The sequence below is a fragment of the Crinia signifera genome, chromosome 2 (genome assembly GCF_055691185.1).
Source record: "Crinia signifera chromosome 2, ASM5569118v1, whole genome shotgun sequence".
Taxonomy (NCBI): Eukaryota; Metazoa; Chordata; class Amphibia; order Anura; family Myobatrachidae; genus Crinia; species Crinia signifera.
In genome coordinates, this window is record NC_139218.1 from 372212636 (window position 1) to 372345728 (window position 133093).

The 133093-nt window shown below is 47.1% G+C and overlaps 2 protein-coding genes across 2 annotated transcripts; both read right to left on the reverse strand.

Annotated features, from left to right (window-relative positions):
* Positions 1 to 53027: 53027 nt before the first annotated feature.
* LOC146059225 (collagenase 3-like) lies at positions 53028 to 84545 on the reverse strand. Its single transcript, XM_083171336.1, is given in 11 exon segments — positions 53028 to 53271; positions 53274 to 53333; positions 69263 to 69366; positions 70004 to 70163; positions 72128 to 72261; positions 72466 to 72583; positions 72694 to 72855; positions 76249 to 76374; positions 81228 to 81376; positions 82717 to 82958; positions 84423 to 84545. Coding segments are annotated over 11 exon segments (1416 nt in total). The 3' UTR covers positions 53028 to 53233.
* Positions 84546 to 92513: 7968 nt separating this feature from the next.
* On the reverse strand, positions 92514 to 109914 carry LOC146059226 (collagenase 3-like). The gene is made up of 10 exons (XM_083171337.1): positions 109871 to 109914; positions 106961 to 107184; positions 104174 to 104322; positions 103963 to 104088; positions 102218 to 102379; positions 101011 to 101113; positions 98991 to 99124; positions 96116 to 96275; positions 94385 to 94491; positions 92514 to 93007 (listed from the first exon to the last, which is right to left on the reverse strand). Exons 2-10 carry the CDS (start codon positions 107068 to 107070, stop codon positions 92910 to 92912), a joined length of 1149 nt encoding a protein of 382 aa, XP_083027463.1. The 5' UTR covers positions 107071 to 107184; positions 109871 to 109914; the 3' UTR covers positions 92514 to 92909.
* Positions 109915 to 133093: the final 23179 nt, after the last annotated feature.

The following is a 133093-nucleotide window of genomic DNA, read 5'->3' on the forward strand; positions in this document are numbered from 1 at the left end:
ACAATACACCTTATACGAATCTACGTATTTTTCACTTAGTAAATTCTGAAATTACGAATACGACGAAATAACGCGACTTTTCATGTACGAATACGATTCATTGCTACGAATTCATCTTAGTAAATTTCCCCCTAAATATTGACAGATTGAAGCACAACAGAACTTGGTGTGAGGAAGAAATATGGTCATTGGGTTGAAATAGGTCGACATAGTTGTCAAGCTTTAGGTTGACATGAGTTTTTCACTTTTTTAGAGCCGACGTGCCGATAGGCGGTATTTCATTCCTTACCATCCACTGCGGCATGGAGGGAGAATAAAATAGTGTGCTCAAAGCATGGGAAGCGAGGGGACGTGGTACACCTAAACGGTGTCCATGTCGACTGTGTCGACTTTTGAGTAAAAAAAATAAAATTAAACACCCATTTCGACCTTCTGACTCTCGACCTTCCCATTGTCGACCTAATGCTTGTGTCGACTTTCTGACTCTGTTGACCTTAGCCATGTCGATCTATTTCAAGTGTCAACTTAAGGCCTGTGGACCTTCAGTAGTCGACCCAGTGCATGCCGACCTAAATTAGATCGACACAATGACCCCATTAAGGGCAAAAAAGTGAAAAGCTCAAGTTTACCTTTTGACTGTCGACCTTGCCATTGTTGACCCAAAGCTTGTGTCGACCTTCCAACCATTTTAACCTTAGGCATGTTGACCTAATTCATGTGTCGATCTAATGTCAGAAAACCTGACGCCGCTACCTGTATACAAAAGGGTAGGGGTCATATGATCTACAGAACTTAGGTCGACAGTCATTAGGTTGACCTAAGTTCAGTCAACTTAAGTTCGCTCAGGCACGGTGCCTCGCCATGCTTCGGGCACACTATTTTATTATGCCCACTTGGAAAGTAAAGTATAAAAAAAAAACCATGAAAAATCCATGTCGCATTTTTCCATGTCTGCATTTTCCATGTCGACCTAATGACCAGGTGGAACTAACGCATGTTGACGTATTTCATGTGTTGACCCAATGCTTGTAGACGTAATGACCGCATCCCTATACAAATATAATATACACAAAGATATACAAATGGCACACACCACAATTTTTTTTTTTTTTAAATGATGTGACTAAAGGTGTGTATACACGGTGCAATATGGTCGCTGAGCAATTTTGGCTTATTATCACTCAGCAATATATCGCACAGAGTACCAGGGTTTTTTTTTATTACTTTTTAGCATACTTGCCTACCTGACCCTCTCCATGCGGGAGAAAATGCTCTGCTCCAGGACTTCCCTGGTAATGTATGATTGCCATCACCTGTGGTGAAACACCTTTACCTGGCTCCCCACAGGTGATGTCAATCATACATTACCAGGGAAGTCCAGGAACAGAGCATTTTCTCCCACATGGAGAGGGTCAGGTAGGCAAGTATGTGGTAAAACACCTTTCCTATCAGTGAACCTGTTTTAAACAGGTGATGGCAATCATACAATAAGAGGAAGTCCAGGAGCAGAGCATTGTGTCCCTCCTGGAATGGATCATGTTGGGAGGTATGTATTGATGTTACACATTATGCTTATTAAATCGTATTAATTTTTATAACATTATTGTGTGTGTGTAAATCAGGCATTCCCAACCACGGTCCTCAAGGCACACCAACAGTGCAGGTTTTAGTGATATCCAGGTTTGAGCACAGGTGACTTAATTAGTACCTGAGTGATTTTGTTTAAACCATCTGTGCTGAAGCCTGGATATCACTAAAACCTGCACTGTTGGTGTGCCTTGAGGACCGTGGTTAGGAATGCCTGGTGTGTAAATGATCAATTATTCATATTTTTTACCATTTTTTTTCTTTGGTTGTCTTATAGTTACTCTCCATTTACGCATGATGATTTTGTGTTAGGTGAAGGGGCAAATGTATTTATATGGTCAAAATCAGGTAGGCAAGTACAGATGGGGCATGACTCATCTTTACAGGGGATGACGATGGCGACGCCAGCCGCCATCCCCTGCCAGCCGCCATCTGTATAGCAAGAAGGGGATGCGCGCACATGAGAGGCATGCGCGTCCCACTTCCAGCGCTTCCCCCGGGTCACCGCCGGCTTGTCGGCAGTCACCCGGGGTCCCCACTGCCTGCCCGCACCCCCCCTAACCCTGTCCATCTCCCTGAAGCGGAGACGGACAGGGTTCCCGTCGCCCCGCCGACGGAGATTGAGACGCGCGCGTGTCTCAGTCAGATGGCGAGCCGGGCTGCTGGCGGATCGCCAGTGGTGACGTTCTGGCAATTCGCCAGCAAAGAAGAGCCCGGCCCCATCTGTATGCTTTTTAGTTTTGACCAGGGTTGCCTACCTAACCCTCTCCTTCAGGGAGAAAATGCTCTGTACCTGGACTTCCCTGGTAATGTAGGATTGTCATCACCTGTGGGGAGCTAGGCAATTGATAAGAATGGTGTTTCACCACAGGTGATGGCAATCATACATTACCAGGGAAGTCCAGGAACAGAGCATTTTCTCCCTGAAGGAGAGGTTCAGGTAGGCAACCATGGTTTTGACTGACAAGTCAGCACTGCAAAGTCCCAATTGCGGGAGCATGCTCCTGGGAACAGTACAGCGCTGGTCACAGGACTGTGCGCCCAGCAATATCACCCTGTACACACGCAAAAACACTGGCGATATGGTTGTTCAGTGACCATTTAGCCAGCGATTCAGGCTAGTATCGGCCTGTGTGTACAGGGCTTTAGAAGCACATTTGCATACCTCCCAACAGTCCAGAAAACCGCGGGAATGTCCCGGTTTTCGGGGACATTCCCGCATCCCTCCCGCAGCTGGCAGTGTCCCGCGGCGAAGGGGGGGCTGTTGGGAGAACCCCCTGTTGGCTCTTGAGCAGCGGGGAATAAACGCTGTGCGCATGCGCACAGCGTCTATTCCCGCACCACAGAGCCTCTGGGTCATGCCCCCATAGCGGCAAAACGGGGGCGTGGCCTCGCGGGTGAGCTGCGAGTATAGGCCATGCCCCCGAAATTAGGCTGTCCCGGGCCCCGGTTTCTGGAGGGGCCCAGGCAGCTGCCCACAGCGACATCGCCACAGTGAAAACCCCCACCCCCTCGGCCGCACACCGCCTCCCCCACCCGGCGGCCCCCCAGCCAGGCACGCACAATACACAGTGCAGCCTGCAGAGCACCGAGCCTAGGACACAGAGGGGCTTGGCGCTCTGCAGGCTGCACTGTGCACTCCGGAGGCAATGCTCCGCCGCAGCTAGGTAAGTAATGGTACTGGGGGATGGAAGTCAGTCCCGGGCCCCGCGATTCCTAGTGGCGGCCCTGGCTGCAGCCAATCCTCTCTTGAGCTTCCCCCTGACTTATAGCCATCTGCAATTTTGCAGATCAGTAATCAGGTCTGAATCAGGCCCTGTATGTATTACTAATCTATTGCAGGTGGTGTTTACTAGAAAAATCACCTGATTTCATCATAAATAATATACATTATAAAAATTCTGTCAATAAAGCTGGGAACATGAAATAAATCATAACATAGACATTACTCAGCTACAATTTCCTGTCAGTCTTGAGCAATGACATTTTCATAGTAATTGTTGTGGTTATACATCACATAAAGGGTTATTACACACTGGCAAATCTCTGTCCCCGATTATCAGTAACATTACAGACATTCACCCTTATGGACACTAATGGCTTTTACGTTACCCCACAATGGTCATATTCACTCTGCACCCCATGCTCATCTACAGGCATTCTATATACAGGGCTATTTTTCAGCAGGCTCCATAGGCATTCTATACATGAACCCATCATGTTCCTCCATAGGCATTCTATACATGTACCCTCCATTCTGCTCCATAGGCATTCTATATATGTACCCTCCATTCTCCTCCATAGGCATTCTATACATGTACTCTCCACTCTCCTCCATAGGCATTCTATGCATGTACCCTCCATTGTCCTCCATAGGTATTCTATACATGTACCCTCCATGTTCCTAATTAGGCATTCTATACACGTACCCTCCATTCTCCTCCATAGACATTCTATACATGTGCCCTCCATGTTCCTCCATAGGCATTCTATACATGTACCCTCCATTCTCCTCCCTAGGCATTCTATACAAGTACCCTCCATGTTCCTCCATAGGCATTCTATACATGTACCCTCCATATTCCTCCATAGGCATTCTATACATGTACCCTCCATGTTCCTCCATAGGCATTCTATGCATGTACCTTCCATGTTCCTCCATAGGCATTCTATACATGTACCCTCCATGTTCCTCCATAGGCATTCTATACATGTACCCTCCATTCTCCTCCATAGGCATTCTGTACATGTACAGTACCCTCCATTCTCCTCCATAGGCATTCGGTACATGTACCCTCCATGTTCCTTCTTAGGCATTCTATACACGTACCCTCCATTCTCCTCCTTATGCATTCTATAGATGTACCCTCCATTATCCTCCATAGGCATTCTATACAAGTACCCTCCATGTTCCTCCATAGGCATTCTATGCATGTACCCTCTATGCTCTTCCATAGGCATTCTATACATGTACCCTTCATGTTCCTGCATAGGCATTCTATACATGTACCCTCCATTCTCCTCCATAGGCATTCTGTACATGTACCCTCCATGTTCCTCCATAGGCATTCTATACACGTACTCTCCATGTTCCTCCACAGGCATTCTATACATGTACCCTCCATGTTCCTCCATAGGCATTCTATACATGTAACCTCCATGTTCCTCCATAGGCATTCTATGCATGTACCTTCCATGTTCCTCCATAGGCATTCTATACATGTACCCTCCATGTTCCTGCATAGGCATTCTATACATGTACCCTCCATGTTCTTCCATAGACATTCTATACATGTACCCTCCATGTTCCTCCTTGGGCATTCTATACATGTACCCTTCATTCTGCTCCATAGGCATTCTATACATGTACCCTCCATTCTCCTCCATAGGCATTCTATACATGTACCCTCCATGTTCCTCCATACCCATTATATACATGTACGCTCCATGTTCCTCCATAGACATTCTATACATGTACCCTCCATTCTGCTCCATAGGCATTCTATACATGTACCCTCCATTCTCCTCCATAGGCATTCTATACATGTGCCTTCCATGTTCCTCCATAGGCATTCTATACATGTACCCTCCATTCTCCTCCATAGGCATTCTATGCATGTACCTTCCATGTTCCTCCATAGGCATTCTATACATGTACCCTCCATGTTCCTCCATAGGCATTCTATACATGTACCCTCCATGTTCCTCCATAGGCATTCTATGCATGTACCTTCCATGTTCCTCCATAGGCACTCTATACATGTACCCTCCATGTTCCTCCATAGGCATTCTATACATGTACCCTCCATGTTCTTCCATAGGCATTCTATACATGTACCCTCCATGTTCCTCCATGAGCATTCTATACATGTACCCTTCATTCTGCTCCATAGGCACTCTATACATGTACCCTCCATTCTCCTCCATAGGCATTCTATACATGTACCCTCCATGTTCCTCCATACCCATTGTATACATGTACGCTCCATGTTCCTCCATAGACATTCTGTACATGTACCCTCCATTCTGCTCCATAGGCATTCTATACATGTGCCCTCCATGTTCCTCCATAGGCATTCTATATATGTACCCTCCATTCTCCTCCATAGGCATTCTATAAACGTACTCTCCATGTTCCTCCACAGGCATTCTATACATGTACCCTCCATGTTCCTCCATAGGCATTCTATGCATGTACCTTCCATGTTCCTCCATAGGCATTCTATACATGTACCCTCCATGTTCCTCCATAGGCATTCTATACATGTACCCTCCATGTTCCTCCATAGGCATTCTATACATGTGCCCTCCATGTTCCTCCATAGGCATTCTATGCATGTACCCTCCATGCTCTTCCATAGGCATTCTATACATGTACCCTCCATGTTCCTGCATAGGCATTCTATACATGTACCCTCCATTCTCCTCCATAGGCATTCTATACAAGTACCCTCCATGTTCCTCCATAGGCATTCTATGCATGTACCCTCCATGTTCTTCCATAGGCATTCTATACATGTACCCTAAATGTTCCTCCATAGGCATTCTATACATGTACCCTCCATGGTTCTCCATAGGCATTCTATGCATGTACCCTCCATGTTCATCCATAGGCATTCTATGCATGTACCCTCCATGTTCCTCCATAGGCATTCTATGCATGTACCCACCATTCTGCTCCATAGGCATTCTATACATGTACCCTCCATTCTCCTCCATAGGCATTCTATACATGTACCCTCCATTCTCCTCCATAGGCATTCTATACATGTACCCCCCATGTTCCTCCATAGGCATTCTATACATTTACCCTCCATGTTCCTCCATAGGCATTCTATACATGTACCCTCCATTCTCCTCCATAGCCATTATATACACGTACCCTCCATGTTTCTCCATAGGCATTCTATACATGTACCCTCCATTCTGCTCCATAGGTATTCTATACATGTACCCTCCATTCTCCTCCATAGGCATTATATACATGTACCCTCAATTCTCCTCCATAGGCATTCTATGCATGTACCCTCCATGTTCCTCCATAGGCATTCTATACATGTACCCTTCATGTTCCTCCATAGGCATTCTATACATGTACCCTCCATTCTCCTCCATAGCCATTATATACATGTACACTTCATTCTCCTCAATAGGCATTCTGGACATGTACCCTCCATGTTCCTCCATAGGCATTCTATACACGTACCCTCCATGTTCCTCCACAGGCATTCTATACATGTACCCTCCATTCTCCTCCATAGGCATTCAGTACATGTACCCTCCATGTTCCTCCATAGGCATTCTATACATGTACCCTCCATTCTCCTCCATCGGGAATTCTATACATGTACCCTCCCTTCTCCTCCATAGGCATTCTGTACATGTACCCTCCATGTTCCTCCATAGGCATTCTATACATGTACCCTCCATTCTCCTCCATCGGGAATTCTATACATGTACCCTCCCTTCTCCTCCATAGGCATTCTATACAGGTACCCTCCATGTTCCTCCATAGGTATTCTATACATGTACCCTCCATTCTCCTCCATAGGCATTCTGTACATGTACCCTCCATGTTCCTTCATAGGCATTCTGTACATGTACCCTCCATGTTCTTCCATAAGGTTTTTATACATGTACCCTCCATGTTCCTCCATAGGCATTCTATACATGTACCCTCCATTCTCCTCCATAGCCATTATATACATGTACCCTCCATGTGCCTCCATAAGCATTCTATACACGCACCATCCATTCTCCTCCATAGGCATTCTGTACATGTACCCTCCATGTTCCTCCATAGGCATACTATGCATGTACCCTCCATTCTTCTCCATAGGCATTCTATACATGTACCCTCCATTCTCCTCCATAGGCATTCTGTACATGTACCCTCCATGTTCCTCCATAGGCATTCTATACACGTACCCTCCATGTTCCTGCATAGGCATTCTATACATGTACCCTCCATTCTCCTCCTTAGGCATTATGTACATGTACCCTCCATGTTCCTCCATAGGCATTCTATACATGTACTCTCCATGTTCCTCCATAGGCATTCTGTACATGTACCCTCCATGTTCCTCCATAGGCATTCTGTAGTATGTTATGTAATTGTATATGCAGATTTAGTGCCCCATGGGACAGAGATCCAAAAGGGGCCCCCAATAGACATCACATGAAAAATCTTGCACACTAGTTTTTATGCAGTTAGGTGAAATTGATCTACATCAATATATTAATAGCAGAAGGATGATTTTTACGACAAACAGTACAGTATTTATATTATACAGCATGATGGTTGACAGCCATTAGGTCGACACCAATAGGTCGATATGGGTCTATGTTGACATAGGAAAAGGTCGACATGGTTCTAGGTCGAATAGTCATTAGTTCGACAGGTCGTTAGTTCGACAGGTCATTAATTCGACAATGTCTAGGTCAACAGTCAAAAGTTTGACATGGAGTTTTTCACTGTTTTTTGAGTCGACATGTGCTGACAGGTGGTATTTCATGCCCTACCATCCACTAGGGTGTGGTGGGAGATTAAAATAGTGTACCAAGCACAGCGAGCCACCGTGCCCGACAGGGATGCGGTGCATTGAAACTGTGTCCATGTCGACTGTGTTGACATTCAGGTAAAAAAAACAGTGAAAACCCCCATGTCGACCTTTTGACTGTCGACATATACATTGTCAAACTAATAACCTGTCGAATGAACGACCTGTCGAACTAATGACCTTTTTGACCTAGAACCATGTCGACCTTTTCCCATGTCGACCTAGACCCATGTCGACCTTTTCCCATGTCGACCTAATGGTGTCGACCTAATGACTGTCGACCATCATGCTGTAGACCAAACGATTCCAACCCACTTTTGTTGCTAGCTATTTCTCTCAGACACAGTGGCGTAACTAGAGCCCCGCAGCCCCCGCGGTGTAGCCCATCCCCTGTCCAAGGGGCATGGGCTAATAGCGTATCAATGACGCGGGAGAGCGCACCCCACTATTCACATATCACTTCCATTTGAACAAGGACCGTTCTTTACCGCCGCCAAGAAATGATAGAAAATAGGGAGGGAGGATGGGGAAAATCGGGCCGGAGAGGCAGATCACCAGACTCTCTGGCTATCCCTAACTATGGGAACTCCTCCCCTGCTCCCTAATTGGCTATTGCTGCAGCATCATAGCCCCTAGCACATTACAACTTAAAGTGCAGGCATCTCAGAATCCTTCGGTAGTTTATGTCACCTCTAGCTTAATCAGCCCTCGGTTTTCTTTATGTTCAGCGCAGCAAACCTTTACCCAGGTGGAAACCGGGCACATCAGCTAATACTGTATATTATTATTGAGTGAAAACGATCCATTTTGCACATTTTTTAAGAAAGTGATACTGTATTTATTTATACAATTTATTTATATATTTTAATTGTTCTTTTGCACTTTATGCATTGTTGCCTATTTAATCTGCAGATGGGTGGTGACGGGATGGAGATGGGCTAGCTGTGTAATTAAGCACCTCCCCCATGTGGGATTTTTTTTCCATTGGCCCATATTTGTATAGGGGTGGGGCCAAAAATGAGATGCTTTTCTGGGTCAAATGCAGGATTTAGAAACGGGTTTTGCTCACTTTCTATATTGAATTTTACAATGCTACTGCTGTGGATGACATCTGCAGGGGATGCAATCAGCATGCTGACATCGCTAAGGATGCTAGCATTTGAATCCCGACTGCTGGCATCTGGAACGCAAGTATGTAGGGAGTGATAGTGCTAACCGGGGGGAGGCGGAGTTTAGGTTTAGGCACTGAGGAGTGACTTACAGTTAGGCTGCCATTAGTGTTATTGCTTAGTGCAGTACTGCTGGGTGCCACTAGATGGGTGCACTAAGCAGTAAGACCAACGGCAGTTCTATATAGAGACTCTGCACCCAGCAGGATCAGCAGAGTTATCTTTTGAGCGGATCTACAGATAATGTCTGGTGGCCAACAGTGATCTGGGGGGTGCTGTTTGAGTACTCGGAACCCCCCCATGCTTGTGCTACTGCTATTATAGAAAGGCATCATTAGGCCACACCCCCTCTCTGAGGCCCCCCTAGGATTGCTTCCCCATCTTGCCCACTTCCCCAGGGATGGGCTGCGGTGGACTGCTCTAAAAATCGTGCATCTCCTGCAGGATCCAGGACAGTAGCATACCTTCCGACTGTTCCGATTGGGAGGAATGCATGGCAGGTCCAGATTAACCAATTACAAAAGTTAGGAGGTATGCAGTAGGTACACATGCCACCATGGCACTGCCACATGGACTTAATGCTTCCAGCTGCAGTGTTTCACATTTTCAAATATGTTTAAATATAGATTTGATAAACTTGTACAGCTTAATGTATTATTTACAGCAGGGGTTCCCAATCTTTTTTGATTCACGGCACCCTAGAGAATCAGACTTTTTTTCACGGCACCCCTAGGTCAATTTTTTTTTAATTTAGATTGGGTTTATATGCGATTCTTAGTGGCAGTTATGTGGTAAAGGGCAGGATTTGCTTCTGTTGGTACACATTCTATGATTGCCAGCTACCAGCACTGGTTTTGCTCATAAATAATTAACCATTAATAATTTGAGTTGGTCCTAGACCACCAAGGCGCGGCACCCCTGCAAGTGTCCCGAGGCACCCCAGGGAGCCACGGCACACAGTTTGGGAACCACTGATTTACAGTATCAGTATCATTTTCCATTTTTCTACTCTGTGCACTCAGGGACCTATTTGTCAATATTTTTTAACTGGTGTTCTCAGGGCCTCAAGCAAATAATAAGGTACTTGTGTATTATTACGGCGCCCGTTACGTAGTTAGCATAGTGTCCTTGTCAGAATCAGTGTAGTGTTCCTGCGGCCAGCGTAGTCAGCATCCTTGTCAGTATCAGCGTCGCGTTCCCGCAGCCAGCGTAGTCAGCGTCCCTGTCAGTATCAGCGTTGTGTTTACCGCAGCCAGCGTAGTCAGTACGTTCGCGGCTAGCACTAGCTTACATAGTTAGAGTAGTCAGTCAGCGCTTATTACATTGTGTGGGAGCCATTGACCATTTTAACCTGCTTGATATGACAGGTGTGAATGTGTTCCTGAAACACCCCCACTATCCACGTCAGCCCGAAGCGTGGCGAGCATACGTGGTACGCGTCCTCCCAACCTGTTCATACCCCCACTATCCACCTCAGTGTGGAGTTGATTTTATAAAGTGTGACTAGCGCAGCGAGCCACCGAGCCCGAAGCGTGGCGAGCGGCCGCAGATTACTTGACGTGCAATCCGCGCCCCCTCATGGGGCTCACTGTGCTCGCCACGCTTCAAGCTCAGTGGCTCGCTGCTCTCGCCTCACTTTATAATATCAACTCCATGCTGATGTGGATAGTGGGGGTATATACAGGTCAGGTGGACACATACCGCATCCCCTCACGGGGCTCACCACGCTTCAGGTGGGCGTGGATAGTGGGGGTTTGAAATGGAGGCATTTGCCAGTATGTAACATGAAGCTCTGGCAAATGTGTCCTTTATTTTGCATGAGACGCACTAGCACACTGCACCCCCCCCCCCCCCCCGCTTTGTGCAGGAGACGCACGTGCTACCGAACCCCTAACCCTGTCTGTCTCCCTGAAGTGGACACGGGCAGGGTTGCCTTACCCTGCTGCAAGAATTTCTGAGACACACAAGCTCGTGCGTCTCAGGCAGATGGAGCGCCTCTCCGCCAGTGTCTGCCAGCGCAGGGGATCTGGCAGTTACCGACGCTGTGTGAGAGGTGCTCACTAGGCTTGCCAGGGATGCCGGGGACAGAGCTGCAAGCTCGCGGGAACAGTACGGTGACTGCGCTGCCTGACGGGGACACTACGGTGACTGCGCAGGGCTGCCGCGGGGACACTATGCTGACTACGCTAGGCAGCCATTGGGCTACGCTAACAACATAGCTTAGCCTATGCTGAAAATATAGCGTAGGCTGGCGCCATGATAATACACAAGTACCAATAATAATTATCTGACTATTGTATGTACAGGGGTCCGCAGCATAAATTAGAAATATCTGATGCAGTCTCCCATTTTTGCTCATAAACACATCCTTTAAAAAATTCTATCCGGGCTGCTTTATTGACACAGCTCCAGAACATATCACATTGGCCATTAGTAGCTAAAATCATCTGCAGATGGATTAGCCAATGAAGAACATGGGCTACTTTCCACGAGAGTTACTGGGAAAGGGATCCATGGGATACCTCCCTGGAAATCTTAACTCGCACGTGCGCAGTTAACAGTCCGCACATGCGCCGTAATTTGCATAATAATGCTCAGTGGCCTCACCCACGACCGTTTTTTATGCAGGTCATTGGCTACATAGTCGACATTGCCCTGTCATAAACGAGTAGATTGTTTTTTTTTTTAAGAGCTCGCTCAGATCTTTTTTGGGTTACATGCAGAAGCAAACAGTATTTACCCTGCATAGAAAATGTATAAATGTATTTGCTCCCAATTCAAAGAAAAATGGTTTCTTCCAGATACTTACACCTCTCTCACATCATAGTTATAACCTGGGTTATGGCCAGGTTGTTTTCAACCTTCGACCGTGGTTGAGGTGCAGTGTAAAAGCACCAAAGTTAATAACCCGGGTGTGACAAAACGAGATGGACCTGGACTGAGAACCTTCATATTCACCTCTCGTTTCTCACAGTGTAATGTACTTTTTAATCCTTGGCCCAGTTTATACACAAGAGCACCTGTGAGTTATGTGTATTGTTATGTACTGTTATCAGGTCTATACTGCGGGATTGTAAGTATTGGAGAGATACAGGTCATTGCCATAGTGTGGGACAGAAAGCAGAGCCAGGTAGCTGGGCTAGCTAATTACCATGTGTATCACAGTCCCTAGTCCATTGTGGGAGGTGTGATAGGTGTTGCTGGTAATGTAGCAGAACAATGCCTGAGTGACTGATAAAATAGCTGCCAGACAAAGAGATGTATCTAGGTAACCTGGGAGATAATAGGTCAGACCCCCCCAGGGGATGTACAATGGGCCTCTGCTGCACTATATTGGCTGACCCAGCATTGGGATATCTGAGCCTACCCCCTGAGTAGACTTTGTGGCACCAGGGGGGATCTGCCAGCCAGGTATATAAGGAGAACAGTTTCTCTATGGAGAGATTCTATCCTGGTGGGTCCTGTAACTAAGACATCAGAGGAAACCCTACCAGGACACAGGGTTGTCTAGCTAACGGTAGTGGTAAGGCTGCAGGATACTGAGATTGCTATATCAGGGCACTGACTGCGAGAGGCTGCAGGAGGATCTATGCTACCAATTATCCTGTACCAGGGGATCATCTTTTCTGTTGTGCTGTCATAATAAAGACTTATTTTTAATAAAGTCTTGTCTGCCCGAGTGATTTGCATCCCACCAAGGGTAACCACCTTCCCAGCTAAGGGTGGTTTCCTCACATTTGGCGGCAGCGGTGGGATCACTCGGTCCGGTTTGACAAGAACCGGGAAGGCTGTGAGGGACACAAGCGATTGTGGTCTAAGAGCCTTGCAGGGACAGCACAACACAGACTGGACCTTTCCCTACTCGATGAGGCAGTCTAGATGAAAATAGCAAAAGACCCAATGGCGGAATTTGCCCAAGTCAGGAGTTATGCTTCAGGGATCGTGAAGGCCAAGGAATCAGCTGAGGAACAGGAGCAGCCCCGAATATTTGTGCTAAGTGATGGGGGCAAGTTATTTGCAAAACCGGCAGAAGTGAATTTTATCAAGGAAGGGCAGGAGAACTTCCTACAGGCGGAGAGGGAATCGGCCAAGGAGACCGGGGTGAGTTACTATACAACTTCACTACCCAAGGAGCAGACACGATTGGAACCCTCAGAGCTGGCACTACTTTATCGGGAGCAGCCAGAAAGTCTCCCTGAGATCACAGCTACTGTACAGACCAAACCCACCAAAGGTCAGTCAGCATTGCGCACTAAAAGCTGCGACTATGGTCAGCTTCTCCAAGAGCTGCAGGAAGTCCTGGGTCAGTGGATCTGGAGAAAAGGGCTCGGGTCAGTAAAAACAGGGCTGCCTGAGATTTTACTCGGCCTACAGGAATGGGTGGCCCAGTGGAAGCCACAGTCCCAGGACATGTCAGAAAAGGGGCAGAAGGAAGGCCCAATGCGACCTAGCAACCGAGGACCAGAGATATCACACCAGGGACAAGTCTGGAAGCGGTGTCATCGATGTGGCCACTGGGGACATATCCATCGGGAGTGTCCCAGGAAGAGATTTCAATTGAAACAATCACCACCCATGGGTGTTGTGGGCAGGAGCAATCCCCAGAACAACAAACACTACCACCCTGATGCACCAGAGGTGAGGGTGGCAGGTGCCAATGGCCATTTTGTGGCTTGTGGAAAGGAGAGTGCAAGGCAACAGAAGAATTTCTACCCCTACACACCAGTGACAACCAGACGCCAGCAGCCCATCTTCTCCATCTCCGGACCTCTGAGGGTGAGTAGCCAAGACCATCCTGAAGGTGGGTTAGTAATGGGGGAGGAGGAGAAGTCTAGAATGAGAGAAGCCCAGTTACTAGATCCAGAACTAGAAGGAATACGGGCAATAGCAGACATGGCATATGAGACAGGGATGCCAGAGGAATGTATTTGGGTGGATGGATTACTGTATACGGTGTCTAGTCTGAATAATAGGTGCAGGCTGGTAGTCCCACATGAATATCAGAGTCGGTTCCTAGTTCAGGCCCATGTCACCGGTGGTACAGAGCATTTGGGAAAACGGAGAACACGAGCTCTGCTCAAGCAGCATTCATGTGGCTAGGGTTAGCAAGGGATGTAGACCGCTACGTAGCCAACTGTGCAGACTGCCAGAATAAGGTACAGCAGGGCTACATCAGTGGCAGGCAGACGCAGGAGGTTGGAAGGCTGCATAAACAGCAGGATATTGAGGGCTGTGTGCTGTCAGTAGTCCCTGTAGGAGTTAGTGAACATCAGGAATCCTGCAGGCAGTCTGTCCATAAGCAGATGCAGACTGGGGAAATGACCAACCCCAGGACAGATAGGAACAGGCAGAGGTGTAGACATAACCAGGCAAGTTCCCAGGCAATCATGGAAAGGCAGTGGGGAGGTCATTCAGACAGTAAGGCTCAGAGTAGCTACTGGAGAAGGAGACAAAGACTCCCTGCAGAGGTTCGGGGAACTGGTCAGTGCTGGCGGCTACAAGAACACAACATGGGGACACATGTGAATGCTGGAGTCTGTGCACATCCAAGCAGGAGTTCGCTCAACTTACAGAGGACAACCTATACCCTGCGGTAGGGTCTGCAGAAAAGACTTGGGCTCAAGTTTAAAAAGTGGCGGAGGTGTGTGACAAAACGAGATGGACCTGGACTGAGAACCTTCATATTCACCTCTCGTTTCTCACAGTGTAATGTACTTTTTAATCCTTGGCCCAGTTTATACACAAGAGCACCTGTGAGTTATGTGTATTGTTATGTACTGTTATCAGGTCTATACTGCGGGATTGTAAGTATTGGAGAGATACAGGTCATTGCCATAGTGTGGGACAGAAAGCAGAGCCAGGTAGCTGGGCTAGCTAATTACCATGTGTATCACAGTCCCTAGTCCATTGTGGGAGGTGTGATAGGTGTTGCTGGTAATGTAGCAGAACAATGCCTGAGTGACTGATAAAATAGCTGCCAGACAAAGAGATGTATCTAGGTAACCTGGGAGATAATAGGTCAGACCCCCCCAGGGGATGTACAATGGGCCTCTGCTGCACTATATTGGCTGACCCAGCATTGGGATATCTGAGCCTACCCCCTGAGTAGACTTTGTGGCACCAGGGGGGATCTGCCAGCCAGGTATATAAGGAGAACAGTTTCTCTATGGAGAGATTCTATCCTGGTGGGTCCTGTAACTAAGACATCAGAGGAAACCCTACCAGGACACAGGGTTGTCTAGCTAACGGTAGTGGTAAGGCTGCAGGATACTGAGATTGCTATATCAGGGCACTGACTGCGAGAGGCTGCAGGAGGATCTATGCTACCAATTATCCTGTACCAGGGGATCATCTTTTCTGTTGTGCTGTCATAATAAAGACTTATTTTTAATAAAGTCTTGTCTGCCCGAGTGATTTGCATCCCACCAAGGGTAACCACCTTCCCAGCTAAGGGTGGTTTCCTCACACCGGGTTATATGAAGGGTTGAACCCGGTGTGAATAATGGGTGACCCGGGTTCAGTATGAAAGGGTCAGACACAGGTCAGACTCGGTATAAAAATAGCAATGTCAAAGCTAAAGTTACACGCTTTTTGCTTTACTACAAACATTAATCATGCCCAATGTGCTAACCAGACGGTCTCGCCTTCATTCTCCCAGCAGAGCCGCAGACTATAGATAACATCAAAGCTATGTTTGTATTATAAACAGTTTTAATTGTGTTTACTTTTAAACTCACATTTCTAAAAATAAAACATTACTTGGGCCCATTTCTTTCTCCTTTGTAGCATATTGTTGTATATTTTATCTCGCATCTTGGCTGCTGCACATCTCCTCTGACGCATACCTCCCAACAGTCCCGATTTTATCGGGACAGTCCCGATTGTCAGGGCCTGTCCCGCTGTCCCACCCGCGGGCGGCAGTGTCCCGCGGTGTGGGGGGGCTGTTGGGAGTCCCCCCTGTCGGCTGCTAAGCAGCGGGGAATAAACGCTGTGCGCATGCGCACAGCGTCTATTCCCGCAGCCAGGGGACTGGGGGCATGGCTAGAGGCTCACAGAGCCTCTGGGTCATGCCCCCATAGCGGCAAAATGGGGGCGTGGCCTCGCGGAAGAGCCGCGAGTATAGGCCACGCCCAAAATTAGGCCACGCCCCCCCCGAAAATCGTCCCGCCTGCAGAACTTCAGAAGTTGGGAGGTATGTCTGACGTGTATTCCCAGTTGCAGGTTGCAGACAGAGAAGACTTTACTTTGGTCATTCTTTTTTGGGGGTGCACATTTCCTTTCCATTGGCACTTTGCCAGGTAAGTATCTTCCTCCAAAATCAGCACCCCAACATATATACAGTGGGGCTGCAGCCACATCGTAGGGAGATGGCTCCTTCCCTCTTAGGGCCTTATTCTGGTTCACTTACGCGTTCGCACAGCGAAGCAAGGTTTTATTACTGGACATGCACATTTCTGCACATGTGCTTACACTTGGTGCGAGCAGGCACTAGTTCAATGTCCTGTTCGCACCCTAACAATGAGGGCAGTGGGCATGGGCCAGAGTCAAAATTCGCAGCGTTGCGTGTGGACTAGAATAAGTGAGACTAGAATCTGTTTTGGACATCATTTGTTTTATTATTTTATAGCATGTATAAATATACGGATTTCAATGTGTTCTTTGCCTAAATATAAGTACACACCAGAAGGATCATGATAGTGAGCAGATCGTGAGATGATCATACGATGGTCACAAGATCTGTTGGAGCACACAATCTGCTCATGATCTGCATCCCATCCGAACATGATCTGTACCCAGTTGACGGGATCGTCTTCAAATCCTGACTGCAGCAGGTAGGATCTGCAAAACGACCAAATGACCAGCGGGGGACACATCTGATCGGAATCGGATCTAAAACATGCCAATAGGTACAATCGGTCGAGATTGTATCAAAATTGGGGGAAATGAGGCCAAATCGTTCTGGTGTGTGCCCAGCTCTCGTTTGTTGGTAGTTAATTTTACTATTACTGTATGTATGCAGATGATGACCCTTATTTTAGTTTACCAACTCTAATCTCTCTCACTTGTTACCTCCCATGTCCCTTCCTGTCAAACATCTCCTGGATAGCACAATGTTTTCTGACAGATAATATTTCATAAGATCATTCCATCATCTTTTCCCCAGCCAAGGTCTCTCTCTCTCCTCTCTCTCTCTCTCTCTCCTCTCTCTCTTTTCTTCCCGCGTAACACAATGCAATAGGGAATTTCAGGCTGCAACACACAAGCCATACCTCCCAACTTCTGTTCTTCTAAAGTAGGGACACTCGCGCCTGAAAAGAGGGCGTGGTCTATGCTAATGAGCGTGCAGCATATGCAAATTAGCCGTGATTAGGTCACGCCCCTGTTCTCTCCATCTGCATGCGCACAGCATCCATTCATTAGGCTGGGGGGACTCCCAACTGTCGCCCCCACGCCGTGGGACACTGGCGGCCCCTGGAGGGACGCGGGACCGTCCCAAAAAAGTGGGACCGTCTTGGGAAAAACGGGACAGTTGGGAGGTATGCACAAGCAGAGAAGCACAGTGGGAAATTTCAGCCTGTGAAACGCAATGCAGCACAGCATACTGCACAGGGGGAGGTATTTCAGCCTGCAGCACGCAAGCAGCGCAGCACAGTGCATACTGTAGAGATGGGTAAAGTGACTCACTAAAAAGAGCAGTGCTCATTTGATCACTCAGCTATTTTTTAATGTTTCACTAGTTCACTAGCTTGAATAAAAAGAATGGTTATTTCCGTTTTAAGTGTAGTATCTGTTCGTTTTATTTCCATTTTGACTGATTTCATAATATAAAGTGAATTTCGTACATTAATCTAAAGCCCCGTACACACGGGGGAGATATATTGCTCAGCCATATATAGCTGAGCAATATATGGCTGAGCAATATATTGCTCAGTTTCTCTTTTTCATCAGCGACCAGAGATGGTTGCTGATGGAAAAGAAACTGCCGGGGGAGCCCGGCAGTGGTAATCAGCTGGTCACAGGAGCATGTTCCTGCGACCAGCGATCACTACAGGGGTAAAAACGGGAGCGCGCACCCGGCGATATATCGCCGGTGCACACTCCCATCATGGGCAATATGGTCGCTCAGCGACCATATTTCCCGCGATATTGTACAAAATCGCCCCCGTGTGTACGCACCTTAACAGGCGATTATTTTAGTTTATTTTTCTATTTATCCTGACACATTTTTTTTTTAAATACTACCAGATTATTTTCGCGCATAAAAGGTCATTTCATAGCATCAATACTGTTCAGGTTTCTGTGAATTATTGAGAGAGTAATTTCATAATAATGAAGCATAATTAGTTTTACAATCATTTATTGCCACAAACACAAGGAAAGTAAAATCACATTTAGAGAACTTTCTTGTTCTAAATCAGATGCAAGTTGTATTTGAGTCATAATTTAGACTAGAAATGAAACAGAACCTATCATAGCACAATACAACTTACCGGAGAGAGAGAGAGAGAAGCGGAGCGGTGCGGCAGACTCAAACTAACTACTCTGACTGGATCGCTCGGACGCTCCCCATTGAATTTGAATCATTGGACTGCGCTGAATGCCGAGCACTGGAATGGAGAATGTCTCACCCACCGCCAGAAAAAGAAATAATTAACTAGTTCTTTCTTGATTTTTCCAGAGCGGATGAACAATGAAAGGTGCTGGTGTGGTGGGGAACAGAATGATCAGGGATGGAGGGGAAAAGGGTGGCTCGGCAGATGTTGGGGCAATGCGTGGTGGGAAGTGCCAAAGCCAAAGACCAGCAGGGATGTGATCAGGCTGTGTCATTGGGATGGGATCGTGGCCGCATAAACGGCTCAAAGGCTTCCAAATAGAACTACTGTTCACTTTTAGGGGCCCATTTATCAATATTTGCGGCTAAATCGGTTAGCCACCGTGCACGCAGCGAGCCCGCAAGGGGCTTTGTTGAGCTGGCCACGCTGTCTGAGTCCGGCCACCCGGGATCCCGACGTCGGGCTAATGACTGTCGGTATCCCGGCTGTCGGACCCTGTACCACACCTGGCGCTCTAGGCTAATTTAAACTGTATGGGGTCGCAGTCACAAGCTTTGCCATGCCTCATAAAGGGCCTGCGTTTCAGTGGCCACCTCCCGAGCCGATACTTCCACCCACCTGTCACTTGCTCTGCCAATACATCCTCTCTGTGGCCACGTCACAAGACTAGTGTGGCACATGTGTGGTATATCTTAATTACATTACACAGTGAATTGGCCAACTAAAATGCTAACATTACATACAACTCTGAATCAGGACCCGTGTCACCGGGATAAGAACGATATCTTTGCCTTTCTACTGCAATTATAGGTCATAAAAGTTAATACTTTAAGGATAACAACTCTCCCTGGCCCAGAGCCTAAAACATGCAGGCACCTGTACATCATGTTGTGCAATGGGTTCTGGGAAAACCATAAGTGCTATCATGTTAGATTGCCTCAGGGTTATGTGAGCTCCTTCTCCAGACTTTTTCTGACTTACATCAATAGTAAGGTGTTGCCCATAGCAACCAATTATATTCTAGCTATTATTTTTTAGAAGGTTCAAAATAAATAAGTAGAACCTGATTGGTTAATACAGGCAACATCTCCACTTCCTATGTTTCTATGAAGGTCAGATTGTCTACATACTGCATACCTCACCACTGTCCCGATTACAGGGGGACAGTCCCGCTATTTGGAGACTGTGCCGCTGTCCCTCCTGCAGGTGGCAATGCCCCACAGATGGGTGGTGGGGGGGGGGGAGCTGGAGATCACCACTGCTAAATGCAGAGCAGCTGGTGTACACTAATGAGATGCACAGGGAGAGAGGGAGGGAGGAAGCCGGGGCTGCCCATTCGCTGGGGGAGCACTGGGCACGCCCCCAAAAATGATAAAAACATGGTTCTGCTTGCACAGAGATTCTATTCACATGTCTCACAGGAAGTGAGCATGGGGCATCATGTCTCTGACATACTATGTAAAATGATTAAATCTATATATGAAAAAGGCAAAAACCAAGATTAACTCATGAATTGACTCATCACGAAATCTCTTAAACCAAAAGCTTAAAAGGCTATTGTCATGGCAGTGGCATGGCCTGTGTGCAGGTGTGAGTCGGCAACAGGTGACTTGTGGCAGTGGACGTTCGCCTCACTCACCACTCGCAGCCTCCACCGCCCAAGCCTGCTGCTGTCTGCGTCTGCTGGTCAAAGCCGTCCATCCACTGTCCACTAAGACTAACTGAACTTAACATCAGTATTCCTGCTCAGTTCAGTTTCAGTTCAGGTCTGCCTGGCTTAACTACACGACCTGCTCTACATTCCCATCCTTATCCCATAGCGAATCACGGGTATTCATCTAGTAACTGAATATTATTCAATATCATGCTGGCAGGGCGGCAGTTGGGAGGAGTCGGAGGTCACTGCTGCTCTGTAGAGCAGCTGGGGATCACTGAAGTGAGTCAGACTGGAGTCGGAGGTCAGACCTACTACACGCCCAACCTCCAATTTGGGCCTCCTTCTGGTGGCAGGGAACAGGGTCCCATGTCATACATCACATGTCAAAGGAGCGCATGGTCATATATGGCCATACACTGCTGCAAAAAGTCGCAGCAGTGTATGGCCACCTTTACACTAATCTGAGATCATGCTTAGGTGCCTCAGGCTTCCACTTTTGTGCAGTGGGACTACATTCGCACTTTCAGCCATCTGGAATTGTAGCTATTGACTAGTTAAATAATTCTGTTATTGAGAGAGTTCTGTACGGACCTTCTCCTGTGTAAATGTACTTGTATCTATCTTTTTTGTCTGAATATCCCTGCAAATTATTTGTGGCCCTTTCCCTCTCTTTCAGTAGTGAAAGTAGTAGTAATAATTAAGATGATCTGCTATTACATTGTCTCCCTCAACATGTCTCCCTCAACAAGACTCCCAGACTCCCGGCCTCCTCTAGCATCCTAAAAAAACCTGTCTGCTATAAGGGGCAGACATTTTGTGTAGGAGATTTTTTATAATAGCAGGAGCCGAGCGAGGAGGAGCACCGGGACCGCAGAGTAGATATGCGTGTCCCAGTTACAGGCAGCGATGCGTAGGCAAGCGGCAGCGGGTAAGGCAGGCGGGGGTTAACTTTTCTCTGGGTGGGCGCAGCAGTGGAACAGGCAGGCAGGAGCAGAACGATAGTCCTGCAGACCCCCGGCGCCCACACTTTACTCAGCGCCTCCCCGCCGCTGCGGGGGCTGCGGGGCTATTGTTACGCCACTAATTGGTCCACCTTTTGTTTTGCCCCCTTTACCCACGGAATGTGCCATTTTCTTCTCAGTTTATGCCATTGCACATCCGATTACTTTCTTCTCCTTCTTTCTAACACCTCTTTGGGCCAGAGCAAGGATCGCTAAGTTGAGAAAATGCAATCCAGACGATTATCGAGTGACTGTGCAGGTCAACCTTCCCATTGTGCATGCAAACTCACTAATATCGAATAATTCTGCGCTCACATTCTGCTTCAAATCAATCACATATTGATTATAAGTAAGCCAATATTTAAGGGGAGGAAACATGGTGTTTTGTGGGTGTTTATCACAACGTAGGCTTGCCAAGGCGTTTTCAGGTGGGTCTGTGACATCACCGTGACTACTTCAAGATTGTCGCTTTAGCAGAATTGTGAATGCCTTCGACTGGCACAGATAGAAAGTTCTCTTCGATGTTCCGGTTCTGTGAATTGCCCCAATAAATTGCAGATATATGGGCCCCTTTAGAGATAAGTTATCACAGGCATGCACTACTGTATGCAATTATGTGTCAACAAATATGTAAAAAATAAAATACTACCGGCTACATGGTTAATAGTGATCTGTTATAGTTATGTAGGCAGTTAGATAACATTTCCAGACGCCGCTCCTCTCCAGTCCATACCTGTGTATTCTGATAATCACTGCTGAGTCATACACGCAGGTAACAGGTAATATTAATACACGTTTGTTTATGACTTAGTGTCGTTGCTTCTTGTAAATGTAACGTGTGTGGGCCAGGCCACTATAAGCTTAAGGCTGGATATAGATGTATAACAGGGATTATACTGAACGGGAATACGCGTAAAAACCTTAGCATGACACTAAGTAGACGTGCAGCCGTCATACCGTGTCCTAAATACAAATATTATATTTCTAAAGAACACTGGTCTATCATGTCCCTGCTGGTTCTGAAACACGTACTTGGCATCAGAGTCTGAATTCTGAACTTTTCATACTGTACAAGGAAAGTTTTACACACGCGAAGTAGAGAGCAAAGTGCAATCGGGGGACAGTTACGGTAAACGTTACACACAGAGCTCGGTTATCCATCCTAGGCTCCTGCATAGGGACCACTTGGCACTGAATCCCTGTTAGGGGCCCGAATCAGTATTTTGCCTGGGGTCACACTGGGTGTTAATTAAGCTCTGGGTACCCTGCCCATGTCAGTGACGTGCGGTGAGGTCATTGCCTGCCATCCCCACACTGCACTGCACCCCCCCCCCCCCCAACCATGCTACATCAGCATCTGCTGCCGGGAACTTCAGCAGCAGCTCTCCATGGTGGTGGCAGCGGCTTTCAGCCAGCGTCGCCGGACTCCCCGCTGGCCGCGCTGCTGCATCTTCACCAGGCGGCCCATGCATGTGTGTGATTGGACAGCGGATCCAGCACTGGATCTGCTGGCCCAATCACATCTGGGGGCGTGCATTCATACTGGTGCCCCTGTCACTGTGACCGCTTCCCCGTTAATTTTTAATGGGCTTTTACAGCCCATTGCTGCACCCTGCCCGTTTACCTGCAAATAGAGCAGTAAATATTAGTGTGCCTATGGAATTTCCCATTTGACCTATTATCTGTCATTACAGACACTCTTTAGGCCACATCGCTGCCGCCAAACCAAGCAGTTTATCTGCTAATACAGCAGCACATTTTAGTGAGCCTAAAGAGTGGATATCGAATGAGATACACACTGTCACTCATAGCCCCTGAGTGACACAGCAGTTTATCTGCAAATAGAGCATCATCCCCATTCCATCTAAGAAATTACTGACTTATCCAATACGATTCTTTGTCGCACAGCTGCACAGTTGCTGTAATTTAACAGCTTATAGATAAAGCAGCAATCCTTATTGGAGCTCAATAAACCATTTTCAAAGAAATACCAAAACTTAAAGCTATAAATACATAGAGAGAGCCGAGTCTTACAGTGTCAGTGCATTATCGTATATCTACTATCATAAGTGTCCGTAAACTTGACAGCATCGACATTCAACTGCCAGTACTGGGGCACCGGGCAGCACTCACGTAATTTCCCTGATAATATAAACAACTGACACCAAGAATTATCTACACAACGCGTGCATTTTATCTTATTGTTCAATGTTTGATTAATGTGTTTATGTGGTATATATTTTCACCTAAACGGTTTTAACTAACATGTTATTAAAAGGTATATTTTACTTGTTATTTCTTTTCTTTCTAGTGCGCCTGCAAAAAAGACAATCCTTTTCTTTCCTTTTTTCTACACTGACCCATTGCCTTTGGCAGCTCCCCCATTCCTTGTCACACTGTAACTTAACCTAGCAACAGAAATTTGGGGACCCTTATCTAACTTATCTAGTGCAGAAGCATAAACTCACCTTCGGGTATCCCCCCGGTCCACACTTTATCTGTTGACATACTTAAATATAACCTTAACTTTAACTTAAATAACTTAACCTAAAATAAAGACACGGACACAAAGTGCTGGCGTTTCAAAAAGAATGTCAAATTTATTTTTGACAACTAAACTATGACTATAAATGGTTTCGGCACTAAAGAACGGTCACTAAAGGAAAGGTGGGGTTAAAGATCACTATGCATACATACATCGCTGGTGATCGCGGGTCAGCCACCCGGCCTGGTGGTGTGGCCATCCCCGATACAGAAGCATGGCCCATGACAATCGATGTCAAGGGAGAGTGCACCCCCACTACCTACACACACAGTGTTCCTAAAGAATGACCGTTCTTTACCGCCGCCGAAGAAGAAGAGAAATAGGGGTGGGGCTTCTTGGACAGAGGGTGATCACTAACTCGCGATCATTCCTACCCTGTCTAAACCTTCCCCCTGCGCTGATAGGCCTTGTGCCCATCCAAAATTACCATATCACCTGACCAACAGCAAAGTGTACCCTGTAAGAACTCTCAGTAGTTTATGTTCACCTCAGGCTTAATCAGCCTTCTGTGTTTCTTTCCCAATCCCTTTTTCCTTTTAAATACATTGGCAATTTTTACACCTATTTTGACAAATTCACTTGGCACTGAAAGGGTTAGGACATGAATATGGGTCAGACCAGTACAGTAGTACAATGGGAAACACTCACATTAGTGGGAAATAACACATCAGACACTGATTGGCTTGTCCGGCTTTTTATTGTTGACAACAACAGATTCATATAGAGGCCGCTCAGCGACCAAATGACTCCACAGACAGTGACAGCAAAATGATGTTTCAGACTTGCTGGATATGGAGAGAGGGAGTTGTGAAGACAGAGATTGGGGGTAGGGGGATGAGCCGTCAACGGGACTGGCTTAGGGGGATGAGCCGTCAACGGGACTGGCTTAGGGGGATGAGCCGTCAACGGGACAGGCTTTAACATAGTTGCACAAACTTTAATGATTAAGTTTGATGCAATGAACTGACACAAGTCAAATCAAGTATAAATTTAAAACAAGTTCCCTGGTTATGGGATAATTGATGTTGAGGACTGAGCCTGATGTCCAGGTTAAATGTCCTCCTCCTCCTCCTGCCATAAGAAGCCAACGTCAATACGCGTCTTATAGATGACCTTCCTATAAAAACAAACGTTGATCAGTGACTGTTATTGTAGAGACACAAACGTTTGCCATGTACAAGTCATCTCATTATTCCCTGGCCTGCTGCTATCTGGCGCCTGCACCATGTTACTGGCCCTTACTGACTACATTTATCTGTGTGATTCCTCTTTGGACCAATAAGAGCGCTGATACTGTGGGTGTGACATGACAAGGACGGCCCCATACAGGAAGCCCAGTGTACAGTGATGTGAGATCCCTCTTATGGGATTCCCACAATTCTAGTCCCAGGCTAATGTGAAGTCCAACTCCGGAATCGGTCATCCACACAGTCCAGGAAAAGGGGGGGGGGGGGCGGATATCGCCAGTCAGCCGGGTTAGGGATCCAAAAGAAACAGGTCCGAAATGCATTAAGTGAATGTGCTGTTTCTTTTGGATCCCTAACCCGGCTGACTGGCGAGATCCGCCCCCCCTTTTTCCTGGACTGTGTGGATGACCGATTCCGGAGTTGGACTTCACATTAGCCTGGGACTAGAATTGTGGGAAACGTGTGAGCAGTCTATTGCCTTGGGACCACCTATTGTGCTTTTTAACCGTCCACTTTTGTGAGTGTTTCTATTTATTAAAAGCGGTACTTGTTTCCTAGCACGGCCACAATCTGGAGTAATCGTGTCCCTTAATTAAGGGACACGATTACCCCCGATGGACCCGATTTCTTTTGGATCCCTCCGACCTTTTCATGCCCTACTATCCACTAGGGCGTGGAGTGAGAATATAATAGTGTGGCGAGCGCAGCGAGCCACCGAGCCCGAAGCGTGGCGAGCGCAGCGAGCCCCGCGAGGGGACGCGGATACCTTCACAGTTATACGCGTCCCCTTGCGGGCTTCACAGGTGTCCGTGGCGACGCGGACACCTGTGAAGCCCGCGAAGGGACGCGTTTACCTGTGAAGGTATCCGCGGCCCCTCGCGGGGCTCGCTGCGCTCGCCACGCTTCGGGCTCGGTGGCTCGCTGCGCTCGCCACACTATTCTATTCTCACTCCACGCCCTAGTGGATAGTAGGGCATGAAATGGTCGGAGGATGCGTACCGCCGCCCCTCGCGGGCTCGCTGCGCTCGCCACGCTTCGGGTTGTCGTCTATCGTGGGCTGGAGTTTACGCGCTTACATTTGGGGGGGTTGGGAATTTTTTTCATTTAATCCAATGTAAAATTGGGTCCCAGGGACCCAATTTACATTGGATTCAATGAAAAAAATCGGGTCCAAAATCGGTCGGTCGCGTCGATCGCATCGCATGTGACCAAATCGCATGCGATGCGATCGACCCGATTTTTCCGACACGACCACCCCGATCTAAATCGGTGTGGCCGTGCTAGGAAACAAGTACCTTAAAAGCTTCCAATGTGTTAAAATTAATACACTACTACTACTACCCTCACTGCTGGACCCTTGTCTGGGGGACAAATCAGGGGTAGTTTCATTTCAGAGTGGAAAAACCTCCGGTGAAACATTCTGAAAATCAACATTCATATGAACATCCCAAAATAGCGCTGTAGGGTGAACTAATCTTTTTTACTCCATTGTACCTTCTTGTGTTCTGACAAAAAACACTGTTCACCCTCTGCTGCATGTTTTGTTTGGTGCGCTATATTTCAACACAACTCTGTTTCCTTTGTAGAAATGAAGCACGCATCGCTGTGTGTGTGGGGCCCATAGCGATAGTGTTGCGTGGCCCCGTGCGTCGCTATTGTCGGAAGATGCAGATACTACATGCAGTATAAATCTAGTCATCGTCTGTGTTCTATTGAGAACATGGGCAGTGACAGATCACTCAGCACACAGCACTGGTGCTGCACTGTATGCTTAGCGGTCAGTGCTGAGCGATCTAGCATCGCTCAGATCACTGATAATATCGCTACGTGTGTGTAGGCCCCATAATTTACATGACTTCATTTCTCCTGCTGTAGCATTTCTCTTCGTATATTGTTACTCATTAGTATAATGATATATACAGGTATGTCATACTAGTAGGATACCAGCCCATCAGCGCTGTGTGAGAGAACTCGTGTAGCGGCCCCAGCTGCAGCAGATATGGAGATACCAGTTCTACATCACAGCATGTGTGTAAGACCAGAGACCTGAAATCTACCCCAGCGACCAAAGCAGGGAGGACGCGCGTATTGTGCCGGCAACCTACCTAGGCGAGGAGTCACTGCTCGCAAAAGAGCCGGTGCTGCTGGTGTCAGCGCTATCAAGAGACGTTGTATCATCTGAAAATGAGAGACAGAATCCGACTGGTTGCTATGGGCAACATCATTTCTTTTCATTGTACTAATTGTACCCCGTACTGTCTATGGGCTCTACAGTATGTAATAGGCTGTGAGTTTTGTGCGGAGGCACAATCTCCTCTGTAGATGTAATGCAGTATAATGTATAAGGCAGAATCAGGCTGGTGAGATAACAAGCTCCAGTCCCCTCACAGATCTCCCAGCTTATTACATATATACTAGTTACCAGCCTGTCACAGAACTCCCAGCTTATTACATATACTGTATACTAGTTACCTGCCTGTCACAGAACTCCCAGCTTATTACATATATACTAGTTACCAGCCTGTCACAGAACTCCCAGCTTATTACATATATACTAGTTACCAGCCTGTCACAGAACTCCCAGCTTATTACATATACTGTATACTAAGTACCTGCCTGTCACAGAACTCCCAGCTTATTACATATATACTAGTTACCTGCCTGTCACAGAACTCCCGGCCTATTACATATATACTAGTTACCTGCCTGTCACAGAACTCCAAGCTTATTACATATATACTAGTTACCAGCCTGTCACAGAACTCCCAGCCTATTACATATATACTAGTTACCAGCCTGTCACAGAACTCCCAGCCTACTACATACATACTAGTTACCTGCTGTCACAGAACTCCCGGCCTATTACATATATACTAGTTACCAGCCTGTCACAGAACTCCCAGCTTATACCCCGTTCTCACTGCAGCCAAATTCCTGGGTCTAGCATGTAGACCCGGGAATTTTCCTTTTAACACGGGATTTTTGGCAGTGTGAACGGGTCGCATACCCGGATCTCAGACATGGGTAAAACCCTTCTTTTTACCCGTGTCTGAGATCCAGGTATGCAGACATGGGTCGACCCATTCACACTGCCGAAAAACCCGTGTTAAAAGGCAAATTCCCGGGTAGAACTTCTTCACCCGGGAATTTGCCTTCCAGTGAGAACGGGGGTCCAGCGCGGCAGTCTCCTGCATTTCAATGCCGGAGAAAAGCCGTGTCTTTCTCCCTCGCAGAGAGAACACGGCATTATTACATATATACTAGTTACCTGCCTGTCACAGAACTCCCAGCTTATTACATATATACTAGTCACCAGCCTGTCACAGAACTCCCAGCCTATTATATATATACTAGTTACCAGCCTGTCACAGAACTCCCAGCTTATTACATATATACTAGTTACCAGCCTGTCACAGAACTCCCAGCCTATTACATACATACTAGTTACCTGCCTGTCACAGAACTCCCAGCTTATTACATATATACTAGTCACCAGCCTGTCACAGAACTCCCAGCCTATTACATATATACTAGTTACCTGCCTGTCACAGAACACCCAGCTTATTACATATATACTAGTCACCAGCCTGTCACAGAACGCCCAGCCTATTACATATATACTAGTTACCTGCCTGTCACAGAACTCCCAGCTTATTACATATATACTAGTTACCTGCCTGTCACAGAACTCCCAGCTTATTACATACATACTAGTTACCTGCCTGTCACAATGACGGTACAACATAACAGTAATGTTGGCACCACCGGTGCGTGCGCCCGAACAAAGCAACACCAGAATTAGAAAAGTGATCAGTAACAAGCAGCCCATACATGACACCTGGGGGAAACTTACCATCAAAGGGCAGGTAGGAGGCCACTCCCTCAGAGATGGCTGCTGATACTGCTGCTGCCACATTAGTCTCTTGCACCTGTCTGATGTCCGGCTTGGATGACACTTTGCCGGGCAAGGGGGGCCGTGCACTGGTGGGGGGCATGTACATCAATCCCGAATAGCTCCCAGTGCTGGCAAGAGATGTTGTATCATCTAAAAATGAGAGACAGAATCCGATTGGTTGCTATAGGCAACATCACCTCTTTTCATTGTAGTATATGTACCCTGTACTGTCTATGGGCTCTATGTACCCTGTACTGTATGGGCTCTATGTACCCTGTACTGTCTATGGGCTCTATGTACCCTGTACTGTCTATGGTCTCTGTGTGAGTTCTGTGCGGAGGCGCAATCTCCTCTGTAGTGCGCCCAAACAAAGCAACACTAGAATTAGTAATGTGATCAGAAACAAGCAGCCCATACATAACACCTGGGGGAAACTTACCATCAATAGGGAAGTATGATGCCACAACTTCATGAATAGCTGCTGCCACCGCTGCTGCCACATAAGCCTCTCGCGCCAGGTCGGGCTTAGCTGAGAGATCGCCGGACACATTGGCGCAGGGCACGGCTGGCTGCACACTGGTGGGGGGCTGCACACAGGTCTGAGGCTGCACGCTGGTGGGGGGGTGCACACAGGTCGGAGGCTGCACGCTGGTGGAAGGCTGCACACTGGTCAGAGGCTGCACGCTGGTAGGGGGCTGCACGCAGGTCGGAGGCTGCACGCTGGTGTTGTGCTTGGCCTCTCCATTATTAAGCCTCGCAGACTTGCTTGGCTGTAAGGAGCAGAGGAAGAGACATCATGAGCTGTGACTACAGAACTCTCCGCAGTACAAGCACTTTCTACCATGGAAGCAATAGAACAGATCAGGGCAGTGGAACCAGCTGTAACGTCACCATTGTGGCTTATAATTTATTGTTATAACTATTAGTACCGGCGTCAGCAGGTATAATAATATTATAGCAATGTATAATGACTGAGAGAAGGTCCGCTCAGGTTTCTTACTGTATATTAACTAAGTTTCATAAATTATCAGTAATATATAACAATTGTTAGGGGGACACTCGCTGGAGAGACCAAGTGACCATGTCCCTAGGCACCAGATGGTATGCACTAGTACACAAAGGAGGGGTACCCAGTAACTGGAACCCCCCCCCCCCCCCCTAGATTTTCCTTTAAACATCTGTGCTCGCTTCGGCAATCAAAGCCTCGCCCGTCACATCAGTAACGGGTCTGTGGTCTTTATATCCAATTGGACTCAAGGCACTTATCAGAACCCCTCCCACTGTGCAGGGGAGTGACAGTCATAGATTCATAGCAGCACTGCTAATTGGATGACCAATAAATGAAAAAAATGTATATATATATATGTGTGTGTGTGTATGTACTGTACGTGTATGTGTATCTATATATATATATATATATATATATATATATATATATATATATATATATATATATATAATTAAATACCTTCCAACTTGACCCACTCCAGAATGGACAAAATGCTCTGTTCTTGGACTAGTTTAATTAGGTATGACCAGGGCTATTTTTCAGCAGGCTCCAGCGGGAACTGAGGCCCTTATTCTAGTTCACTCTTTCTGACAAAATATTTCTTAGATGGACAAAACCATGTGCACTGCAGGTGAGGCAGGTGTTACTTGTGCAGAGATAATTAGATTTGGGTGGGGTTTTACACCTGCCTCACCTGCAGTGCACATGGTTTTGTCCATCTAAGAAATATTTTGTCAGAAAGAGTGAACTAGAATAAGGGCCTCAGTTCCTGCTAGAGCCTGCTGAAAAATAGCCCTGGGTATGACCATCGGTGTGGTTGCCATCGATGGCGATATTGCATGTGGTCATTAATGGTAGAAAAATCTACAGTATGTATTTGTGGTTTCAACAACCAATGGTCATCCCTTTTATGTGATTGATGGGCTCATGGGCCAATCAGTACCACGGGCAAGGCATCACAGGTGTTATGTTGCACCATCGATGAAGGCAAACCATCTGATTCTCCATCGATAGCAAAAATGTTTTATTCTACATCAGCTATAAACCATCAATCACTATGAATCATCGATGGTTGTTGGCCATCCCTACTCTTATTTTAGGATTACTATCACCTTTCTTAATAAGTAACTAGTATAACACAGGTGACAGCAATCATAATATCAGAGGGAAGCCCAGGAACAGAGCATTGTGTCCCTCCTGGAATGGGTCATGTTGGGAGAAACCCCCCCTCTTACATCCTGCGTTTCCCCTGGTATGAGGGTCACCAGCAGGGGTGCCAGATCATCACTTTAATAAGCGCACATATGAATTACACAGGTCCCAGGGGTCAGAGGTCATACCAACTGTCATTACATCCGATCAGCAGTCAAGATTTTTTTAACACAGGTTCTGGGGCTAAATTTGACTGCTCATTGGACATAAGTTGGTATGAACTCTGGGACCTGTGTATTTCATATGTGCGCTTATTACAGGGATGATCTGACAACCCTGTCATCATGGCGCATGGGCAGTTAGTGGCAGTTAGTCAGGCAGGAGGAGAATGGGCAGGAGGCAGCTACTGGCAGGAGAAGGAGCACACTGCACACAGCCAAAAATTGGAGAGGGAGTCTCCAGGGGGAACCTACATGTACGACAGCAGCAGAAGTGCTTGCAGAACTACAAAGCCCAGCAAGGTGGGGAGACGGACGCTTCAGTGCTGTTAATGTGAGAGCCTGTGAGGCTAAAGGTAAAACGTGAGTGTTACTACACAACATACCCACATTATGTGACACTGCTGCCTGGGAATTGTGCAGGGGAGGGTACAGGAGAGGTACATAATGTCACCCACCCATGTACCCCCTAATGCTACATACAGGGATCGTCACCCACCCATGTACCCCCTAATGCTACATACAGGGAGCGTCAACCCACCCATGTACCCCCCAATGCTACATACAGGGAGTACCCCTAATGTTACATAACAATAATGTTCCATCTAGTGGTCGTTGGCATGTAAAACACTTGAATTGCCCCCATTTTTATTACATGGATGTTCAATACATGTAAAAAAAACAAGTAAAAGTGTGGATATTTGTGTACATCGAGAATAACAATACAATATACCTATCCCCCCATCTAGGCTACAGAACTGGACAAATCACCCCCATATCTTGCCCAGATACACCCAATATTGGGTGAGCTCCCCCTATTGCGGCCTGTGATAATCCTCTATATGCAATGTACAACCCATAAATATAACAGCGCACTTACCTCCCTCCTGGGTGCAGGGATGCACATTTTGCTGCAAAGACAGCCCATTATATCACAGGTAACGGCTTAAATTTAAGAAAATAAGCAAGAGAGCATAAAATGCACGTCTTGTTCTGACAACTCAAGAGTCTCAGGTGATGAAGTCCCCGTGTCACAGACCACTTGTGATGTCATAATGATATCATGGGACAAGATGGCCGCCATGCAGAAAAAAATTAAAGCAAAAGAGGCTCAAATTATGTTTAGGGATAAGTGGGGGCAGAACAGTGCACATCCCAACTGTCCTGATTCACAGGCCTCAAAGGGGAACAGGGAAAAGTACAAATAATCACCTTTGACTGCGATTTTACCTCCAAACCTATGGATTTATTATTCAGTGGTTTGGAGCGTAATTGGCGGGTGGATGAAGGGGATAGGTAACAATTTTAAGGAAAATTAGTTTTTCTAATGGAGGAAAGTTTTATGTCCTATTGATATATTAACAATGTTATTGTACATGTTGGTAATTTACTGATATATTTTGTGGATAAAAGGCTATGTCCAATTCTTACTTCCGTGCTAGTGGGTATTACTGTATATATCTCAGTGTCTTCTAACCATAACACCGTCATACACTCGCCTCTATATACTGATAAAACATTGGGATATGTGCAGCAGTTTTACAGTTGGCAAAATCAGCACAAAAGTAGGGATAATACAGTTACTAAAAGGGCGACAGAGAATGGGTGCGAAGCGCGAGGCTTAGATCCCGTTACTGCCTCCATGAGCCATGACCCCACCCCTATGAGCCGTGACCCCACCCCTTTTTGTGCGTAATTATATGCTGTTAAGGAGGCAACAAGCATTATTAGTTATACCATGGGGGCAATATTATTTAATTAATTGACGTCATCTCCAAGCGCCGATCACCGCCGCCGGGACCCGGAGTGCTGCACTGCCCCCAGCCCCCGTGCACCCCCCAGCCCTTGTCCGGGAGGTGAATGGATGCAGCACACAGGCATCCATTCACCTCCTCCCCTGCCACTGCTGCTGTCTGCAGGATATAGCAGACAGCAGCGCAGCCTGTGTGTGCCCCCCGTCCAACCTGCGGATGCTGCGGTCCGCAGGTTGCACGTCCCCCATTGATGTAAATGGAGCCGGGTCGGATGACCCGGCGTACCCATTTACACCGCCCTCTACCCAGGTCCTAGCCGTGTTCTACCCAGGTCAGGACCTGGGTAGAAGTCCCGTGTAAAGGGACACGGCATGTCCCATTTACACCGCCGCTGACCCGCTGAAGACCCGGGGTTTTGCGGCGGTGTAAAAGGGAATTAGATTGAAGGGCAATATTAAGTGATCACTAATGTGGGCAAAACATGCGTTTACGATAAGGCAATCATTATTATTTTCATTATTATTTTACAGAAATATAATTGGTGGTCAGATAATAAAATATTAATTGTTGCTCCCATTATAAAGACTTTTATTTCCCTGTTAGCAAAAACATAACATTGTCCCTTAGCTATTTTTTGATAAACAATATTGTTCTCTTAAGACCCCAATCAGAGCTGATTTCCCCGGCAGCTCCCTGGGAGAGCTCACACAGGATTAGGCAGTTGATGTAACAAGTTTTACATGTGATAAATCCCTATGTGCAGCACATATGATCTCTGGAATTGATCCACTGTGCACAGGAGAGCCTATGGGATTGGACGTTATACACATGCGATTTGGCCTGATACAGCATTATAGAAGTGGTACTATGTAGCTGTCAGTGGTACTTACTGAGAATTACACCAATTATACAGGAATATGGAAGTAGTACTGTGTAATGTATATTATATTATATATATCTAATTGCTTTGGTGTCCGTGTCTTTATTGTGTCAGCGTGAGTTATTTTTAGTTAAGCTAGCTTAAAGTATGTGTTAAGGTTCAAACCAAATAAATGTATAGACGCCTTATTTTTTCTCAATCTCTGGAAGCTGACATAATGGTTATACTGAAGGAAGATCCCCTCCCATGCCCTAGCTACAGTCCCATCTCACTCGTTAACATCAACCTGAAAATTGATGCCAAATTATTAGCTAATCAATTGAAGCTTTTTCTTCCCCATCTGGCTCTTAGTGATCCGCAATGCCTCTCTCTCAGCTGGCTCTTAGTGATCCGCACTGCCTCTCTCTCAGCTGGCTCTTAGTGATCCGCACTGCCTCTCTCTCAGCTGGCTCTTAGTGATCTGCAATGCCTCTCTCTCAGCTGGCTCTTAGTGATCCGCAATGCCTCTCTCTCAGCTGGCTCTTAGTAATCCGCACTGCCTCTCTCTCAGCTGGCTCTTAGTGATCCGCACTGCCTCTCTCTCTCAGCTGGCTCTTAGTGATCCGCAATGCCTCTCTCTCAGCTGGCTCTTAGTGATCCGCAATGCCTCTCTCTCAGCTGGCTCTTAGTGATCCGCAATGCCTCTCTCTCAGCTGGCTCTTAGTGATCCGCAATGCCTCTCTCTCAGCTGGCTCTTAGTGATCCGCAATGCCTCTCTCTCAACTGGCTCTTAGTGATCCGCACTGCCTCTCTCTCAGCTGGCTCTTAGTGATCCGCAATGCCTCTCTCTCAGCTGTACAAACAATAATGCTCTCAACTGATGCAGAGAAGGCGTTTGATGACGTTTTTAGGGAGTTAATGATGGGTCTGTTGCCTCACATACAGTAGGTCTGGGCTCTGCCACCCCCTCATAGAATTGCAGATAAAGAGTTGATGGGTCTCTGTGGAAGATGTATAATATCTCCATCTTCCCGAAGACATGTTTCCCAGAATTTCAAAATATTGTTGGTAGATGCAGAACCTGCTACGATAATACACATTTGTTTGTATTGCCCATAACTGTCTCCCTTCTGATCCAATGGGTGGGATGCACTAACATCCGCAGCCCCTTACTGCCCCCCCTCCACCAGCTACCGCAGCGATACCAATAACATATGCTCTAACATATACGATTAGAATCACAAAGGGCCGCTCTTGCGATAAGAGCTTCCCTTTTCAAAGCAGCCAGTGGGGGGTGAGTGGGTCCCCGGCAGCTCTCTCCCATCCTCCTGCCCAACTGCTGCCTGCTGCTGTGGGGCTCCTCCTCCTTGCACCCGAAAGGGGAAGTACGGGGCTAGGGAGGAGGAGGTCACTGGTCCGAAGAGCACAGCAGGAGGCTGTCCGGAGACAGGTGAGGGGGTGTCGGTGTAGGGTGGCAGGAGTCCGTGCGGGGCAGCGGGGGATGCGGTAAGAAGCCCATAGGCTTCTATGTGGTATTGCCAGCTTTTGCTGGTGATACCCCCGCATCGAAAACCCAGTGTGCGGGTTTTCCTGCATACCAAAATGCGGTAAAAACCCTGATAATAGGGTTTTTACCGCATTTTTGCTTTAGTGCATCCAGCCCAATGTCTATAAATGTTCAGATTCGATTCTTGGAGGAGTAGCGCTCAAAGACCCTGGTTTTTGGCTCCGGAACATATAATTCTCCCCATCAAGAACGTATAAAAAAATTATATCACTTTTACAACATCTTAACAATGCTGCTAAAACGATTATCCCTGTATCTTCAAAATCGACTCCAGCCCCCTCCAAAAAAAGAGTGGTTTAGACGGATTGAGTATTACACGGATATGGAGGATATTGTTTCTCTCACTGGAAATAAACTCTCAGATTTTGCCTCTATCTGGTTCCTATGGTTAAAATTTAAGGAGAAATAGGGGGAGATTCTCTAAGCTAAAAATGCGGTAAAAACCCTGTTATCGGGTTTTTACCGCATTTCGGGATGCTGTAAGCCAATGGGCTTCTACCGCATCCCACCGCCGCCCTGCAACGACCCCACACCGCCCCGAACGGACCCCCGCCGCCCCGCATCGCCCCCTCACCTGTGTCCGAGCAGCACAGAGCAGTGCTGCCCGGACCTGTGACCTCCTCCCTGCACTGATCCTCTTCCGGGTGCAGGGAGGAGGAGAGCCCGGCGCAGCAGCAACGCCGGGTGTGGGAGGGAGGGGGAGCCACCGGGACCTGCTGGGACCCGGCGACTCTCACCACAAAGGACAGCTCTTAACACAAGAGCTGTCCTTTGCTATAATTATCGCATATGTTAGAACATATGTGATAATTAGGATTGCGATGGGCGGCGAAGGGGGGCGGAGATGCTTAGAGAATCACCCCCATAGTCATATCTTAATCTCTCGGACTGTTCCCCTCTCCTTGGTACGATCCCCACCTGAGATTGAGAAGTTAACTAATTGTTGCAGTGTTCAAAAGTTTCGATCTATGGGCCTAAGTCAAAGCTGATCGCAAAGCTGCTTTTTTTTTTTTTTTTAGCAAATGGACAAAACCATGCTGCACTGCAGGTGAGGCTGATGTAACATGGGCAGAGAGAATTAGATTTGGGTGTTCAAACTGAAATCTAAATTGCAGTGTAAGAATAAAGCAGCCAGTATTTACCCTGCACAGAAAAAAATATAACCCACTGCACATGTTACATCTACCCCACCTGCAGTACAGCATGGTTTTGTCCATTTGGTAAAAAAAGCAGCTTTGTGATCAGGTCTGAATGAGGGTCTGTATTCCTAGACCAATGATACTTCTGCTTATTTGATATCATGGGTGAAGTTTAATAGGATGAGAGATTCAGAAAGTGAGAGATTTGTTGAGAAATCTCCAGGTTTTTTTAAAGCGGCAATCATTTACACTGCAAAATCAAACTGGTTTTGCAGTGTAAATGATTGCCGCTTTAACAAAAAACTGGAGATTTCTTACCAAATCTCTCACTTTCTGTATTGCTCATCCTATTAAATGTCACCCCATAAATCTCATTGGAATATTTCTGTCGGTAATGTTCTTTGATGCCTTAAATACAGTGTCTAGCAGTATTGGAAGATGTCTGATGTCAGTATGTTGCGCACAAACCCAGGCATTCGCTGTGGTCATGTCCGCCATTGATTATACAAATAAGAATAAACACATATTTTTCAATTAGGAACTGTGTCAAAAATTTGGGAAATTCCCCATGTCTGTGGTCTCTTCATATTCGGTAAAACTGCTGGTGCCCGGAATTACTGTCGTCTGTTAGCATCCGTGTGGCATGTGACTCTGTATGATCTATGTGCAGCCAATCGTGTGCCAGCTTTAGAGGAGTCCAAAGGGAATGGAAAATTGGATTCCCACAATCAAATAATTTGGACATAGTTCAATGGAAACCTGAAGACTGCACATTAGTAAGCAGGAAGAAGAGATCTTGATAGGAGAATGTACTTTGGTCTGAGTCAGCATAAAAGCTCTCTGGTGTAATGGATATCTGCAGGCACTACAAGAGCATGTGGCTTATAAAACTCTTGCATGTGTGTGGTTTATTCATTGTTTAACTAAACAGCCTCAGCTGCGAATCATGGATAAACGAGTGTCGTGTGTCCAGATCACTTAGGCCCTTATTCTAAATCGGACGGTACGGCCCGCGTGCGGCCGTACCGCCGATGTTTTGAGTCTGCACATGCGCAGAGGTCAATCTGCGCATGTGCAGCCCCATTCGCCGCAGACGTATTTCGTCCGCCGCAAAGGGGGCGTATAGGGGCGTGAGGGGCTTCATACCCTCATTTCCCTATGTATACGCCCCGCGTTTCATGGGCGTTCCCATGCAAACGCGGGGCGTATGCATGCTAATCAGGGCATGACGCCACTGATGGGGGCGGAAAGCTGACGTCGCCGGATGTCAGCTCTCAGCCCCCATACAAGCTATCACACGGACGATTGTCCGTGTGGTCTCAGCTTGCGGGAGCTGCTGTGGCGTGCGGCCCTGCCTTCGATGGTCGACGACCATCGAATGCAGGGGGCAGCTCCCACCATGGTGGAGGCGTACGCCCCACCATTTTTATGCGGATCGCCAGCCGTCCGTGTACGGACGGCCGTGGCGATCCGTCTCGTGGGCGGGGATTGGTTTGTGCGGCCGGAGCACCGTGTGCGGCTCCGGCCGCACCAACCAGAATAAGGGCCTTAATCACTAGGATAATATTAATTAATAAAATACACATAGACATACATTTGGCAGAAGAATTGTTAGATATTTATTCATTTAAATACATTAATTTAAGGGAAATTATGGTGGCAAAATTAACACAATTTATAATGCATAATAACAACCAACAACATGCATTGCAGGTGTATACGTCGCAAAGTGTACAACTCACTATAATAACACAACTATAACTCGACTAAGTTATCCACTCAACCTTCTAACTTGACTGGCCACCCGTTTAGGGGATGACACTGCCTCCATTAGGGTAGCGCAACCAGCTAACCAGTAAATGAAGGTAGTAGGGATGGCCATCGACCATCGATGATTCGAAATCATTGATGGTTCATGGCCGATGTCGAATACTTTTGCCATCGATGGGGGACAACCAGATGGTTTCCCTCCATCGATGGAATAGCAAAACAATGTTTTGCTTTTCTTTTATTTTTTCAAAGTGCAGAGACACGGAGCATAGCTCCGCCCCCAACCCTTGTGAAGCCCCACCCCCTGTGTTTTGATTGGCCCATCAATACAATGGATGACCATCAATATGTAAAAATATCGATGGTCACCCATTGCATAGTTAAGCACTAGCGATGGCCAGTTGCAGAATTGCCATCGATGGCAACCATCGATGGCAATGGCAACGATGGCCATCCCGATAAAAGTAGCACAACCAAATTAAATAATTGCATGCAGACTGGTGATTGGACGTTCTGCCCTGCCACAAAATAGCCAGAGATAAACCACCAAACCAACGAAACAAAAAGAGGAGCGAGGGAGGTGCTAAGACTGGAACGAAGAGGATTTGGCATACAGCCCAGGTGTATCAATTAATTAATTAAACAAAGACGCCCTTCCACAATAATATAGGCTGGATAAACCAAGTGATCTGCATCCATTAACCTACGGAAACACTGCTTAGTAATTATAGCCCTAACACTTCATCCATGCGGATGTTTATTTATGAATAAGTTGCAAGAAATTACTTTTACTGTATGATTGCCGTTGAAAGTGGATTGTGCTACTGCACAGGCACCTTATTGCAACTTGTCCAGGGAAGCTTCAGTCCTTGTTCCAAGATGGCCATCAAGGCTACCACCGAGCATGTGCGCGTTCATCTTGGGACTTTGTTAGAGTGCCACAATGGAAGACAGTAATCCAGAAATTATTATGTGTTTTAGGCCCCCATTTATCATTGATCACATTTACAATGCGATCTGGGCGGAATATTACCGCCCAGGATCACATTGTAAAATGTGATCCTATCTCCTAAATTTATTACCTGCTAGGCACAGGGACAGGGCTCCGAAAGGAGTGCCGGATACAATTGTTTTATATATATATATATATATATATATATATATATATATATATATATATATATATATATATATAAAACAAAGTCCAGTAACCGGCACTCAAACAACTGTGAATACTTTAACCAGCTCCTGCTCAAACAGTGGGTGGTCACAAATATATCCAATCCAGATGTGGCACTCACGTTTCTTTATAAAAGAATGTAGACAGCAACTACTGTAATGTTATCAACGTTTCGGTCTTTATTGTTATGACCGTCTTCAGGATACCTGAAGACGGACATAACAATAAAGACCAAAACGTTGATAACATTACAGTAGTTGCTGTCTACATTCTGTCTACATTCTTTTATGAAATAACGTGAGTGCCACATCTGGATTGGATAGATATAGATATAGATATATATATATATATATATATATATATATATATATATATATATATAAAGCAATATATCCGGCACTCATTTAACTCTTATACCTTGGACGGGTGCCCCCTATGGCTGCTAGAACCAAAAGTACAGCAAGTCCCATATGTCCTCCAGCAGTGGCACTCACGTCTCTTACAATAATGTACGATAACACTGTATAAGTTATATATATATAACATATATTTATATTTATTTCCCCCCCTGCAGTTACCCATTGACTAGGTTTCTACTGCCTTTACTCTGTGTTTTGACAGTGTATATTCTCCCATGCAGTTTGCGGCCAGTAATGCCAAGAGCAAGGGGGCCCCCCTGTCTAAAGTGCCCCGGGTCCCCCGAAGGCTTAATCTGCCACTGCTCATGACACCCAGTACGTGCAGCGGAAAGGAGGCGCATAGGTTCAAGTAGAAAGAGTGTGGCCTTGTGACTCAAACCCTGTTTGTCATCACTCCAGGAGGGTCAGGGATGTGTGGGATGCCCCTAGGAAGGCTATGAGTGCAGTGCTGGCTCCCACACAGTAACAGGAGCCAGGTGCAGCATGAAATGTTACAGTGCAGCAGCCATCCCCTGCCACTGCGTGGGAGTCAGCTATTTGGTGTCAGTCTGGCCCCACCCCCGAGGTTACCTGCTGCATCTCCTCTCCGGGAAAGTAGATAAATATGGATGGATAGTAAGCTCCACTGGGACAGGGACTGGTGGCCAAAACAGAACCACAGCAGAGTAATATATGTGTGACACATTTTATAGTGTACCTGCCAACCTATACTGAAGGTGGGGGCACGGCAGGCAGTGACACTGCACACACACAGCATGGTCATTACACAGGTGGATACAGCACTAATGTCTCTAGCACTTGGTAGATTAGGAGATGCTCTGTAATGCGTTATGTCTATGACAAATTGTTCCTCTCATTCCAGAGAATACTATAAATGAGGATGACAGCACACAAGCTGGTATACATCAGGACACAAATAAACATCAGTTTCAGCTCCGTCAGAGACCACAGCTCACACCTACTTCCTCCCTTCCTCCTCCGCTGGCTGTGATTACTATGGGTTTCCCCACATTGTCTTCCTTTAAACCCAGCCTGAGAGATTTGTCAGTGTCTCCAATATAGGAGGGGGGTTCAGTAAATAAGGTAACAAGGCCTCTCATTGCGTAAATGTATTCAACTCGTACAGGGAAGGTGGGACCCTTTCAGCTCTGGGCCCCATAGCAGCTGCACTCTCTGCACCTATGGTCGCTACATCCTTGAGGATCCGGATTGGGGTGATGCCGAGAATCAGGCGGTGGAGCCAAGAGCCTGGCTGAGAGAGCCGGGAGCGGGGCTGCGGAAGAATGCTAAAAAAACCCCCCATACAAATGAATGTACAGCCAATCAGCGGACGGTTTTGGTATAAATCATAGACAGACTCATCATAGACAGTCATATGGTCGAACACTAATGGTCGACAAGGTCAAAGGTCAACAGGGTCTTATGGTCGACAGGTAAAAGGTCGACAGGTAAAAGGTCGACATGAAAAGGGACAACATGGTCAAAAGGTCAACATGGAAAAAGTTGACATGAGTTTTTAATGTTTTTAGGGTCATAATTTAAGACTCATAAACGCTGCAAACGCATACACACAAGGCTATACAATTATATGAGATAATGTGATTTATTTCTGATTTCTATCATGAATCATGCCTGACAGGGCACTAGGACAGGGCAGGAGGTAGAAAAATCCGGAGGTAGAAATCAAAGGTATTCCAGGCCGGCCATAATTCTATTTACCCCCCACACAAAAATCACCAGCCACCAGGCAGGCAATTCCTACCCTACTCCGTTTGAAGAATAAACTAGACTTTTTAAAACCTTCTCTCCGGGCTTCTCCCGGAAAGGAGTGAAAGGGGGGCTGGAAAAGGCTATGTTTTAGGGGTGGGGCAAGTATAACGTCACCAAGCCCCGCCCCCACAACAGGCAGCGGGTCCGTGGATGGGGGAGGGGCTACAATGACGTGATTTGAGTCATTTTAGCCGTGCCCCCTCTCCGCGGACCGGCAAAATTCAGAATTTTATAGCGCAGGGAAGGGGGGAGCAGGGGCTCTGGCAATAATGCGGGAGACTTGCCCACCTTCCCAGGGGACTGGGAGGGGGGCCCGATTTGTGGGAGGGTAGGCAGCAGCCCATAGAATCTAAATCCTGGTGCCTGTCATCTGCAGTGTACAAGCACGTAGGACCGGCGCATGCGCAGTATCGGCCTCGATTCTATGGGATGCAGACTACGCAGTCCATAGAGGCATCCTGGAGGGAGGGAACACCTCCCAATAGGACTGCCTTGGGTGACTGGCAGGTCGGACTTCCAATAGGAAGTCACTGCCAGTCACAGTGAATCCAGTGCAGTCTCACAGACTGCATCTGGCTTCACTTAGGAGAGCACATTGGTGGATTTCACCTGGGAGGGGGGGAAGGGGCTGCAGCTCTGCAGTCCATAGGTAAAAATTGCCACTGGTCAATGATCCTGACTGTCGCCCATTTAACATTCAGGATTCTGATGTCGGACTAATGACCATTAGAATCCCGACTGTCGGTGCGTCACCCGGTATAGTGCTGCCTGTTAATGAATATGGTCTCATACAGCTATCGCATAAGCTGCCAGCGATGCCTTACTGAGACCACAATACCCATCTCCGATCCAACTAAACTACAAATAATGGAGGCTCTCTATAGGAAGAAGTTTTGGTTTCCCCAATAAGCAAACAGACTTATTTTATGTTTATATACTGTACATGAAGATATGACAGATGCAGCCTTCTATGGGACGATCCGTAGCATCTACTGGATCATTGCAGCAGTTTAAATAACATAACAAAACATAATATCTCACAACTATATATGACAGGACAGCGTTTCATCATTGTGTCCTAGCCTTATCTAACAGTGGTTGGAACTATAAGTCCCAGCGTGTCCAGACCAAAGACGGAGAGCTACAGCTAGCAGACCTCCTCTATGGTGTTTTCCAGAAGCGCATAACTCACCGTTATTCTTCCTGATGGTATAAACTCATTTACATGACAAAATTGCACAAATCATCTTACGAAAAAAAAAAAACAGTTGGTTTATTTGGTACTCTTTACCTAGAACGGCGCCCGTCGCGACCATCGAATGCACTAAAAATCAGGTGCGATGCGATGGCCGCGATGGCCGCGATTTCCCATAGGGACCAATGTTAAAAATCAGATTGGACGCGATTTTAGTGTTCAATGCCTCAATGCCCGCGATTTTTACATAGGAAACAATGTTAAATGGGCCACAGAGCCCAAATAGTCACCGTGAAGTCTGAAATGGCCCCCACAATTGTTAACGCTACCCCACGATCAACGTCAACCCAAAGCGTGGCGAGCGCAGCGAGCCCGCGAGGGGCGGCGGTACGCGTCCTCCGACCTTTTCATACCCCCACTATCCACGTCGGGGTGGAGTTGAGAATAGAATAATGTGGCGAGCGCAGCGAGCCACCGAGCCCGAAGCGTGGCAAGCGCAGCGAGCCCCGCGAGGGGACGCGGATACCTTCACAGTTATACGCGTCCCCTCGCGGGCTTCCCAGGTGTCCATGGCGACGCGGACACCTGTGAAGCCCGTGAAGGGACGCGTTTACCTGTGAAGGTATCCGCGTCCCCTCGCGGGGCTCGCTGCGCTCGCCTCGCTGCGCTCGCCACACTATTTTATTCTCAACTCCACGCGGACGTGGATAGTGGGGGTATGAAAAGGTCGGAGGACGCGTACCGCCGCCCCACGCGGGCTCGCTGCGCTCGCCACGCTTCGGGTTGACGTTGATCGTGGGGTGGCGTTAACAATTGTGGGGGCCATTTCACAGTTCAAGGGCACTATTAGGGCTCCGTGGCCCATTTAACATTGTTTCCTATGGCCAAATCGCGGGCATTGAGGCATTTAACAGTAAAATCGCGTCCAATCACCCTTTTAACATTGATCCCTATGGGAAAATCGCAGGCATCGCGGGCATCGCGTCGCACCCGTTTTTTATGTACCCGCGATGGCCGCGATTTTTTACCCCCGACGCCCGCGATTCCAATCGCGGGCACCGTTCTAGGTAAAGAGTACCGTTTATTTTTATGTTTAAATAAAGAATTGTAGATACACAATATAATGCAGTATGTTTGTGTCTGTCACTAGTAATAGTATATTTATATTACTCATTTCCTAATGATGGCAACCAGTCGGCTGTTAAGAAACCACATCATTACGCACTACCAGATGGAACTAAACATGTGATTCTGGTTAACCAACAGCGCCCTCTAGTGGTCACATTTAAAATAACGAATCAGAATTTAAGAACGCATACACGCATGGGTCTTCAACCTGTGGCCCTCCAGATGTTGTGAAACTACATGTCCCAGCATGCATTGCCCCGTTTTTTCCTATGAGAGCATGCCAAAACTGTCAGGGCATGCTGGGACATGTAGTTCTACAACATCTGGAGGGCCACAGGTTGAAGACATGTGGCATACAGCAAACCAGATTATGGGCGAGATTCTCTATCACAGAAATGCGGTAAAAACCCCGTTATCGGGGTTTTTACCGCATTTCTGAATTCTCTAACCCCCCTTCGCAGTGTCAGCGCTGCGGAGGGAATCGCCAGAAAAAGCTGGCGATCCCCTGCAGAAGCCTATGGGCTTCTTACCGCAGCGCTGTGTGAGGGATCCATCACAGATCCCTCCCAGCATGCCCCGCGGCCGGAGCGTCGGTCTGCGCATGCGCAGACGGACTCCCGGGTCATAGACCCGGAAGTCCAGCAACGGCGCCGCATCACAAGGGACAGCTCTTACCGCAAGAGCTGTCCCTTGCGTTAATGACCGCATATTTTAGAGAATATGCGGTCATTAGAAATGCGAATGCCGGCGATACTGGGCTGCGGATTTTAGAGAATCCCGCCCTATGGGCGGGATTCTCTAATAACAGCGACCGCACATCGCCGGCATTCGCATTGCTAATAATCGCATATGCACTAACACATGCAATTATTAAGGCAAAGGACAGCTCTTGCGATAAGAGCTGTCCTTTGCGTTGTGGCCGGAGATGTGCAGCGGGTCCCCACTCCCTCCCTGGACCCGGCTCCGCTTCCTCCTCCCTGCACTCGGAAGAGGTGCAGGGAGGAGATCACTGGTCCAGGCAGCACAGCAGGAGGCTGCCCGGACACAGGTGAGGGGGGGGTGGCGCAGATCGGCGGAGGACGCGCGGGGCAGCAGGCGAAGCGAAGGGAAGCCCATAGGCTTCTATGGGGTTACGCCATTTAGAACTGGCGTAACCCCTTGCAGCAAAACCCCGTCGGTGGGGCTTTGCTGCATATTAAAATGCGGTAAAAACCCTGAAAACAGGGTTTTTACGGCATTTTTTGTTTGCAGCATCTCGCCCCATATGTTTCAAACTGGACATAATGGAATGTAGGAAAAGAGTGAATTCAGTAACTGGAGAAATGTGACAGAAGTAGCATGCACAGAGAGATTACATTTACATTGGTGCATTGATTCAGACCTGATGGCCCTGCTGGCAATTCGCACAGTGGCCGATTACTGATGTACAGTGCATGCATATGGGCCACAATACCCGTGGACAATGCCTGGCTGCAATCAAGTCCTGCAAATTTTTCTGTTTGCTGGCCTTACACAAGGTGATTGACAGGAAGGGGCGTGTGAGGGTGGAAACCAACCATTTCATTGATGTGCCAAGAAAAATGCAGGGGTCGTGACAAAAGAACAAACTGCTGCCAGTGTCAGGGAAAACTAAGGTGTGCCAAAACCTGTTAGGGGAGGGTGTGTGATGTCAGTAGCAGGGCGGATGTGCCTGTATTTTTCGCAGCCGCCGATTAAGTCCTGGGTTGCGTGTTGGCTGCAGTGACTGGTGCCCAGTGTAAAAATCATTAGATGATGAGCAGCTTCCGATGGAATTTGGACATATTTGCTCGGGTGCGAACGGATGTGCAGCCATACACATCCATTTGCAAAATGTGCACATTCATTCATAAGGCGGGATTTCACTGGAGCAGGACGTAGACTAAACTAATTGCAATTCTTAACCCTAACTCTCTCTCTCTAACTACTGTCCTATCTCTCAGCTCCCATGCCTTTCCAAGCTACTTGAGAAACTCATCTATTCTTGCCTCACACACTTTTTTTTAGCTCTCACACCCTATCAGACCCACTTTAGTCAGGCTTAGAGACAGCACTTACTAATGTGGTGAATGATCTGGTAACTGCCAAGTCTAAAGACCATTACTCACTATTTCTAGATCTTTCTGCTGTGTTTGACACTGTTGATCACACTCTTCTCATACAAACACTGCACTCCCTAGGTCTCAATGATACAGGTATGGATCATTAGGTCACCAGCATTATGATCAACAAGCATTTGGTTGACACCATTAGGTCGACATGCATTAAGGTCAACATACGTTAAGGTCGACATGCACTATTTTATTCTCCCACGACGCCCTAGTGGATGGTAGGGCATGAAATACCGCACATGACGTGTCGACATGGACACCAAACAGTTGCACCAGTTATATTTAGGACATTCAGGGCCGGTGCAAGCCTGGTGGCTCAGTACCGCCCTTCAGTGGCTGAGGACATTGGCTTATTATACCTGAACCAATGTGAATCATAACTTAAGTCATCAAGCCCCGCCCCCAGTACGGCAAAACCCGCAATTTGCGGGCCTTCTAACAGGGGCAGGGCTAAATGACACGATTTGCATATTTAGCCCCTCCCATTCCTCCGAAAAGCCGCACATTAACACTGCAGAGAGATGCGGAGATGCGCACATTAACACTGCGGGGAGATGCGGGTGGGGGGGGGCGCCGGTATCCGGGATGGTTATTATTATTATGCAACACTTCACAAAGGGGGTTATTCTGGTTGATTCGCAAGGCTGAAAATTCCACCAAACCCCGCCCAGCGAATGAACGCCCACCCCCCCCCCACCCCACCCCCCCCCTCCAGGCTGTGAATTGATGTTTTGCATAAACATCCATTCACATGCCTCGGGTAACCGCCCACATATTTCGATGATCGCCGACCATCGAAACTTGTGGTGCGTGCACACATATAAAACTTACATATGCATGCACGCTGGCACGGATATGGGTGGGCAGCTGACATCCGGTGATGTCAGCTGCCCGCCCTTTGCACCCGCGTCACTGCCTCATTACCATGAGAATGCCCAGCATTCTCATGGGAACGCCCATGGAACGCTGGGCATTCCCATATGGTGATGGGGCAGCCCGGCGCCCCTGATCATCTTGAACGCCGTCATGGGTGCGTGCACCCGGCGAACCAAAAGTTTGCCGTGGGTGCACGCACTCTACATCTGCACATGTGCAGAAATGCGCATGCGTAGATGCGCACCATCGGTCCTCCGTGCGTATGCACAGGCTACCGAATGGATTTGAATAACCCCCAAAGTGTAAATGGCCACCTCATAGGAAGGCTGACCCTAGTTGCCATGACAACTGGCAAAGGGTCAGTCTTGTCTTGGTTCTTTTCTTAAGGAAAATATTTCCCTCTTTCTTTCCTCTTTTATGTACTAATTCCCACATAAAAAAACATCAATAAGATATTGCGGGTGAGATTTAATAGGATGAGATATTCAGAAAGTGAGAGATTTTGAAAGAAATCTCCAGTTTTTTTAAAGCGGCAATCATTTACACTGCAAAATCAAACTGGTTTTGAACTGTAAATGATTGCCGCTTTAAAAAAACCTGGAGATTTCTTCCCAAATCTCTCACTTTCTGAATATCTCATCCTATTAAATCTCACCCTGCATTTCTATAAAATTGTATTTAAAGTATTGGTATACATATATAATACTCTGACAGTCATGTGACCAAATTGTAAAAGTTCAGGTGCCCCACTTCCTTTAGCTGCAGTTTCATGTATAATCCACTATAGTCATTTCCGTTGGGCCCCACTTCCGGGGAGAGAAAACAGCTCAACAAATTTGAGCTGCACTCACTGCTTCCGGTTATGTGACCGGGACTCTGTCCCTACACGCTCCGCAGGAGGAGTGGCACCACACTTCCACCTCCAAATGGCGGACCAGCCAATGGATGCGGAGGCTGGATACCACACTTCCGGGTAGACATGGGTGTTAAACACCACACTTCTGGTGATGCGGCTGAAGCTAAATGCTGTGTTTCTGGTCAGGGACAGACTGGGAACCTACAAAACAGTCCTTTATTAAAGCAACCTATGAAGATGTGCCTTATTCATGGCACATGTGACCACAGATTCTGCCTCCTTTTCTCATGAGATGATAGTTTTTATTGCAATTGGACCGATTATTGTATACCATGTGACCCTGTATCATGTGACCAATTATCACTTCCTCATTCAGTATATAAATCCCTATGGGGGAAAACATGACAATACCCTTTGATAAAGCCGTTTGTTTATGGCGAAACGCATCTTGAATCCCTTTATCTTTGCCAAATTCCTGGTTTTTATCAACTTCCATCTTCATGCATTTGGACTGATCTGAACCAGCCCCAGATGCTCTGTCTCCATCTACATCAGCACAGAGTCTTGTTCATCAAGCCCAAACACCACCAGCCACCCTACATTGGTGAACTGGACCCCTTCTGGACCAGCTTAAAACACCTGCCCAGGAGGCAAACACCAATGCGGTGCAACTACCATCTTTATTTTTTCATTGATAATTACAAAAGGCCTAATAGGAATGGACAGTAACCATCTTCATACCAAAATTGTGCAAAATGTATTTTATCAGTCTAGTGCACTAGCCTCTACATTTTCTTATATATTTATTTTTAACCGTTTTAATTTGCATATATCATTTTCGAATAGAATTTTTTTTCACATTTATACTCTTTATGATATATATGCGCATAAATTCTTTTAATATTGGTCACATCCATGTCTGATAAATATTTTCTTATCTGTAAATCAGTCCCCTTTACAGCAGCTGCTATTGAAGTAAACCATGTCAAGCGCCCCCACCAGCACCCTCTAGGGCAGGCATGTCCAACGTTGGCCCTCCAGATGTTGTGAAACTACACATCCCAGCATGCTTTGCAATAGTTTTAGCATTCTCTAATAGCAAAACTGTGGCAAAGCATGCTGGGATGTGTAGTTTCACAACATCTGGAGGGCCCAACGTTGGACATGCCTGCTCTAGGGGGTGTGTTTTTCTTTCCTACCTTTAGATTTGATCATCTATTTGATAATGCCCCCTTACGTAATGCACCGAACAGCAAATTTACTTCTCATTGCAGTTTACACTGTATTCTCCACCCAGCCTAGCCTGTAATCCTCACTTGCACTTCCATGTGATATGAAGACCTCTAGGCCTGCGGTTTGGGGCAGGTACTGCTCTCCCTCAGGCCATTTACATTGACTCACATAGAAGTAACTTCCAGCAAAAACTGAATGACGCCTGTTAGGATTTCACATTTCGCTACGTCAATAGGACGGGGTTGTTTGAGGACATACAGAGAAACTGAGGGAAATTGTACTCACTACTCAGTGTTTGCAATCAGTTAAAATGTGGCTGGAGATGAGCAACAGCATTTTGTAAATGTACTTTGTTATTAAGACATTCAGCATAGGAATTCAGTAACATCACAGACCCCGTCTGTTTTTCATTTTTTTTAAATAGATTTTTATTAAACAAAAATAAGACAAATAGACAAACATATTCATAAATGTACATGCAATTCATTTGTAGATACAAACTTACATTGGAGCCAATGGACCCAGCACCTACAGATGGTAGGGGCAGCCATTTTGTGCCCTAGTGATGTCACTAGTTTCTTTTGAATGTGATTGCATTAAGTATATTGGCTCAGCACACAAAATGGCTGCCTCTTTTATGCGTGGGCGATGTGTACATGTTGATTAACTTTGTCATATTAAAACGGTACCAATTTTTTTTTACATAAAATCTGCAACATTAACCATTTCCAAACCTTATAAACTTCATATATATGACCATATAGGGTTAAATTATCCTCTGTAGTTATCAAGACTACATGGATATGGATATTATAATCCGTCCTGGACAGAAACAGATTTGTGCACCATGTAACCTACGTCACTCGCAACGAGGGACAATAAATAGCTAAAAAAATATATTATACATAATAAACCAAACCAGCAGTACGCTAAAATGATATAATATCCTTATAGGGAATAGTTATTCTGCACCAGGCAGTCATGTTACCAGAAGTGACTAAACATCACTAGGTAAAACCAAATAATGACATCTGTATCATGCTATACTATATGCCAATCTATCTGCCAAATCTGATTGTTCAAGCACAAAAGGGGGGGGGGTGGATGTGAATCGAAGTGACTGTAAGTTAGAACACTCCGAGACACTCCTCCTGGCGCTTAGCAGTTTTTAAAGTTATATTTAAAATAATATGTGAGGTTTTCACAGCTGCAGCATACACTTCATGTGAGCCCGTCTTGACTCACCAAAAAAGTATACAGAGGGGGGGGGGGAATTAGAAGTGGATTGCGCTGCTGAAAAGTAATTATTTAAAGATAACACACTGATTGGCTGAGAGAAGATAAATGAAATGCTGGACACACTGATAAATTGAAAATTTTATAAGAAAAAATAATAGGCCACTAAACACACACTCGAACCAACTACTAATGAGATCTCTTTACTATTAATTACCCCATAAACGGGAAATATATGTAGTCTACTATGCCTAAGTATGTATATTTTTGCTTTTTATTTTTATTTTACTGGACACACTGTGAATGGAAATATATGAAATGTTTTTTAATGTAAAAGATACATGTATTATTACAGCTTGAAAGCTATTATGTGCTGAAAAGAACTAATGATTGATCTGATTGAACAATCATTTGGACACTTAAGCAATCACATCCCTATAAATAGGATCTCCCAGAGAACACAGGTACTTGTCTTGAAAAAGTTCCCAGCAGACCACAGGAACGAAACGCGTTGACGCAATTATACACCTGGTTAGGTGTTTCACCTGTCCTACTTCCAGCCTCCAAGCCTGCCTGATACAAGGAGAAACCTTCTACACGCTGCCGGCTGTTGGATTACATCGCGCTGTACAAGCGCACCGCAGCACCGGCTGACCTGCTGACACATCGCCGTACAGCTGAAGTGCAGCTCTTTGTCCCCCCGCTGCCGGCAATCAGCTGTCCTTATCCAGTTGTTCCCCGCCAGCACATCCGCTGGTTCACCGTTACCTGCAAACCCGGTCACACAGCTGAAGTGCAGCTCTCCGTTCCCCGCTGCCGGCGATCAGCTGTCCTCATCCAGTTGGTCCCCGCCAGCACACCCGCCGGTTCACCGCTACCTGCCAACCCTGCCACACAGCTGAAGTGCAGCTCCCCGTCCCCCGCTGCCGGCAATCAGCTTTCTTCATCTAGCCGCTCTCCACGCTACATCAGGGAGCCGGGAAATCCAGACAGAGCGCCTACTCCATCTATCAGTCGACACACTCCTTCACCGCCGTGGCCAGTGCGGTGAATCCGCATCTGACTACAGGCAGGCTACACCGGCGACAAGCCGAGAGGAGTGTAAGTCGCATTTCAAACCACCGACAACCGCTCGCTGGATATCCCCTATTATTGGCACGGCAGCAAATCTTATCATCAAGGGTGAGCAATATAATCCTGTGATTTACATCCACTAACTAATTGATCTTTTGGACTGTTTATTAAACCGGACTTTTTTTCATCATCTACCATTCTAACCACCACCCCCATATTTTCTCTGGTTAATTAACCTGTAAAGCAGGCTTTCAGGCTACCAATATAAAAGTTATGGATATAGTAATCCTTATCTAGGGATTCCTTTACGAGATATATTTTATAAATTGTTCTGTATGTATCCAATGTATGTATTTTATTGATGTATTTTTTCTTATAAAATATTTCAATTTATCAGTGTGTCCAGCATTTCATTTATCTTCTCTCAGCCAATCAGTGTGTTATCTTTAAATAATTACTTTTCAGCAGCGCAATCCACTTCTAATTCCCCCCCCCCAAATCTGATTGTTCACCTTAATTAATAAGCAGACATAGTGGATGCAATTCAATTGTTTGATAAACTGAACGGAAGCTATTCAATTGTTTGCATTTCTGACTCGTGTTGGTCACGATGGTCGCATTCTCACGGCAGAATGCACAGGATTGGCTGCATTAAGCAGTGTTTCCCACAATTAGGGCTGGGAATCTTTTGTATATCACTAGCGCCCAACCCAAAAAGCCCTACTTTATGCCGATCCCAAAGTGCGAATAGAAATCTACAGTAAGTGCAGCTTCTGGGTCGTCACCCAAAACACCTGAATAGGTTTAGATGGAAGTTAAACGCTCACAAACAATTGAATCGCCCTCATTGGTCAGTAATTTATGCATACAATGAATTATTAATGCGCACCAAAAAAAAAAACATGCATAACATGTGGCCCCTCCCTGCAGGGCCATTGAGACGTCCACGGGGAGTGGTCAGATATGGGAGATGTGGCCATGCCACCTTTAAAATAAAAAACTAGTATGTCTCTCGTAAAAATTACGGGGCCTAGATATTTAGTAGCCACCCCTCTCTGCTCCCTTGACCCTAAGCACAGGTTTCTACGCAGTCCTTACCCAGGGTCAGGGAACTGATTCACCAGGAACAGAGAAATATGTAGCGTAGTCGAATGGTTCAGTGATGTTACTAGTTCCCGAAGACATGATTGGCTGAAATGCCATGTATTTTGATTGAACCCAAAATATGGCTACCTCCATGTCGTGCAAATTGACAGGCACATAATAAAAACATAAAGAAACATGAGCCCCCAAACCAACACCATATAGAATAAGACCAATGATAGCAGAGGAATTGCAGTAGTGTATGTGCAATTGAATAACATTTTCAAAATGCAACCATGGTGCAAATATGTAATGTTTCACTGTGTAGTGTGTTGTCATCCGGTGCTTTATAACATACATGGATAATGCAGGTGTAGTTCTGCAACCGGCTCCCCACAGTCTGCCAAAGAGGGCAGCGTAGATTCAGAGCATTAGCACCACAAGAGAGAGTTGGTCTTCATCACACGGTTACTTTTCTACTCCAGATGCTGTATTCATATTGAAGGGGCCCATTGAAGAAGTAAATGTAGCCTAAAATAGACATATAGCAATATGTAAAAAGACATATCTTTGAGATGCCCTAATATCTCCCAACCATTCCACAGATCAAATCCAATATGAGTGGATTTTCATGATCCTACATTCAGCGCATTTGTCCTGCTCATGTGATGTTGGGATGTACAATATATACTATGTTGGGTGCAGCAATAAATAGTTTGCAAGCTCAAACACAGGTGGGTTGAAGGTATGACCATTCCCAACTGTCCGGGGCGACGAGAGGGAGTAGGGAGAAGGTGGTCCTGCGGGTGCCTCATCAGCACTGCCCAATATATGCAGCAGGGGCGCCCTCTACAAATGTTGGAAGGTATGGGCTAGATTAGTGGTTCCCAAACTTGATACATAGAGTATCAGCATTTTTTATCTGTCACCTTTAGGGTCAGTTATGTGGTTGTGGACATAGTGTGGTTCTAAAATCTCTACATGAAAAGGTTTAACACCAACACGCTGTCTGCGCCTCCACCTTCACATGTATAAATAAAAGAATTATACAACCCTTATCTGCACAGCTTCGCTGTAGAGAGTGCATCCAATACAAAAATCACAATGATGTTCTCATCAGACGGATGTCATAATCATATGAAAATAAAACAGAGAGTGGATCATAGCGTAACACAATTTAATACAATACAATAAAATTCGGTATGATACTTCAAGCTCCCTCCTGGGATAACAAAACTTAAAGCTCAATTACCGGAGTAAAATGAGAACCTTAATGAAAAGAGTTCTCAATAAAGCATAAAATGTATAACAGCCTTGGAATCAACACATATTCTGAGGTTGAGAGAAAAGTCTGCAATTACCCAAAAACGTGGAGAACTAGATGGAATCAGTTCTCAATAAGGCATTTCAGGAAAGAACAGCTTGATGTTCAAGTTACCAGTCCTGGACCGCTGCAGCAGGTTCCTGGCTGATATCTTCTTCCCCAGAAGGTATGAAGGTCCTCTTGTGGCTGTAGTGTAGCTGCCAACGCGTTTCAACCACTACTGTGGTCTTTTTCAAGGCTGGAGTAAAAACGCTAATGTCCACTGAGCTGCTGGTGTCATAGCGCCCTCATCCAAAATGGCGGAAGCCGCACTTCCGGTCTGCTTCCGCCATTTTGGATGAGGGCGCTATGACACCAGCAGCAAATGAAACACTCCCATGTATCGGGTCACGTGACCGCCGGGAGCACCAATGGCAGGCCGCTATAGACGGCAATAGGATCAGCTGTTTTGGCTTTGAATGTGATTACTAGCCTTTTTAAACTCAGTGGACATTAGCGTTTTACTCCAGCCTTGAAAAAGACCACAGTAGTGGTTGAACGCGTTGGCAGCTACACTACAGCCACAAGAGGACCTTCATACCTTCTGGGGAAGAAGATATCAGCCAGGAACCTGCTGCAGCGGTCCAGGACTGGTAACTTGAACATCAAGCTGTTCTTTCCTGAAATGCCTTATTGAGAACTGATTCCATCTAGTTCTCCACGTTTTTGGGTAATTGCAGACTTTTCTCTCACCTCAGAATATGTGTTGATTCCAAGGCTGTTATACAATTTTATGCTTTATTGAGAACTCTTTTCATTAAGGTTCTCATTTTACTCCGGTAATTGAGCCTTTAAGTTTTGTTATCCCAGGAGGGAGCTTGAAGTATCATACCGAATTTTATTGTATTGTATTAAATTGTGTTACGCTATGATCCACTCTCTGTTTTATAAACTCCACACAGACATAGGCATTCATCCACACTCACCCCACTTATCTAAGAAATAAAGGACGCGTACAACTGAATGGGCTTAAAGGGGACGGCTTATTTATTTTGAGCAGGGGCGGCCTATTTGAATCTAACTAAAATTTATGTCCCTGCTCTAACTAAGGTGGCGGGCAAAGAACGGCATGCAAAATAAATAACATTGCTGGGAAAATAACAAAGTAATAAAAATAACAAACTCCGGATCTAAGGGCCAATTGCCCTTAATTGCCAAGGACCGGCCACCTGCCAGCGTCCAAGACAACAGCTCAATTATGAAGCGGACTTTTCAAAAAAGGGGCCAATTGCCCTTAAGGCCAGGGGGTTGACCTTCTGCCCCTGACCTCGCAAATAGCACTAAGGCAGAGCTCACCACTCTGCCCGAGTCATCAAAAATTGGGCCACCTGCCCTAAACTACAAATGTCCCGCCAGAATTTCCGCTATCCGAAGTAGATGATCGTTAAGGTCCAGATGTGGGCCGACCTGGGTCGGTGATGCCCAGATCCCGACATCAACCAGCATCTAAGTGTAAATACAGCTCTAATTTAATTACCGTTCTTTCCGCCAACACAAAATAAGCCGACAACAACTAAACGAATAATGCAAACGACTTCTCAACAACTAATTCTGACTAATAAATGGGGCGGGCGGGAGGGCAACGTTTCCTGAAGCAAGAGGCAGAATCTTCTGGAACCAAGAACATCACCCCATCAATCTCCACCTCTGACCTCAACCAGCCTATCCTGAACCGTCATTCAAATCAGCCAACCCGTCAATCAAGACAAGCCGAACCCTCAAGCCCAGATCAAGTGTGTGAGCTAAGGATTCCTGCCAATAGCCAGGTGAGTTTATGCTGTTTTCGGCCAGACCAAGCTGGCTTCTACAGTCTTAAACTCCACACAGACATAGGCATTCATCCACACTCACCCCACTTATCTAAGAAATAAAGACGCGTACAACTGAATGGGCTTAAAGGGGACGGCTTATTTATTTTGAGCAGGGGCGGCCTATTTGAATCTAACTAAAATTTATGTCCCTGCTCTAACTAAGGTGGCGGGCAAAGAACGGCATGCAAAATAAAATAACATTGCTGGAAAATAACAAAGTAATAAAAATAACAAACTCCGGATCTAAGGGCCAATTGCCCTTAATTGCCAAGGACCGGCCACCTGCCAGCGTCCAAGACAACAGCTCAATTATGAAGCGGACTTTTCAAAAAAGGGGCCAATTGCCCTTAAGGCCAGGGGGTTGACCTTCTGCCCCTGACCTCGCAAATAGCACTAAGGCAGAGCTCACCACTCTGCCCGAGTCATCAAAAAATTGGGCCACCTGCCCTAAACTACAAATGTCCGCCAGAATTTCCGCTATCCGAAGTAGATGATCGTTAAGGTCCAGATGTGGGCCCACCTGGGTCGGTGATGCCCAGATCCCGACATCAACCAGCATCTAAGTGTAAATACAGCTCTAATTTAATTACCGTTCTTTCCGCCATATCAGTTCAGCTTGAACTGACCCCCACCAACCTAATTTCGAATACTCCCTCAGCTAAAACCTCTAAACTTCTCAATGCGTCTATTAAATTCTGGAAAAACAAATCCATCCCGACTAAAGAGAGATGCACCCCATCCGGCCTGTACAGGGTCTCGTTTCTAAAGAAATGGCCTCGTGCCTGACGACCACTCCGCCCTCCGTTGCTATAGCCCTGCCGACTACGGAATTGATCCGCCTACGTACCAAATCAATGGCGCCCGGACTGAGTGCATCTCTCCAAACCCTCCTAGGTATAATCTCTGACCAGAAGAAACGGCAAAATCTCCATTCTCTGATCAGGTCCAGCAATAAATTCCTAATCTCAAATCGAATATTGAGACCGGAATTATGCGTGAGGTCGTTGCCCCCCAAGTGGGATGATGACAAACATTGGGTAACCAAACGCCCTAACTGACTCATCCAAGAGACCCCTCAACGCGGACCACCTCATACCTCTACGCCCCAGCCAACGGATAAATCGCGTCTCAGGGAAACGTTCCGTATCCGTGTGACCTGGGACAAGGACAACCAATAAATAAATGAATGTCCCACCATCCAAATCATATTGGTGTCCAAGCGTTGACCTGTAAGTTGAAATGATATATACCGTTAGAAAATTTGAATTAATGGCAAACATCTGGCAACATTTTAAAGGGGGGCCCGGGAGATTCCCTTAAAGGTGATTTTGCAGTTCTATATTAAATTGTTGATAACTAATAGGAATGTGATTTAGGTGATCTATTTAAGACTAATTGATTATTTGACCCACTTGAATTATGTATAATCCCTACCTGTTGTTCCTTATTCTATGGTGGGAGGGGGGGGTGGGGGGGGGGTGGGTCACCCGATTTGACTTGAGGCAAAAAACACAAATCTTCCACCAGTTGGCTAGAGCCTAATTTAAGACTGGTGATAACACAAAAAATTCCTCAAGGCCCCTCAAACACTAAAGCGTGTTTGGGCGAGCGGCTACTCCTCAAATGGGCTCACTGGATTATGTCGGCCTGATGTATCGCTTAAATGCACCAGACCGCCATCTTCCGAGTGCTCGTATGTCGACCTGAGACCAACCCGCCGCAGCGGCTGCCGAAGCGGCGCCGATACGAAAAGAGTGTGTCCCAAAGTCGGCTGGAGAAAGACCCTGATGCAATATACAGCGCCTGAAAACCGACCTGAACTGGAAGTTAGTAAGTGGGGACCCGTCGATGTGCATCAGCCAGGCCCCGGGCAATTGAGGCCGCAACTCCACGTAAGCCAGAGCCGCCGCCACCGGACAAATCCGGCGGTCGCCACTCCGACCCAAATGGACCCACTGCCCCCTGCCCGCTACGTCGGTCTTTGAGCGCTGAATCTTGCACCATAAACCGTCGTGGTGCACGTCGACGTGGCCGAACAGCATAGGCGAGGTAGATGCCCTGGTTGCGGACACCAACTCGCCTACTCTGAACGCCCCATGGAAAGCCATGGCAAAGGCCAACCTGAAAAGTCGAACCTCGTAATCGTTTGAGCAAATCACTCTTAGGGACTTCGAGATTCGACGCAACAGGCTGGCATCAATCGGCCGTCGCCTGTCGGGCAAAACCGGCCTGGCTCTGGCCCATCCCTTTAGCATCCTGGAAAGCAAGAAAGACTTGGTGATGTCTCTCTTCCCACCAAGACGCAAAAAGAATGATATGCCTGCCAGAGAGCGTCCAACAAAACTTCTGGACTTACCCTCCGTGTACAGGCTCCATACATAGGCATTAATAAGACGCTTATAGCTCTTACCTGTGCCACCCTGTTCCAGCAAGAACTCGCTCCAGCGCTCCCATGAGGCCAGATAAGCTCTAAATGTTGCTGGCGCTAGCGACCGCAGGGCCAGCTCCTCTACCCCTCCAGAGGCACCTGCCACAAAAAAGATGGACATTGTTCACCATACTTCTGGGCTAGCGGCACAAGTTGCCTGAATCTTCCCCATTCGAAACGGGACAATGCATCTGCTACTTCATTAAGTACGCCAGGGACGTGCTTGGCTCGCAACGTAATATTGTTCGCCAAGCACATCAACACTATCCGTGCTAGAATGCGCAAAACTGGGAGAGAGGTTGACCTTAGTTGTGTAATGGATTGGACCACCCCTAAGTTATCACACCAAAATACAACCTCCCTGTTTCCCAGTTCTGCGCCCCAGAGCTCTAAGGCGACCATTATTGGAAATATTTCCAATAATAGCATATTCTTGGTCATGCCGTCTCGTGCCCAAGATTCGGGCCAAGCCTCTGCGCACCAACGTCCCGCATAAAATGCGCCGAATCCGGAAGATCCTGCTGCATCCGTATATAATTCCAACTCCGCATTTGCAACGGCTGGAGCTTGCCATATGCATATGCCGTTGAAATTATCCAGAAACATTTCCCACACTTTCAGATCCCTCTTCATTTCTGAAGATAGACGTAGAAAATGGTGGGGTTTGCGAATCCCGACGGTCGCTCGCTGCAGCTTTCTACAAAATATTTTGCCCATGGGTATTACTCTACATGCGAAATTAAACAGGCCCAATAAAGATTGAGCCTGTCTAAGTGTTAACTTAGCAGCCGCGATGGCATAAGTTATTTCGTCATGTAACCGGTGTACTTTATCTAGTGGAAGTTTACACAGACCTTGATCGGAATCAATTTCAATTCCGAGGTACACCAAATCAGTAGTTGGTCCCTCGGTTTTTTCCCCTGCCACGGGAACCCCGAAATCCCTAAATAACTCAAGCGCTGCTTCTAGTAAACTAAGGCACAGGTCAGAATTTGGAGGACCCACTAAAAGAAAGTCGTCCAAATAATGAGTAATGCTGTCAACTCCCGACACTTCCTGCAGGCACCACTGCAAAAATGTGCTGAAGCGCTCAAAATAAGCGCATGAAATGGAGCAACCCATGGGCAAACATTTATCTATGTAAAAGCCCCCATTTAATTTAAATCCCATGTACCGAAATGCGTTCTTATGCAAAGGTAATAGTCTAAAAGCAGATTCAACATCCAATTTGCACATGAGGGCGCCAGGACCAATTTTTTTAATGATGCCTATAGCATCCTCAAATAAACAATAATTAACAGTGCATAATTCATCATCGATGGCGTCATTGACAGACGACCCTCTAGGACAAGAAAGATGCTGAATCAGCCTGAACTTTCCCTTAACTTTTTTGGGCACCACCCCAATAGGGGACAAAATTAGTCCCTCAACTGGTGGTGTTGCAAACGGGCCTGCCATGCGACCTAGTTTTACCTCGGCTTCAACTTTTTGTGATATTATGTCAGGGTGTTCCATGGCCGAGCGTAAGTTTCCCTTACTACCCGTACTAATTGGAGCGGAAACAGGTAATTGAAAACCCTCTGAAAATCCGGACTGCAAAAATATTGCTCCATCTCTGTCCGGATACCGTTCCAGCCATGGTAACATCCTGACCAACACAATTGGAGTTGGGGCTCTATCCAACGACAGGTGCCGCTGGACCGCGGCTTTGTTTTGTCGTGGATTGAGCCCCACCTCCCCCACCAGTTGGAGGTTTTGTGCAATCCTTGATTGCGTGTTGACCTCCGCATCTGATACAAAGGTGCCGAAAACGACACCGGTTACCCAGGTTGCATTGCCCATTATTAAATGAGTAGCACCTACCATGGCCATGTTTCGTATTACTTCCCTTATTAATATTATTGTAAGGCCTGCTCCCATACTGCCTTACCCACCCCTTATTCTCGGGAGCCCTAATAGGTGTAGCCGATTCGGCAACTTCGCCGTATAATTCCACGTCTTTCTTACCAAAATCGTACACCTCCCGGCCATGCTGCTTTCTCCTAAACTCTTCGTCATAGACCCGCCAACCGGGTCCGACGTAAGAGGTGTAGAGTTTATGAATAAGGAACTGGTATCTTACCAGGTTCACATACTCATCCGGATGTGTCTCTAAATAACAGGCCGCAAAAATAAGTATGCCTCTCACCCAATTGTTATAAGTACGAAAGGCATCCTCGCTAGCTGGTCCTTTCTTCCTTGCGGCTAGAAGGGCCCGCCTATCTTTGCTTGTTAAAGCAAAGATATCTACATAGCGCCCTTTTCTGATCCTATCCCTAGCCCTAGGACGCAAACCCCGCTTAACAGCGGTGTTTGCGCATTGGACCGCATCGGACTCGACCGATACGTTAGAGGATCCTGAGCTATGGGACCTATATTCTCTACGCCTTTTCCGCCTTCGTCTCCTCGCGACGCCGTCCGAAGATGACTTATCCTCGGAAGACGTCGATGCCAATGAGGAATCAGAGGTCTCATTTCTGCGCCGTCTCTTACGAGACTTTGCAGATCTTTTCCTCTTAGCTTTCTTCTCTACTGATGAATCCTCTGACCCCCCACTGCTAGACCCTGCATTATCATCCTCTGACCAGTCAGGATCATTCGTGGACTCACCAGTATCAGATGATGCTGCCCTTCTTCTTCTACGTTCACCGCCTCCTCGACTCGACGATGGGCCTTCCATGACTTGTTCCGTGGAATCTTGACCTGTCAATAGAGGTTCGTTAACAACCCCCATCACAGGTGGAACATTCGGCGAAACCCTTTCAGCAGAGGAAATGACATTTCCCCCTCGCGCCGCAGTAATAGTCGGAGCTATCGCTTTGGCTATGAGGTCAGATACTGACTCCAAAGTTCCCGAAGGGGCAGTTCCCCCCTGCCCACCTGTCCCGGTGGTTAACAGAGGAGCCACTGCCGACACCACCGCTGCGCATATAGATGTAAGCGCCGATGTGTCTAATGACACGGTGTTACCCTCTGTGTTCCTCCCTGCAACCGCGTCTGCATATGAGCGACCCGGTTGCGTCCTGGCCCCTTGTGGCGCCATATTGGTTTCCCTAGCCTTCTCAGCGACCAACCTTCTCCTCGCTGCCCGTCTAGATCTGGCGTTAGGATTTCTAACCCCCTCTACAGGATTCATTTCAGAATCGCTTTGTTGGTCCCCGTCGCTAGCCTCGCCTTCTCCGCTTGCAACTGCAAAGGGAGCTTCCTCTTGTGGCCCGGATTCGCTGCTTTGCGAATCCACTTCACCTGAGTTACCGCTTGAGGATACAGATTCGGCCGAATCCTCGCCATTATCCTGCCACGTAGCTACGGCCGACTTAAACATTTCAAATTCGGCATAAGTTAACTTATGCCTCATGTCCTCAATAAATTTCCCCCTGGGGTTGACATTATAATTAATGCCACTAGATGGCGCTGCTGCCACATTGCTATTATCTCCCTTTTTATGTGACTTCCTGCTATTCCCCCTTTCTCCAGCAGAGGGCGCTCCAGGCATTGAAGTGCCTGCAACACCCTCTTCAGCATCTCTGTCTGCAGCCCTGCGGCCATTTCTACCTCTTGCTGCCTTTCTACTCCCAGTGCTCATAGGCACTGCACCCCCTTTTTTACTTGTATTAGGAGCTCCGGTCCCCCGACCGTTGCCCCTTGACTTTGGCAGCACACTTTTTTCCCTGCCTCCTTTACTGGCTGGCGCCCTGTTGTTGCTAGGGGCAACGGGATGTCTATCCCGTCCCCCAGCGCGCCTGCCATTATTTTTACCAAGGGGAGAGGGAGCCGGGCCGGGCTGCATCCCGGCGTCCCCCTCACCCATCACATCACCGCTTATTTGCGCGGTGACTGCTGCCGGGCGCGACGCCCGGCGCTTACTAGATGCCCGGCCGGGGGGAGAAGAGAGCAGCGCTGGTGAAGGGGGAGCCGGAGCAGGATGTATCCTGGCATCCCCCTCCCCGTCCGCTGCGTGGCATGCTGCGGTTACCGCAGCCGAACGCTTCCCCCTGCGCCTGCTGACTACTCGGGCGGGGGGAGGAGTGACCAGCGACGGTGCTCCTAACGGACCACCGCGCGATCTCCCCCGCCGCCCGTCGCCATTATAAGTGGGTGCATGCGGCGTCACGGATTGAGCCCCGCGACGCCCGGCACCAGCCCCATCAGCTCTGGGCAATCCCTGGGAGGGGGAAAGAGCCCTGGCGCCAGCAACCCTCCTGCGTGGCGAAGGGGATAAGCCCCTTACGTCGCCGCGCGCAGGAGGCCTAGCCCTAGCCCTAACCTCAGCCTCATCCAGGCTGGCATATCTAGTGGGAGCCCCCACAGAACGCTTGGGCCTGGCAGGCATTATAGAATAGAGGGGATAGAACAGCTAGAAAAAGGGGAAGGTATTTAAGGTGGTGAATATAGGTTAGCAGTGATAGTATAGATAACTGGGGTGAAAAGAGATGGGTATAGAGAATATAGAAAGATTAGGAGAGAAATAAGAAGGAAATATAGAATATCGGTGACAGTTATTAACAATAATGTCTTTGTACTCAACAGTCCTCCTCAACGTTTCCTGAAGCAAGAGGCAGAATCTTCTGGAACCAAGAACATCACCCCATCAATCTCCACCTCTGACCTCAACCAGCCTATCCTGAACCGTCATTCAAATCAGCCAACCCGTCAATCAAGACAAGCCGAACCCTCAAGCCCAGATCAAGTGTGTGAGCTAAGGATTCCTGCCAATAGCCAGGTGAGTTTATGCTGTTTTCGGCCAGACAAGCTGGCTTCTACAGTCTTTTTCATATGATTATGACATCCGTCTGATGAGAACATCATTGTGATTTTTGTATTGGATGCACTCTCTACAGCGAAGCTGTGCAGATAAGGGTTGTATAATTCTTTTATTTATACATGTGAAGGTGGAGGCGCAGACAGCGTGTTGGTGTTAAACCTTTTCTTGTCACTTGTACTCTGTTGGGGCAATTTGGGAATACCCCTTTATCACCACTCACGCATTTGCTGACTCTGCCTGAGGCGCACTGTGTCTATACTATTTTTACCTATATCTAAATCTCTACATGTTTTATCACTGGCAGCAACCAGCACTAATTTTGCCTATAATTTTGACCATAAATAATTTAATTTGGACCTGGACCACCAACCCAAAAACTTAGTGGCACCTCAGGGTGCTTAGGCACGCAGTTTAAAAAAAACACCGGGCTAGTTATTTTTCATAATTCATCAAAGCCCAGTCCTCCCAGTGAGTCCTGCCTCTGAACCTAGACCTTATCATATGATGCGAGGGGACCAGTGGCAGATTAAGCCTTCGGGGGGGCCCGGGGCACTTTAGACAGGGGGGCCCCCTTGCACTTGTCATTACTGGCCGCAAACTGCATGGGGGAATATTACACTGTCAAGACACAGAGTAAAGGCAGTATAAACTTGGTCAATGGGTAACTTCAGGGGATATATACATATACATATATATATATACACACACACACACACACACACACACACACACATACACACATACACATAGGTGCCGATTTATGTTTTCGCTGGTGGGTGCTCAAGCCAAAAATATAGGGGAGTGGTTTCATGGGGAAGGGGCGTGGCCACAAAATAATACCACTTTATATTACGCAGCACAGTTGTCTCCAATATTCAAATTAGACTGACTGTCAGCAAATGGCCAGGCCCAGGCAGGCACCCCAAGAAAATAGAAGCTGACAAGCCTGACAGGACTGGAGTCAGATGCTGTTGTGAAACTACATGTCCCAGCATGCCCTGTCACAGTTTTAGCAATCTATTATATAAAATCTATGGCAGGGCATGCTGGGACATGTAGTTCCACAACAGGTGGAGGGCTGGGGGCATGAGTTTGACACCAACCACTGATCTAAACACTCCTCCTTTCATTTATTCCTGGCTGCTGTAATATGAGCTCTGGTTTTTATAAATGGCCTGCCCAGTGCCCTGCTATTAATTTCAATTACATTCTTGATTTTGCACACCATAATGCCAGTTACACGGTACATGACACACAGTAATGCCCATTACATGTTATGCCACACAATGCAATGCCCATTACATGTTCTGCCAGGACTGAAGAAGCTTTTTGTAAAGGAGGGAAAACCTGGGCAGTGCGCGCCAAAGGCGCGCGTCAAAATTTTTCAACATAATGCTGATTACACGCAGGGCTATTTTTCTGCAGGCTCCAGCAGGAACTGAGGACCTTATTCTAGTTCACTCTTTCTGACAAAATATTTCTTAGATGGACAAAACCATGTGCACTGCAGGTGAGGCAGGTGTAAAACCCCACCCAAATCTAATTATCTCTGCACAAGCAACACCTGCCTCACCTGCAGTACACATGGTTTGGTCCATCTAAGAAATATTTTGTCAGAAAGAGTGAACGAGAATAAGGGCCCCAGTTCCTGCTGGAGCCTGCTGAAAAATAGCCCTGAATACACGTCACACCCATTACATAGTATACCACGTGCCATATTGCCCATTACATGTATGCCACACCCCGTGAAGCCCATTACACATTATGCCCATTAGTTGTTATGCCACACACAGTGAAGCCCATTACACATTATGCCCATTACTTGTTATGCCAGGATGCAATTTTTTTCTAAAGTAGGGATAACATGGGCAGTGCGCGCCGAAGGTGCTCGTCAAAATATTTCACCATAATGACGATTACACAACACACACCCATTACATAGTATACCACATGCCATAATGCCCATTACATGTTATGCCACACACCGTAATGCTCATTACATGTTATATCAAACACCATAATGCCCATTACACATTATACCAAACACCGTAATGCCCATTACACGTTATATTGAACACAGTAATGCCCATTACACCACACACTTATATCCATTACATATAATACCACACGCTGTCATGTCTATTACATATTATGCCACATAAGTGCTGCTTACCTACATGCTCGTTGCTACAGGTTTAGTGCTCGTTGCTAGAGGTTGCATGCTCTTTGCCAGGGGTTGCATTGCATGCTCTATGCCAGGGGTTGCATCATGCTCAATGCAAGGGTTACTTGCTCATTGTCAAGGGAAGTGAGATGCTTGTTACCATGAGGGTGGTGACAGTGGCAGGCAGAGAACATCAATCAGGTCTAGGGGCGAATCCAGAAAAATATGACAGGAGAGGCACCACAATAAGTGAGTGGGGTGAAGGGTAATATTGTGCGTGCCTTTGGGTGTGGCCACAAAACAAGGGGAGTGGTCTAACAGGTAATGCGAGTCACACTTATTTTCATTGCGTGTGGAGCATGGCTTCTGCTAGGGGGCAGGGTTAAGGACAGGGTGAGTGTGCGGGGGCATGTATGGTATGAGACAGGGTTAGGGACAGGGTGAGTGCGCGGGGATAGGTGCAATAGGGGACAGGGTGAGTGTACGGGGACAGGGTGAGTGTGCAGGAACATGTGTGGTAAGGGACAGGATTACAGACAGGGTCAGTGTGCAGGGACAGGTGTGGTAAGGGACAGGGTGAGTGTGCGACTACAGATCTGCTAGGGGACAGAGTGAGTGTGAAAGGACAGGTGTGGTTAGGAGACAGGGTTAGGGACAAGTGAGTGTGTGGGGACAGGTGTGTTAGGGGACAGGGTTAGGGACAGGTGAGTGTGTAGGGACAGGTGTGGTAGGAGACAGGGTAGGGACAGGTGAGTGCGCGGGGACAGGTGTGGTAGGAGACAGGGTAGGGACAGGTGAGTGTGCAGGGACAGGTGTGGTAAGGGACAGGATTACGGACAGGGTGAGTGTGCGACTACAGATCTGCTAGGGGACAGAGTGAGTGTGCAAGGACAGGTGTGGTTAGGAGACAGGGTTAGGGACAAGTAAGTGTGTGGGGACAGGTGTGTTAGGGGACAGGGTTAGGGACAGGTGAGTGTGTAGGGACAGGTGTGGTAGGAGACAGGGTAGGGACAGGTGAGTGCGCAGGGACAGGTGTGGTAGGAGACAGGGTAGGGACAGGTGAGTGTGCAGGGACAGGTGTGGTAAGGGACAGGATTACGGACAGGGTGAGTGTGCGACTACAGATCTGCTAGGGGACAGAGTGAGTGTGCAAGGACAGGTGTGGTTAGGAGACAGGGTTAGGGACAAGTGAGTGTGGGGACAGGTGTGTTAGGGGACAGGTATGGTAGGAGACAGGGTAGGGACAGGTGAGTGCGCGGGGACAGGTGTGTTAGGAGACAGGGTAGGGACAAGTGAGTGTGGGGACAGGTGTGTTAGGGGACAGGTATGGTAGGAGACAGGGTAGGGACAGGTGAGTGCGCGGGGACAGGTGTGTTAGGAGACAGGGTAGGGACAGGTGAGTGTGCAGGGACAGGTATGGTAGGAGACAGGGTAGGGACAGGTGAGTGTGCGGGGACAGGTGTGGTAGGAGACAGGACCTCTCTGTGCCCCCATCATCCAATCCATCCCCCCTACACCTCTCCATCCCAGCCCCCCATCACCCCCACACCTCTGTATGATACTTTTGCAGGGTGCTGGGCTGGGGAGGAAGCCCCTACCATCAGCGCAGCGGGGGGGGGGGCACAGGGAACCGGGCAGAAGAAGAGAAAACGCTGCCGGGTGCGATGCGGTGCTGCTGCGCCAGCGGGAGAACTGAAACCAGGTCAGGTCAGGTCAGGACTTAGTGGGCAGCATCGTTTGTCCCCGTCCGTCCGTCTTCCCACCCCCCCAGCGATCCGCCCTGGTACCCAACTTCCCTGATATACAGTGGCGCACTGGCGCAGCTGCGGAGGGAGAGCAGGACTTAAAAAAAACAAAACCGCCCATACAAATGAATGGGAAGCCATTCATTGGCTGAGACCTCTCTCAGCCAATCGCTGATTCGCTGAGAGAGGTCTCAGCCAATGAATGGCTTCCCATTCATTTGTATGGGCGGTTTTGTTTTTTTTAAGTCCTGCTCTCCCGCCGCAGCTGCGTCACCGTATATATCAGGGAACCAGGGCGGATCGCCGGGGGGGAGGAGGAAATGGACGGACGGACAGGGAGTCAGATGGACAAACGGCAGCCAGATTCTTCTGTGTGCCCGCTGAGTTCCCGGACATTTTATAGTCCGGAAACGCAGCCCAGCAGCGTGATTCAGGCTGCCCGTGGGTGCTCATGTATTTCTGTGGGTGCTCAAGCCCTTGAGCACCCACAGGATCGGCGCCTATGCACATACATACATACATACATACATACATACGTACATACCACATGAAAAGCCTGTGTTTGTCCCTCTGCACCTTACTCTGTAGGAGACCTCGCAGTCCCAGTGCTGCCTCTGATTAAAAACCCTCCAATGACTAGGCTGCTGCTGCTGTTATCCATGGGCCTGAGAAGCATGTAATGAGCTCCACCAATCAGAGCTCAGCACAAACATCTCAGCCTCTGCCCTCTGGTGCAAAGTGTCATGGGACTAAGTCAACTCCCAGTAATGCACTGCACATTTGGCTCCCAATGCTCAGCACCATTAATCATTGTCACATTGGCAGATAGGTGAAGCTGCAGCACTACCCCACTCCCATGCACAAAACCTTTAGCTAAAAAAAAATATATATATATTTTTTGAAAAATACATGCCAACCACAGGGGGCCCCTAGCTAGAGGGGGGGCCCAGGGGCACTGACCCCTTGTGCCCCCATTATTATCCGGCCCTGGTGGGGACCCAATCTTTTTGCTTATAGCCCCCAAAAAATCCATGCTGGAGTCTTCTTTAAATTGATTGGGAATAAAGACACCCCACGCCCAGTAGTGGATTTCCCACTAGACACTTGAGGGATGTGCTCACATACATGAGAGTCCTGCTAAGCCAATGGCCAGATGAGGCCAGGTAATAATTATTATTTCAGAAAGCCCCAACATGGAGGGGGCAGTGACATGATAGGGAGTGAGCAATAATGCTGTGCCCTAAATTTGCCCCATGTGAATAAAGGTCTGAAAGGGAGGGAGAAGGAACTAGAAATAAAATATGACTTATGTTATAGCTACCAAAGCTGGTGTAAGGTTTTCGGGACAAAACTTCAGCTTACCGCTCCAACCACCACACACATACCAATACCGACTTTGCAGATCCTCAGGTGAAAGTGTAGAGGTGGCGTCTTAGTTCAACACCTGCCGTTTGCATTAAGGGCCTTATTCTGGTTGACTTGTTCGGCTGCAAATTTGCACGGGGACCGATGTTTTGCGCATGCGCAGCAGCATTTCTGCGCATGTGTATACACTGGGTCTGATCGCCGAGTGCACGCTCCCAGCCTTACGAGCGGGGGGGTGGAGAGGGGCGTGGGGTCCCGGCCTGTACCATTAGCATATGTGAAAACCCAGTGTTTCATGGGCGTTCCCATGAAAAAGCTGGTCGTACACATGCTATTGCGTTCGTAACGTACGTGCAGGGGGCAGACAGCTGGCATAACCAGATGTCAGCTGCCCACCCAATTCCCTGGAATTCTACACGCATATGTACGAGTGGTCTGGACCAACCTTTACATATGAGTGCGCCTTCACCATCATTTCCCAGAGGTTTCCACTGGTATGTGAATGGATCTTCATGTAAAACATCCATTCTCAAGCCTTGTGAACGCATCCCGTGTGCGAATGGGTGGCGCCGGCTAACCATTCGCAAGGCGGGGTTAGAGTGACTCACAAGGATGCGAATTCCCATCCGAGCGGGTCAACTAGAATAAGGGCATACGTTTAACAAGGATGCCTATTTATGAGTCATACTTAATTTTGTGGTAATCAGCATCAATAAAAAAGACAGTAGTTGGAATAAAGTAGAAGGAGGCCAATACCGTAAAGTGCGGCCCAATATTTACCATTTCTTCTGTAAGCTGCATCAACTTTATCACCGATTCCCAGAAAGTCATCCGCTATGGACCTGGGGTAGCCTTTCTCTAGAGTCCTACCTTCTTCATCATAACTGAAATAGAGTACAATAATCAAATAAAGCAAAGCATACAGTACAGGCCCTCAGCCCCTACTCTCTTCTAAAATGGACATTGAAAACATTGTCATCAGTATCCGGATGAGAAGTCAACAGTGTCTAAATCGGGAGTCAATAGGTCGAAACCAAAAGGTCAACGTGCACTAGGTTGGCAAAACATTGACATGCGCTCAGTCAACAGTGACAAAATGTCGATACGACACTGGCCAACAAATGAAATGTTGAACATGAGATTTTCATGATCCCCCATGCCCATTTTTTGTAATTTTTCATGCTATAGGATCGACGTGGACTATAAAGTTGACTCGCCATGCCAGGGTACACGCTACACTAATTGGGGTCCGTGTGCTCAGGTGTCAACATTGACACTCAAAAAGTGTCAACCCTTTTCATGTTGTTGTTAATGCACTCGTTGCCTTTGATGGTGCTCCTCATCCTTCTACACAGAGCGATACAGTAATGAGGTCACACATGCCGCAATATCAGCAGCTATATCTCCAAATGGACCCCCAAAATCTCTGGCATTATTAAATGCCCATAAACCCTAAGAATCAAGCAGTTCAATATAACAAAGAGTCTCATTGTCTTAACTACTGGCCATTGTCTCCCATACCTCCAATATTTGTCTCCAGTGAAGAAAAGAGTTTTGCCAGTGGCATCATTATGAACAGCTGCGTCTATAGATTTGAGAGTTTTTGGAAATCCAATCTCATGCAACTTTTTGGGATAGTCATCCAGTATATCATACCCATTCAGAGCCCAAAATTTCTTTCCTGGAAAAGACGTAATGAACATCAGCATCTTATTTATCACAGTAGCCCTGATGCATTTTTGACCGATAAAAACAGCCTGATATTGCGATTAATGACCAATTATCATCATCACGTCCAGTTAGAGGCTGTCTTCACAGCTCCCTCTCTACATATGCAGTAAGTTTGAAACAATCAGTTGTCCTTGCAAAAATTGCTTTCACTTTCTGTTGAGACATCTTTTGGCACACCAAGGAGTCAATTGGTCTGTCAAGTGGCCTCTAATGGTCACTGGTGGTACTTTACCTCGTAGAGTTGAGGAGCAGTTAGCCTTTTATATACAGATATAGCCGTCCTCATCTAGCCCTTTAATATGATTAAGTGAGTAATAGGATTACTTTGCTAATCCCCTCCTGTATTGTTCTATGTATTGTATTGCTGCTGAGAACAATAGGCCTTGGCTCACCATGACTATCCAGAGACGGCTAGCTGGGGAGGGCTCCATCCATACGTAGATAGTTACAGTTAAAAACTAATATTGTCATTGACTAATTTATCTGGCAGCCCTTGGGCTTCGATCACATGGATGTTTGGTTTTTCTTAGTAGAACTAATATTACAAAGACTGTAGTGCCATCTAATATTCTCTTGTATATTTTATAATTAATCACAAAATGTCTTTGCAATCTATATTTGCAGTCTTTTCTCCAGGGAGTAACATAAAAAGATGCTTGGGACTTCTAACTCCTCGTGAGCGAGCCACATAATGCTGCCCATGGGAGAAGTAGCTGGGCCTGGGATCTACGCCTGCAGCATTGGACAGGTTGTCCTGTATTGCTCATCTCCCTGATGTGACGTAGAGATAATACATACCTCAGTTTAATTCTGGGTTACTAAGAAATACAATAGTAAAATCACCATCCAAATTCAATGAGTAGTTTTTTAAGTGATGCCGGAACGACAGACAAAAATTCTGAATTTTTTTTTTTTTTTTGTGTCTCCAAAGTTCACAAACAGTCCATAGAGGTATATTTCTCAAAAGAAAATGTGTACATGAGCCTTACAGTTTTATTATATGTATAAATCTAAATATATATAACAAAGTATGTGTGTGTGTGTTCCAGAATAAATCTGGAAGCCTGGAGCAATTTACACCAAGCCTAGTATATGTACAGTATGACTTACAAAAAATACTGCAGGGATAAGACACCTCTAGCACCCCTGTGGGGGACCGTGGCACAAAAAAAGTGTTGGCCCACTACACAAAGTGGGTCAGGGAAGCAAGATATGGCAAAGTTGCATAGCATAGAGGTAGTAGAGGACATTGATTGGATTCAGATTAGATTCACAGCCACTTAGACCCTCAATCCTAACCCCACTGGCGGCACAAAAAGGGCCCTACACAAAGTGGGTCATGGAAGCAACATATGGCAAAGTTGCATAACATAGAGGGGGTAGAGGACATTGATTGGGTCCAGTTAAGGTTTACAGCCACTAACACTCACAATTTCGACACAGCCTGGGTCCCAGGGTTGGATAAAACAGGCAGACATTAGCTATATCATACACTGAATCATAATATTATATACAGTTACGGATTCTATGCCAAGGTAAAATAAAACATCTCCGTTAGCTAGGGGTAGTGTGTAAAACATCTCCATTAGCTAGAAGGTGGTGTGTAAAACATCTCCTTTAGCTAGGAGGTGGTGTGTAAGACTTGGCTAGAAGGGGGTGTAGACTGGTACCAAGTAGCGATGTGGCTGTGGTACAGTGACGATATGCATCTGTACAAAGCTAGCACACTACTGGGGCCAAACATGAAATCCAGCCTGGAGATAGACGCTCTCTATATTCAAATGAGCCAGTACCAACAAATGATAAACTAAGCAACAACAGTACATATCACCTGACTGGATCATGGCATTCTCCAATTGTAGTCATTAGGAGAAAATTAACAAAGCTTGGTTCATTAGCAGAATAGTATCTTACCTTTAAAAATATATACAAGATCCTTCTGTGGATATTCGTAAGCAGCGTCAATCTTGTTGGGAAGTTCAGGCCAGAAAGACTTAATCAAGACCAGCTCTGCTTCTATCATCTGAGGATGAACCCTCCAGAAGAATCTAGAAGCAGGAGAGAAACACAGAAATCATTCTATCATAGTGATGGCTTGTACATTTCATTTTATAGGCTGCATAAGGCATCTTCTACAAAAAAATTTGCAAAATTCTACAAAAATGTATGCAAAATTCTACAAAAATTGTTGCAAATTTCTACGAATTTTTTTTTGCAAAATTCTACAAAATTTTTTGCAAAATTCTACCAACCTGTCTTTGAAGATAAACTTTTCCCCTCTGAGCTCCGTTATTGCATCAATCTCCAGCTCTGGGTCACACTTTTCGGGTGTTTTGGGGTGTTTTGGGTTGGGGTCTCTGTTGCCAGGCCCTAGAATGGACAATAGCATTCTTAATGTGTCACTCTTTACATATGCGAGACCTCATGAAATAGCCAGAACTGAAGTTACGCTTATGAAATGCGGCATGTGTTGTACTCACCGTACAATTCCTGGATCCCCTGCACATCATCGTCAGGAAGAATGAAGCTACTGGTCTCTGTGTAGGAGTACACTGGATACATCAGAGAACCAGGATCCCTAGAGTGGTCCAGGCCCATTGCATGGCCAAATTCATGAGCAGCAACAATAAACAGGTTGTATCCTGAAATAAATTAGTATTCTTTTAGAATTATTCAACTTCCATCAAGGATCCAAATAAACCAGTTACTACATGATGTGCCTAATATCTCAAACTGTTAACAAATACATTATGGGGTGTATTCAATGCGGCACCGAGTGGCAGCGAGGGAGGTTTGTCCGGTGAGGATGGCTTCCTCGCCGTCCAACCCCCTCTCACCGTATTCAATGTTTGGGAGAAATCCCCGTCACTAGAGGATGGAAAGGATCCCCTTAAATTCCAAGGTTCGCCGTAAATGCAGCTAGTCCAGGGAAGCCGAGAGGGGGGGGGGGGGTAATAATTACCCGGGCTTGCTGGAGGTGCCCGGCGGGGGCCCCCCTTCCCCCTCCATCCCTCCTGGGCAGCAACATGCTGTTGGTGAGTGCTGCTGCTGCTGCGTTTAGAGTTTTTAGAGTTTTTTCACAACCGCTAAACATTTTGGGGGCGTGGTCTAAACATGGAAGGTGGCCACACACAGCTGTTTTGACGGCGTTTCCACCTCGCTGAAAAGAACCAGCTAGGTGGAAATGGCGAGTTCAATACTCTGACGGCAAGCTATCGGCACTGCTCTCCGTATAGCTCGCCGTCAGGGGCTCGCCGACGGCATTGAATACACACCATAGAATGTACTACTAATTGATTCCATTGTGCATACTAATGTGATTCCATTGTGATTAGCAAATGGTAACATCTTAATATTCCACTAAATGAACCCATAGCCTCCAACTGTACCAATTTACCCGGTACAGTACCGTTTTTTAATGGTCTATACCGGCTCAAACACATGGTACCAATTGTACCGGTTTTTAGACCTTACAGAGCATTTTTGCTCTACATAGAAGTGATGATAAGAAAATAAGACTACAACTCCCAGAATCCCTCGGACAAAAAGCACCACCACTAGCCAATCACATCAGAGCTACGATGGTGACAGCGAGGCTGGGAACGCATGTCCAGGAAGTGGTGCATTCCCTGTAATTATACGCCCCGTTCCCTGTTTGGTGTCCGGCTGGCACCAGACTTCCCTCCCTGCAACAAAAGCCCCAGATATGCAACCAATCTATTTAAAAGCTAGGAGGCATGGCCACACTCTCTTTACCAGTGGCCTCACCCCCTCCTCAATTTACTATTACCAGTTTATTGCTTTGGCTTCTTTGGGTAAAATAAACCAGCGTACATCTGGCATTTAAGCTGGCATGATAATGCACGCGGCAATTGTGTCTGCCGAATCAATTCAAATTTGCCATAAATCCTCATAGGCTAAATCAATAGTGGGTAAAACTTAGCCACAGTGGAGCCCCTTATGGTTCTAAGGAGTAAATTTACTAAAGGTTCCTGAAATGAAAAGAAGTGATGTTGCCCATAGCAACCAATAAGATTCTCTTTATCATTTTGTAGGATGCGATAAAGAAATTATACAATCTGATTGGTTGCTATATACAACATCACCTCTTTTTATTTTTAGAACCATTAGTAAATTTAGCCCTACAACTCCCTGAAAGGTCAATTGGCAAATCAGCTGCTAATGTGAGCGGGTTGTAATGTTTTTGATTATGCTTTATGCATTTAAATAAAATTCCTTTTCTGTAAGATGCCTCCATCTATTCACCTTGCACATTTGCTCTTAACCCCATCATAAAGGGTAGTAGATGAGTGAAAAGCCTCCAGCCAGAGGCCTGAACCTGTTCTGGGCCTGAGACAAAATGTTCTGGGCCAAAATGTACTGTCCATAAGTGTTCTGTTAATGTCCCCTGTGAGTGTCTTCTTTCTAAATTCAATATATACATCTCTCTTTCTCTCTCTCTCTCTCTCTATCTCTCTTTTTTTATTTTTTATTATTTTTATTTTTATTTTTTTATTTCATCGACCGACCCCCATACCCAGAGTTCCTGGACCTATATTTCATGAAAAATAGTACTGGATATAAGAATATCCTTATTAAAAAAAATAAGGATCAAATTGGGGTAACGGGAAAAAAGATTTTTTCACCTAGGTGAAAAACACAGGCGCTTATGGGGTGGATTGTTGAGCTAGCTGCTCACACCTGGGGAGGGTCAGTCCCCAAAAGACAAAAAAAAAGAAAAAAAGGGGAAATGGTGGAGCTTTAGCAGTATACAAATAATAATATGATCAATGGATGCAGTTGAAATCCCGGCGGTCAGAATCCGGGCGGTCAAAATCCCGACCGCCGAAATTGGCACTTTGTCCCTCTGTGGGTGCAGCGAGCCCGCAAGGGGGGGGGGGCGATCCATGTCCCCCTCTTGCCGGGATTTCGGTGGTTGGGATTCCGGCGTCGCGATTTTGATCACTGGGATTTCAATCAATTGGGTATCACATAAAATAATTTAATTCAATCTACTAAATATACATATAAAGAGTAATTTTAAAACATAATACACGGAAATAAAAAATGACAATAAAATATGCACTCAATTGTATATCAATGTTAAAAGGACGACGGAGGTTATACTTATAGTGTGTCCCGCTTGTTCCTAGTAGTACTCTCCTTTATTATTAGGCATGGTCTCCCTCATTGGTATCCATAGTGTAACTGGTATGATGGGTATCCATATACCTCGCTGGAGACCTTGTAGTCTACTACAATTTGTGAGAGATATGATGGTTCAGTCTCACAGTCCGAATAGGCTCCAAATTTAAGCAGGTAGTGGTGTCCCAGTATGGCAAAGTCCAGTTATTAAATGTGCAGCAAAATGTGGCGATCCAAGATGAAATAAGGGAGAGGAGAGTTGGTCCAAGTGAGACAACAGCAATTAAAGTCCAAAGTCCAACAAAGATTGTAGAAGACTACATGGATATGGATACCCACCAAACCAGTTACACTATGGATACCAATGAGGGAGACCATGCCTAATAATAAAGGGAGTACTACTAGGAACAAACGGGACACACTATAAGTATAACCCCCGTCGTCCTTTTAACATTGATATAATACAATGGAGTGCATATTTTATTGTATTTTTTATTTCCTTGTATTATGTTTTAAAATTACTCTTTATTTGTATATTTAGTAGATTGAACTAAATTATTTTATGTGATACCCAATTGATCATATTATTATTTTGACACGGCTAAAGCAGTAACATTGGGGCAGATGTATTAAGCCTGGTGAAGAGATAAAGTGGAGATAGAGTGAGAGTGAAAGGAGATAACGCACCAGCCAATCAGCTGTGTTTGAAATATGACTGTTGGGAGTTGATTGGCTGGTGTGTTGTGTCCTCCCACTTTTTCTCCAGTTTATCTCTTCGCCAGGCTTAATACATCTGCCCCATTGAGCGCTCCAGCACTATTCCAAATAGGGGTAAGACTAGATGGGCCACTTGGTTCTTATCCGCTGTCACATTCTATGTCTCTATTTACCTTTGTTGTCATTTGTGAATATTTCATCATCATCGAAATGCGTGTCCCCTCCAATTTTCTCTCCAGGGGGGAAAGCATGAGCCAGAAGACCATTGGGGCCATCAAAGGGGTAGTAGTCACCATGTTCTAAAGACAGGAAAAATAAAAAAAAAGGCAATTGCATTATACACTGACTATAATACTGCAAGTCATCATTTGTAAATGGACCACGATGCCTACAGGGTGTGTATCCGTACAGTAGGTATGAATAATTCCCACATAAGTGTCGGAACGCAGCAATGAGGTAGTCAATCAGGTACTGAGCCGTTCACACTCACCTTGTACAATGGTTTGAAGGTTACTTTGTCTCTTGTGACCTACAGACTTCTGGCTGACATATGGAGAAGGCAATTAGCCTAAGCATGAGGGATCCAAAAAGCTAAGCTTCTCAGATCTAGTTAAATACCTGCTGTAATTAAACTGCAGTATACCATGGTTGCCTACATTATGACTGTCCTCTCCGGGAGAGGGCAGCCAGTTCCTTCAGGCAGGGGGACGGGGCAGCTAAAGGGGCAGGATGTGGCCAGAGCTACAATGGCACGTCATGTTTTGGGGGGTGTGGCCAGTGCGAATGTGTCCTAGTGGCCACTCCCCCCCCCGCAATGCAATGCCAGTATATACGTGTGGGTCCCTTGTTCCGACGTTGCTCCTCCTCTCCCTGCCCCCTCTCCTCCCCAGGTCTTTACGGCGAAGGGGAACTAGTCACAACCATTCCGGGAGGCTTGCCCCCCTTTCCGGTGGTCCGGGAGGAGACCCAATTTCTGGGACCCTCCCGGCCATTCCTGGAGGGTAGGCAACCCTGCAGTATACGACATTGCTTATTTCTAAATACATTGTGCTAATTAGGAATTGTGAAGCATTGTGGAAATAAGCATACTATACTTTTTATCATACCACAGTAATAGCGTAATAATAATAATAATCGATAAAGGGTATTGAATTGAAAACAGTAAAATATTTTTAGGGGGGAAGGTGGGCAAGGCTCCCACCTTCCCCCCAGAGCCCCCCAGAGCCGCCCGCTCCACCCCCCCCCCCCCCCCCGGAGCTGGGGAAAGAAGTGCCGTAAATCGCGAGTCCGGGGGGGAGGGGGTCGGACTAAAATGCCATGAATCGCGTCATTTCGCGTCATTTTAGCCCCACCCCCTACTCACGGACCTGCGAATCGTGGCGTTTGTGTGGATTGGGGGCGGGCTTTTATACGGCAGCCTTGTCCCCTCCCCCCAACCTGCACATTTTGTTGTCCTCTCCGGGCTTCTCCCGGAGAGGGACATTAAAAAGTCGGCAAGTATGTAACAAGCATGGGGGTTTTATTTTGGAGGAATAACTTTCTGTGTAATAAAAGGGGTTTACCATCTTACCAATAACTTAAAAAAAAAATATTTTAAAAAAGCTATAAAAAATAGCTTTATGTACTGGATATGCAATGCGTTTAGTAAAAGTGACAGTTAGGTGTGTACCGTAAAACATTTTCTGAAGTTAACTTAATCCAAATGTTAAGGTATAGGTTGAAACCTAAAGGCCGACATGCATTAAGTTGAAATTGAAAAATGGTCGACACAGGCAAAAGGATGACATGACAAGGTTGAACTTTGAAGACATAAAATATGGCTGACATTTTTTTCTTTCCATTTATTGGACTTCCTTATACTTTATCATCCATATGGACTGGGAATGGTAAAGCCTGTAGCGTGGCGAGCGAAGCAGGTCAGTACATGACGTCCACGTGCGCAAAAGCCGAAACTGATACAAAACAGTGAAAAACTCAGGTGCAGCTTTTCCATGTTGACTTGTTGATTTGGCAGAACTTTTGTCAAAGCCAACCTTGTGCGTTCTGACCTTCTGCTGTCATCCTAAACTTTGTCTGCAAGCTATACCAGACAGTGTATATACACAAAAGAATCCTATGGGAAAATTTGAGCGCTAGGAGCAGGTGTACTGTGCCGCGTACAGATGGCTGCCTTCTGGTAGAGGGATGCCGCCCTCACTTAGGGGATACACAGAGAAAAAGAACCAGTGGGCACCTTCTGTACGCTAAAACAATTTATTACACAAATAACACAAAAACACAATATATACACACAAAATTATAATAAAAGACAATGGTTTGCATGCATGCAATACTTCAATAAAAAGATTATAAAAAAGCCATTTCACTGCATTTGCATGAGAAGTAACCAATAGTTACCAGTTCCTGATTGGATGGATAAATTGCCAGGTGTGGACAGATGTTTCAGTCTCGCACAAATTTGCTGTGGGCAAGATATTATAAGTCTTTCCAAGTGGGATCAGGGCTTCCAGGATGGATACACACCGTATACATAGCAAAACTCCTTATTGGTGCTTGGTGCTGTCTCCTCCGATCATGAGGGCATCTGTGAATTAGCCTGATGGATGTACCGAGCCAAGGGCCTGGTGTTAACTGAACCCTTTCTCCGGGTGCTGCGCCAGCCGTCGGCCCGACTTTGGGCTAGGATGGACGGTGCTCCACTGGGTTAGGAACAGCCCAGCACTTCCATGTGTTGGCGTGTGCAGCGCAGACCTCTGGTGCAGACAGCGGCTGCTGGACTCACTTCCCAGACGATCGTCTGTATGTCAGACAGGCGGTGGGCTAGTATTGTTAGTGAAGTGCCCTGCAGGTCCTCAACTGCTGATCCTCCTCTATGGACTCCTCAAGACGCGTTTCGCAGCGCTCAGGCTGCTTTGTCAATTTTAGGAATTCCTAAAATTGACAAAGCAGCCTGAGCAGGGGCAAATGCAGGATTTTCAGAAGGGGGTTTCCAGAGGGGCGGAGCAAAGTTCGGAGATGGACACTTAGGTGACCCAGTATATGTTTTGATGTCCCGCGGGTGGTAGGGGGTATTATATCAACCGCTCAGCATGTAGGACCTGGATCAGTAATTTCCACTAATTACCCCTTTACTGCACAGATGGTGGGAGATGAGGTGGGAGAAGGGGGCATTGGGCTGAATGAAGGGGCCCTGATACATAACTTTCAGGGTGGTAGAGGATGTTTAATAAGCAGAGAAGGGGTGTATAGTGGAGTGGGCTTATTATTCATAATTTTCTGGTGGGAGGACAACTTGCTTGACTGCAGATATCTCCAGTTTCCGGAAATAGATTTCTTAGATTTTAATGGAATTAAAAACTAGAGAATCCCACCTACCAAATGGTGTTGGGGACGAGGGGATCAGTATTCAGGAGGCAGAGCAATCTGCCCACGAGTATATAATACTACATACCAGGTGTGTGGAGCTGGAGCAGTAACCAGCTGCTGGAAGGCTGATATCTCTGGTTCTGGGAACAGTAGAGACAAGCTACTAGTGTCCTTCAAAGGGGGAGAGTCACAGATTTTGGAATATATCCTCAGAAAAACACTACATCAGACAGAACCTGAAATATCTGACTGGGGAGAGCAATTAACAGGCTTGGATGGGGACCACTGCTTTGAAGTCAGATATCGCCGGTTCCCAAGGTCCGATTTTAAAAATGATTGTACTCTTGGAAAGAGGGGACCCTCAGCTTTCAGACAATGGATTCTACTGCTGAGCGCTGCGAAACGCGTCTTGAGGAGTCCATAGAGGAGGATCAGCAGTTGAGGACCTGCAGGGCACTTCACTAACAATACTAGCCCGCCGCCTGATTGACATTTATCTGCGGCAACCAGGTCCCCACTGCGCACACAGACAGCCGGCTGGGAAGTGAGTCCAGCAGCCGCTGTCTGCACCAGAGGTCTGCGCTGCACACGCCAGCACATGGAAGTGCTGGGCTGTTCCTAACCCAGTGGAGCACCGTCCATCCTAGCCCAAAGTCGGGCCGATGGCTGGCGCAGCACCCGGAAAAAGGATTCAGTTAACACCAGGCCCTTGGCTCGGTACATCCATCAGGCTAATTCACAGATGCCCTCATGATCGGAGGAGACAGCACCAAGCACCAATAAGGAGTTTTGCTATATATACGGTGTGTATCCATCCTGGAAGCCCTGATCCCACTTGGAAAGACTTATAATATCTTGCCCACAGCAAATTTGTGCGAGACTGAAACATCTGTCCACACCTGGCAATTTATCCATCCAATCAGGAACTGGTAACTATTGGTTACTTCTCATGCAAATGCAGTGAAATGGCTTTTTTATAATCTTTTTATTGAAGTATTGCATGCATGCAAACCATTGTCTTTTAGTATAATTTTGTATGTATATATTGTGTTTTTGTGTTATTTGTGTAATAAATTGTTTTAGCGTACAGAAGGCGCCCGCTGGTTCTTTTTTCCAGTGTATATACACAGCCTAGTGAGCAGGTCTGAATCGGGCCCTTAAATTCTGCCTCCGCAGGTTACTCATTACACAATCTCAGCCTCTAGCTATTATCAGTCACCCATAGGACCTTATTCTGGTTGACTGCGAAGTTTGCAGCACTGCGTGTCTTTTTAAGCCAGCCCTGCCGTTCGCATTGCCGCCCACCCCACTTCGCAAGGCGAATTCGCCAACATGGCTGCAAATGGATGTTTTGCATAGACATCCATTTTCAGCCTAAGGGGCGAGACCCACATCATTCGATGGTCACCGACCATCGAATGGTCTGGAGCATACACGCAAAAATAATACACTCTCAGGTGCCTTAGTTTTGATGTGTCCTGTATGAGGACAGGACGGGCTGATGTCAGCTGCCCTCCCCCGGAACCCGCATCATTACCATGAGAATGCCCAGCGTTTCCATGGGTGCATCCCCTGGCCCGCCGACCCACACCCGCACTGTTGTATGCGAGCACCCATCGAACACCCTATTCGCTGCGGCCTCTCGCACATGCGCAGTATAAAAACATTGCGCTCCTGTGGGAATTTTCACGGGAGCGCATGAACCAGAATAAGGTCCTTAGTCACATGTGTAACGCGGTGAAGTTAAACATAGTAACACGGAACTGTGACATTTAGGGGTTTTTACCATTTTTTCCGAAGGAAACCATAATATCCGCGGTACCAGATCGTATCCGTGTGAAGTTTAGCGGTGTGACATCGCTCCATACTTTTAGCGCTTTCTTAATGGCTCTGTCCACATCTGCGCGCGTTAAATCCGGGGTGTAATTAACAATCCTATGAATAAAATAGAATAAACATTGTGAAAAGAGGTATAGCAAGCCTTGGAGAGAGATAAAGTGAAGTAGTTGCCCAAAGCACCCAATCACCTACTGTCTGGCCAAGTTTTTGAAATTACAGTTAGAATCTAATCAGTTGGTTTGGGCAACTTTTCCACTTTATCACTTCCAAGGCTGAAGGGATAAATTTACGAAAGTTTCTAAAATTGAAAAGTGTTGACGTTGCCCATAGCAACCAGTCAGATTCTGTCTATTATTTTCTAGATCTTTATAGATCCATTCCTATTTTCAAGGTTGACACACTTTCAAGGATGACATACATTAGGTCGACCACTAAAGGTCGACAGAGCTTCGGTTGACACATAAAATAATTGGACGCGGTAGAAGGTCATCAGGGTTGGAAGGTCGACACTAACATTAGGTCACCAATGGGAAGGTCGACAGTCAAAAGGTTGACATGAGTTTTTCACGTTTTTTTCCCAAAACTGGCGGTATTTCGTACCCTACCATCCAGCGAGGCACCGTTCCCCGAAGCTGGACTAGCTCAGCGAGCCATGTGAGGGGACACGGTACACTAATACGGTGTCCATGTCGACTTGTGTCAAAATTCAGGACAAAAAATATGTGAAAAACTCATGTCAAACATTTGACTGTCAACCTTGTTGACATTGTTGACCTTCTGACCCTGTCAACTTTAGCCACGTCAACCTATTTCATGTGTCAACCTAAGCTCTGTTGACCTTTAGTGGTCAACCTGATGTATGTCGACCCTTTCCCGGTGAATCATATACCACAGATGAATCCATCTTTTGGAGTGCAGAGCTGTAATGAGGAGAATGCAGAGGCATATGGCGGTATGTTCTAACATCCTCAGCCCAGCTCCGCCGCCCATCGCCGACATAATTATCGCATATGCTCTAACATATGCGATAATTATGGCAAAGGACGGCTCTTGCGTTAAGAGCTGTCCTTTGCGGTGCGTCAGCGGGTCCCGGCGGCTCCCCCCTCCCTCCCTTACCCGGCTCTGCTGCTGCTGCTGCTGCTGCTGCGGCGGGGGCTGGCTCTCCTCCGCCTCCCTGCACCCGGAAGAGGATCACAGTGCAGGGAGGAGGAGGTCACAGATCCGGGCAGCTCAGCTCTGTGCTGCCCGGACACAGGTGAGGGGGGGTCGGTGCGGGCTGGCGGTGGGTCGCGGTAGTAGCCCATAGGCTTCTATGGGGCATGCTCCCCGTCATGGTAACCCTGCGGGGGATGTCTAGAGCATCCCAAAATGCAGTTAAAAACCCAGATAACGGGTTTTTACCACATTTTTAGTTTAGAGAATCTCCCCCATAGTACCTGTAGGTGAGGTTCTGTCTGGGCCATTTCAGCTTCCGTGGGAAGAAGTTATATTCCCCTATATCCGGGACGCCACATCTGGGCTGCTTCATTACTTCCATGGTGTCTTCGTCCAGTTTCCCCGTCACGTCCAGGCCGAAGAAGGCCTGCATTTCCTTAAGCTGGGCCGTCACACCATTGGGGCTTTTCCTCAGGATTCCGGCAGGGTTGGACGAGGAACTATACAAAGTGCTTAGATATTTCTAAGGGGCAAAGTAAATAGTATCAAATGAAACAGAAACACCTAGGGGCATTTTCGGAATGCTCTATTGCCCGCACACTGGGTCAGCCTATGGGCTTCTCTCCGCAGCGATGTGTGTGGGATCCTTTACGCCTTACGGATCCCTCCCAACAGGCCCTGCGGGCCCCCCTCTGCGCATGCACAGATGGACTCCCGGGTCCGCCGCCCGGGTCAAAAACGGGCGGCGGATGTTAGAACATCCAGCCCAGAGAGAGATAAAGTGGATGGAGATAAAGTGCCAATTATCAAGCCCGTAACTGCCATTTTACAAACACCAGGGAATATGTAAAGTGCTAAAATGCTGATGAAGCTGTAATAAAGTGGAAGGTGATAATGCACCAGCAAATTGGCTCCTAACTGTCATTTTTCAACTTCAGCTGATTGGCTGGTGCATTATTATTACTTTATCAGGCTTAACCGTTTCAAGTCCAACGTCCAAGCTCAACAGCCCTAGCGCTAGTAGCAGGTCCAATGGTGAGTCACTTGAAAATAAGAACATTAACATTGTTCAACATTCAATGTAGACCAATTGTAAAATTACAATTAATTTAAACATTTAAACTAGACTGTTTAAATTGCAAAAAAATTATTTGGACTGCAAAAGGTTAATACATCCGCTCCAAAGTCTGTAACATGTCAATTGGGAGCTGACTGGCTAGAAAATATATCTCCAGCCAGGGCTTAATGTGCGTACACACCTACAGATTTATCTGTCCAATCTATCTGGTGGGAACAAAAACCTGGAAATGTATAGGAGCAAATGACAATCAAAAATTGACAATGATCAGTAAGACAAATTGTTTATATCAATCTGATATAACACATTTATCCAAGCATATGTTTTTTTCTGTTTTCCTGCATTTGGGAGCACATATTTTATTGTCATTTCCAGGATTTTGTTCCCACCAGATAGATTGGACAGATAAATCTGTAGGCGTGTACGCACCTTTAGTTCATCAGCCCCACAGCCTGTACCATACCAGTTAGACTGATAAGTTAGTACTTTATCTCTCTCTAATCTCTCCGAAATCCCCTCAAATAGTTTTCTATCATTTGATGAGCTATGTTACCAGCAAACAATAATAGTGAAAACTAGAGTAAGTGGTGCATTTACTATGCAAAAGCAAACTCTGTCTTTAGTAGACAAAACCATGCTGCACTGCAAGTGGGGCAGATGTAACATGTGCAGAGAGAGTTAGATTTGGGTGAGTTATTTTGTTTCTGTGCAGTCTAAATACTGGCTGCTTTATTTTTACACTGCAATATAGATATCAGTTTGACGTACAAACCCCACCCAAATCTAACTCTCTCTGCACATGTTACATCTGCCCCACCTGCAGTGCACATGGTTTTGTCTATTAAAGAAGGAGTTTGCTTTTGCAAGTGAACCAGAATCAGGCCCACGGTGTACGAGGACAGTACATACCTGTGCAAAGCGAAGGTCCCTATCCGTGATCTCAGAGCTTTCCGAGTCTAGAGGAATGGGGACTGAGAGACAGGAGCCCAGACAGACCACCAAAACGACGCCGGCTAACACTGTAGGTGCCATGTTTGGTTTTTCTTAAACTCCGAACCTCCTGTGGCTTCATGCTGCAAATAATCCTGCTTATATAGTGTGAGGGCCATGAGTCACTCCATTGGGACATGCTAAAACTCCTAACCAGGGGATGGTAAATATGATTACTCTGAAATCCCCCAGAAGACATCCTGGTTTGTGGTGTGGAACAGAGTCAGTCATACATCTGAGACTTTTTTTTTTTTAAGGGTTATTTTAAAGTAAACATGTCCTCAGCAGATTACTGCTGCGCAGGAAGTCCAGCATTGCATAAAGTGACCCGGTGAGCGCTGTGCTCGGCTTTTCTGCAGTACTTGGCTAAATTACTATTTTACTCTTTTAAAGTTAAAAGAGAGAGAGCGAGAGAGACACCAAATTACCCTGAGTTGCAGGAAGCTCTGACTGATACCCCTTTTACACCAAAACGCCGGGTCGCACCTGGCTTTTTTAGACCCAGGTTCAAGCCGGGTGCGACCCGGCGTTTAGTGCAATTTACACCGGGCGGACAGCCTGGCCCGCAACCCCCCCCCCCCCCCCCCTGTGCTTGGAGATGACAGGATGATGTCATCTCCAAGCGCCAATCACCGCCGCCGCCGGACCGGAACGCTGCTGGGGGCAGCCCAGCACTAAGGTAAGCTGTTGGGCTGCCCCCAGTCACCGAGCGCACCCCCCCGCCGTCGCACAGGAGGTGAATGGATGCCGCACACAGGCATCCGTTCACCTCCCTCCCCCGCCGCCGCTGCTGTCTGCAGGGTATAGCAGACAGCAGCGCCGGCTGTCAGTGTCAGGCTGACAACCCGTCCAACCTGCGGACGCTGCGGTCCGCAGGTTGGACGTTCCCCATTCATGTAAATGGGAGCCGGGTCATCCGACCCGGCGTTCCCATTTACACCGCCCTCTACCCAGGTCCTAGCCGTGTTCTACCCAGGTCAGGACCTGGGTAGAAGTCCCGTGTAAAGGGACACGGCGTTAGGTATTTACACCGCCGAAGATCCGGGTCTGACCCGCCGCTGACCCGGATTTTTCGGCGGTGTAAAAGGGGTATGACTGTGATATAGTGGTCTATATACTAAGCCTTGGATGGAGATGAAGAGATAAAGGGCCTCATTCAAGGGTATATGTACTGTATGGAGCAGTGATAAGGGAAAAGTGATAAAGTGCCTGGTACTTTATCACTGGCCAATCAGCTCCCAACTGTACCTTTTTAACCCCAGCCTGTAACTTAACAACCTGATTTACAACCATATGATAATGTAAGTTTCTTTAGGGCTCCAAGCAGTAAGCTGCTTTTCCCACTGTTTTTCCATTCACAACCTCAGAAATCATCGCTGGTATCGATATCTATCCAGTGACATGGATGACAGTTACTATGTCAGCATTCATAATGTTGACATCGCTAGTGGCGGATTAAGGTCTGTGGGGGGCTGGGGCCCTGGACAACAAAATTGTGGGGGCCCCCACAGACTCCCTCCCAGACAACCCCCCCAGGTGAGGCTGGTGCGGTACCTGGTCAGGCGGGTAGAGGGTCTCTGCAGCGATCTGGGCAGTCAGTGGCAGCGCCAGGCCGGGGTCCCTGCAGTGTATGAGAAGTCAGCGTCCGGGTACCTGCAGCAGGTGGGAACCAGTAGCGGTATTGGCTACAAGTTTCCACCCGCCACATGGACCCCGCAGCTGATTTCCCATTCGCGGCAGGGACCCCGGCCGGCACTGACTGCCTAGACCGCTGCAAGAACCCCCTGCCCGCCTGCACTGCCCAAGCACAAGGCGACAGGAGCCCCACACTGGCAGCAGTGCTGGTGTGGGGGCCCCCAAATGGGTGGGGGCCCCGGGGCGACCGCCCCTGACGCCCCATGCTTAATCCGCCACTGGACATCGCACTGTCAACATAAGAAAGTCATGGAAGGACTCGAGTATTCGTATATTCCGCACTGAGGCCCTTATTCTGATTGACGCGTACTTTACCGCATACTTTCGGATCGCGTCTTTACGGCGTCTGCGCATGCGTGGAGAACGCAACGCGCATGTGCCACGCATTGACTCCGTACCTGTTCGGGCAAATCCCGTACAAAACTGTGCACCGCAATCAGTCGGGAAATATGGGCGTATTATGGGCGTCATGCGGAATGACACATGGGCGTAGTTTCAAAGTGGGCAAAACGGGGCGGAAACATGGGCGGACACGGGGGAGTACACTTATGTTGGGGGGCGTACATTCGGATAGCACTCCGAATGCACGCGACCAAAAAGGGCAGAAATGTGCGGTGTCCACAAGTGTACTATTGCTTTGCGGACACCACTCGTTCATGCGGTAGGCGAACGTACCGCCTAATGACTACAAGCATTAACACCTGAACCCAATAGAATCGACTCCTTTACTCATTACTCACTAATAGGACGCTTGTCAGTGCTTTAATTGAAACCATTGCTGCTTCAATTGCTGTAAGGGTTAATGTGTGCAATGCATGTGTTAGGCATGCTTGTAAGGATATATTGGCATCTAATTGATTCCACTTCCAAATAAGAAGTTTTTTATGAGGATAGGTAATTGAATAAGTGGGTCATGTGATGTATTGCAGAAGATACATAATAGTGGGTTGTTTGGCGTAAATACTCCGCTTACGTGCGGTAGCACCGCTTGGCTCCCGTTCGGATGCGGTATTCCCGAGCATACTCTGTAATACTCTGTAATACCGTGCAGAATCGGAGTGTTTCTCCCGCACACGCATGGTTTGTATGTCGTCCGTAAACACGCCCTGTTCTTAAAGAGTGAGTCCGTCCGAATGCGGAGGACACGTGGGCGTTTCTACGGACGATGGCCGCACGCGGCAAAACACCGTGGCGTACGGACCGCTCCGTAAGAATGCGGGAATATCCGCACCGATCAGAATAAGGGCCACAGTGCTCCTTTGTGCGGATCATTTGTAATTCCCTTTTCATGTATGTGTCTTTCTTATTCTTATTATTCACTATATTGTTTCCTGTATGTTATTTCTCTTCAGCTTTTACAGCGATTGTGGTGCTACCCTTCTCTAAATATACGAACATATACAGTGAAAAAAGAAACAGTAGAAATGTTTAGGGTGCACACTTCGAAATTATCATGTGTTCCGTCCAACTAATAGAATCGATTGATTCTATTGTAAAGATTGAATCATTACTGCACTTGTTTATATTTTATCCTTGAGAGGAGATGTTAAACATATCCCCTCCTTTTTAGTGAATGCATAAATAAATGTTAAGTTTTAAGTATCAATCGATTCTATTAGATGGACGGAACACATGATAATTCCCAGTGTGCACCCTAAACATCTCTACTTTTTTCACTGTATATGGACATAAGAAAGTCAATAAGGTCCAAACTGTCAACAGTCACCATGCCAACAACATCAGAATGCTACCATCTGGAATGTTGGCATGTGAAATGGTGACATCCTAGGGATATTGGTGGTAAGGGTTGGGCACCACCGGGAAGGTTAGGCTTAGGCTGCGGTGGGAGAAGTTAGGGTTAGACACTCGGCGAAGGGATAGATATGTTATATGCCCATGAAATGACACCCCAATAATTAATTCCTTTTTTAAATTAAATTCTACATATCTACTCAGTAAAAGATAACAGTGTAATATATGAACACATACATATTTATTAAACATATGACGAATGATCATGTAAGATGTATCACAGGGTTATCTGAATCCAAATCCATCATGGCAATAACACATTCGGCGGGATGAAATACAGTCCGAGTTGGCCAAAGATGCGGGATGCCGGCTGAACTTGGACTTTTTTTCTTTAAAGCGGCAATTATTTAAAATACATGGTTTTGCCTTGTAAGTGGTTGCCACTTCAAAACAAAAATCCTGCATTTAAGTACTGTATCACACCCTGCCATATAAGCTGGATACCGGCCAAAGCCTTCACTGTATCCCAATCTGGATAAGAATGGATACCCAGTGAATTTCTTCTTACTGTAGTACATCTCGTGTCATCTATACGGGGTATGAGTCATAACAGGGCTGCATTAAGCACGGGGCGACAGGGGCAGTCATCCCATGGCCTCCACACCAGGGGCCCCCACATTGGCACTGCTGCGTCGGTGGCTGGTGGGTGGCAGGCAGTGGGTTAGGCAGCGCGGGCATGGGGTCCCTGCGACAGCTGGGCACTGCAGTCAGCAGCGGGGTCTTTGCGGCGGATGGGAAGTCAGCGGCGGGGTTCCTGCGGCGGATGGGAAGTCAGCGGTGGGGTCCCTGCGGCGGATGGGAAGTCAGCGGCGGGGTCCCTGTGGTGGATGGGAAGTCAGCGGCAGGGTCCCTGCGGCGGATCGGAAGTCAGCGGTGGGGTCCCTGCGGCGGATGGGAAGTCAGCGGCAGGGTCCCTGTGGTGGATGGGAAGTCAGCGGCAGGGTCCCTGAGGTGGATGGGAAGTCAGCAGCAGAGTCCCTGCGGCAGATGGGAACTAGTAGTGTGCTACTTGTTCCCAACCACCACAGGGACCCCGCTGCCTCCACCGCGCTGGCACCGACCCCGTTGTGGTGCTGCACGGATCCCAGATGCCCACATCCCTGCTGCCCAGGTACCACCTGCTTCCGTGGGGGGGCACCTGCCTCCGTGGAGGTCAAAGGCAGGAGGCACCTGCCTCTGTGGGGCGGGGGGGGGGGGGCGCACCGCTAATTTTTCGTCCAGGACCCCCCCAGACCTTAATCCGGCCCTGAGTAATAGATTCGACCACTGAAGGTAGTGTGATAATAACCGACCTCGTAAGAGGTTCATGTGGGCGCACACGGTGATATTCCTCCTGTCAGCTTCTGACTTGTACCATAAGGTTTGTATAAATGTTATGTGATTCTAGAATGTGATCTCTCAGTAAGGACACAGAAATGTGTCTATGTCAGTTTGCCGTGTGCAGGAATGTAAGTGTGTAACTAACCACATAACAAACACATTCTTCTACAGTCACCACAGCTCCAGGACAAATAGATCTTTTATCTTGTTTTATAAAAGTGAAAACATTTTATCGGGTTGGGCAATAACATCACAACATGCCAACAGATGGGGGCTATACTATTAGCGGCATCCTGATCCCCTGTGCTGAGTATTACTAGGCACACAAAGCAGATGGGCAGCGCTCTCTCCTCTCCTTGCCGTTAGCTTTGGGTACCTTGCTCTTACTCTGTATTTGACTGCTTGTTTTATAATCAGACAATGTTGTTTATTGCCTCTTTTTTTGTGTGTACTTATTTTTTGCACTGTTCTTTAACGCAATGTATTGTTCACCTTGTTTGTCTCATGTCTTTAATAAAAACTTTTTGCACACACACAAAAATAGTATGATCTGAGAGGCAGGATCACCAAGAGGAAGAAGAGGAGTAATTACCAGGACCCAGGCATGTTAGAGGGAAATGGGAAAACTCTCCCAAAGGGCGGGATGTACTAAGCTAAAAATACGGTAAAAGTTTAAACCCCCGTTCTCGGGGTTTTTACTGCATTTCCTAATGTATGACTGTCCGGCCGCAGCGTCACCGCATAGCAGGGTATTGCCACCTTTGGGTGGCGATACCCTATAGAAGCCTATGGACTTCTTATCGCCGCCTCCGCCGCAAACCCGCCACCTTCACCGACCCCCCTCTCCCATCCCTCTGGCTTACCTTGCTGCAGGTCCTCCTGGACCCGGAAGGTAAACCCCTCCTCCCCCTAGCAACGCAGGCGGACGTCCTTCCCGGCTGCAGGGAGGAGGAGGCGCCGGGGACAGCCTGAGCTGTCCCGGCATGAGGGGAGGAGGAAGCGCCTAGGGGGGTGACGGAGACCTCCTCACACCACATTACAGGTATCGCAGGGGCCCTCATCACCACAGTGCGATGCCAGCCGCATATGTTAATACATATGCGGTAGCATCACGGCGGCCGGGGGCAAGGGGCGGCAATGTATATTAATACATCCCGCCCAAAATCTCCTACTTTCTGAATCTCACATTTGGGTTTTCTAGCATAGATTACACCTCCATTTCAAACTCCTGTAATGGACCAATTAATACCCTTTCAGACGCACTCTCAACCCGGGTTATTGCTGGGTCGAGCAACCCGGGAGTTCAACCCTGGTCACGACATCAGAATCCTGACACGCTTCCTCGGCTTTGGCAGACAAGATGTTAATACATCCTGTCGTTGTCCCTTCCTGCTTCGCCTGGTTAATGAGGATAAGCCCGGCTATAATACATATGCCCCTGTGTGTTTTATGGCTGCTGTCAGGCTACATACAGTACTTTATTCTTAGGGCCACACAGTGGCGTAACTAAGTTTTGGGCGCCCCCCCCCCCCCCCCCGCTGCCGCCCCGCCAAGCACCCCCAATCCCCCGCCGCCCATGCAAAACCCCTCCCCCGCCGCCTCGCCAAGCACCCCCAATCCCCCGCCGCCCATGCAAACCCCCCCCCAATCCCCTGCAGCCTTACCTATCGCACTGGTCCCGGCGGCTCCGTTGAGGACCACCACAAAATGGTCGCCCCCATACAGCAGACAGTTTCAGAGAACAGTGTGCTATATGGGGGTGGCCATTTTGTGGTGGTCCTCAGCAGAAGAACGGAGCCGCCGGGACCAGCGAGATAGGTAAGTCTGCGGGGGATTGGGGGGGGGGGGGGGTGTAACTATAGCACCGCAGCCCCCGGCGCCCCCACATGCACAGCGCCCCCCCCCCACCCGCGGTGGCGGGAGCTGCGGTGCTATAGTTACGCCACTGGGGCCACATCAGCTCTGCACAGGCGGCCGCTTTATGGTAACTGGATTAAGGATTTCAGTAAATGTTCATTGAATCATTTCTTGTTCCTATGGAATGTGTGTTATCCCGTTAGCGTGACATTGCTCATAACATTAAAGTGTCTTAGAATATTGTAGCTAGCAAGCCTTAACATGTAGAGGGGTAAAGGTCACATGCACACACATACACACTGGCGCCCATGGAAGAACAGGTGCTCCCTATGTATCCCCAAATAATCATATTTGCCTACAAATCAGAGGCGCATCATATGATGCCTTAAAGCCCATACTCACTTGCAGGGCTGCCGACAGGGCGGTGCCAGGGGTACAGCTGTCCTGGGCCCCGGCCTCTGCAGGAGCCCGGGCAGCTGCCCACAGTAGCATGGCACCACCCGCACCCAGCGCCGGCGGGCAGGCGCGCACAATACACAGTGCAGCCTGCAGAGCGCCGAGCCTAGGATACAGAGGGGCTCGGCGCTTTGCAGGCTGCACTGTGCAGTGAGTGCTCCGAGCCCCGGAGGGAGAAGATGCTGCGCCACCGCTACCGCTGGCAAGTAATAGTAATGGGGGGCGGGGTGCCGGCACGTGAGTGCTGCTGAGGGCCCGGGTTGAAGGTCGCCTAGTGTGTATCGCCTTGTGTGTATGGGAAGGCAATAACTAAGCCATCGCCCTCTATAACAGGGTGTGTGAACCGCTTTCCATAGTCTCCTACATTGGAAAGTGGTTCACCCCCCATGAAAATCGCTGGGCGAAAATTGCTCAGTGTGTATGCACTGAGCAATTTATCGGCCAGCTCATGGGCAAACACACCTTAACATCGGCTCCTGGATTTAGCTCTCTTTAATTCTCGCTGGATTTAGGACTATCAGCATTGTCTCTTATCTTTAGGTCTGTCCTCTTCTAAATAAAGGTCTCTGGGGGTTATTCAGACCTGATCACTGTTGTGGAAATTTGCATTCCGTACAGTAATCCAATAGGTGCACATATGTATGGATTTGCAGTGAATATCGATATTTTCGCAGACTTGCACGGGGCAGTTGTGAATTAGGCCCTCTGTTCTGTCACTGACCCAGTAAGTATACTAAAGGCAAGGAAGGAGCAGTTGGTAGAATACACAGAGGGGGATATTTTATTATCAAATAAATATAATTGAACATGTTACGTATGAGTCTTGCCTATACATAAGACTGCATTATGCAGGAGACTCCCTGACATAGCAGCAATCTCCCTCTCTCCCTCATTAGTCTAGCAATCTCCCTCATGTCACCTAGACCACATTATATAGCTGTTAAATTTTTGAGAAAAAAGGACAGATATATACATTTACATTACAGTATAGTATCTCTTAGGGGCTCATCTACATTTGTATATAAGTCATTTCAGAAGATTCCTCTCAGATGTAGCAGTACACACCCACGCTTCTAGGTGCCACGTTCACAATCTCTTTTCACAATCTCTCCATATATGGAACTAGAAACGCCCTTTGGGTGGAGCATGACACGCCCCCTCAATGGGGCACTGTGCAAAATTCTACTACCAACTATAATCTCCCTGAATCTAGTTTTCAAAAGTAGGCAAGTATGAATTACATACACGTGAGGAATAGAGAAGTTGTTAACACAAGTGTGAGAATTTCTCTGAGACATCTGAAGTATGATTACTCCTTGGGTCGAATACAATCTGTGTTCTGCCACGGTAAAAGTAGATGTTCCCTGTATGAGAGAAGATCAGTAACAAACTTAACAAGAATGGAAATATATCAGGTAAAGCAGGGATACTGTACATCATATCATACATACAATGTCACTATAGCTTCCTATCCAATCCTGCTACCAATGTACTGTATAGTAAATAAGGCTGTAGGCCTGGGAACCTAGAGAACGGCTGTTATCTGCAGCCCTTTTTTTAAATGCTAGAAATCTTAAGGTGCCCACAGATGCATCGATCCCGGCGTGCGTTCTGTGCTTAACTAGCACACATAGCATCGCATCATATGCCTTGTGCATGCGATGTGCATGCGATGCGATGCGATAAAAAGCTAGTACAAAAAGTATGTGCAGCACATACTTTTTGTACTATGCGATGAGGTGCCGCGGGAGCGCGCACCCCATCGCATAGCATCGCACCGCCGGGATCGGTGCGTGTGTGGGCACCTTTATACTGTATATGCTCAGCTGCAGCCTGTATCTACAGGAAACCTCTTCACATAAGTGCTGCCTGCTGTGGGTGCTGAGATGTGATCTACCTCACATAGCAGTGGCCACTAGAGATGGGTCGTTCAAAAACGAAGCGGATCTTTTGGGCTGATCCCATAAAAGAGTGGGTGAGCCGCCGATCCCAAAAAGGTGAACCGTCATTCTTTTACTTTCAGTTTCGTTTTTCATTACAATGCATTTGTCTGAGCTCAGCACTGCCACCTGTGGCAGCTGAGATGTACTAACTCTGGAGACTGAGTTCAGTGCTGCGACTGCAAGTAAAAGAAAGAATAACAAGGCTGCTGCTGCTGCTAGAGATGGCCATCGGTGCAGACGCCATCGATGGTTGCCATCGATGGCGATTCTGCACCAAGCCATCGATCGGTGTTTTACTCGGTCATGTATGTTCTTATTTGTTCAGATCACTGTTTAAAAAAAAAAAAGTTTAAAAAAATGGCAATAAATGATTGTAAAACAAATTATGATTAGTTATTACCCCTTTTTTCCAAAGTGAGCCGAGGACCCGTCTAAAAGATCCGGATCTTTTCGCGGATTGGTCACTTGATCTCAGCTCTTCTTACTGGCCCGTTTTGCCCATTTCTAGTGCCCACCGCAGGGCTCACATCTGCCCCCCCCTCTTTATCCTATACGTGCAGCCTGCAGCATACCCTCTCCACCACTGTACGGGGCGCACCGGCGGTCGCACAAGGGAACAATGTCCCTCTTAGCTGCTAATCTGGACCCCTCCAACAAGCCCAGGTAACCAGCACCTGTCTCCCCTCCCTCTTTGCACCAGTGAAACAACTCGTAGACTCTACATATATAAGTGATGCCCCTGGGCAGATTGCTATGACAGGTAAAGCTTTCTTGGCTGTAAATGTAAATCTAACTTACCGTTGTCATGTACATAGGCGGCATCTACCTTATCCCCAACGCCGGGGAACTGTGACTCCAGAGCCAGAGGGAATCCACTCTCCATCACGTGTTGTCTTTCATCGTAGCTAAGTAAAACACAGTAGTGACGAAAGCCTGTTAGCCAGTGGCTATTGTAAGACGTGGCCCTGCCCAGAGTTGTGGCCCCCGTCCCCATCTTGTCTCCCACGCAAACATCTTTGCCAGGTCATCAAAGGTGAACGCCCATCTGTATACATTGTGATGTCTGGTAAAGGGACAAGAGTAGGTGCTCTCGGGGTGTAACAATTACTGGCGTGTTTCTGGGTTCCACTGATGAAGGGGTGGGTATATATATATATATATATATATGTGTGTGTGTTATATTCGAAGGATTGTGGTTTGTCCTAGCCACCTAAAGGTCTGGGGGCTGCTAAACTGCCAAGCATACTGAAACCAACAGCTTCCACACAGGTGCAAGTGATGCATTCCTTCCACCTATCCTTTTGTTGATTCCGCTGCTCACGTGAGGCCACTTCTAGAAATTTTGCCAGTGCCACTCTTAGGGGTAAATATTAGCTTGGAGTAGTTGTATCTATCCCCATAAAGACCGTTATGTGCAAGGTGATAATGCTCCAGCCAATCAGCTACAATATGCAAATTGACAGTTAAGAGCTGATTGGCTGGAGCATTATCACCTTGCACATAACATTCTTTATGGCGATAGATACCCCAGAGTTCCAAATCTGCCCTGTATATTAAAATGGAAGAAGTTTGGTGACTATCCTGTACTAGTTGCACCAAAATGTGTATTGATTGGTTGTGGTATAGCGGGTTGATGGGGTTTAGGTCAACCATGTTATGGTTGACCACCCTTAGCCGACCCGGCTGAGTTAGACACATAAAGATCATCGGCGGCCACTATTTATTTATTATTTATTATTACCAGTTACTTATATAGCACATACATATTCTGTAGCGCTGTACAGAGAATATTTGAACATTCACATCAGTCCTGCCCCAGTGGAGCTTACAATCTATATTCCCTACCACATATACATGCACACAGACATTCTAGGATTACTTTTTGTTGGGAGACAATTAGCCTACCAGTATATCGTGGATTGCGGGAGGAAACTGGAGTACCCCGAGTAAACCCACGCAGGCACGGAGAGAATATATAAACTCCACACCGTTAGGGCCATGGTGGGAACTGAACCCATGACCTCAGCGCTGTGAGGCAGTAATGCTAGTTAGACACTGGCGGGTGATCGGTAAGACAATAGTCGACAGTCAAAAGGTCGACAGGACTATTTCTGGATTTTTTTTGTTCCCAAATGTCATAGGGGTCCCCAGGGACACTATATATGTGCACAGTGTCCCCTCGCTCGGCTACCTATGCTCGGCACACTATTCTATTCTAACTCTATGTCCACTTGGATCGTAAAATATGATCCAAGTAGACCAGCTCGAAAAAATCCTGAAAAAGTCCTGTCAACCATGTGCCCATCGACCATGGTTCAGCCAATCACCTGCCACTGTCTAACTGCCACTCTAGCATCCACCGCCGGTCTTTATGCGTCTAACTCAGCTGGTTGGACTAAAGGTGGTCGAGCATAACATAACCTCATCGATCCGAGGTCCGGCTACCGTTTTGATTACCTTTAGCACACTCATGCCACCACTGACTTATGAACCCAATACAGGCAGTCTGGACAGCGATATCTATCGTACCTCCAGCACAGGTCTCCGGTAATGAAAAAGGTTTTCTCTTTCCTTGCGTCATGAAACGCTGCATCTATTTTGCCCACGTTCTCCGGGAAGCCAAACTTAGCTATATCTTCTGGTTCTCCACCTATCAGCGAGGTTCCATTGGCCGTCCAGAACTTCCTCCCTGAATTGTTGACAAATGAATTTGACACAACATGATGGGATGGGATACGATGCAGTCACTATGTCAGCAGTTAACATGTCAACATTCACAATGCCAGCAGCAAAAGGTTGACATTGATGTTTAAAATGTCAACATCATTAATGTTGACACCTGAAAAATTGGTTTACGATTGCTGCTAGGGATAGCGATAGGTTTAGGATCATCAATTGGTTTAGGGTTGCCATGACAGGGCGATGACGGCGCTGTTTCCCTCAGCGCCCTATGCTGTTGGAAGCGGTACATCTGTCAGAATGAACTTAGGTCTACAGTCATTAGGTCGACCCCACTAGGTCGACTGGCAGGAAGGTCGACCTGATTTAAGGTCGACATGGGCCAAGGTCGACATGACTTAAGGTCGAATTTGCATAAAGGTCGACATGAGGAAGGTCGACTGGTCATAAGGTCGACATGGGTTTTTCACTGTTTTTTTATCCGAATGTCGACACAGTCGACATGGACACAGTTGGCAATGAGAATCGGACCCTCGCTGCGCTCGCTTCGCTCGCAATGCTTCGGGCGCGGTGCCTCGCTGCGCTCGGCACACTATTTTATTCTCCCACCACGCCCTAGTGGATGGTAGGGCATGAAATTCCGCCTGTCGGCTCAAAAACAGTGAAAAACCCATGTCGACCTTATGACCAGCTGACCTTCCTCATGTCGACCTTTAGGCAAATTCGACCTTAAGTCATGTCGACCTTGGCCCATGTCGACCTTAAGTCAGGTCGACCTTCCTGCCAGTCGACCTAGTGGGGTCGACCTAATGACTGTAGACCTAAGTTCATTCTAATAGATGACCGCTTCCCATGCTGTTAAGGGGAAATACACCCACCCTGTAGTAGGGCTCAGGAGGACTCAGGAGACTTCTGGTCTTCTGAAGTCTGTGCACTTTACAAATTTTTTCCCGCTCTACATGTTAAAATGTATGCAGCGCATACATCGCCTATGAAAGGGCGATGACGGCGCTGTTCCCCTCTGCGCCCCAGGCTGTTAAGGGATAACATATCTACCCCGCAGCAGGGCACAGGAGGAGATAAAATTGAAGGAGGCGGAAGTGACATGCGTTCCAAAGGCATGGAACGCATGACGACTTCCGGTTTTCGGAAGCTTTATTAATTTACAAGTGTCTGTTTATTTTATATGTGAAAATTTCAATAGATTTAAATCATTTAATTTATTTGTACTCTGGGAAACGTTAGGATACAAACTGGAAATTAAGGAATAGAACTGTCCTAACAGCACATTCAGGTCACGCCCACACAGGAAGTGAAGGGGCTGACCTAAGGACAATATAAATATGGATACTAGCAGGTTACCTCCATACACTCTGAGGAAGCCTAGGAAAGTCGAAACGCGTTGGTGGATTGGAGGTACCTGGGATCCTTATCTGGACCTGATATTGGGACTACTTTGTGGAGACGACGTGAGGATTTCTACCTGGGTCTCAACATCTGACCCCACACTAAGCTCCAAACTTAGCCTTTTTATAAGGCCAAATGCGGTACCAGGCTTTTTATTAAGAGTGACATTTTGTTTATGTATGTGTATTGATTAAAATTTACTTTTTACGCTATGAGCTTTCCCCTCTATATTTTTATCTCTGAGGGAAGTGGAAGGAACTGACAAGTTGGTCTATTAAGTGTGTGACCCCCTGATCTACGTGTGATTTCTGGCCTAGAAGAGGCCCCTATACGGTACGGGCATCTTACCATCATAAACATATAAATATAACTATATCACTTATACCCCTTTCACATCGCACTTTTAAAATGGTATATTGCCGTTTTTTTCCCATTTTAAAACGTTTAAGGCTGCAATGTGAAAGTGCCAGAGTTGATTTACCGGGTTAAAGTTAACCGGTATTTAAAAAGTTAAAAAGCAGAGTCCTACACGTTTTAAAGCCGTTTTGGCAGTTTGAACAGCTCTATTTCAATGGCTTGAAAGTGTCCCTTGGGGGTTAAACGGGTTGAATGTTTGAATGGTATTAAATGATTTTTAAAACGGTTTTCACCTGCAATGTGAAAGGTCTCAAGGCTCAGACCCGTTTTAAAGTCCCATTTAAGAATACCGTGTCATTACCCGTTTCTGCAATGTGAAAGCAGTATAAGTCTGCACCATGAGATCTCTTTCTGTTTTTTCCTGAGGTCAAAAACACCCAATTGAACAAAGAAGGAAATCCTACAAAAAGTATTATTAAAGGATAAAAACATTTGCTCCAATAGGAAGCGCGGGCCCCTACTACTGTTTTTTACTGTGTTCTTTGTAGAAGGTAATACCACCAGGGACCCTGTCGCATCCAAGTGGACGCGCAGAATCTCACTTTTCTTGTACTTTTGCCATTAGGGTTATCGTTAGGGTTAGGGACAGAAGTACAGTATAGGAAAACCTACAATGTTGACATAACCTCTATGTCAACATTATCAATGTGGACATTGTGACTGTCTAACTCAGGGCTGGGCAATTGCGGCCCTCCAGATGTTGATGAACTATACATCCCAGGATGCTTTGCATAAGTTTTGCTATGTGGCCATGCTGAAACTGATGCAAGGCATGCTGGGATGTGTAGTTCATCAACATCTGTAGGGCCGCAATTGCCCAGCCCTGGTCTAACTAATATACCAAACCCGTCAACAGTGTTTAATGCATTTGCATATCGCTGTATTGTGAATCATTACTTACCTTGGAATAAATAAATAATGTCCTCTGCTGGGTGGTTATATGCCGCATCTATGGCACTGGGAAAGTCTGCCCACAGTGAGCTGGTTAAGAATGCTTTAGATTCAGGCAGGTTGGGATGGTGATACCATACATGTCTATCATCAATCAGAAAAAATAAGGCAGAATTCAATCATTTATATGACACTATGAAGGGTACATACAATCATCAGCCACTAAATGTGCTTTTTATTATGTCTAAACATTTCTAAGTATCAGCTTCATATCTCTTTGCAGCAACTGTTATGTTGTCCTGTCATTTTGACGGGTTGGTAACTAGTGTGTTATAAAGGGTAGGATAAATTATTCTGGGGTGCGATTCAGCTGCGGTTGGAGTTGCTTCACGCGCAGTGCTGCCAAGAGGGGGAGCGGGTACTAATTACCCAGGCCCGGGCTTGCCCTGGTCCAACCCCCTACCGCCTTCCCCCTCCATCCCTCCTGGAAAGCAGCAGCACACACCTCTACACTATGGGGGTTATTTTGGTTCACTCTTTCTGACAAATTCCTTCTTAGATGGAGAAAACCATGTGCACTGCAGGTGGGGTAGATGTTACTTGTGCAGAAAGAGTTAGATTTGGGTGGGGTTTTACTTCAAAGTGAGATCTATATTGCAGTTTAAAAATAAAACAGCCAGTATTTTCCCTGCACAGAAACAAAATAACTCACCCAAATCTAATTCTCTCTGCACATGTTGCATCTGCCCCCCTGCAGTGCATATGGTTGTGTCCATCTAAGAAGGAATTAGTCAGAAAGAGTGAACCAAAATAACCCCCTATGTGCTGTGCTGACAGCAGGATCAGCATGAGCGTCCCACTCTTGCTGAGCCTGCTGTCAGCACAGCAAATGCTGTATGTGTGTGCTACTGCTGCTGAGGGGACAATAGAGTGTTTTTTCACCCCCCTCTAAACATTTTGGGGGCATGGCCTAATCGCAGGAGGTGGCCAAATCTCCCGTGATTAGACCACACCCCCAAAATTTTACCAGGGCCTGGCATACCTCTCGGCTGCCCTGTTCATGCACAGTAAAATACAGATTATTGGCACTTTGTGCATGCACAAACGGTGCTGATCGGAATTTGGACCTTATTCTGGTGCAAATGCAACGCTGCCAAGTTCGCAGCATTGCGTGTGGATTAAACGCCACTGTCCATGCACAGAAGGAAAACATCGCTCCCCATATGTACCAGAATAACCTCCTTAGACTGTGAGTCACTGACAGTCTGATGCTGGTTGGGGACAAGAAGGGGCAGCATCCGTCTGGAGTGTGACTATTGAGCACAGATAAGCCCTGTGATATTGGTGTGCGGTGCTCATACAGCATACTTATACCCGTGTAACGGGAACTCATACTGTATGCTTACACTGTGTGGGAATACTATATACAGTATGACACACAACAACACTAACCTTCCATGAGTCACCGGCTATAGCAACGGCTACAGAAATATCTCTTGCCATGGGGGATTCCACAAATCCACAGAGGAATCGGGGAAATTCAACATTTAAAAAAATACTGACTTGCAATTTTTGGAGTCTGGGAATCAGGGACTTCCAATATGCTGGATTTCCCCGAATCCCTGATGCCTGCGGCAGCAGATTCCGTATATGGTGCAATGCGTCACAGATGTATGATCCCCAAAACAACTTTATGTCAGGGTAAATACTGTAATATTTGTGTGATTTGTAAGCTCACAACAGATGTACAACACCAAATTCCTCCCCCTTCCACGATGTTTGGGGTTTCCTGCTGAATGCCTTCCCCCTTTTCCCCGCTGAATCCCCTCACTGGTATGCGAGGGGGGGATGTGTACTCGAATACTCCCCCTTGCATGCAGCCAAAGGGGAGAGAAAACATGTAATGGTCGCTGAGCCGTTCGCTCAAGAAGGGGCGTTTGCTCCATAGGGGGTGGACCTCCAGCCGTTGTTGAACCATACCTCCCAACTGTCCCGACTCCCAGTTACAGCTAATACATATAGCATTATACTTGTCTTTAAAGATCAGTGTGCTGTTCCGCCAATATGCTATGGCATCCATTGGAAGTTCTTGGCTACAGATGGTGGGAAGGATGACACTGGCGGGTCTGGAACCTGAGACACAGCAATAATAATATAATGTTATACAGTATATACACTAGTGTAAGAAGAGTGATACGCCCTCATGCGTGGCTCGTGGCCTAATGGGGATTCACATGGGGCGATTTCAGCCCATTTTACTGATTTAGCATTCTGACTTAATTTAACTAGAAAATGACCCTACATCGCTCCGTGTGTGGGGGCCATAGCGATAGCATGTAGTATTTCTGTAACTCTAGCTACACAAATACTATGTGCCCATTTGTCACCCTGTAACATCCATTTGGTGGGCATAAAAATGGCCACGATACATCTCACTCAGACATACCAGTCTTGGAGCAGGACGATCTTGCACCCTGCATTGCCCTGCCCACAAATGCAAGACATCACGCCAACGGGGCAGGGTTGCTGGCACTAACCGAAACATCCTTAGCATTGGTCTGCCGGGATACATACGGATGACCGGCGGTCAGAATACCAAAGCTGGTAGCCCAACGGAGGGAATTCCAACAGGGTCAGGTAAGTATAGTTACTCTCCACCTGCCACCCTAATGCTCCCTTCTGGCAGCCTGACTCTAATATACCCCCCCTACCTCCGCACGCATTCTGACCCTAACCCTCCCTCTAGTGGCTAAACCTAACCCCCCGCCCCGCATCCTAACCCTAGCCCCCTTACAAGTGCCTAAGCCTAACCACCTTCCTGCAGCCTAACCCTAACATTCCCCTCCCATCCCCGGTCTAAGACGCTCTGCATTCTTACCAATTAGGATGCCAGCTGATGGTATTCCAGCGTCGGCATCCTGACCCGTTCAACGTAACAGCTCCGGTCTTCTGAAGGTAGTCAGGATGCCGGCGTCGGTATACTGAATGCCGGCATTATAACCTTCGGGATTCTGACTATATCCATTGCTGTCTTTCCAGTTACCCTTCAACTCAAACTGAGACAAAGAAGAGACTGAGCTTCCAGTTCTCCCTCAATAAAGCAGAAGATGGTCCTCCAGGATGATAAATACCATCGCATCACCCACACCATCATTAAAATGTCCCCAAGCTATAGTGAAACAAGTTTGGGAAAGGTGAAATGTTAATATGTTAACTTGGAGAACAAGTAATCTTTACCATAGAGCTTCTGTATTCCCAGTACGTCATCTGCCGGGAGGGTGAAGGCTTCAGAACTGAAGAACGTGTAGAAGGGATACATAAGAGCGTGAGGGTTATTGGAGTGGTCAAGTCCCAGGGAGTGGCCAAACTCATGTACAGCCACGGGAAACAAGCCATAGCCTGTGAGGAAGAGGAATGCGTTATATACAGACAGTACAAGGCCTCACTTTGGCCCTTATTCTGATCGGTGCGGCCCGATCAGAATATGCGGCCGCAACCGTGCAGGCAAATCCCCGCCTTCCATACGGATCGCCACCTGCCGTCCGTACGCGGATATGTGGCGATCCGCATGAAAGTGGACGGGGATACGCCTCCTCCGTCTTGGGAGCAGCCCCTGCATTCGATGGTCGCCGAACATCGAATGCAGGGCCGCACGCTCCACCAGGTCCCGCAACACAAGACCACACGGACACTTGTCCGTGTGAAATCATGTATGGGGGCGGGCAGCTGACATCCGGCGATGTCAGATGCCCGCCCCGTACCCACGCGTCACGGCCTCATTACCATGCATACGCCCCGCGTTTGCATGGGAACGCCCATGAAACGCGGGGCGTATGCATAGGGTAATGAGGCTAAGTAGCCCCTCACGCCCCTCTACGCCCCCTGTGCGGCGTATAAAGAATCCGTGCGGCGAAATCGCCTGCACATGCGCAGAGTGACCTCTGCACATGCGCAGACGATCAACATCGGCGGTCCGTCCGCATGCGGAAATTTCCGCACCGATCAGAATAAGGGCCTTTGTCTTATACCACATTAAAGTCTTCCGAGGTGTGGAACCAGACGTACAGATACCATAGCCTGGGAGAGTTTTGGGCCTGAATCCCAGACCTCGACTTGTGAAGAGCACTCCAAAAAGCTTGGAAGTAGGCTTAAGATATGGGGAGAGCTTCATATGCCCAAAATGATACGTAGCAGCTGACTGGCTCACTTCTCGGAATGGGATCATTGGGTAGACAGCAACTAGGTCTACAAGCATTCGGTCGACATGCAGGAAGGTCGACATGCAGGAAGGCTGACATGACTGAAGATTGACATGTGTTAGGTCGACAGGGTCATTAGGTCGACATGGGGAAGGTCGGCATGGGGTTTTTCACTTTTTTTTACACAGTCGACATGGACACCAAAACGTAGAACCGCGTCTGTTCACCATGCTTCGGGCACGGTGCCTCGCTACGCTCGACACACTATTTTATTCTCCCACCACGCCCTAATGGATGGTAGGGCATGAAATACCGCCTGTTGGCACATGTCGGCTCAATTTTTTTTTTAAACCCCATGTTGACCTTTTGACTGTCGACCTTCCCCATGTCGACCTAATAATCCTGTTGACCTAACCCATGTTAACCTTCAATCATGTTGACCTTCATGCATGTCGGCCAAGTGGTGTCAACCTAATGCTTGTAGACTAGCGACCGTATCCCCACTTCTCCACCCTCTTTATTGGGGTAAACTTACCTATATGGGAGGTCTATTGAAGATAGGATGTTGCCCATAGCAACCAAATAGATTCTATCTATTATCTTCTAGAAGGTGCTAAATAAATAAGAATTAAAGTCTAAATTGGTTGCTAGGGGCAACATCCCATCTTCGATAGAAATCCCATCTTGTTAGATTTACCCCACTGCTTCATACATCTATCCCATAATATGTTCGATCATTTGTATTGCACAGGTTCTTGTATAGACACACTTGCCAGCTGTTACCTCCTGAATCTACAGTCCATGTTTCGTCATCGTCAAAATGGATATCTCCACCCACGTGGTTGCCAGGAGGAAAGGCGTGAGCTAACACCCCTGACGGTCCGTCGAAAGGGAACCAATCTCCATGTTCTAGAGGAGAAAAGCTGTGGTCTTCAGTAATTGGTTGATAAGTGTGCATCCTCCATACAGAACCTTAATAACAAAGCCAGGTTACCTCTCACTCCAAAGGATATCATTAGATCCGCTGTCCCACTGTGAAGCTGTACGAACTGCAGCGGAGTCACCACACTCCACACCCTCAAGGCTTCACGTACCACCCAATCCACTTCAGTGGGTCGCAAGTCTGGAGTGTAATCTACAATCCTGCACAATAAACAGACCAGACTATTGGGGAGAAGTTATCACTGAGGTGCATATTTGATAATTATCGGGTTTCAGGGAATTATTAGATTAGTTATTGTAGATCTAGTGAATGTATCCCAGTTCCAGATCCGATAATTATAATTAAAATTTCTTATGGTCACTATTCAAGGCAATAAGAAATTACTATTGTTCACATTTATTTATTTGTTACCAATTATTTATATAGCGCACACATATTCCACTGCGCTGCACAGAGGTTATATGAACAGTCACATCCATCCCTGCTCCAGTGGAGTTTACCATCTATGGTACTTGTGAGTTATCCGGGCTGCCGATTTTTTCATCGCGCCCGAAATCGTGGGCATCGCGTCGGTCGTGGCCGTTATAACGAGCCGCGACGCGATGCCCGCGATTTCCCATAGACAGTAATGTTAAAAGAAACGATGGACACGATTTCCGACCCGATTTCCCATAGACAGTAATGTTAAAAGACGCGATGGACCCGATTTCCCATAGACAGCAATGTTAAAATAAAATGACAATGTGAAATTGGCCAATATGGGCATTTCACATTGGATATGTTTTAAAAAAAAATGTTTCATGGCCCCCCACCACCGTTAACGCCACCCCGCTATTGACGCCAACCCGAAGCGTGGCGAGCGCAGCGAGCCCGCGATGGGCGGCGGTACGCGTCCTCCGACCTTTTCATACCCCTACTATCCACTAGGGCGTGGAGTGAGAATAGAATAGTGTGGCGAGCGCAGCGAGCCACCAAGCCCGAAGCGTGGCGAGCGCAGCGAGCCCCGCGAGGGGACGCGGACACCTGTGAAGCCCGCAAGGGCACGCGGATACCTGTGAAGGTATCCGCGTCCCCTCGCGGGGCTCGCTGCGCTCGCCACGCTTCGGGCTCGGTGGCTCGCTGCGCTCGCCACACTATTCTATTCTCACTCCACGCCCTAGTGGATAGTAGGGGTATGAAAAGGTCGGAGGACGCGTACCACCGCCCCTCGCGGGCTCGCTGCGCTCGCCACACTTCGGGTTGGCGTCAATAGCGGGGTGACGTTAACGGTGGTGGGGGGCCATGAAACATTTTTTTAAAAAACATATCCAATGTGAAATGGCCATATTGGCCAATTTCACATTGTCATTTTATTTTAACATTGCTGTCTATGGGAAATCGGGTCCATCGCGTCTTTTAACATTACTGTCTATGGGAAATCGCGGGCATCGCGTCGCGGCCCCTTATAACGGCCACGACCGACGCGATGCCCCCGATTTGGGCTAAATCGCGGGCATCGCGTCGGTCGGGTGTCCTTAATTTAACTAAACTTAAGGACAAAATCGGCAGCCCGGATAACTCACAAGTACCCAATCTATATTCCTTACCATATGTATAAGCACACACATTCTAGGGTTCATTTTTGTTGGGAGTCAATTAACTTAGCAGCTTATATTTGGATTGTGGGAGGAAATCCAGGTAAGTACGGGGAGAATATACAAACTCTGCACAGTTAGAGACATGGTGGGAATCGCACCCAGGACCTCAGTGCTACAAGGCAATAATGCTAACCATTACACTGTCATGCAGATACAGGGGGTGAAATGTAATAGGATGAGAGATACAGAAATTGAGAGATTTGGTAAGAAACAGCAGCGGTTTTTACCTATGGGCTGCAGGACTACAGGCCCCCCACCCAGGTAAAATCCATCACTGTAGTGAAGCCAGATGCAGTCTGTGAGATGGCTCTGGCTTCACTGTGACAGGCAGTGACTTCCTATTGGAAGTCTGACCTGCCAGTCACCAAGGCAGTCCCATTGGGAGGTGTTCCCTCCCTCCAGGATGCCTTGCTGTGGGCTGCTGGACAAAAATGGCAAATGCGCAGTACCTATATTTGTACTGCGCATGCGCTGGTCCCGGTGCCTGTAACTTATATTGTACAGGCGCCAGGACCAAGATTCCTTCTATGGGCTGTTGCCGAAGAAGCCCATAGAAGCTGGGCGCATGCGCAGTACATATGTTTGGGACAAGAGGAAAGTGGCATCGGTGGCGGTGACAGGGGGAGGGGGTGCCTGCGGCCAGAGGCAGCCCCCCTCCCCAAAAGAGGTAGGAGCCGCCACTGGTAAGAAATCTACAGGTTTTTTTAAAGCGGCAATCATTTACACTTAAAAAAAATGGTTTTGCAGTGTAAATGATTGCCGCTTTAAAACAACTGGAGATTTCTTACCACATCTCTCACTTTCTGAATCTCTCATCCTATTACATTTCACCCCGAGTCCCCGAAAAGAGTGTGTAGAAAGTGAAATGATCACAAACGCTGTCACTTCATCCCTTCTTTGAGGTTCTGCTCCTGATCACACATTAAAATCTACCCCATCTGCTGCGCAACATTGTTTTGCTAAAAGGCTAAAATAGCTTTTTTACATCTTTTTAATTTGTAGCATTTTTAGTTTTACTTGCCCCTAACCATTAGTAGGACAAATGCATTAGGTCGACATGGGCAATAGGTTGACACACCGTTGACATGAGTTTCTCCTTTTTTGAAAGAGCTGCTCTTTGCGAAAGGCTGATTATTATCTCTGAATATAAGACTTGACTATATACTGTCCACAAGTATCTCACAGAAATACATTTCCTCACCTGTACGATATGATAGCAGAAGACCATTTTAAGCCCCTTTGCTTGTTTGTATATTCTGCAATATCCGGAACGCCACATTTTGGAAGAGCCTTCATATTACCTTTCCTCATATCCCGTTCCCAGTCCAAGAACAATTTAGTACCAGACTGCGTTGTATGTTGCTGACTGTCAGGGGATTGGAGAAGCCTCCTGGGGGTGACAGCATCCAGTATATTCGCATAACCCTGTAGACAAGAGACAATGGTTATTTTCAGGCCAAATTGACATTTCAAGTAGGGTGGCCAATCCCGGGGTAGGGATCGGCGGGATCCCGGGATTTGGGCCCAAAATGTCCGGGATTGAAGTATCCAATCCCAGGATTTCGGGATTAGACTGTGCATGCGACCCCGACGTGTGGCCTGCGCAGCGTAATTAGGTCATAGGTCAGGCTGCGCAGGCCGCACTGCTGTACAGCTGAAGCGCTGGAAACCTTTTGCTTCCCGCTCCCGGCTCCACTTAAGAAGCTCTGTATATTACATGTACAACTTGTGCAAAATGATATGCAGGCTCAAGAAGGACTCAAGAAGGGCTCCTATAAACTAATAAATACATTGTAGAACACCTCAAATCTACAGAGACACACATATTCGCTAGGTTAAAGTAGCAAATCTATCACATGAAAAGCCCCCCGCGGATGCAGAGGTGTAGCGAGGGCGCTCCCCTGCAATCTCGTCTGCCTAGTGCCTACTCCGCTATCTCCCGGCTTCCTGCTGTGTCCAAGAGATGTGGTGCTATTTGAAAATTAACGTCTCCCACTGGACCACTAGCCAATAGGCGCTTGAGGTCCAGCAGCCTGGTGGCTAGCGCGGTCCAGCGGGAGATGTGAATTTTAAATAGCAGCACAGTGCATGTCTCCTGGGTACAGCGGGGAACCGGAAGCGGGCAGGCCCGGCAACAGGGGGAGGGGGTGCACGGATTGCACACACACCAGAAAAAAGGTCCCCCCACTGGTGGCCATGTGACTGCAAGCACCACTGCTGTGCCGACCGCATACTTCCCCTGACAGCTGGGTGGGGCTCCACACTACTCCCGCCCACTCTCCCTCCCTGTTCCACACTACTCCCTCCCACCCTCCCTCCCTGCTCCACGCTACTACTCCCACCCTCCCTGCTCCACACTACTATTCCACCCTCCTTCCCTGCTCTGCACTATCACTTCCACCCTCCCTGATCCGCACTATTACTCCCACCTTCCCTCCCTGTGAGCAATTTCAGTCCCCCTTGGCAACAAGCAATTTCAGTCCCCCTTGGCATCGAGCATGAAGGGGCACTTATGTGTTAAATCTGTAATGGGCATTACGGTTTGTTAAATAGTATGTGATGGGCATTACGGTGTGTTATATAGTATGCAATGGGCATCATGTGTGGCCTTATGTGTAATTGGCATTTTGGCATGTGGCTTTATGTGTAATTAGTATTACAAAGTTTGCTAAGATGTGCAATGGGCATTACGGTGTGTGGTATAATGTTGGGCCATGCCCACTTTTCACTGCGCAGGAGCCTCACCTACTACAAATTGGGGGGCGCAAAACATGCCCTTGCTCCGGGCGCCGTGGCACCTCGCTACACCACTGCGCGGGTGCTCTTGATACATTAGAGCCCGTGATCACTGCACTGCTTTCTATGGCCAGTAAATACCGCCGCCCAAGATTCGTGCTATTAGGCGCACCGGAGAGGAGGTTTTTATCAACAAAACTTTATTCATACATCAGAGAATGGGATGCCACTGTGGGAGAAAGCAAACAGCGCGGCGATAGAGGTTATTACATCCCACCCATATTCTCTGACAAATGGCCAGAAAGTCACAAATTCTGCTAGGGTATGTCAACTTATGAGCAAAACTGTATATAATTCACTTTATATAACAATCTATGGGGGAGATTCAGCATGAGTCATTCACTGCCAAAAATCGCTATTTGTCCATTTGCGTGAGCCTTGAAAATGCGTTTGCATCTCTAAGGACCAGTTCTGTGCATTTATTGGGCGTTACATTGGCATTATAGGGGCACGGCCCAGACAACGCAGGCGTTTTCGGACAGTTTGCAGGGTGGACTGTGGCGACTGCATGACCTCACATGCAGCTGCTGTGACTCTAAACATGCATAGGAAAGCACTCGCATGTTAGCGGGGGGGGGGGGGTGTTAGTACTTATGCTGGGCTGTGCCCCTCATGCTAGCACTGGGGGTTGTAGTTTTACAATTATTTACAGAACAATCTAAGCTATAGATGTCCGCACTGTTAAGGCCGCCAGCCCCAGCTCATGCGTCCTTGACATATCTGGATTCCAGGTCAGTGCACTGACTGACTGAGTCCCATGATCTGACTGGCGTGGCGGGACTTGGACGACGGAGCAGTGCCTGGTGCTGAGGGGAGCGGCCAAGCTGTGCAGCCGGTGTCTTCTTGTCGTCGTCCCTCAGCTCAAGGGGTTACATTACACAACACATTTAAAATTAATATTTGTCCTCAGGTGGGGGCGTGGCCAAGTTGACACACCCTTCTACGCGTGACCACACCCCCTAAATATGTGGCCACGCCCCCTGTATCGGTTTGCAAAGATAAAATGTTGGAGGGTGTGCATATAGAGTTAGAATAACAATAAAAATCGACTCCCCTTCTCTGTTCCACAATCCTGTTTTCCCCTCAGTAATAAAGATATCATTTGCATCTTTGATTTTCCATCTGTCATTATATCTATATATACAGTATGCTGTGATGGTTCTGGCACAGAATGGAAGGGATGACATAGGGACAGTTGCCTGGCTAATTTAAAGTCACCTCTGTGCTGCAACTTTTCAGGTCGGTCTACCTGTGCACAGTGACACCTCTGTGCATAGTAACCTGCTGGGAGATTAATGCCCACCTCCCTGCTTACCTCCCCATGAACCTGATATTGGAGAAGCCTCCTTCCGAGTCTAAGGTAATGGCTCCCTGAAAGCAGCGGCAGGAGCAGAGACGTTAGTATTCAGTTGTAGTTCCAAGAGCTGCCAATAGGTGGCGATGGTGCAGCACAGAGTGAATGACGTCACTGCATTGTAGCTTCGAGTTACACAGAGAGGCACTCATTCCTTGGCTGGCACAGTGGCGTGTGTCGTTATTCCAGCGGCTTGGGAAGCTCAGGCTGCGGGTTCGAGTCCCACACCCCTGCTAAGCAGCTGCCTTAGATGTTAGCCCAAGTACGAGGATTAGGTAGTTAGTTAGTTTAATAGCAGCTGTGGAGGCAGGGACAGCCTGTTTTTTTTGTTTACTATTTGTAGGGTTCTTCTTATTCTAAATCACACAGTTGTTGTTTATTCTCAGTTACCTTGTTCTACCGATATGTACAGTTTAAATGTATCATTTATCTCACTGATCTAAAAAAAAAAAATTCTTCAATTAAAAAGCAAAATCAAATGAAACTACAGTAGTTATTAGTGGCAATTCTTCTATCCACCAGCACCGCCCATCCACAAATTAGTGGCCAGTGAGGATCGAGATCTGTTGGGGATTTAGAGAAATTAAAAAAAATCTGTGATTTACAGATCTCGACCGTCATTGGTCAGGATTGGGAATTTTAAACATGATTATTATTCCTGATTCCCTGAGCCGGCTGTCAGGTGATTTGGGACTTGCTCCTATAATAGGTGCGATGAAAGGGGACCTTCATGCATATGTCACTACCCTTAGTGAGGGTGTTATATTTATTTAAATATCAATGTGCAGTTATGTAGATTGTGGATAAAGGGGTCAATAGGTCGACCCAAAAGGTCGACAGGCAAAAGGTCGACATTGACAAAGATCAAGACAAGCACCAAACCTACAGTAAAATATATATGATATATGAAAAGGTCGACATGATTTTCCATTTTTTGTGTCAATGTCAACACCTGTCAACATGAAGCCCTAATTAGTGTAGTTCATATCCTCGCATGGCTGCCTTCGCTCCCGTGGTGCCGTACCATTCCCAGTGGTAGTCCATGTGGATCGTAATGAACGGAAAATGGTGAAAAAATCATGTCTACCTTTTCATCTGTCGACCATTGTCAGGTTGATATTTTGTTTGCGTCAACCTTTTGTCAATGTGGACCTGGAGCATGTCAACCTATTATCAAAGTCCACCTAGTACAATTTGTACTTGTGTATTATCACGGCGCCCGATTTTACTACGTACGCAAACGTAGTGAAATCGCATCGCATCGCATGACATTATTGTATGGCATGCGATGCGATGAGATGCAATTTTAGCTGTTATAATGGCATTTAATGTACTATACCATTAAGGGCGGGATGTATTAAAATACATCGCCGCCCTTCGCCCCCCCCCCCCCCACGCCGCGATGCCGCCGCATATGTACTAACATATGTGGCTGGCATCGCGGTGCGGTGACGGAGGCCCCCCGCGATACCTGGAATGTGGTGTGCGGGGGGGGTCTCCGTCACCTCCCAGCCGGCTCCTGCATCCCTCACGTGGCGTCACGCCGGTGACAGCTAAGCAAGCTGTCCCCGGCGCCTCCTCCCCCCCCTCCTCCCCCTCCTCCTCCCCCCTGCAGCCGGAAGGAGGACCCTTCAGGAAGGTAAGCGAGAGGGGGGGGTCGGCGAGGCGGCGGGTTTGCATCAGCGTCGGCGAAAAGAAGCCCATAGGCTTCTATTGGGTATCGCCACCCAAAGGTGGAGATACCCTTCACTGCGGTATCATTTTTGATACATAGGAAAATGCGGTAAAACCGGGGTTTTACCGCATTTTCCATTTGATACATCTCACCCTAAATGACATATAATGTCATTTATTTACGCACCGTCCAGTATTCTCGTCATCCCGAAGCGTGGCGAGCGCAGCGAGCCCTGCGAGGGGCAGTGGAACGCGACCACCCGACCTTTTCATACCCCCACTATCCACGTCGTCGTGGAGTTGATTTTATATAGTGTGGTGAGCGTAGCGAACCACCGTGCCCGAAGCGCGTTGACGGGACGCGTATTATATTACATGTATTACGCATCCCCTCGCATATATGTGGGGGGATTGTGGCGTGTCAGAGTATTACTGCCGCCGCTTGTCCCCTCCGTTCGTCTGGTCAGCAGCGCCGCAGATCAGATCAGATCATCGGCCCTTCTGGCATTTGCCAGAAGTGCCAGATGGCCAGTCCGGCCCTGCTTATATGGACTAACTGGACAAACTAGTGGCCATTAATTAAGTCTAGCCAAAAATTACCAGCATTGTGGCAGATGTATTAAGCCTGGAGATAAATTGGAGATAAAGTAGAAGGTGATAACGCACCAGCCAATGAACTCCTAAAGGGGCCTACACACGGAGCCATTTAGGAGCACATCGCTGTGTGCTGAGCCATCTTGCAGAGCATTCTGAGAGATCTAACATCAATCAGAACGCTCAGCAAATCGCCCGTGTGTAGGCGCCATTAGACTAATACTGCCTTATCCAATTCCAAGGGAGGAGCTATAGGGATAGAGCTGGCTTTTGGCTGCATTTCTCCTTTAGTACAGTAGTTTAAAGCACAACTGAGAGCAGAACATTGAATCAACACAGGCACAAAGAGTAAAGGCCCCGGTTTCTCCGGTTGTCCCCTGGAGAAATCACAGCCTATTCCCCTTGAGCCAGGAGCTTCCTGGGTGGCTGGATCTCATGCGATATATCCGGGGCGGTGCCAGGTACGGCAGCGCCCCAGGCAGGGGGGGAGTGCCCCGCTGCCCCCTGCCGCTCACCTGCTCGGGGGGGGGGGGGGGGGGTATGCAGCCTTTGAGTCGCTCCACGACGGGGAAAGGGGGGGGGAGGAGGAGAGTTGGGGTGGGTCGCTCCACCTCTCACCAACACACATGCTCCACGAGGGGCGAATTTACAACCGAGGAAGGGGAGGGTATGCGGCCGCTGCTGCCGAGACCCTCCATGAGGGGCGGGGTGTGGGGATGGTGCAGGCGCCGATGCGCTCACCAGGCTCCACATGGGTTCGTGGACGGTGCGGGCGCCACTGTGCTCACCCGGCTCCACAGGGGGGGTGGGGATGGTGCGGGCACCGCTGTGGCACTACCTCTCAACTTGCTCCACGAGGGGGGGCTCCAAAGTGCCGCCCTCCAGTGACCCTGGATATATCACATGCGATCCTATTCCACGCTGCTGGCAGGCTGCCATGCAAGCATGCAATCCGACGCGCATGGGACCGTGCATCGGAACAGTTGGGATGTCAAATACATCCAATTTGGCCACTTCTCACCCAAATTCTCAGCCCGATCCGTCGGTATCGGGTGCAAAGTGGCCAAATCAGGCTAGACTAGTGTAGAGGGACTTGAGAAAAACACACAAAACAAGACAATAAATCTTGTCAACAATACAGGATGGTAAAACCACCTAGAGGCAAACAAGGTAACATAGGTCATTAAATCCTTGGATGAGTACATACCTTTGAAATCTGAAGATCATTATAATATAAATGGAATGTTTGTTCTGACGGTCTGTCTGATAGGATTGGCACGCAATTTGCTGTACCCCAGAAAAGTAAGACGACATTCATCTGCAACATGTTCCTATTTGTACAACGTGCGTCATTTGGGATGAAATTGATCTCTGCAATTATACTTATAGTTAGATGCAGAGTGACAGCAATTTCTTATCAGACCATAACATTCTTGAGTGGTGCGCTAAATGCATCGTGTACTGATATGCTTAATGACGCAGACAGACACATTTTTCTTGTATTGGTCATTATTTTTTTGTTCTAAAAACAAATTTAGAATTTAGATTCAGTCATCATTCTGTCAACCAGATAATATAGAGGAAATCTGCCCTGCTATGTATTGTTTTGTTATTGTCACATAACTCCCAACGTCCCGTTTTTTTGGGATGCTCCCGCATCCTGCCGGGGCCGGAAGTGTCCCATGGCTGCGGGGGGAGGGGGGGTTGGGGGGACAGTGAGATACCCTCCCGGATACCGACGGAATCCCGCATTTCCCCGTGGCAGAGTTTTAAATTGCCGTGATTCGCTGCTTTCCGGCGGAGGGGGCTAAATATGCAAATTGTTCTGATTTATCCCGCCCCCTCTTCTGAGACCCACAAATTGAGGGATTTGCATTACTGAGGGCAGGGACTAATGATGTCTCCATCAGGCCCCACCCCCAGAAGTGCTGCTGACAGTCTCCTCTCCGGGGTTCTCCTGTTCTTCTGTAAAAGTCGGTAACCCTGGGTAAAATGTTCTGTCAAGCAAACCTTTCCCTGGTTGATACCAGGCAAATCAGCTAGTTATTATTATTATTATTATTATTATTATTATTATTATTATAATATTATTACTATATATATATTTTGAGTTCCAGAAGTGTCCTCACTCCTCATACACTGTGGCACAAGTCATGCCAAACAGCATCTATTGATGCGCTATGGTTCCTGATAATCAGGGGCAGATTTATTAAGCCTATAATGCACCAGCCAATTAGACTAGTTGATTGGTTAGTGCATTATCTCAGGCCACTTTATCTCTTCACCAGGCTTAATAAATCTGGCCCTAATGTTTATTTGCTCATACGGCGTGTCTTATTGGCACTTAATAAACGTGTCAAAACTATATTGCTATCATACACTGGTCACTGGGGGGGTACTTGTTTCCTAGCACGGCGCCCAGATTTCCAACGTACGGCACCATAGGGAAATCGCATCGCATGGTATGGGCCATTATAGCGGCATGCGATGTGATGCGATTTTTTTATGTAATTTTTTCTATCCTCATTGTACCCCACTATATCGCATGGCATTGCATGTCCCGCAAAATTGCATGCGATCGCATGTGATTTTATAGGGTGTGCGATGCCATGGCAGTAGCTATACAATAATATGATTGTATGTCCCAAAAATAGGTGTAACGCATCCCCCCCACTATCCACGCCAGCCCGAAGAGTGGTAAGTGCAGCGACTGCGCGAGGGGCGGCGGAATGCGTCCTCCGACCTTTTCATTCCCCCACTATCCATGTCGGCATGGAGTTGATATTATTTAGAGCCCGAAGCGTGGCGAGCACAGCGAGCCCCACGAGGGGACGCGGATTACTTTGCATGTATTCAGCGTCCCCTCGCGGGGGCTGGATAGTGGGGTAATGAAAAAGTCAGAGGACGCGTTCCGCCGCCCCTTGTGGGGTTCGCTGTGCTCGCCACGCTTCGGGGTGGCGTGTATAGTGGTGGGTGCGTTAAACCTATTTTTGGGACATACAATCATTTTATTGTATACCTAATGTCATGGCATCGCACACCCTATAAAATCGCATGAGATTTTGGAGCAGGTGTGATGCGATGCGATGGCCGGGGCTGAGAGCAGTGAATAAATTACATAGGAAAATCGCATCACATCGCATCGCACATCGCATGGCATTAAATGGCCCACGCGATGCGATGCGATTTCCCTACGCAGAATAGCCCACTAAGCAAATTGCTTAGTGGGCGCCGTTCTAGGAAACAAGTACCCTGGGGGTTGCGGTACTTGTGGTATCTGTGTTAGATGAGTCCCAAATCAATGTCAAAGGTTCCAGCACATGTAAAGTGTCACATTGCATTATGCTTCGTCTGTGACTTAAGGCCTAATTCAGACTTGATCGCAAGGCAAATTTGTTTTCAAAATCGATAAAACCATGCTGCACTGCAGTTACCATGTGCAGAGAGAGTAAATTTGGATGGGGTATGTTGAAAAACTGAAATCTAAACTGCAGTGTAAGGTTAAAGGACCCAGTATTTACATAATTGGGATGAAGCATCGGGAGGCGGAGCTAAGCTGTGGGCTAAAAAAGACCATAAAAAAATGGTAAAAGCAGCACTTCTAGAAGCGCTTCATTGACAGGGGCTGCTGTGATTGGACAGCAGGTTTAGCTGCTGTCCAATCACAGCAACCTCTGTCAATTAATCTTCTAGAAGTGCCACTTTTATCCGGCTTTCCCCTGGTGGTTGGTTTGGCGGCCGCGCTGAGTGGCAGTGCCTCTCTGTACACAGCCACCACCTCATGTTTATTGGCAAGTAGTATTTCATTCAATTTGATTTAACCATCTGTGATCAACAATGCACATCCTTTAAACCAGGGGTGGGGAACCTTTTTTTGGGCCAAGGGCCAATTGTATGGTGGAAACATCCTTTGGGGGCCATATGTAAAAATTTATCTTACAAATTGTCCTGCTGCAGCCATCCCACGCTCCGGCGGTTGCCGCTGAATAGAACTGACAGTCTCCGGTTGCTGTTGATTAAGAGGAATCTCGCAAGAACTACCGACCTCTCCTAAGAAGTCCTCTGTACTTGACTCCCAGCAAAGACGCCGGGTGGGTAGGAGGGCCACTCAGACCGGCTACGGGGGCTGCATACGACCCCCGGGCCTGAGGTTCCCCGCCAGTGGTGTAACTAGAGAGGGTGCAGGGGATGCAATTGCTATGGGGCTTGGGGGGCCCGGGGCCCCAGCAGGCATTCCCATGCACCCTTTTGATTTTGTCAGTTGTTTTTATATAATGACCTGCAGGCAGTGGCTCCCGAGTCCCGTCCCCTTCAGTGGCGGTAGCAGCAGCCAGCCTGCAGAGGAGACCTGGCGCAGTATCCAGGACACCCGTCGCCAGCGGTGCGCTGCCTTGAAGCAGGACGCCTGAATCTGACGCTGCATGAGGAGACCCGGTGCGGCGTCCAGGAGAGGACACTCTGTGGTGCGCTGCCTTGAAGCAGGTGCGCAGAGGAATGGAAGCAGGAGGCCCAGGACAGAAGTGGGAGCAGGAGGCCTGGGGCTGACTTCGGTGGTAAGTGAGATTCACAATGCGGTACACAGTGCTGCTTGAACTGGGGGGAAATTACACATACACAACCCCTCTTCTTTCAACTGTTCTCGTTCACTCACTCTCCTCCTTTCCCCTCAGCCACACCTCTTTTACTCTATCCCTCTATCTCCCCCTCTCTTGCTCCCCCTCCCCCATCCCGCCTCCCCCCTCTATTATTTACCCTTTGATTTTCATATGCCGGGTTTCTTTTTAAATGGTGCTATGTCCCCTTTACAGGCACCGGAGCACCCCAGGTGAGTCGGGGTGGGGCGCCCCGGTGCCGGGGGATGGGGGGGGGGGCGGTGGTGGTGGTACCTGTGTAAAAAACTTGCGGCGCCGGCATCCCTGCAGTGCTGGAGCGGGCAGGGGTGTCCTTGCCGCTGGGGAACCTGCGGTGCTGTCATTGTGTATAAAGCTGGCAGCGGCCGGCGGGGTCCCTGCAGTGAATAGAAAATAACTAGCGCTTCCCGCGCCGCAACGCGCATAGCGCTAGTTATTTTCTATTCACTGCAGGGACCCCGCCGGCTGCCGCCAGCTTTATACACAATGACCCCGCGGCACGGACACCCCTGCCCGCTCCAGCACTGCAGGGACGCCGGTGCCGCAAGTTTTTTACACAGTTCGCTAACCCTCCATGCTGGGGGTGAGGGGCGAACTGCCATTCTCCAGGTGCCGGCGCCCTAGGCAAATGCCTAGAGCTGCCTAGTGGTGGCACCGGCCCTGCCCCTTTAGTGGTGGTCGGAGCAGGAGACTCAGCATGCCCGGAGGTGGTGGGTTCAAGAGACCCGATCCAACCAGAAGCAAGAGGAGTGGCCGGCGGCAGTGAAAAGAAGGCAGGCATCAGTGATTGATGTACACAGCACCACTTGTATTGTGGGGGGATTACACAATGCCTTCTCTCCCCCTTCCCCTCCCCCCCCCCCTTCCTCCCTTTCCCTCTCTCACCCCTCTTCCCCCTTCCTCTTTTCACCCCCTCCTCTCCCTCTCTGTCTCCCCCTCCCCTCTCTTTCCCCTCCACCCCATCCCTTTCCTATATTTTGCTCTCTCCATATCCTCCTTTTCCTCCCTAACCCTCTCTCTGTCTCTCTTTCTCTCCCTGACCACACCTCTATCCCTCCTCTTTCTTTTTCTCTCTATTTTCCTGACATCCTCTTTGTTGCTCACTCCTCCCCCACCCAAAGGGCATTGTAGTGGCTCTGGAAAAAGGGGGGCCCCTTTCAATATTTTGCTATGGGGCCCTCAAAACTTTAGTTACGCCTCTGTTCCCCACCACTGCGTTTAAACCTAGACTGTGATGGTGCCTTGAGAACCGAGTTTGGGAACCACTGACCTACGCTAGTGAACCAGCAGCCGCATGCATCGTAAGCCAATAGGGGCCAAGACAATATCTAGGTTGACGACCAATAGATCGACAGGAAAACATCAACCTGCACAAGGTTTACATTGATAAAAGATTACCACAAGCAAAAGGTCAACACGTGAAAAAAGATTGGTTCGTTTTTCAAGGTTTTTTTTTGTGTCAATGTCGACAAAAAAGCACGTGGGCCTCCAATTAGCATAGTGCTTACCCTTGCATGGCTTGTCAACCTATTGACTGTGGATCCCTAAATTGCTGGCTTATTATCTGATCCAAGCCAATGGGTCATACAAAATTTGACTGATGAATGTTTTTAGCCACAGTTCCTGTAGTGAATGATATTTGTGTAAGCAGATGTTGCACTAAGTGGTTTTACCTTTATGTTCGAGATATGTAAGTTCCTTGGAGCCCATGAACATACTGTACCTAAAGAACGAATGCCGGCGGGATGGTGATAATGTTGTTTAGGAATGTGTATCTGTGTAGCACGCAATAACACGCACTATACAAAAAAATGACACATTCCTATCAACAGAAACAAATACTTTTGTGGATGGCAGTAGCGACTTTTCACACTGCTCATGTGTCTAAGCAGAGCATATCCGGCTATGAGCAACTTCGGGTGAATCCAACTCCCATCCCAGTCACCACTCCATATCTGGGGAGACCATTTCAATTGGATCAGCAACAACGTTCTTACTCTTGGAAGTAGCGCGTAGTTACAAATATAAATCTCCACTTATAGCTGAATGGTGGAACTGGGCAGCAAATGGGCATCTGTACATGAGCTAAGCGGTTTGAGGGTGTGTCAAACATCCAAGGCTGGGGGTGGCTGTGAGGGCAACATGTGACATCCAATAAGGAAGCAGGGTTGGTAAGAACTAGCAGAGTTATATGATCTGGTTAGAGGTGGAGTCAGCCTCTTTATGCGGATCTTCCAGCCCTCCCTCGCCTTATTTTGCGGTAGTGGGGTGGTTCGTGGCGTTAGCTGTTTGGCTGGAAAGAACGGCAGGTTAACTGGTATTGGGTCATACAGTATATAGAAGTTTATAGATTATTTATCTGCTGGATCCCCTGGTCGGTACAGCGACATCACCTGGGCAGGTTGTCACGTTAGAAAGTTGAGTGGATACTATTTGTTGTTGTTAGGCTGTTAGTTAAGTGACATAGATGTTATGGTTAGGGGTAGAAGATAGACGTTCTTTCTTGGCCACCATTATTTAATTCCTTTTATTTTATCATTTAATTTAGAGTTGTTAAATAAATCAGCCAACAATTTCTGCCAAACCCAAGTCTCCGAATCTTTATTTTAGGTTAAGTGTTAAGTATTTATTCAAGCAAAAGCTTATGCATCAGTTGCTAGGATGTTTAGAAGAGACAAAGAGCCATCTTATTCTGGACAAATGGGGGCGGTGCAAATTCACACAGATGGACATGATGGCTACGTCTAGATAGCAGACGGATAGGAGCATTGCATGTATTAATGTGATGCTCTGAATCAGCCACCAGTAATTAGAAGGAGTTTGTCACTGCCCTCGGGCCCCACAGATATACTGTATACTGTTGTGATAAATTATATCATGATTACAAATTCCAATCAAATTAATTCCAGCCATGAATTAATTTGAGTAGAATGAATTAATTATTTATGTCTGGCACCACACCCATGTAATAGATGCGGCAGCTTTTTCTGCTCTTGTACTTGGGAATCAATGTGTACGTTCCCGATTATAGGTTTAAGTTAGGGATGGGCAACCAGTGACTCCATGGCCATCTGCTGCCCGCCAGCCCTTCACCTGTGCCCCAAGTGTTTCCTACTTTCTACCTCACGCAGTTTCAGTTCATCAGATGAACTTAAATGAATAGAAAAAATATGTGTTAAATGGTGATGTATTGATGTTAGATAGCAATGTATAGGTCTTAGATAGCGATGTATAGGTGTTAGATGGCAATGTATCTGTAGAGGTGTTAGATGGTGATGTGTGGATGTTAGATTAGATGGTGATGTATAGCTGTTTGATTGTGATGTATAGATGTTAGAAGTGATGTATAGGTGTTAGATGGTGATGTATAGGTGTTAGATGGCAATGTATAGATGTAAGATGGCAATGTATCTATATACAGTAGGTGTTAGATGGTGATGCATAGTTATTAGATGGTAATGTGTAGGTGTTATATGGCGATGTATAGGTGTTAGATGGTGATGTATAGGTGTTAGATGGTGATGTATAGGTGTTAGATGGTGATGTATAGATGTTAGATGGTGATGTATAGGTGTTAGATGGTGATGTATGGATGATAAACAGTGATATATAGATGCTGGATGGCAATGTATAGTTGTTAGATGGTGATGTTTGGATGTTAGATGGCAATGTATAGATATTAGATGGTGATGCATAGTTATTAGATGGTGATGTGTAGGTGTTATATGGCGATGTATAGATGTTAGATGGTGATGTATAGGTGTTAGATGGTGATGTATAGATGTTAGATGGTGATGTATAGGTGTTAGATGGTGATGTATGGATGTTAGATGGCGATGTATAGGTGTTAGATAGTGATGTATAGGTGTTAGATGATAATATATGGAGATTAGATGGTGATGTATATGTGTTAGTTGATGATGCATAGATGTTAAATGGTGATGTATAGAAATTAAATGGTGATGTACAGTATAGGTATTACATGGCGATGTATTGATATCAGATGGTGATTTATTGATGTTAGATGGTGATGTATAGATGTTAGTTGGCGATGTATAGGTGTTAGATGGTGATGTATAGGTGTTAGATGGGGATGTATAGGTGTTAGCTGATGATGATGTATGGATGTTAGATGGTGATGTATAGATAGTAGATAATGATGTATAGATGTTAGATGGTGATGTATAGATGGTAGATGGTGATGTATAGATGGTAGATGGTGATGTATAGATGGTAGATAGTTATGTATAGATGGTGATGTATAGATGGTAGATGGTGATGTATAGATGGTAGATAGTGATGTATAGATGGTAGATGGTGATGTATAGATGGTAGATAGTTATGTATAGATGGTGATGTATAGATGGTAGATAGTGATGTATAGATGGTAGATAGTTATGTATAGATGGTGATGTATAGATGGTAGATAGTGATGTATAGATGGTAGATAGTGATGTATAGATGGTAGATAGTGATGTATAGATGGTAGATGGTGATGTATAGATGGTAGATAGTGATGTATAGATGGTAGATGGTGATGTATAGATGGTAGATAGTGATGTATAGATGGTAGATGGTGATGTATAGATGGTAGATGGTGATGTATAGATGGTAGATAGTGATGTATAGATGGTAGATAGTGATGCATAGATGGTAGATGGTGATGTAAAGATGGTAGATGGTGATGTATAGATGTTAGATGGTGATGTATAGATGGTAGATAGTGATGTATAGATGGTAGATGGTGATGTATAGATGGTAGATAGTGATGTAAAGATGGTAGTTGGTGATGTATAGATGTTAGATGGTGATGTATACTGTAGATGGTAGATAGTGATGTATAGATGGTAGATGGTGATGTAAAGATGGTAGATGGTGATGTATAGATGTTAGATGGTGATGTATAGATGGTAGATAGTGATGTATTGATGGTAGATCGTGATGTATAGATGGTAGATAGTGATGTAAAGATGGTAGATGGTGATGTATAGATGTTAGATGGTGATGTATACTGTAGATGGTAGATAGTGATGTATAGATGGTAGATGGTGATGTATAGATGGTAGATAGTGATGTATAGATGGTCGATGGTGATGTATAGATGGTAGATAGTGATGTAAAGATGGTAGATGGTGATGTATAGATGGTAGATGGTGATGTATTGATGTTAGATGGTGATGTATAGATGTTAGATGGTGATGTATACTGTAGATGGTAGATAGTGATGTATAGATGGTAGATGGTGATGTATAGATGGTAGATAGTGATGTATAGATGGTAGATGGTGATGTATAGATGGTAGATAGTGATGTAAAGATGGTAGATGGTGATGTATAGATGGTAGATGGTGATGTATAGATGGTAGATAGTGATGTATAGATGGTAGATGGTGATGTATAGATGGTAGATAGTGATGTATAGATGTTAGATGGTGATCTATTGATGTTAGATGGTGATGTATAGATGGTAGATAGTGATGTATAGATGGTAGATGGTAGATGGTGATGTGTAGATGGTGATGTATAGATGTTAGATGGTGATCTATTGATGTTAGATGGTGATGTATAGATGGTAGATGGTGATGTATAGATGGTAGATGGTGATGTATAGATGTTAGATGGTGATCTATTGATGTTAGATGGTGATGTATACTGTAGCTATTAGATGCATGCTGCGTCACTCTGTCGCCCACCTGAATCATCACGTATGTATGCACTTGCCAATGCCCCTTTGGAGCAGCTGAGTACAAAGGTATAGCATGTACCCAGCTTAACTCCACATTATATTGCCCAGAGACATATAATTACAATTTGGCATCCCTTACTTAAGTAAATAAGTATATATAGTGACACTTTCTGCTCAGTGTAAGGCTGCAGTGCAGCTCTTGCAGAATAGAAGGCTACCCATACAGTTTTTGGCGTGGATCAGGTTTGCCCTGGTTATAGTGATTACACATAGAAGAAGCATTCTCACCTCCCATGTGTTCTGAAGTTGTATTAGATTGTATTGGCAGACACACACACACACTGGGTCATTCTGTTTCTACAGGTAATCATTGGAATTGATCCAAATCACAAAGCTCGATGACTTCATATGTGTGTGTTTCTGTTGCCCACGTAAAAAACAATAGGACCGGCTTGTCACTGCTCCAAGCAACAGAGATCTCATTGTTTTATTGTAAGCAAGAAAGTCCCATGACATCCTGTACAGTGACTCAGAGATAGGCAGACATAACGGTGGGGCAGTCAGGTGGTGAAGGTGGTGACTGATGGGTGGCCACGAGCCCAACTGGGGGTGTCAGAGAGTAGAACGTGCGTCTGACCCGCAGTGATATTGTTAACTGTTATTTGTTTGTCTTTACCCAAAAAAAGTGGAAAAGAAGTCTCACACACACACATGCCTGTCACATTCTCGGTGAACGGCGCGACAAGACGGAAAGCTCCGGGGTACCGGCTAGATAGATAAACCGGGATCCATCTGTGTGCATGCATACCTCCCAACATGACCCTCTCCAGGAGGGACAAAATGCTCTGTTCCTGAACTTCCCTCTTAATTTATGATTGCCTATACCTGTGTGGAAACACCTTTCTCATCAATTAACCAGGTTCAATACATATGATGCCAATCATACATCCAGGGAAGTCCAGAAACAGAGCATTGTGTCCCTCCTGGAGAGGGTAATGTTAGGGGGTATGGTGCGTGTCTTACTTTTTTATCCCTTATACTGGGCCTGATGTGGTTGGAGGTGCTATCGATGCTGAGTATACAGCAGGAGGTGTCTGATTTAAGACCTCCATACACTAGCCCGACTTGTCATAAGGACAAATCAGACTAAATTCTCCCTGATCTCCCCTGGCAGCACCTTGGGAGGCTCGCTTATGATTTGGCACTTGATGTGCCATTTTTACATGCGATAAATTGTGTGCGATTTATCGCATGTAAAACTCCTAGGGAGCGGCAGCAGCAAGGGGCAGGATAGCCCCACCAGCAGCACCCGCTGCTGCCCGCCCCACAGCTCGGCACCTACTGCTGCCCGCCACTCACCACTGCCCGCCCCTCTACTCACCTCTGCCTGACACCCACCACTGTCTCCCCGCTGCTCACTGCTGTCTGCCCCTGCCTGCTCCTGCACATTGGTGTGTGTTAACAGTGCTTCACCGATGACACACACATATGGAATCGGACCCAATACATCGTGGGTGCTTCTAGAACAGTGATGGCTAACCTTGACACTCCAGCTGTTGTTGATCTACACATCCCAGCATGCCCTGCTACAGTTTTACTATTTGACAATGCTAAAAATGATGCAGTTTTATTGAGGGCACGCTGGGATGTGTGGCTCAACAACAGCTGGAGTGTCAAGGTTAGCCATCACTGTAGCTTCTGATTGTTTGCCCAAAGCAACATCCCATGTGGACTAGAACTCCCATCTTAGTAAATTTCCCCCTCACTCAGCAGTGCGATACATAAAAGGCATACCTTGTCTGGAGCTGACGTCACACACTCTCCCATAAAACCCTCAGGCCTGCCTGCGTTTTCCCAGACACTCCCAGCACTTTCCTAGGCACGCTTACATTTTTCTTAGCACTCCCACTAAACGGCCAGTTTCCACCCCAGACATCTTCCTCCTGTCAACAATCACTTTGCGTACAGCGGGGGGATAGAAAAGTAGGAGTAGCAGGATCTTATCGCAGGACTGTCCTTGTGCATGCGTACTACTGGTCATACGGATCTCCCGTAATTCATCTGGGGTCAAACTTTTAGCCATTCAGCTCCGACTTTATGGAACTCACTTCCCCGCACAGTTCGAGAGACCCCCACTCTAGAATTCTTCAAAAACAGACTCAAGACTTTCCTATTTACTCAAACGTTTCCTTCAGTCCCTTAAGTATTGTTTATAAAAAGCTTTTCTGTCCTTCATTGTTCCTGTACTGCATTACATTCATTCTATCTGTTAAGTGCCTTGAATCCTATTGGAGAAACAGCGCTATATAAATAAAATTATTATTATTATTATTATTATTATATGCATGTGCAGTCTATCGATAATTTTTCGCCGTACCAATTCGCAGCGTTCTGATTAGGTCTGAATTACCTCCTAGGTTCTGAAGCTCTTTGTTGTATTAACAAATAGTATGTATTCTGGAGAATGTGGAAATCTCAAGTAATAGTATTTGTATGTGGTCATGTGATTCAGTTATCCTTTGTAATTGATGTTATGTGGATGTTTATGCGCCCACCCCTTCCTGAGGGTAATCTGTGCTGTCAGTATCAATGTCTGTGTTTGCGCTGAACACATACATTATCTGTTTGATACTCATAATGAATCAGTCCCATGCTGCAGCTTTCTAGCGATCCCTCCTATATTTAGCACAGAGTGGGCAGATATTAGCAGTCATATCAGTTGTGCAATATATGAGCAGTGATAGTGAGACGGTATTTACTGAGTTAGCAAAACACTGACTCAGGACCTTGGTAATAATCACACACAATATCTATTCTCAACAATGGTTAGTCTGCTGGAGCCACAGTCTGTGGGAGTTCTATACAATTGCCATTGATGGGATACGTGTTACAGCCACACATATATAATTAGGAGGGAAAAACAATTATTGAGTTATAAAATAATTTCACTTGGATTCGGAATGTTTGACATTGACAATGTCGACATTCAGCTTGTCGACATGACTATGTCAACGATGTTAGCATGTGACCTAGGGCCTAATTCAGATATGGTCGCAAAGTCATACCTCCCAACTTCGGCAGTTCAGCAGTCGGGGGCGTGGCCTAATTTGGGGCGTTGCCTATACGCGCGGCTCCCCCGCGAGGCCACGCCCCCATTTTGCCGCTATGGGGGCATGACCCAGAGGCTCTGTGAGCCTCTAGCCATGCCCCCAGCCCCCTGGCTGCGGGAATAGACGCTGTGCGCATGCGCACAGCGTTTATTCCCCGCTGCTTAGCAGCTGACAGGGGGGGACTCCCAACAGCCCCCCCACACAGCGGGACACTGCCGCCCGCGGGTGGGACAGCGGGACAGGCCCTGACAATCGGGACTGTCCCGATAAAATCGGGACTGTTGGGAGGTATGCAAAGTGGCTATTTTATTCAAATCGGTCCATGTTTTCTGACTGTGCATGCATCTGAGCTGCAGCGTTTGAATTGGTGCGACAGTCGCAATGAGGGATGAGACGCAAAGTGAGCGACAGATAGACGGCATTTGGGGTTGTCACGGACAGCGGTCGGGTAAATGTTGGTGTATCATGGGTGATCAGATGGCGTTCTCTGGGCATACATAAATTAGCAGCCATGGTCTTATGGTGTGTGCACACAGTGAGATTTCTTTGCTATTCGACTTGCTATATAATCTTTGCTAACTCGTGTGCTATTTACATACAATTCATACTAACTGCATTAGATTTGCACTACATAGTCATTGCTGCCCTGTCTATCTGGGTTTCGATTTGTGCTGTCTCAGGAGCGCGATAAGGGGGTATGGGGTATGGCATAACTCCCAACTGTCCCGATTTCCGCGGTACCGTGCATCCCGACCAGGGCCAGCAGTGTCCTACAGTGTGGGGGGGAATAGACACTGTGTTCTGTGAATAGACACTGTGCGCATGTCTATTCCCGGACACAGATGGGCTGGGGTCATGGCCCCACAGTGGCCAAAATGAGGGCGTGGCCTCACTGGAGCGTCGTGAGTATAGGCCACACACCCCTTTCATTATGCCACGCCCGGGTCCAAGGTGTAACGTGATAGGTTTATTACAAAGCCCTTGTTGGGATTCTCCATACTGGGATACTACTGGGATATCGTATGTATCCAGGGGTTGCCTACTATTACAGTCTCTTCTCCGGGAGAAGCCCGGAGAGGAGACTGTCAGCAGAACTGTGTGTGTGTGTGGGGGGGGGGCCTGATATCGGCATCATCAAGCCCCACCCCCAGTATGGCAAATACCGGGATTCTCGGGTCTCCAATGAGGGGGCGGGGCTAAAATGATGTAATTTTAGCCCCACTCCTCCGAAAAGCCACGAGTCGGGGTATTTAAACAACAGTACATGGGCGAATGGGTGGGTGTGGGGGAAACTGGGAGGTTTGCCCACCTTTCCGGGGGGCTGGGAGGGGGACCCAATTTCTGGGAGTATAGGCAATCCTAATGTATCCTGTCTCACCATTACAATACAATAGATAAGGAGAGGTTAGACTTAAAACATTAATTATTTGCAATATCTTCTTTTCTTGTCCTTGAAATGACTTTACATTCCTCTTGTGTAATTCTGTCCATGAGTTGCTTTCTGTCTTCTCACTGGGAGAATCTGTCTGTCACACAGCACCTGCCATTGCCCAGAAGTCTGTGACCACATCCCCTCTAAATGCATAAATCTAAGTGTGGTCTAAAGAGAGCGCAGCGGAAGTGAGGCTTAAATAGGAAAAAGTAAACAGAGGTCACAGAACACTCACCTCCAGCTTCATTAACCTGTTATGTATCATTGCAATGCTACTATCTGTATAAAGTGCCTCGTGTAGTGATGTACATGCCTCAGGTTACAGAGGGTTAGGAGTTAATGAGGCTTTCTCTCAACCACTGCAAAATCTCAGCTTGGTGCGTCCGTCACTGCCCCGGCACCAACACCCCTTGATTGATATAGTAGTCATGATCTTCCTATATATTGCAGAGGGCATCATAGGGAACACCCAAAAATGTAGAGCATCACAGTGACCCCCTTATAATGCAGAGAGTGCGAGCAGCAATTGTGCAAATTTGGTGGTATATTTTTTGTTTGCAATTTTAATGCAAATTCTGTCCAACCGTACATGAGCCTCATAGTGTTAGTACAATGCTATAGAATCACTGTATGTATATTTCCTAATTCTCATTACTTCCAATGATTAGAGCCAAGCAATGACTTGGGTGCCACCTTGTGGTGCATGGTATTCTTGCAGCTTAGGCTGAGCATGTCACCTGATTGCCTGTAAAAATTGTTTAAAGTCCAGCCAAGTATAAATTGAAAGAAGGAGGGAGTCCCCCCAGCCTAAAGGGAATGGCCGATGTGCGCACTGATGCAGAGGGGTGAAAGACAGGGCCGTGGCCTGAGGGGGCACAACATTCCGCAAGGCCACGCCCCCTTTCCATAGGCCAGTTTACCAATAGGCAAATATACGCACAAACATAATAAAACCAGCACTGCACTTTCTAAGTTCACATTCTCCCACCTCATGGTAAGGCTCCTGTCTCTTCTTCCTGGTAACTGCTCTCAGTGCACGGATTAAGACATCAGATCCACACACACAGAAATCTTAGTCTCCGCTCAGTCCCTTATACTGCAGGTCTAGTAATCATATACCATTGTTATTGTTGTCAGAAGATAGAAACATAGAATTTGACGGCAGATAAGAACCACTTGGCCCATCTAGTCTGCCCCTTTTTTTAAACATGTTACCTCAAACCATATTTGATCCTTATTTTTATGTAAGGATATCAATATGCTTATCCCAAGCATGTTTAAATTGTACTACTGTATTTGCGTCTACCACCTCTGTTGGGAGGCTATTCCACTTATCTACTACTCTTTCTGTGAAAAAATTCTTCCTCGCATTTCCCCTGAATCTTCCTCCCTCTAGTTTCAGTGCATGTCCTCGTGTTCTGTTGCTCCTCTTCCTGTGAAGAATGTCTCCCACCTGTACCTTGTTAAAGCCCTTGATATATTTGAAAGTTAAGATGGGCAATCCCTAACATGCCCGGTATTCTTACGATCAGAATACTGGTAGTCAGGGTTCCAGCGTCGGCATTCCATGACTCATTACACAATGACTGCAAGTAGTATCTGAGGGACAGGAAGAGCATACCTCCCAACAGTCCCGATTTTATGGGGACAGTCCCGATTGTCAGGGCCTGTCCCGCTGTCCCACCCGCGGGCGGCAGTGTCCCGCGGTGTGGGGGGGCTGTTGGGAGTCCCCCCTGTCAGCTGCTAAGCAGCGGGGAATAAACGCTGTGCGCATGCGCACAGCGTCTATTCCCGCAGCCAGGGGGCATGGCTAGAGGCTCACAGAGCCTCTGGGTCATGCCCCCATAGCGGCAAAATGGGGGGCGTGGCCTCGCGGGGGAGCCGTGAGTATAGGCCACGTCCCCAAATTAGGCCACGCCCCTGAAAATTTTGACGCGCCTTCGCGCGCAGCAGCAGCAGCCTTCGCGCGCAGCAGCAGCTTACTGGGCTACTAAAGTTGGGAGGTAAGGGAAGAGGATTGCTGTAACTTAACACAGGGAACAATAATAAAGAGTAGTTGAATGTTCTTTATTCCAGAACCCAGTGTATCCCAATCATGGTTCAGAAAGTGGTACTCATGCAGTACCCAGAAAGTTAAACACTGCCCTGCCTAACCTGTGGGACTGAGAAGATCAGGAAATAAAGTGCAGCTTTGATATCAGGAGACGAATCGGATATCCTCTGTGCATTACTCTGCCGCTGTGTCAGTGCTTTATTGTGACAGATGCACAAACCCCCAGCATACGGTAGTCATTATTGTTATGAAACTGAAGCCTTGTGATTCTTGTAATGCGTAAAACCAAGGAGGTAAGGCTCATTTCCAGCTCCGCTCGGCTTTTTCAAGGTCAACACATGTATTTCATTTCATTGCTGAGGTTTTAAGTTTATTTTCTATCTACTCACTGTCATGGGTCACTTTTATTTATTTACTTTATGAATGTAATATCCCATACGTACACGTATTCCCGGAGTCTGAAGCACTGAACTGCGGCTGTCACAGGCATTTTGTAAGGTTCTCATACACACTGTATGAGAATGTGCTATTCCGAAACCGTTACAGCATTCAGACGTGATTGGCTGCAAATTGAATTGTGTATTTGTTTCCAGATGAACCCTTTATGACCTCATGTCCATTTAAATGGACATTATAAAAAAATGTATTGGGTAGGCTGTATTGTGATGACAGTTGTCATTCAAACTCCAATGTTTATTTAAATGTACGAAAATCCCAGAAGACGCTAGAGCAGGTATGTCCAAACCTCCAGCTCAGTGGTGTAACTACTGTAAGGCAGCCCCAGCTGCCGCATGGGGGAGCAAGCCACAGTGGGGTCTGTGTGGGCGCTGGCACCCGCTCGACGCACCGACATGCTGCTGCCTGCCGCTGCCCACTGGCTGAGCACCAGAGGGGCGCCAGCGGCAGTGCGGCCATGGCAAAGATGACAAATCCCCCCACTGATTCTATTGACTGTACACAGAGCCGGCTATTGGCTACTGTGTACAGGATGGGAGGGGGGGGCGGATGGGCGTTCTAGGGCAGCCTGGGATGAGTGTGCACACGCTGGGGAAACACGGTGGAGAGGAGCCCGGGGGGGGGGGGGGGGGGGACAGATGCCACAAACTATTTCGCAGGGGGGAGCAAAATTTATAGTTAAGCCATTGCTCCAGCTGTTGTGAAAATACAAGCCTTGCCACAGTTTTGCTATTAGGAAAAACTAAATCTATGGCAAGGCAAGCTTGGATGTGAAGTTTCACAACCGCTGGAGGGCCACAGTTTGGACATGCCTGTGCTAGAGTATGCAAATGTCAAACTAGAACGCAGGGCAGTGTTTTGGTGTATGAGCTACAATGCTTTATGTATTAAATTACCAAAATATATATTTTGGGGGGATTATTTAGGGCCTCATTCATCTACTTTACCAGTGTTGTTACTGGGATGCATCGGAAACATGCAATGGGTCATATAGGGTTAAGTGCCAATCCCAACCATAAGTCAGACAAGGCTTCCAGAAACTGGCGTTGTGTCTGAACCTGTATCTATCTCACTGTACACATTGGGCCTGATTCAGACTTGATCGCTGGGCAGCACCCTGCCAAAGTGGCCCCTACCACTGTGCAAGGCTGCAAATGTGTTTGCAGCCATGCAAACAGGGGGAAATCCATTCACAATCACTCACCATAGATTGGATTTCCCCCTGTTCGCTGCCATGGTCGTGGGGAGATGGAGGTCACTGCTGACGTCAGCGTCCCTCCCTTTTGAAGGCCAGGCACCACATGCATTTTCCGGGGCACTTCCAAAAACCGCGGGCATGCCGTGCATAAATGTCCGTCGGTTGTCAATCATTCTGTGAACGGGCAGCGATTGTTTGAATCGGGCCCATTGTGCCTAATAGTGGCCAGATTAGATGCACATGTATTTGTCTGTCGGTGCTGATGCACGGGGTCATTTACAAGAACTGTAACACTAAGGAATATACAGTAAATACCCTTCTCATCAGCAACCACAGTGACCGCCGGCTCAGCCCCAGCTGACAATGGTTCTCCCTTCATCGCAAACATTGTGGTGAACCATAATGACCGGGGTTACCATAACAAGGCCACTTATTTGCTGTACAACACACCGCATCCATAAACAGGACACATTGTAGCGGCGTTCCCATGTGTTTATACTGTATGCCCAGATCCTGAACTCTGTTATAAGCTGGTATTTTATTATCCTGGAAAATAGAAAAAACTGCACAGCCCCCTTTTATGTCTGTGTGCAGAGATGTCAAGTTCTAGGTTTCTATGGGGTAGGGGTCATTGACCCAATTTAGGTCAACACGCGTTGGGCCAACCACTGAATTTAACAGGCCTTAGGTTGACACTTGAAATAGGTTGACATGGCTGAGGTCAACAGAGTCGGTAAGTTGACACAAGCATTAGTTCGTCAATGGGAAGGTCAACAGTCATAAGATCCACATGAGTTTTTCATGTTTTTGTCCTAAATGTCAACACAGTCGACATGGACACCGTCTAAGTGTACCGCGTCCCCTCGCATGGGTTGCTGCGCTCAACCATGCTTCGGGCACACTATTTTGTTCTCCCACTATGCCATAGTGGATGGTAGGGTATGAAATACCGCCTGTCGGCACGTCGGCTCAAAAAAAACGTAAAACCTCATGTCGACCTTCCGACCCTGTCAACCTTTTTCAGGTCTTAACCTAAGCCATGTCAACCTTCGGTGGGTCAACCTAGTGACCGTGACCCCACACCTGAACGGTGGTGCGACCCAGCGGTTACCGTACATCAGGCATGACCAAACTAAGGCAGTCCAGCTGTTGTGAAACTACTAATTCCCATCATGCCTTGCCACAGTTTTGCTATTAGGAGATGCTAAAACTATGGCAAGGCATGCTGGGATGTGCGGTTTCTCAACAGCTGGAGGGCCACAGTTTGGACATGCCTGCTGTACATGATGGTCATTGAGATCTATAGAGCAGTGGTTCCCAACCCTGGTCCTCAAGTACCCCCAACAGTGCATGTTTTCCAGGTCACCCGGCAGGTGCACTCATTATTCAGACACATTTTAAAAGATCCACAGGTGGAGCTAATTATATCACTTGTGATTCTGTGTGGAGACCTGGAAAACATGCACTGTTGGGGGTACTTGAGGACCAGGGTTGGGAACCACTGCTATAGAGTATTACAACATCGTCCAATATATTGTATAGTGAATAGGTTCTCAAACACTGTCTTCAAGACATCTTAACAGTTCAGGTTTTAGGTATATCCCTGCTTGTGCACAGACGGTATCATACCTCCAAACATGACCCTCTCCAGGAGGGACACAATGCTCTGCTCCTGCACTTCCTCATAATGTATGATTGCCATCACCTGTTTCACACAGGTTAATTGATAAGAAAGATGCTTCAACACAGGTGATGGCAATCATTAATTAAGGGAGAAGTCCAGAAACAGAGCAATGTGTCCCTCCTGGAGAGGATCATGTTGGGAGGTATGCGGTATAATTAAACTGACTGGGGTACAATTAATTCACCTGTGCCTAAGCATGGCTATCCTTAAAACCTGTACTGCTGGGTGCTCTGGAATCGATCCATAGTACACTTCATATGCTATCAGTGTGTGTGTGTGTGTATATAAAATGTTTGTCATTAGGACAGCACAAGTTCAAAGGAATAAACATCTGGCTCGGAGACCCCCAGAAGCCACAGTCCAGGGTATTTGAATGAAGTGGTTTCAATCTGTATAAAGGTTAGTGAGCCGCCAGCTCCGTTTATTAAAACCATCTGTAGTCATCAGTTACAGCTTATCTGGTCATTTTCTGTCAGCTCGTTGCTTTGTAAGGAAGTTTGCCACCACTCACCACCCTGGTATGTATGACTTGCTGTCATTTATTCTTCCTGCTGACTTATTATTTTTACTTTTTAACCAATTTGTGACTTATTTCACCTTTCATAGATGTAATGCCACATTTTTCAGTATTATTTTTATGTGTTTATTTTAACTTCTCTTCTTTATA

Bases quoted from the DNA above. Each gene is read 5' to 3' on its own strand.
- LOC146059226 (XM_083171337.1), bottom strand. From the start codon at position 107,070: ATGAGGAAAGGTAATATGAAGGCTCTTCCAAAATGTGGCGTTCCGGAT. The intron at 102,380-103,962 runs GTAACAGCTGGC...TCTTCCTCACAG, and splicing joins ATGGACTGTAGATTCAGGAG to GCTATGGCTTGTTTCCCGTG. The intron at 94,492-96,115 runs GTACGATAGATA...TGTTTTACTTAG, and splicing joins ACCGGAGACCTGTGCTGGAG to CTACGATGAAAGACAACACG.